General features: G+C 37.5%; 6 protein-coding genes and 4 long non-coding RNA genes across 33 annotated transcripts in view; 6 read left to right on the top strand and 4 right to left on the bottom strand.

Moving 5' to 3' along the window:
- Positions 1 to 8,529, bottom strand: part of ALDH6B2 (aldehyde dehydrogenase 6B2) — a 16,465-nt gene extending 7,936 nt beyond the window's left edge. For both annotated transcript variants that reach the window (XM_088946150.1, XM_088946149.1), the window contains exons 1-9: positions 8,315 to 8,529; positions 8,109 to 8,206; positions 7,870 to 7,941; positions 7,611 to 7,772; positions 7,452 to 7,530; positions 7,127 to 7,281; positions 4,105 to 4,168; positions 3,083 to 3,162; positions 608 to 673 (exon numbers count right to left, since the gene is read on the bottom strand). In XM_088946150.1, coding sequence (XP_088802276.1) covers positions 608 to 673; positions 3,083 to 3,162; positions 4,105 to 4,168; positions 7,127 to 7,281; positions 7,452 to 7,530; positions 7,611 to 7,772; positions 7,870 to 7,941; positions 8,109 to 8,206; positions 8,315 to 8,477 — 939 coding nt within the window. In that variant the 5' untranslated portion in view covers positions 8,478 to 8,529. The remainder of the gene's footprint in view (positions 1 to 607; positions 674 to 3,082; positions 3,163 to 4,104; positions 4,169 to 7,126; positions 7,282 to 7,451; positions 7,531 to 7,610; positions 7,773 to 7,869; positions 7,942 to 8,108; positions 8,207 to 8,314) is intronic.
- An 11,965-nt stretch (positions 8,530 to 20,494) lies between these two features.
- Positions 20,495 to 29,947, top strand: LOC148850359 (putative BOI-related E3 ubiquitin-protein ligase 2). Of its 2 annotated transcripts, none has more exons than XM_088946148.1 (4): positions 20,495 to 20,768; positions 28,220 to 28,317; positions 28,410 to 28,720; positions 29,325 to 29,947. In XM_088946148.1, the coding sequence occupies exons 2-4, from the start codon at positions 28,233 to 28,235 to the stop codon at positions 29,850 to 29,852; spliced, it is 924 nt and encodes a 307-aa protein (XP_088802274.1). In that variant the 5' UTR covers positions 20,495 to 20,768; positions 28,220 to 28,232; the 3' UTR covers positions 29,853 to 29,947. The 2 variants fall into 2 exon arrangements, with proteins under 2 accessions (XP_088802274.1, XP_088802273.1); XM_088946147.1 differs by lacking the exon at positions 20,495 to 20,768 and adding an exon at positions 27,816 to 28,054.
- Positions 29,948 to 31,064: 1,117 nt separating this feature from the next.
- On the top strand, positions 31,065 to 32,438 carry LOC148850358 (uncharacterized). Its single transcript, XR_016099504.1, has 2 exons — positions 31,065 to 31,285; positions 31,900 to 32,438. It is a non-coding gene; the product is annotated as an uncharacterized LOC148850358 (long non-coding RNA).
- A 24,529-nt stretch (positions 32,439 to 56,967) lies between these two features.
- LOC148850357 (heat stress transcription factor B-4-like) lies at positions 56,968 to 59,094 on the top strand. The gene is made up of 2 exons (XM_088943333.1): positions 56,968 to 57,847; positions 57,970 to 59,094. The coding sequence occupies exons 1-2, from the start codon at positions 57,599 to 57,601 to the stop codon at positions 58,843 to 58,845; spliced, it is 1,125 nt and encodes a 374-aa protein (XP_088799459.1). The 5' UTR covers positions 56,968 to 57,598; the 3' UTR covers positions 58,846 to 59,094.
- A 16,573-nt stretch (positions 59,095 to 75,667) lies between these two features.
- LOC148850356 (uncharacterized) lies at positions 75,668 to 86,699 on the top strand. Of its 18 annotated transcripts, none has more exons than XR_016099187.1 (6): positions 75,807 to 76,328; positions 76,608 to 76,720; positions 76,815 to 77,027; positions 77,133 to 77,202; positions 85,058 to 85,688; positions 86,382 to 86,699. It is a non-coding gene; the product is annotated as an uncharacterized LOC148850356 (long non-coding RNA). The 18 variants fall into 18 exon arrangements; XR_016099188.1 differs by having other exon boundaries at positions 75,810 to 76,363; positions 77,133 to 77,198; positions 86,392 to 86,699; XR_016099185.1 differs by having other exon boundaries at positions 75,810 to 76,363; positions 86,423 to 86,699.
- A 6,354-nt stretch (positions 86,700 to 93,053) lies between these two features.
- Positions 93,054 to 94,342, top strand: LOC148850355 (uncharacterized). Its single transcript, XM_088943383.1, has one exon. The coding sequence runs from the start codon at positions 93,345 to 93,347 to the stop codon at positions 94,116 to 94,118; it is 774 nt and encodes a 257-aa protein (XP_088799509.1). The 5' UTR covers positions 93,054 to 93,344; the 3' UTR covers positions 94,119 to 94,342.
- Positions 94,343 to 105,781: 11,439 nt separating this feature from the next.
- LOC148850354 (uncharacterized) lies at positions 105,782 to 108,019 on the bottom strand. Its single transcript, XR_016099533.1, has 2 exons — positions 106,629 to 108,019; positions 105,782 to 106,414 (listed from the first exon to the last, which is right to left on the bottom strand). It is a non-coding gene; the product is annotated as an uncharacterized LOC148850354 (long non-coding RNA).
- Positions 108,011 to 113,140, top strand: LOC148850353 (triacylglycerol lipase OBL1-like). Its single transcript, XM_088946298.1, has 5 exons — positions 108,011 to 108,581; positions 110,947 to 111,140; positions 111,316 to 111,349; positions 111,728 to 112,332; positions 112,816 to 113,140. The coding sequence occupies exons 1-5, from the start codon at positions 108,272 to 108,274 to the stop codon at positions 113,083 to 113,085; spliced, it is 1,413 nt and encodes a 470-aa protein (XP_088802424.1). The 5' UTR covers positions 108,011 to 108,271; the 3' UTR covers positions 113,086 to 113,140.
- A 1,443-nt stretch (positions 113,141 to 114,583) lies between these two features.
- Positions 114,584 to 130,868, bottom strand: MCCB (3-methylcrotonyl-CoA carboxylase). Of its 5 annotated transcripts, XM_088944154.1 has the most exons (11): positions 123,010 to 123,036; positions 121,467 to 121,820; positions 121,244 to 121,363; positions 120,474 to 120,908; positions 120,233 to 120,323; positions 117,332 to 117,573; positions 117,086 to 117,250; positions 115,852 to 115,926; positions 115,289 to 115,420; positions 115,078 to 115,134; positions 114,584 to 114,973 (listed from the first exon to the last, which is right to left on the bottom strand). In XM_088944154.1, the coding sequence occupies exons 2-11, from the start codon at positions 121,653 to 121,655 to the stop codon at positions 114,773 to 114,775; spliced, it is 1,707 nt and encodes a 568-aa protein (XP_088800280.1). In that variant the 5' UTR covers positions 121,656 to 121,820; positions 123,010 to 123,036; the 3' UTR covers positions 114,584 to 114,772. The 5 variants fall into 5 exon arrangements, with proteins under 5 accessions (XP_088800280.1, XP_088800279.1, XP_088800278.1 ...); XM_088944153.1 differs by lacking the exons at positions 114,584 to 114,973; positions 115,078 to 115,134; positions 115,289 to 115,420; ... (4 more) ...; positions 120,474 to 120,908; positions 121,244 to 121,363 and adding exons at positions 125,089 to 125,170; positions 125,261 to 125,621; positions 128,906 to 129,607; ... (1 more) ...; positions 129,880 to 129,994; positions 130,491 to 130,796 and having other exon boundaries at positions 123,010 to 123,265; XM_088944152.1 differs by lacking the exons at positions 114,584 to 114,973; positions 115,078 to 115,134; positions 115,289 to 115,420; ... (5 more) ...; positions 121,244 to 121,363; positions 121,467 to 121,820 and adding exons at positions 122,535 to 122,843; positions 125,089 to 125,170; positions 125,261 to 125,621; ... (2 more) ...; positions 129,880 to 129,994; positions 130,491 to 130,868 and having other exon boundaries at positions 123,010 to 123,265.
- Positions 130,869 to 140,117: 9,249 nt separating this feature from the next.
- LOC148850351 (uncharacterized) lies at positions 140,118 to 141,721 on the bottom strand. Its single transcript, XR_016099180.1, has 2 exons — positions 140,661 to 141,721; positions 140,118 to 140,552 (listed from the first exon to the last, which is right to left on the bottom strand). It is a non-coding gene; the product is annotated as an uncharacterized LOC148850351 (long non-coding RNA).
- Positions 141,722 to 144,179: the final 2,458 nt, after the last annotated feature.

Genomic DNA, 144,179 nt, shown 5'->3' with positions numbered 1-144,179 from the left:
ACAAAACAACACATCTTTATGAGCTACTTTAGCAAGAAAATCGCATATTAAAGAGTAATGTAATCAAGGAAGATACCAAAACATATGCCAACACTATGTGAGAGGTGAATATGGCCGTTTTTCTTACCAAGCACCTAAAATGTTCCATTATTTAATTAACCCACCACAGTAACAATATTGAAGTTGACGCTTTTGGGCATTCTCATCCCTTTAAGAAAAACTAAGGCTTTAGACTTCTATAAATCATTAACACCCAAAACATCCCAAGAAAATTGTGAGTAGTATTCTTATGGTCCAAAAACATCCCAACAATAGCTGAGATTAAGAATTTTAAAACCAACACTCCTTGAAGTTGAAGTGAATATTTGATATCCCCTTGGGAGAATTCTATTTCCTAAATTTTTCTGAAAGGGATGAGCGAGCCTACACAAGCCATTATGCTCCTCCAAAGTAACCTGATGTTTTATTAAGGATGTATACGATTGGATCATTTACAAGACTAACTTGAAAATAGATTAATGGGATTGGCATAAAATGGTTCTAAAGATAGAAGCATCATGTAGGAATAAGTAGTAGGAATTGCATGTTGTGGACGAGATGAACTTACAGTGTTTGAACCAACAAATGAAATAGCCTTGACATCGTCATCATCACAAATATTATTAACAACATCCTGTCCAAATTGAAAGCAGGAATTTCTGTCAGAGATAACATAACTAGATAGACTAGAATACCAAATCAAAACAGATAAATGTGTTCCTATGATAAATAATAAAAATTCATAGAAAAAAAACAATAATAAAAATGATATTCAACCCAGATATGCAGCACATGATTTGTACATAATGATCTATTTCATGTTTTATAATGAATATAAAGTTATGGTTACTGATCATACAGAAAAAGGCATAGACCTTATACAAAGAAAAGGTAGTTTTGTTGGCAAGATATCATGTATTTAACTCATCTCTTAAACATAACAGCTCGATATAATATTTCATCCTTTTCATCCTAATAAAAGAACAATATTTTCTGAAAGATAGAATGTGTCAGAAACCAGGTACTAGCTGTATGTCGCTAGAACCTTCATTCACAGCATTTAATTAGTCATATCTCTTTTTTTCAACTATAAATTGTACTCCAATTATATAGATTTTTTCAGGTACATCAGTTAACTCTGCATACACTTCTTTTGTACCGCACACTTATATATTTTTAGAAATTTGGAGGGTAAATTATTTTAAAAGGCACACCACACATCTAACAGACATATGGGTATTGTGCACAGGATTTCTAGAGTTACCATCTCATACACCTTGCTATAGGTGCAACTTGGGATGGACCAACCTTAGCCTAACCCTCAACCCAAAAAAAGGAAGGGGGGTAGGGTTGGGTTAAGATTGGAAAATCTTGACCTGATATAAAGTTAGGTTGAGTTAGGGTTTGATGCCTTGAGCAACCCAATCAAACCCAAACCTTATGTATTAGACTTGTATTTGTATGCTCTTGTATATTATTTATGATACATATATTGATTTACGTATATAAGTCAAGGTTTAAAATGTCTATGTCGATGGAAATATCGCTTACCAAAATATAGGACATATGTCGGAAATGTCATAAATGTCAAGGGGAAAAATTGTAAAAAGTAGAGACATTGTGGGAATATTATGAAGTATGTGGAAATATGCAATGATATTTTGTAAAATGATAAAAGAAGCATTAATACATATTTCTAGACTATTATCTTATTCCCAACCATTATATAAAGCTAAGAAACGAAGATCAACAACAAATTAGTAAATGATGATTTACTGATTTGTTATGCATTTTGATGTATTTACAAGGTTATCTGATATTTTCTTTTCTTATTTTTAATTCTGATTTATTATAAATTCTAATATATTTATTCCACACTAGTAAATAGAAATACATTTATTCTGATTTTTTAAATATTAAAGTTATAATACATTATGTTTTATTATAAATTTAATAAACTGTTTCTCCTTTTTGTAGTATTAAGATTATGATAAATTATGATTTCTTATAAAACTTAATGAATTTATTATGATTTTTAATAGTAAACATATAATAAATTATGATTTAGTATAAAATTTAATAAATTTATTCTGATTTTTTATATTAAATGTAGAATATGATTTATTATAAAATTTAACAAACATTTTCTGATTTTAATAAATATTTTAAAAAATACTAACTGGTTAATATTTTATGTTTTATATTATAAAGTAATTAATTTATTCTTTTGTTTTTATATTTTGTTAATTCTTTTTTATAAATATTTTATTTGAAATATTAAATAGAAATTATTAATGGAATAATTTATATTAATATACTGTATTATAATAATATAATATACTAATATATTATACTATAAATGTATATTAGTCAACATCCTATCGACATTGTTGACATAATAGGAAAATTTGTCTTTTTTTTTTTGTTATTTGGACTAATTTGGTTGAAATTTCCGAAATATAGGAAATGTCGACCAAAATAATGTAATTTTTATATTACCATCCATTTTCATGTCAGGTGACATTTCGCGACATTTGAAACCATGATATAAGTATGATTATGTGAGAGAGGAAATAGAAAAGAAGATGATGAAGGGATTTCTTTGTAAAATATAACATAATATGATTTATATGTATCATTTGCATTCATTATACACATGCTTGTATGAGTATGGCAGTGTGTGCTTATGCATGCGGTTGTCAATTTGGTAGGAAAGGTTCCAACTGAAACCGAACTCAATCAACTTATTTAATGATTAGATTGGGTTAGGGTGGACTACTGGAGAACCTCAGGTTGAAGATCACGTATGGTTAGGGTTAGGGTTAGGGTTGAGATTTTAAAACATCAGGCAGGGTTAGGCTTTTCCATGGACTCAAGCCAACCAAGCCCATGTTGCATCCCTAGACCTTGTACTGGTGATGCACACAAAACCAGTACCTGTTGCTACATAGGATCCTTCTATGCAGTTTGCTATTTAATATGAGGTGAAACACTGAACCAAAACAAAGTGAAAAATGAAAAAATAGAAGAAATAAAAGCATACATTGGTTCCATGAACAATATTTAAGACACCATTGGGCAAACCAGCCTCCATTGCAAGCTCTGCAAGTATCATAGAAGCCCCTAAAGAGAAAACCGCAATAAATCACGTTAGGAGAATTAATATTTGGGAGAAATAAAACAGCCAAAAAGATCTGTACTTAGACAGAAAGCAAATAAGACAAACATGTCAATATGTAATTTAGGGATTCTTGGGAAGAGCCTTCCACTTTCATAGCAAACAAAGGCAATTGCAGTAGACAGGCAACCTACTACTAAGAATGGCATGTCTGAGTTGTTAAAAACCATGGTCACTCACTGCAGCTCAGAAGGCTATAATCATTTAGTCCCCAGAATTTCATGTTATTGACTACAAGTTAAGGCCAATCAGTTTATAAACATGACCAAGGAGCTTGTTTGAATATTGAAGGGAAAAATAATATGAGAAAGACAATATGAATTAATGCAGCCTAGACTTCTTGGGATACTTGCCATACTTGTAGAAATTCATTCTTTTATCCAATTAATAAAATTCTTACAGCCACCAATAAAAATATATATATACAACTTCATGACAATTGTATCAAGCACACAACTACTAGTTACCGGATTCAAATATATAAAATAGAGAAAATGCACAAGAAAGAAGAGGGGTAAATGAACAGGGAAATAACACAAGATTATAAAGACAAAAGGTTACTTTGTTCAATAATATCCCTATGGACCCAATGGATGGAACACCATTCCAACCATCCCACCCCTCTCCACATTCAAAGAAAAGAAGAAAGCCATTTTTAGTACATCATAAAATATGTTGGAACAATTACAATCAGAACAGGTTCCTCCAGGTGAAAGTTTTAGTGCATTCCACCACCAACAAGAGTTGGGGAAAGTTCCATAGGCTCATGTAATAGATGATTCAACTACTTAAAAGGGAGGTGCATAGCCATAGATAACCTCTTTGTTGATTTTCATGGAAATCTAATTAAAGGGAAAAAATAGGAATAGAAAGCAGGGGACTGGCACCTGGATCCTTCTCTGATGGCTTTAGAACAAATGTGTTGCCACACGTAACTGCCACTGGAAACATCTGTAGACAACAAAACTCTTGTAGTCATACAACAACCAAATATGTAACGAGAACAACATTTTTAAGGTATTAGATAACACAATCTTGTGATTGATGATGGTTAAATCTCGGGCTGTCAAGTATGAGAATGCAGCTTTGAGTATGAGAGCGGCCAATTTGCGCAAAAAAATGCCAAAGATTAGGACTGTATCCAGTCCAATCCTCCCAAGACCCCAGAGAGTTGGGACCAACAACTTTGGGTAATGGATTTTTGTGTCTGGTAAACGATAAAAGTTTATTGTGTCCACTTCGACTACCAAAAAAATAGAGGGGGAAAAAATCCAATCAGGAGAATTCTCCAAGGAACCTTGCATCTGCATCTTTGTATAGGATCCTAGTTATTATTTTTCCATAATACAATAAAAGTGTGATGCAAGCTAACAATGGGTCAAAGTATCTTACTAAGTGTGTTGTGGATGCATTCGTAGGAAGAATTACCGCCGCCGGCAGCAACAGTGAGGGGGGCCCACACAGCAGCTTATCTTGCCACGTCAGCTCTTCTTGCCAGCTCACCAATAGTTTACTTATTCCAGTTCTGTTCTTACTTATCTAGTTCTGTTCTTACTTATCTATTAGAGATAGGAACTGAGTTCTGTTAGAAGTCTGTTAGAAGTAGGAGTTCTGTTCTTACTTATCTAGTTCTGTTCTTACTAATCTATTAGAGATAAGAACTGAGTTCTGTTAGAAGTCTGTTAGAAGTAGGAGTTTGATTTAAAGTTGGATTGTCCTAGCTTAGTCGAATGGAGTAAGGAGTCTCCTCTTGTAATCTCCTATTTAAGGAGCTGTGATTTGGGAATAAAGTATTCAATTTTCCAGTAAGAGAAGAGTGAGGAGAGTTCGGGTGGTCTCTTGGACAAATCACCCATTCGGTTTCCACAATAGGGTCTGTACGCAAGGGAAGGCGCAAGGGGAAGCAAGAGGTTCTCCCCGTGGACCGACCCGTGACGAGATCCTATGTCCGGGCCCATAACAGGAGCCGCTGTCTTCCAGGGTCCACGAACTGGAACATAGGCTTGCAGAAACCAGCATGGAGGTTTGTGAAGTCAAGGATGATGTCTGGGAGCTGCGATGCCTACTGGAAGCATTCCTCTCCAACACCACAAACAGCCGTCGTCCGGACTGGGCAGAGACGTCCAGCGAACAGCAAATCACTGAACCGACAGCCGCAGTTATTCCCAAGTATAGCCGACTAGAATTCCCATCTTACAACGGCACCGGAGACCCGTTAGGACGGCTGTATAGCTGCGAACAGTTCTTCCGTAATCAGCGCACTGATGACAAAGATAAGGTCAGTCTGGCCGCCTTCCACCTATCAGAAGAGGCGCAGCTCTGGTTCTACCGACTAGAGCAAGAAGAACCCAGGCTCAGTTGAGGGCAGTTTAAATCACACTGTCTCCTCAAGTTCGGACCACCGTTGACAAGCAACCTGCTGGGCGAGTTAATCAACCTCAAGCAAATTGGAATGATGGCAGAATACCAATGCCAGTTCCAAACCCTTCTCGCCAGAGCAACCTCGGTTCGTGCAGATCAGCAAGTCGATATGTTCACCGCGGGGCTAGCAGAACCCCTAAGATGGACATCGAGATGCAACACCCTCCCAACCTGGTCACAGCCATGAACCTAGCACGCGCCTTCGAACGCAAACTACAACTCAGCCACGGAACCTTCAGTATGGGGCGGCCTCCATCAACATGGGCATACCTGGAACCACTCAGAATGGCTCCATATCCAGTAGCCAGTCAAGAACGGAAGCCATAGACGAGCACCAATTCCAGATCAGCATCCAGTGTGGGGAGCAACGTCGTTACACCCCCTATTAAGCACTTGTCCAGGGATGAGAAGGCAGAACGCAGGGCGAGGGGGCAATGTTTTAATTGTGATGAACTCTACTTAACAGGGCAGAAGTGCAAGAGACTTTTCTGCTTCCTGGTGAAACAAGAGGAAGATGAGGATGAACCCCCTTCATTGGAACCCGATCCAGAAGGGCAAAGTCATTCCACTTATTTGGGATTCCTTTGACGGTGTTTCCCGACACCCGTCCTGAATTCGAGCTTGAGGACAAGCTCGTAGTCCAAGAGGGGAGTAATGTTGTGGATGCATTCGTGGGAAGAATTACCGCCGCCGGCAGCAACAATGAGGAAGGCCCACACAGCAACTTATCTTGCCACGTCAGCTCTTCTTGCCAGCTCGCCAATAGTTTACTTATTCCAGTTCCGTTCTTACTTATCTAGTTTTGTTCTTACTTATCTATTAGAGATAGGAACTGAGTTCTGTTAGAAGTCTGTTAGAAGTAGGAGTTTTGTTCTTACTTATCTATTAGAGATAGGAACTGAGTTCTGTTAGAAGTCTGTTAGAAGTAGGAGTTTGATTTAAGGTTGGATTGTCCTAGGTTAGTCTAATGGAGTAAGGAGTCTCCTCTTGTAATCTCCTATTTAAGGAGTTGTGATTTGGGAATAAAGTATTCAGTTTTCCAGTAAGAGAAGAGTGAGGAGAGTTCGGGTGGTCTCTTGGACAAATCACCCATTCGGTTTCCACAATAGGGTCTGCACGCAAGGGAAGGCGCAAGGGGAAGCAAGAGGTTCTCCCCGTGGACCGACCCGTGACGAGATCCTACGCCCGGGCCCATAACAAAGTGACAAGAAAATTAATCAACACTTGTAAGTAACCTAACCACTATGAAATTTGCTATTTGTGTCCTAAGCTCCTAATAAAGGATTCTAGTGATTACTTTCCTATTATAATAAAGAATCTACATAATGTAATAATTGATCTAAATATCTTAATAAGAAAAAATATGTAAGAAGTACCATAAAATAGCATAAGTGTACACAATTAACTGTATATATGGTCAAAGAGACACACAAATAATTAAAGAAAAATTAGAAAAAAAATAAGAAAATAAGAAAATAATGGGCCTACCCACAGGGGAATCATCGCAGGGAAATTAAAGGGGCATATCCCAGCACAAACCCCAAGTGGTTCCCTAATGCTGTATGTATCAATTCCATTAGACACATTTGAAACAAACTCCCCCATTTGTAGAGTGGCCATTCCACAAACATGTTCCACGACCTCTGCAAGAGAAATTCAGAAATTTCATAGAGATGCAATCATAATGATCTTGAATTCATGCATCAATCAGTATTCTTATTTGGCTCCCAAAAGAAATCAGTATTTTATTCTAAACAGACATATATATATATATATAGCCGGTTAAATCAGATAACATGAGAAACACACTAACCTAATCCACGGAATACATCACCATGAGCATCTTTCAATGTCTTTCCCTGTTCAGTAGTTATATTCATTGCGAGCTTATCCTGTAGACAAGATTGTTATATTAATTGGCATAAAATGGATAACACGAAAGCCAAATAAATCACATCCATATCGTGCTTACAATGTCCCTACGGATGAGCTCTTGAAGCTTGAACATAATACGCTGACGGGTAGTCACGGGTGTGTTTCTCCATGACGGGAAAGCCTGTTTGGCAGCACTTACTGCAGCTTTGAACTCCTCATTCGTAGTTAAAGGCACTTGAGAAACAACCTCTTGTGTAGCCTATTAGTATACGAAATTAAGGAGAATATCTTTACTGTATCTCACTCAAAATTAAAGGAGAAAAGAAAATGAAAATTTATGGTAATCCTGATCTTACAGGGTTTATAACATCGATTGTAATACTTGCTTGTGACTCCATAAATTCACCTCCGATGAGATTGCGAAGCCTCTGCCATAACAAACCAAATAAAGGAATAAATTAGATAATCACCATAGTCACCACTCTCCCATGTACGATCGATTAACAAATAACAACAACCAAGAGAAATAAACAAATAAACGGGTGTAACAAAATTCAAGCAAAGATCAACCCTAAAGGTCGACATCCGAACGTACCGGAGGGTTTCTCTGACTCGAAGATGCCTGTGTGGCTGTGGAGAAACGTGAGATTCCGAGAGCATATAGCTGAGGGTTGCATGGTCTCAGGTTCCTCACTGCGACAAAAGCAGATTATTACAAAATTGACAATTAAGATTAGTACCAGAACTGAAGAAGAAGATTAGTAAAAGCTTGTATTCTTTCTCTGTCTAGTCCATCGTTACCCCGACGAAACGAAGACTGAAACATTTTGCTTGGAATTGCTGTTTCGGACCCCGACAGCGAAGACAAAGGACCCTCTGCTCTGCACTGCAGTAGGCAGCAGCTAAGCGCTTCTACGATCTCTCTCCTGTTCGCCTTTTTATTGTTGAGTAAGCAAGTGGGCATTGGTTCCTCTACGTCCGATCCGCGTGTTCGACCCGAACCATATTACCGCGACCTGGCATTTTAAAATTTAAACCTTGACTTCGGATTTATTAAGCATTTGGCATTTTTGGAAACATGTGGAATTTTAAGGGGGTGTTGTCAAAACGCATTATTGATTTTTTTTTTTTTAATTTAAAGAACGTGTTTTCATCTCATTATCAATATGTTTATTAGTAATTATTGAAGCCATTATATTTATTGATATTATTATTAATATCATGGATCATATAATATCTGCACTCTAATTTTTTTATGGACCATTATTTTGATTATTTTAAAAATAAGAATTGTTTTTTAAATGAAACTAACTTGATTTTATGCTGAAACAAATAAAAACAAAAGCATTCATAGCGTAAAACGCCCCTGAAAATGGCAGTTGTGCACCGACACCATGATAGACTTTTATGCTGTGTTTGGTTTGAAGGAAAAAATAAGAACAGGAAGGGAGAGATAAAAAAAAAAAAAAAAGAATAAATAATCATATTTATAAATCTTGTATAGACAATCCCTACCATTTCCTTCAAATCAAACGTAACCTTAAGAGAATAATTTTCTTTGGTCATCTTATCTCTCAACCAACATATTAGGTAACTTAAGAGAATAATTTTATTTAGTATCCCAATTCGTTAAATGTGAGGTCTTTTTGAAATTACTATCATTTGAATTCCAAAGAACTTTACTTCCATTTCCAAGAGAAAAAATGAATTTCTTTGTTCTTTGATACGAATGTTTTTCTTTTAATTGTCTATAAAGTGTGTCATCACGCCATAAGAAAAGCAAAAGCATGTCAGTGAGCTTTATTTTTTAAAACATTTTTCTTAAACTCGTTATAATTTTTTAAAACATCTAGATAACTCAGTGACAAAATTCACCATCTGTCAGAACACCATTATGTTCATTGACAGAAACTGTCCATGTCAGCATAAATACATTTTTATGACCAAAATACCCCTAGATGGCGAATCATCCATATTAAAAGATAATTTTATGGGTAATCTACTGTTTTTCATCCCGAACAGAGGCGGCGATCAGCGATCTTCCCCTTTCCCTTCTCTCCCCCATTGTCATTCCTTATTTTTCTCTCTCTTCCTCACCTCCATTGAGTTGAAACGTCAATCAAAAACACTGTTCTTCGTCTTCAACTTTGAATTTGAACAAGTTGCAGCGGTAAAACTTCTCTCCTATTCTCACTCATCTCCAGCATAAATCCAACAATTTTCTTCCCTTCACTCGTTTACCATTTTGTCGTTTGAACTTCCACTAATCTTCTAGTCACAATTCAAGGAAACCATCGCTATTTGAGGAACAAGCAATATGAGAACAAAAATCGACTGAAATTCCCCTAACTGTCAGTTCTATGTTTTTGGATTAGAGAAAGATGAATTAAGTAATTACTTGTTGTAAAATCGTCCCCTAATATTCTTGGGATGAACTTCCATCATGCCTCTGAAAATTTTCCATATGTCCCCTCGCCATTAACCGGCACCGTGTTTCGTGTTGACTCGATTTCCGACAAGATATAAGGTGGTATCAACACATTTTCAACGTCTTGACACGGATGGTGGGAACTAACACCAGAAGTATGCAATATAATTGATTACTTCAAGAATGCAGGAATCCTGTTTGCGATTGCTACAGACTAAAGATTAAATCACCAGAACCGTTGCAGAAAAAATACGAAAAAATAAAAAACCTTTGACTCACCATGGCATGAAAACAAACTCCATAATCGTGTAAAGTGACGAAGACATGATTGGACCCACCATTTCGATTCCAAAACGGCATTTCAAAAGAATTGAGCTGCCCCACTGAAGTTAGAAGAAGCCGCGTGTGATCCATCAACGGGAACCCATTAACAGAATAGAAGTTAAGAAGAAATCAGCTTCCCATGGATTGAGTGTCAGTATATAACAAAAGTTTTACTGTCAATTACTGATATGGGTTCTTTAGACGATCGAATAAAGTTATGATGAATTTAAGTGGAATGCTGAAAAATTATGGTAAGCTTTGAACAATTTTTTTTAGACTGCGTTTGGAATATAAATTACAAAACCTTATATTTTATATGTATTTATCATGTACATATTTGCATTTGTTGATTTTGAAGAAAAAAATACTTTCACTTTCACAACGCTGATACGGACGACTATTTGGTCACGCCCAGCAAAATTTAAATGCTTATTTAAAGCTTATATAGAGCAGACCAAACCAAATTTCAATGGATTCGGGTCGAAAATATCGAAAAAATAAAAGTGAGAAATACGAATTAATATTCAGTCGATCAGAAATCTCCATCTGAATGTATCACATGTTATATGAACTATGCTACAAAACCACCAAAAGAAAACATAGATTTGAAACTAAAAAAATAAAAAATGCCTTTCTAATTTTAATTTTGAAAGCAAGAAATACTTCTAAAAATTAAGAAAGAAAATAACCCATATAGAAAAAAAAAATCCCTTTATGATAATTTTCCAGACAAAATGGGAAATGGGGAGATGGTGCGGTGCAGTTGAATATGACATCACAACCAAATAATTTACTTTATCCACCGGTGGAATGTGGGTTTTCCCTACCCGGACGGGTATTTGTAATTAGGGTGAGAGGATGATTATTTTCGTCATGCCATGCGTCACCCTAGTCTGCGTGTTTGGATTAAGACTTACATGTCAAGTGGTGTTTTCCTTTTATTTAAAGTATAGAACAGGTCGTTTTGCCTTTTGCTTGTCCACCAAAAACAAAATTAATGTAATTGGACACCACGCCCGATCCATGCAAATTTCGGAACCTCTCTCTCTCTCTCTCTCTCTCTCTCTAGATCTCTCTAGATCTCCACTTGCAACTTGCTACTTGGTAGTTACTGGCGATCGGGTAATTTATTTGGCTATATTCCATCTTCTATTTGGGTTTATGGTGTATTTAGTATTTAGTTTTGATTGCATACATAGCCATTGCACATGCATTTGTTTGAGACAAGGTGTGCCAATGATCGTTCTGATGTGACGAGTACACTTGTGGAAGTTTAAAAGCTCATAAGGGCTGGTGACCTCCTACACTTGCGTCCCTCCAAAAAAATGGAGGTGTAGGATCAGGCCTGCATAACTGCTGCATGTTCTTGCTCTTCATCACCTTGTGCCAAGGTTGATAGACTTCACATACATGATGCTGCTCAAGCTCTGCATTGTAATCCCATTGCAATGTGTGACATGCAAAACCAAAAACAGGGGAAAAACTCGCAATGTGTTTACCTTTTTTGTCCCCCCCATCACAGTTAAGGGTATTCATGGTTCGGTTAGGTGCAGTTTAGAATAGATTTTAGACCATACCAATATATGAGATACAGTCTGAGAATTTTTCAGATCAAGTCAAATCATTTTATTATAATTTGGTGTGGTTTCTAATAAAGTTTAGGCCATTCTATTGGGTTTAAGAAACCCCACACAACATATATGCTTGCATAAATTACAAATATTCTACTTTAGTCATAAAATCATTGAATCGTTATTTTTTATTATATATTATAATGTTAATATAATATATATTACATATTGTATTAATATATATTTATATATGTATATATTTCAATTTATTTTATGACTATTGGGTTTAAGAAACCCCACACAACACCCTAGTCTCCCTCTACTCAATGGTACAAGAACCTTGCGTTCTCTCTCCCTCTCTCTCTCTCTCGATATATCGATATATATATATATATATTTCTTTATTTTAGTCTTCATTCCCATCCATTCTCTTTGCTCAACCATTCAATGTCTTGTATTTTTTACTTGTGAGAAAAAATGAGTTGTGTTTTGTGTTCAGGTGGTATCCGAGCTGGATTCGAAGATGCCATGTGGCAAGTTCTATGGCTGCCCTCTTCGGACCTCGTCAACATTGTCGCCTGAAGCCGTATGACAAAAGAATGTGACAAGAAGGAGTGTTTCACACAAACAAAGAAGCTAATTCCACCAAAGAAAGGGGAACCTTCCAAAGACCCTAGCGGATAACCTCATCTCGACAACCCCAAAAGTCCTAACCAATTAGGACACAGATGCTTATCTATAAATAGGCATTCCCCACTCGAGGTAAATGACTTTTGACTCCACTCATTCAGCACCCTTGTCATATCACTTCTTCAGCTCGGAACCAACATCATTTTGATTTGTTTGTCCCAAATGACCCCGTTACCTTATTGAATTAAGTGTTAGAGTGCCTACCTGGGGAGCCACTCCTCGGGCCTCTAACTCTTCTTGTGGTTGCAAATCTAGGTGTGTGGTTTTGTCCATCCACCTCGGCCTTGTCTAATTGACATGACGGTTATATGATTGCATCGTCAATTAAAAATACTTCGAATCAGACAATATCATTTTTCTTGTAATTTCTTACGCAGGTTCAATTATCAGGTAACTAGACCGCTTTGTTCAAATGCGCAAAGAATGTTCCTCTTCAAATCTCCATCTTCATGCTCTGAAGCCCTAATCTCAAAATCTATAGTTAGGTCATCATCAAATCGAAAAACCCTTCTACAATTTTGTTAATCTGGGCCTACAGACATGAAATTACATCAATAAGATGTATAACTTGGTCTTTGATGCAAACATACTAAGAATGATCCGCTCTAAGATTTAGTACAAGTCTGAATACTCTTGTCCCAAAAAGGTGACGGTTTTCTAATCTCTCACTGAATTGGGTTCATCGATTAATTAGTGGATGTTCTTCTATCCATATTTCTAAGTTTTGTATCATTTTTGTGAATAAAGTCTGCTACAGAATTCAATTCATTTATGGTGGAGGATCGGGCAAGAGAGTTGTGGATTAGATTAAGAGGAAAATGTGAAGAGAAGGAAGAGATAAATATTGAGGCTACGATGTTTAATGAGTCTATTTCTGATCGCAAATCATGGTATGATGCCAATGGGGAGGATGTGCAACCTCACATCAATGTGATTGTTGATATTTCTAAGGGGAAGGTTGTGGTGTGGTGTAGTTTGTCTGCACGGCATGGTTGGATTGTTTGGAGATTCAGAGAGTTTTCATGCTTCAACGTGATGGAATGCCCGCAAGATATTACATGAGACACACTTTTAAGAAATTGAGCATGGATCTTCAAGATGCACTCCAATAATTCTTGGAAAGCGATGGGGGGTAAATAATGAACTTGTTTTCTTTGCATGAAGCTGAGCGTTAGTGTGATTAGCCTGCTAATTTTTTGCATTGAACAACTTAAGGAGGTGCATAAATAAATTTGGCATTTTAATGAAACAAAATAAAAGAAGAAAAAAAAAGACTTAAGAATTAACCATGAAAATTGTTGATACAAATTTTGCGCTAGATTTAGAGTACAAAAAAATGTGAACAAATTCTAAAAAAGAATACTTTTTTTTGCGGAAATATAAGTGGGATATAAACTTTTTTTTTGCAAAGAAAACCCTCTGACTCTCTTATCACGAACACAACCCAAACTTGTACTTGTAGCTTATCATGGACACGATTCAAAAAGCTTGACAACTTGTAGTTGTACAAAGAACTTGCAACGATCAATTGTATGCGCACAAGATAAGAGAATTTTCTTTCTTTTTTTTTTTCTGTTGTAGTAATTTGACGAATCTTTCGATTATAGCAACTCAAAGGCCAAAATTCTTTTGCCGATGTTGCACAGAACTATAACAGTTTCAAAACTTCAATGGTTGAGGAATAGAAATTCTGATTCTTCTTCCCTTGATCTTGGTGCAGTTGTCCTTTGTTCTTCTCTTTTTTCTAATGAAAAAGAAATAAGAGTAGGCAAAGAGATTGAGGACCCAAAGTGTGAGAACTAGAGGAGGGCTAGAACTTCCTCTTGTTTTCTCCTCTATTTATAGAGGTTCACCCTTAGACGATGAGCTGGTCCAAAGGATTTAAATTGATTTGAATGCACTAATTATTGTTGCAATTTAGTACTGATTGACATGGGACTCACAAATTGATTTGAAAGGGATTCTCTTAATTATAATTTTGTATTATTTGAGAAAATTGATTGGTTTGAGATCTCCAATTAACATATTGGTGATCTTTGTATAAATAAGATTGATTGGGAGAGGTTTGTAAAGGTGCCACTTGTCAAGAAATTAGGGCCCACATAAGGAATGAAACCCATTAGTTGAATTAAGCTAATCCTCCTTGAATCAACCAACCAAATTTTCCCTTTAACCAAATTGTTAATTAGGCATGGTTGTCAATCAATTAGGCCCCACTAAAATTGATTAGAGAAAATCTTTTTAATTGATTTGAGAGTTGAAAAAAATATTTCTAATTGCCATGAATGGTGGGCTTTGTCTCAATATTCAATCCTCTAGGTGATAAGTGTGGGCCCTATCTAATACACTCTTGGGTTTATATATAATGGTTTATTTCTCTCTCTCTCTAACCCCACAATTTTTTTTGGGAATACATTAGGGGGCCCATTTTCTAATTAGGCTTCATATTGGGTCTCATCCAACATCTTTCTTGGGACCAATTTTTGTTATTCTTTTATTAGTGGGTCCGGTAACTCCTTTTTGTTCAATCTCATATTGGGATCTATTTATTTCACTTCCTAGGCCCATAATTTATATACCAACAAAAATTTAGGAGAGATTTTTTGGATAAACAATTTAGAAGATATGTTAGTGTTTAATCATAACTCATTATATTTTCTTTTTATTCTTAATGAAATATGCTATTATTGATAAAAAAAAAAGATTTCTCAAAATAGGATCATGCCAAACATCATTTTGATTCTTAGAAACAAGAATAAGGGTTTTGTACCAAACACCCACACAAATTCTCAAAATCAAGAAAATCCATAATCCATTCTTTTTTCTGGGTGGATTTTGAGAATGAGAAATTTTAGAATTGATGTCAATCAAGGCCTAAATTACCTGAGTATTATCATATGCCTCTTTGAGTAAATAATTTTCCCATTTTACGAGGAAAATTGCTATTACATGGTGGGACAACATTGCCCCTTCAATAATAACTTATAGGGTAAAAAGACTTAAATATACCTTGATTTTTCATTAATTGACTTAAATATACCCTAGGTTTTTCAAGATTACTTAAACATACCTTATGACTCTTTTGCCCTTAATTTCCTTTTAAATTTTTAAAAAAAGCCAAACAAGAGACAATTTGATGTGTTTAATACTCTATTTTGCTTGCTAAGCCAAATTAGCAACTCACCCTAGGAGATCGAGTTTGACAAAGGATACTTAATCATGACAATATAGTGTTTGGTCAAAATACGACTATCGCTTGACAAATCAAAGTGAAACGGCTATAGCTTCCCATCCTAACTCAATTGAACATAAAAGCTAAGCCTTTGCCTCTAGTGCTCTTTTTTTCTTTGGCCAATAACAATGACCGAAGGTTTTTGTGGTCTTCAATTTGTGTGTATTCTTTGTTCCTGATTGTAGATAAAAATCATACCCTATACAACTCAACTATTGAGTCAATCCAACAAGGTACTAAAATCCTCCAATTTATACTTAATTCTTCTTTTTTATTGTGTTTTATTATCATGATATTACTTTTTATGTAGATATATTACTTATCTAATAATTTTGTGCTTGAAATGTGTCTGATTCAAGGAAGATGCTTTCACCCATTAACTATTTGAGTTACAAGCAGTTGTTCATGTGTATCTAATATGAAGCTATGATTTCATATTTTCAAAATAAGCCTTATCTATTAATAAGTATAGGAGGGAAAAATAGGATTTTAATTTTTTATGAGCATACATGTGAATTCTGAGTGATAGAAGACTCTAAAGAGAGTGAATTTATTGACCATGATAGGATGGTCTTGAAGGAAGATCAAATTTGAAACCGCATGCCCAATTTGGTGTAGAATAAAATCAAATCCACTTTCCTGCCATCACCATCTAGAGATGACAAGATGATTTGGAGGCCATACCCTAAAGTTATGTTTGGTTTGAATAAAAAGGCAGGTGGGGAAACCTATATGAGGTTTATATAGGTTTTTCCACCTTTCCCTTCATTTTCCTATTTTTTCCTTCAAACCAAACACAGCCTAAGGAAAAAATTTCAACTAAAAACCGCAAGCTTGTGTTGTTGCTAGAGGGCCAATTGAGCCTAATTTGATTATTAGTTGAGTTTGGGGACTAAATGTTCTACAAAAAATTAGGACATTTTATTTTCCTGCTACGACACTATAGACTCCATACTAGAGCTTTTCTCCATTGTAGGGGAATGAACATCAAGGATTCTTGTATCTTTTGGTGGTAAGCTGGATGATGTTGATCACGTTTTACAAAGTTGTATCAGTGCTAAGCAAGTGTGGCCAAATGCCAGTCCTCTTCTGTGTGGTCCTACAGAAGGTGATGCCTTCAATTTTAGATTGGTGGAAAATTTTAATTAAATTAAAGGACCCTCATTTGCTTGAAAAGTGCAGCCTTATTCTCTGGATGGTCTGGAAAGACATAAATGAAAAAAAATCTTCAACAACAAAAGTCTTTCTCCCCAAATTCTCGTGGAACATGCTTTATACTTATTTGATGAGATTAACAAGGCTACCAATTCTCCTTCGATTGCTAGTGACTAAATGCTACAAAGCCATAAAATGGAAATGCCCAAAAGTGGGAAATGTGATGGGGTTAAAGCCTATTTTATTGGGGTTAACCCTATTAAGCCCATAACATGGCGCTTAATTTCAGAAATTATTCAGTTTGCATTGAAGGTGACTCGCTTCTAATGATTCCGTCTCTCAGGAACCAAAATCAGAGCCTGTAAAGATTGAAGATCATTGTTGAAAATTGTTTGAGGCTTGGAACCTCTTTCTCTCAATCCCCCAACTTTGCCTAGTGATCTAGCTGAGCTTTGTTTTAAAAAATTTAGGATATAGTTAAGTTAATTTATAAAAACTAAATATATGTTTAAATCTTTTACCCAATTTTTATAAATATAAATAAATTGATTATTGTTTAACTTTTCTCAAAAAAAAGCATTGATAAGTGCAATGGATACTGATGCGGCACGATCCGGGCACTCCTACCTGGCTGTGGACTGGCTCCTTGCTGGCAACGGACGACATCTGAGAAGATGGAAAAGAAGGATTCCCGGGGTTTACCCGGTGGGAATACTCCAATGCTTAAGTCAGAACGTAGGGGAAAGAGAAAAGAAGAGTGTAGGTCGCGCTTTATCACTATGCTTGAGAGATTAGCTCGCAAGCAAAGATGTATTCAATTAGAGTATGAGAGTGCAAACGTATTCAAAAGTATGAAGAAGATCCTTTTATCTTCTGCCTCAAGGGCTTTTATAGGGGCGTTCTCATCAGATCGAGCGTAACCGCCACTGGGCCTCTGCCACAGCCGTTACCTGCCAGGGCTGCGCAGGTGGCTGTTGCGACGTACCCCTTGCTCGGATGGGTGACATGTATCCAAAGGGCAAGCATGCCTCCGCCTACTGAGAGATGTGGGCGCAGACTATTGAAAGGACAAGGATTGCACCATCAGTCAAGGGACATGGTGCAGTTTGATCGGTATGGTCTGTCAGATAGAAGCTTCCTGAGAAACACTTGTGCTGCTCACTTGCGAGCTATTTTGTAGCGAGCTTAGAAATACTTAAGGGTTGCCCTTCTAATGACTTATCTACTTAGGCGCTTGAGCGATCTGGTTTCCCTAGCTCGCGAGCTAAAATAGCCTCAAAATATCCCCTTCGGGGTAACTTGGGGAACCCAGAGCTCGTGTTGTAGCGAATTCCTTTTTCAACAAATTGCTTTATAGGCTCGTTACTTAACCGTTATCAAACTATGATGCTGAGTTGTTGCTCGCGCTAAATCCATGTTAAATGTATCCTCCATCAGATACATTTAACATAATAAATGACAAAAAAAAAAAACAAATTAGGCCTAAATTAAATGAAACTTAGCCAAAATCTTATTTGGAATTTCAATGTCAACAAAAGGGACAAGGAATAAACGAGTGGTTGCGGATCGGCTTCGGTGAGGGCAATGACTCATCACCTCATCGACAAGGGCGCAGATTCGACAGTGGAGACAAAATTTGTAGGCTTGATTCTCTTTTCAGGATGCCTCTCTCAATACTCTGTTTCCTTGCAACCTTCAGCCATGAGCTTGAAGTTTTTGTAATCTAACATCCACACTTTAGGATCTCATAACACTCATATTTAGGGATTGTTCTTACACGTTGTTTTCTTGCATGCGAACCTCTTGACTAGTGTAGGTCAGGATCTCAAGTAATCCTTCATCGTCCCATCGCCTACACTCTAGCTCTTTGCATGTAAAACACCCAAGTCACGCGTCACACATCATAATCGTTAGCTTCCATTTGTTGTTTAACCCCCTGAATACCAGACATTACTTTGGTTGAGTTAGAGTTTTTCTTCAATCTTAGTATTCGTCCCTACTAATAGAAGAGATTAATGTTTCTTCCTAGCACCTTACGGTGGATCCTTGCCCAGTCCATTGTTTTCAGTTCCATTGGTCCCCGTTACAGAGTCTCCATCTGCAGGGTTACTGTAAATTATTCCTATGGAGTGTCATTTTTGTTACCGTAAAACCATCTATTAAACTCGACTCTTACTTAGTTGCTTTTCTTTAACAGTGTCAGGTTGCTGTTCTGGCCTAACAAAAAAGGTGAAGATTCAAGGAGGATTTCCACTTTCATGTGAGGAATACGGAAGATCCAAAAGGCAAGAGCAAGATGGACGAAAGAAGAGACAATCAAGTTAATCTAAAGTTGGCCCAGATGCTGGTAGAAAAAGTTACAATAAAGACGAATCAAATAGAAATGGAGATCACAAAATGTGCAGAAGCTAGAAGCTAAAGAGGTACTGGCACATCTTCTCAAAGGAAGAATCTTCCCTCGACTCTAGGTTACAACGAATGCCTTGAAAAGCACGTTAAAATAATATGGAACCTGAAGCAGCGGGTACATATTAAATTTATCGAGGGAGGGCAATTAGAAATTCATTTTGATGAGCGAAACCATGCCCTACAAGGGGGAGACAGCTGGCTTATGGTAGCCCCCTGGTCGGATAGTGAGGATGGCACCATTAATAAAATCTACCATCAAAGAGTGTGGCTTCAACTGCATCTGGTTCCTAGGGTCTGTGGTGGAGGACGCTCGAGTCAAGGCAATGGGCTTAATGGAAATATACCCACTGGCCATTTAAAAAGGGACCTATATACACGATGCATGTTATCATTGATATTCCACAGCACTCTTCACGGATATGTTTGTTAATGTTGAAGGAAACCACAAGTGGGTTCGCTACTGTTATGAAGGCTTAACAAAAGTATGTGTGTATTGTGGCCACAGATGGTTTAGATGCAAAAGAATTACAGTTCCATTAGAAGCAGCAGCCAAACAGGAGATAGAAAACAGATATATAAATGAAGCCAGGGAATGGATAAGGGCTGATTTCCAATTCGAAAAACCCCTCAAAATCTCAATATATCACCACCATGTCACTAATTACAAGATACAACAAATCAGAATGAGCGATACAGGATTTGATGAAGAGTCGGAGGATGAAGGAGCATCTAAGAAATGCCGATGCTTGGATGATAGATCGACAACATCGTTGAAACATGGAGGAAGAGGAAGTCAGGGTCAAGTTATCATTAACTCAGTGAAATCGGGCGAGTCAACTCAACAAACAAGAAAGAGGAAGTCACTCCAAGTGGCAGTTCAAACATTGCAGGCGTCGCTCATGCAAGCAAAGGTTACGAGCACGTCTTCGACCCTCTCCCATCAAATGCCAGCAAACGACGAAAATACACAACACGTAGCAATATATGGTGAGAAAGCGAAATCCAAGTGTTCGTACAAGAACACGTGGAATAAAAGCAAATGGAGAAGTTACATTACAAAGACAGGTGGTTTCGGTTTTACTGAACTGGAGCTGGGGTTAATGAAATTGGTTCAACCGAGGTAGACCGTTTTTGACCCAAAATCAAAAGCTATAGTTCACGTGATCAATAACACGATCCATCTTCAAACAGTCGAGGGGCTTCAGAAGAAATTTTCCATTCCTCTCTCAGAAATCCTAATCCTCGAACCAAAAAAAAAAAAAAGGATGGGCGGCCCTTCACATGTCAGAACAAGAACCGAACTTTTAGGAGGAGATGCAGCGGTCGGAAACCGTAAAGATGGTTGCAGAACTTCTCTCACCTACCTCGTCAAGCTAGGGTAGTAAATCAGTTAGTGCAGACACTAAAGAGGAGTTCAATTGGGATGGAACCTTCATCCTGACCCCTGTGAGTATCAAGTTGCTACTTGCGGTACTCCCATTTTATAAATAGACTAGGTAACCCTAACCCTTTATGTTATTCAATTTCTTGTTGTATCTCGTTATCTTCTCAAGCTCATAGCTTTATATGTTGCAATGAAATTCTTGATCTGGAACATACGGGGACGCAATGATCCCCACAAAATGAGATATTTGAAAAAACAAATAAAAGAGGAAAACCCAGACCTTCTATTCTTATCTAAAACAAAAGTTGACACTAAAAAAATGGAAAGGTTGGGGAAAACCCTAGGCTACGAACAAGGACGTGGGGTAGCAGCAAATGGTCTATCAAGGGGATTAATGTGCTTCTAGAAGAGTGGTATGTTCATAGAAATTATCAAAACCTCATAGAGAAGCATAATATTGAATATAAAGAATGGACCATCAGATCCCCCATGGGGGTTGTGTTTCATTTATGGGCACCTAAACAAGTCTCAAAGAGCTAGCTATGTTTGGAAGCGTGTCGTTAACTATTTCATAACACCAATTTTAATATTTGTAAGTTTAATAATTACAAACGCATTAAATGGTGAGAACAAGTTGTATCCACAGGGAAGTGAGGGAAAAATGTTATTTACTTAAATCTGAGAAAGAGAGCACAATTGAGAGTTGCAAAAACACATAATTTAATTAATTAAACTGAAATTAATTAAAATAAAATTCAAACAGTGCAGGAAGTGAAAAGTGCAAAAAAATAAATAAATAACATAAATAAATAAATAAAATGAAGAAAATAAAAAATATGTAATCCGATCAGAGGTAGTAGTCTTCGGATCTCTCCTTTGACTTTCAAACTTCTCGAGCTAAGTCTTCCGTCTTACCTGGCTGAATTCTAGATCTGTAGAAAAGAAAACAAAAATCAAACTGAATGAAAGTAAATTGCAAAAAGGAAAAAAAATGGAACTGGAAATAAAAGAACAGAAATTAAATCTAAGACTAATGGTTGGGATCCAAATCGAGAGGTGGCAGTAGTGGTTTAGGCGAACTGCAAGCAGGAACCCCTCCTCTTGTCTAGGGGCAGAATGCAACCCTTTCTCAAGAGCCCTTGGGTCATTTTTATAGAGAATGATGGATACAACTGGGATTAGAGAGAAAGATGGGAACGCCAGTTGGATTTTAGCAAAGATCTGGGTGCCCTAGGGTTTGTAATGAAGGGTTAGGATGAGAAGAAAATGAGAGGGCGCCCAATATTATGTAGGGCTAAGATTTGGGTACCAAAAAATGAATGGTGGAGATTGAGGCGCCTAGGGTTGAAAGGTGGAGATTAAAAGGAGTGGATGGCGCCCTAGAGTGGATGGATGAAATAGATAATGGAATAGAGGGCTAAGATCTAGTGGCTAAGGGTTGAATGGTAAGGATTAGAAGTTAGGTGGCACCCTAGGGTTAAAAGGCTAAAAAGATAGAGCCCTAGAATGAATGATGAAGATTAGAAGGGATGAAAGGTGGAGATTTAGCAGATAGGGTTGGCTAAGGTTTGTTAAGGATGAAAAGAATGAATTAGAAGGCGCCCTAGGGTTTGCTAAGGAAATGGGAGTATGTTAATATAGTAGGAGGGATGCCATCCTGGGTTTAGCAGATAGGAGACACCCTCCTATGCTCGATTTTTCACAAAAAACACCCATTCTCTCAGTTGGACTTCACACTAGTTTCCCAAAAACTACATTTCAGCCATGAAACTTCCCCAGTTTTTCACAAGATTTGCATAAAGACCCTCAGAAGTCATAATATTGAAATAACTAGGTAAATGAGACATTTTGACTATTCTAAGGCCTAAAATACCCTTGAAAATGATGCCATTAAGGCATCAAAATACATAGTTATCAATGACGGTGGGTGATCTAAATGATATAATAGAAGGACAAGACTATAGAGGTTGTAACCTCAGATCTAACAAAATTTCAAAACATCTAAATAAAATAATTCAGAACTATGCCCTCCTTGAAATTGAATCCAAAGGGATTAGATATACTTGGTCCAACGGCAAAAAAAGGATTTTATGTGTAAAAGAGAAGTTAGACAGGGGATTAGCAACACCTTGGTGGCATGAGAGCTTCCCAGAAGCAAAAATCTGAGCCTATAGAAATATTTTCTCATTCCATGCGATACTTCTAGTAAACACTGCTCCACACACAATATTAGGTCCAAAACAATTCCATTTCCTACCCTTGTGGGCTGAAGAGGAAGAGTGTAAAAACATTATTGAAGAAGAATGGAACTGGGAGCATAACCAAGGAGATGTGTGCCAAAAATTGAGGAATTGCAAAAAGAAACTCAAAATGTGGAATAAGGAGAAATTTGGACACATTGAAAAAAAAAAAAAAACCTAAAAGAAGTGGAGGAAGAAATACTGAAGATGGAAACAACTTGGGAATCCAACGATAGTAAAAAAGGAGTGGACCTGAGGAGAGAATATGGAACCTGGTTGAGAAGGGAAGAACAACTGTAGAGATTAAAATTTAGAGAACTCTAGCTAAGGGATGGGGAAAGAAATACAAGGTACTTACACCAACTAACAAAATTTAAAAGAAAAAAGAAATTCACTTGAATTTTTGAAAAATGATAAGGGTAATAATGTCCAAACATTGGAAGAAATAGCCTTAGCTTTCAAGCAACATGCAATCCTTACAAGTGGTCCCCAACTAGAAGAAGAATTTGAAACCCAAGACCTTATACCCAACAAGATTTCAGAAACTGAGGCTGCAAAATTAGTTAGACTGCCATTAAATGAGGAAATCGAAGGAGTAGTCAAGTCCATGAGAGCTCCCTTTGCACCAGGACCAAATGGCTTCACCCCCTTCTTCTACCAGAAATATTGGGGAATAATAAAAGCAGACATTTGCAAATTTGTTAGAGAATTCTTCGATTCAGGCCAAATGCCCTAAAACCTGAATTCCACTAATCTTGTATATATCCCAAAAGTCAAAAACTCGGAAAAAAAATTCAACAATACAGACCCACGTGTCTACAATGTGTTGTATAAAACAATAGCCAAATGCTTGGTCCTCAGGATGCAACCCCTCCTTGATAAATTAATTGCCCCCAATCAATCAACCTTTATAAAAGGAAGACAAGGATTGTATAATATTTTGGTGGCAAAAGAAGTAGTCCACAAGCTAAGAAAATAAAGGAAAGGAATAGGTTGGGTTCTATTGAAGATAGATATGTTCAATACTTATGATAGAATGAGTAGGGATTTTATTATCCAAATGTTGAAAGAAATGGGATTTACAGAAAAGTAGTGTCAATTAATAGAAGCATGTATAAACACCCCCACATTCTCCACAAAAATCAATGTCACCCAAAAAGAACACTTCCAACTCAATAATGGGATTGGGGAAGGTGATCCATTATCACCTTACCTGTTCATAATAGGCATGCAAGCTCTCTCCAGCCTTCTTGAAAGAGCAGAGTAGAATAAGGAGTTGTAGGGTATCAAAATATGTAGAGGAGGTACTGCAATTAGCCACTTACTATTTGCTGATAATTGCCTGATAATGTGCAAAGTAGATGTAGCTTAGGTGAGAAGAGTGAAGGAAATCCTGAAAAAGTTTGAGGAAATTTCAAGGAAGAAAATAAATATGGCAAACAGAGATTTTCTCCTAGGCACCTTTTTTCCTTTGTACATATGAAAAAAAAAAAAGAAAATATTACTTCATAAGCTACAAATGAAATCATTAAAAGCTCAAGAAAGGTGCCTAGGAGAGAATCTCTGTTTACAAGGAAAACATGTTTCGTCCCATCAAGAAATAATGGAGAAGATGAATTCTAAACTAGCCACTTGGAAAGCAAAATTTCTGTCACAAGCGGGTAGAATAACTCTTGTCAAGTCTATTTTGCAGGCCTTGCCTGCATATACGATGCCCACCTCCATCCTGGGAAAAAACAATAAACCAAATGAAAAAAATACAAAGAAATTTCTAGTGGGGAAGCTCTTTAACAAATACTAGAATGCACACAGTAGCATGGCACAAGATGTGTAAACCCAAGAATGAGGGAGGCCTGGGATTTAGGAGGGTGAATTTAATAAAGCACTATTCCTCAAAACAAGTGTGGAGGCTTCTCACAAGTAGACAAGGGTTGTGAGTTCAAATCAAGGAAAAATACATTAAGGACAAATCATTGTTCCTCTTGAAAAAGAAGCCTCATGATTCCCCATGGTGGAAAATAGTCATTACCATATTGGAGGAAACAAAAGGTGCCCTTTTTTTGGCAAATCAAAGAGGACTCTAGGATTCATATACTTGATCATTGGATTCCAACACTTCCAAATGGAACCCCTCAACTACAAAGCAATGTCAACATCCCCACAAACATCACTAGGGTCAGGGACATCCTCCTTAAGAATGAGAATTGGAATATATAGGCTCTGAGAGAGCTATTCACTACGAATATAGTGAAGCACATCACTCATATATACAAGTCTTCTCAGCTCAGTGAAGACAAGCTAATTTGGAAAGAGTCAAAAACAACTGCCTATTGCGTAAAATCATGTTACATATTTTTTACCAATCAAAACCCATCACCATCACAACCAGCTGCTCCTTGGAAAGTTATATGGAACACAAAAGTTCCTCCAAGGTTCCAATTATTCATGTGGAAAGCTCGTTGGAATGGAATAAAAACCAAAGATAGAATGATCTTTCTCAAAGAACAAGATCAGTGCTACTCTTTATGCAATGCGAAAAAAAAAACATAGCAGCATGTGTTTTTCTCATTTCACTATGCCAGAGCTGTGTGCCTCCTTGCCCAAATAGGAATAACCCAGATGATCTCCAGAATAGACACCTTAATCAATATCTATCATATTGGATTGAATCTAAGCTAAGCTACCTCCCTTTAGACAATCAGAAGAGCTACATTGAAGAATTTCTTATTCCTTTTAGGCTTATTTGGGGCATGCGAAATGCAAAAGTCCATCGCCAACTCACTTCACACCCAGCCCAGTTACTTGAAATGGCTGATTCATTTATGAGCTTAGGTCCACATTTAACAGAGAAAACACAAAAGAGGAGAACAATCTCTTGCCAACAACTGGACCACTTGATATATACAGATGGAGCCTTCAGAATAGGTACAGGAAATGTGGCTATTGGTTTCATAATACTAGGTAAGGACTTATCAGTTGTGCATGTAAAAGGTCGAACAATCAAAGCTTCATTAACAGCCTAGGCCGAATGGAGAGAAGTAATCGAAGGGTTAAAGGCAGCAAGTAGGCTTTATACCATATCAGCTTTAGTTTTTTGTGATTCAATCAATGTGGTACGAGCTATACAGTACGAGCTATACAGGAAGAAGGTGATGTAGAATGGGACCTATTGGATTTTAATCTCATAATAGATTAAATCCAATGGGTTTGATTATATGAGAAATTGCACTTGCAGACTTGGTTGAAAAATCAGTTTTTCTCTTATAAAAAAAACTCAGTTTTGAACTTGTCCCACTTTGGATAATTACAAGGTTTGTTTTCAGTGTTTCAATAGGAACTGATTTACACTCCTTAGAATTAGTAGATGAGAGTATGGGGATTCGATACCACGCAACGCGCACGCATGCGTGTGTGTGTGTGTGTGGTGCAATGAGATGCTTTAGAGGCACACTTTGCATGCACCCGCGTGGCTCGCGATAGGCAGGTTTGGTTTTGGTGCATTGATGATCGTTGATCACAGTTGGTGAGATCAACGGTCACGATTCGATCGGGTGTGATCGAGAGGCACAATTCAAAGATAACAGTCACAAACTGTTAACTACTTTTTAAACAGTCGCAATGGTTGAAATTGTGATTGTTCAAGGTGCCTTCTCTAAATCAGCACCTACCTTTTCTTCATACCTCTTCACAAATTATTTAAGGAGCATGAATCAGACTCCAAAACACACAATTTTGAAATTCACTATCTCTCTCTCAGTCCGGTCTTTTACAGTCTCATAGAAGGTTTCTTTGGAAATTCTTTAACTTTGCTGGTTGCAGATTTTTGTTCAAGGCTTTGTTGTATCTTAGGAACGAATTTGCCTGTAACTTAACAGCAAACTCATTAAAACTGAATGGGGGCAAATAACGTTTTAAAGTTATAGTGACCCCATCTTCCCCAACAATGTTACATCTTAGATATTAACTTTGAAATTTTTTGCTTGATTTTGATAATAATATATGTATAAGTCATATTAGCCTCGCGTACAATGCATGTAAAATTGTAAATATAACAAACCCCCGGTAGAGAGTAGCAGCAGCAGTCCTATGTGTAATGCTTCTGTTATGTCCTTAAAAAAAAATTCAATCAAGCTAGGTTTTACAAAATATCTAGTTCGTAGTCCTAGAGCTATAGGCTCTAGTCCTAGTGTGGGTATAAGCCCATTATCTGCCCATGGATCTTCATCGGTTGACCGTTGTACCTACTTAGAAGTTGTTGAGCAGACATGAAACCCCATCATCCAAGACTTCCAAGCCAGTTGGCAGGTCTTTTCTACGTGTCGGGTTCTATTTGCCATTCATGAGTGGAATTCATTGTTGGATCCCCCAATAGCAATTCATCTTGGAACGTGTAAATAAGAAAGTTACAAGACCACATGTGGCGCCTCACACGCACATCTTATCATATATCGGAAACATCTTCTATATTTATTAATTATTATTCACCAAAGATGTTCTCAATTCACGGTGGATGTACATGTAAAGCGCCGAGCTTCGGTTTGGACTCCACATCTGCCATCCATACCCTATCCACAGGACATCACATCTGCCATCATCTCCCATGAATCACACATCCCAATGTGTCTTGTCTTGTGGGTAGGGTGTGTCTAGGTAGATCCGAGATGATCTTGCAATGCAAGTGGTTTCCTTCGCGCAGCTTTACGGATTGATGCTCCAAGATCCAAGTCCAAGCCCACCACCCAAAAATGGAAGTACTGCTACCTCGCAGGTCGCAGCAGACGCAGCTTGCCATACAAGTAAATGCAAAACAGACATGGCGGGTCCCACAAAAGTGGACGATCCTCAGTAATCCTCACTCCTCAGCAGTCATTACTACTCACCTTCAAGATGGAGTAATGGAGGGCGTCCCTCAGGGACTACAAAAAAATTTGCAACATCAACAGGGGTAAACAAAAAAAAGAGAAGATACAGAGAAACCTCTGGAGTGTCGTTTTATGCTCCTCTTTCCTTTCTATGAATCCATCTCATCTCTATTTCCTCTCTCCCTTCTCCCTCGCCATGGCGATTCCACTGAACCAATTCCAACAACAACAATCCAAATCTTTGAGGTGCAAAGAATAATAAGAAATGAATTCTACTCCTTTTAAATTCCTGAAATGAATCATAAAAGCTATCGAGTTTCATTATCCACTCTTCAATCATATATAAATATTGTTTTCTTTTTTTTTTTTTTTCTGATTTCTGCTATTTTATTTCTTCTTTCTTTTATCCAGAAATTTGTTATCTATGGATGGTCAGATGTCATCACCGGTCGCCTTCTTCAACTCCACAAATTTCGCCGATCAATCTCAACCCCAATATATCTCTCCCTGTAACCAATCTTTCCTGAGATTTTCTTCATCTCCATTATTTTTCCTGTAAAATATTTTAGTTATTTACTTCATTTTTTTTCTGTTTTTTTAGTTCACGTGGCCGGATTTGCTCCTGCTCCGACTCCGGCAACAGACTGTGGCGGCGGCGATATGCGGTGGAAGAATGGTTCGGAGCCGAAGAAGAAAAGGTTAAAAGAACAGGATTTCTTGGAGAACAACTCCCAGATATCTTCGGTGGATTTCTTCCAAACACGGTCGGTTTCCACAGGTTTGGGGTTGTCACTGGATGATAGGCGTATGGCATCTTCAGGTGATTCACCTCTTTTCTCGCTCCTCGATGACGATATCGATGGGGAATTGCAGAGACAAGAGGCGGAGATGGATCGATTCGTCAAAGTTCAGGTCTGCCTTTGTATTCGATTTTTTCCCAATTTTTTGGAACGATAAAATTAAACCCTGTGAAACAGAAGAAGTATGACGGATGCAGGATTTTTGCAGTCTTCGTTTTTTCTACAATATTTTAGAAAAAAAAATTATCAACTCTGAAGACATTGGGAATGCGTTGTCCATTTAACCTATTCATTTATGCATGAAATCTAATTAATTTTAGGTTTGATGTCTCAAATTCTTTACTAGATTCCATACTACTTAGTTCTAAAATGCCTTGAACTTCTCAGACCTGCCTGAAATCTTTAGGATATCATATGTATAAATCTTTCTCATGTAATTTGCAGATTAGTTATATCATAAAACCTATCTTCTTCCTTCCTCACCCCAAATAAAAAAATTAAATGGAAGGAAAAAAAGGGAGAGCAGAAGGAAGAAGGAAAGGTTGCTTGTTCGAGGTCTGTACTATGGTTTCCATTTTTGTTGGATTGCCGGGAATTTACTTGAGAAGTTCTCAAAGCCTTGGAGAAAGGGGAAGGCAAAAGAGGTGTTGCTATTTTATTTTGTTTTTCCTTGAGCACTATTAGAATCTTATTTACTTTTTTTTTTACACTAACAGGGTGAGCAGATGAGGCAAGTAATCCTAGAGAAGGTTCAGACAAATCAGATCCAAACTCTAACTATTGCAGAAGAAAGGATCCTTCAGAAGCTCCGTGAAAAAGAAGCAGAGGTGGAAGACATAAACAAGAAAAACACAGAGCTTGAAGAGCGAATGAAACAGTTGAGCATGGAAGCAGGTGCTTGGCAGCACAGAGCAAAGTGCAATGAGAACATGATAACCACCCTCAAGTTCAATCTCCAGCAAGTTTTTGCTCAAAGCAGGGACAGCAAGGAAGGATGTGGTGACAGTGAGGTAGATGACACAGCCTCTTGTTGCAATGGTGAATCTATTGATTTTCACCTGGTTTACAAAGAGAACAAGGATCTAAAAGAGTTGATGACTTGTAAGGTTTGCAGAGTCAATGAAGTTTGCATGCTTCTATTGCCCTGCAGGCATCTATGCCTGTGTAAAGATTGTGAGAGTAAGCTTAGTTTCTGTCCCTTGTGTCAGTCCTCAAAATTTATTGGCATGGAGGTCTATATGTAGTGGGTCAACTTTCATATGATATTAGAGTTATATGTACATCCATCTTATTGATCTTGTTTACCGTGATTATCATTAATTTGACGTTTTCCCTTCAATTATATCCTCATTTTACAATTTTTTTGGCGGGGGGTTCACAGTTTGTGTCTCATGAGTCAAGTCTTGATTTCTGACAAAAACTAATGGGTGGAATTTTTAATTTTGAATGGTCTGCGGAGGATATGATGCACAGGGGAATCATAAAACATAAAATTAGCTAGTGCAGTTTCTCTATTAGAAATTATAACTTGAACTTGCTTATTTTCTAATGTAACTGCTAGACATAATATTTTGCTTTCTGTGCACCTTATGCTTGCATCAATATAGCATCAAATTCCTGCATTCAATTAAGAAAAAATGAACCCCTGTCAACTTATATGGTAGGCATGCAGTGGGAACCAATGAATAGTAGCACTGTTATTTGAACTAACTAATGGTAATGGGCTTCTTAAATGAATAGCAACATCAAATGGAGCCAATGGGGCCATGGTGTCTTTTGCTTCTTAGCTAATGTTGTTCTCAACCTGACTCTATTATACAACCACCTACTCTGTTTCAATAAGTGTGTCTCCATGAAAACATAAAATCTTATGGTTCTGTATCAAACTGAAGGATATCCATTTGGCTGCAGCATAAGCCTAGGCCTGCAACTCTTCTCAGGATGATGTTGGAGATAGTAACCATGTCTAGGAGGTCCTCTGGATATCTATAGGAGTTATATAACTGCTTGAAGGTAAAATAGCTGGGGGGCTGCCATGGATGTATCTAGAATGTGTATCCATTGAAGAAATGGGGATGAGATAAATCAACTTGCAACTAACTACTTTATGTTCTGTTTAGCTATTTATTTGCATTTACTTAACAGAGCTATATAGTAGGTATTTAAATTTAAGGAGAGTAAGTAATTTCCTTGCAATAGCTGGGGTAAATTGAATATGCGATGTCTGTTCTCATTTTTGAAATATTATATTATATACATGTTTGAGTATGTAGCATCCAATTAAAGAAAGTGTATTAAGAGTAAACAAAATAACCAAGTGGTTTGAGGCTGGCAAAGAGTAAACAAAATTACCAAGTGGTAATTCAGGCAGCATCTTATGGTTCTGTATCCTTAGAGTTGTTCCTGGACAAGAAATTTTGATGATTATCAATTTATCATACCTCTATTCTGCGTAGGAGAACTTATTTGCCCTAGCTTTGGAAATAAGAGGTTGAAAAGAAAAGGAAAGATGAAATGGAGGCCATGGGTTGAAGGGAGTGCTATTGGTGGTTACGTAACAAGGAACGCTGCATGAAGCTGGTCAGTTGATTCCAGCTGCTTTTAGGGTCACTTGTTGGGCTCTTCGTTAGGCTGTGTTTGGCTTGAAAGTAGGGAAAAGTAGGGAAGCCTGTACAAGGTTTGTATAGTTTTCTCTATCTTTCCCAACCTTTTTCTTCAAAAACACAGCCTTAAGGTATTGACTTCTCTTGCTTTATGGAGAAAGTGCATACCATTGGCCACTCAAATACTAGGAAGATACTTCATAACTTCTTTAGCATGTGTATCTTGGCCGTGGAATTACTCAATCTTCTCTTCCTTTTTATTCCCCAAGACAGTGGCCATATGGTAATTCTATTTCTTCCTTTTCTACGTATGGTTTTGTCCTCTATTTGATGAAGTTCTCTCTCTCTCTCTCCAAGGGATCTATCCTTTGGATGATGGTTCTATTTGCGATCTTTTGGTCTATTTGAAAAAAAATGATATTTTAATCTTATGGTTTTAAGGGGAGTGGAAACTTCTCTTCTGGGGCACTCTGTAGAAGTTACTAGCTTCTTGATAGAATAGGCATTGGATTTAAAGAATTATGTCCTCAAACTACAGGGATATTATATCGACTCTAGTTTAGGCTTTGAGGCCCTTTCTTGTTAATCTTAAGTTTTTTCTTTTATTTTTTATTTTTATTTTGAGAGGGGGGAGTTGGTCAATGGATTTTGGTTCTCATTGACTAACAATCACATGTTCTTTTTTCAGATAAATTTGAGGACCGGAGGAAGTTTATTTTCCTGGTTATCACATACCCAGGTAAGTGATACCCATCTCTTAGGTGGGTAAATAATTTTCCCACCTGGGAGAAAAGTTGCCAACACTTGAATGGGACAAAAATGTTTTTTTTTTTTTAATAATAGATTTTTATGGCTAAAATAGCCATTATGTTATTTATATTTCCTATTTCTATCTCCCAATTCCCATAATCCAAACATGCCATTATGTTATTTACATGTTTCCCTACCTTTTTCCTAAAGATAAATTCTAGCAAGTCTGTGTGTACTGTGGGGAGCTTAGACTTAAAATCCGTAACCATGATCGACCAAAAGAAGTGTTGCCACCTAACTTGGAGGTGACTTCCATACTTAGAATGGTCTCATTATTCTCTTTACTTTCATGTTTACTCTGTTGGATGGGCTTTGGAGTCCTGATTAAATTATCAATTGATTGTAGTCATACATGATAATTTGATTGTAGTCATATATTTTTCATCTCTTACTTTAGAGGATGAATGCATCTTCAAATGTTGTTTGGCATGAATTGTTTTTAGCAGCTCTTTGAATGATTTTTTTCATTCTTTGCCTCTTTGAATGGATATCATTTAAAGGCTTTTTATCTATTCACGTCTCTAAATATTAAGAAGTATTGGTGATATTGTTGTAAACATCCATTTAATTTTACTATTTTATAAATAAATTAATGATTTCAAAGTTATTGATACTTTTTTTGGGGTGGATTGCTCAACAAAACATCGATTTTTTATCGTTAAATAGTTGCCCCTTACTTAGTATGGGGTCATTGTCTAGAGAAAACATGGTAAGTCTCTTAAATCAAATAAATAAATTACCCTAAATGTCTATTATAAATAATTAAAAAATGAAATAATTGAAATTAAATCAAATAATTACTTGTTGAAAATTACTGAATTAAGTAAATAATAATAAAAATCAATTATTTATATAAATAAATGATAATAATTATTATTATCAAGTACTTAATTAAATGAATAATAAAAAATGAAATAACAATCATCAATTATCATTAATGTTTATTCAAAAACCTTAAATAAGAATCAATATTTATTAACAATCATTAAAATTGTTAAGCCAAACCAATAATGTTTATTCTTAAATGTAAAATATGAATTAACAAATATATTATATAACAATTATAGTCAGTTGGAAAAAAATATTTCAAATAAATATTTAAATAATTATAAATTTAGCTAATATTATTATTATATAAGAAATTTTTTAAATTAAATACTAAAATAATGGTTAAATTAAAGTAATAAATGGTTCAAGTTGAATTTAGTGACCTGTATAATTTTATAGGTTTGACATGTAAGGGTTAATTTATGTGGACCCGTATACTGTATGAGTGTCTTTTCTGCCCCAATAAATCCAAACATGTGAATTGATACAGGCACTGATCACTGTTGTTACAAATTGGATTCAGAAATCTACGGTCATGAATATGAAATTATGTCGTCTGGAATGCTGATACCATGCTCTTGATTTTCTTCGCTGGTCAGCTGGTCGGGTCTGGTTCGGTACAGGGTGGATCAATCCCGAATCAAACAAGACCTAAAACCAAACCAATTATTTAATCGGGTTAATCAAGTCTGACCCGATTGTAACTGGTATCTAAATTGTCTATGATAATAATAATTAGGTTCTATCCAGTAGACCTTACCCATTTAACTACTCTATTTATGGGTTGTTTGCCAATATGCATTTAGAAAACAAATGGTGCATATTGACCAACAACCATTAGTATGTTTGTCAAAAAAAAAAAAAATGCTATAGTTAGGGATTTGACTATACACAGGATTACTCTATCTTTAGATAATATTTTATTCATGTAAAATCTAACGCTTCTTCTTTGGGTTATTAATGTAGGGGCTGTACTTATTATCATTTTTGTGTTATTAGGTGTAGGAATTATGCCAATTCTTTCATGATTTGTAGTAGGGATGGTCATATTTCATAGCCAACCCAAAAGATGCGGCCCGTATCTCTCTCACAATTCGCAAACACACTATAAGCTTTTGTAGAGGCCCATGAATCCAGATCTCTCCCTCCAACAAAAAACGGTTTCAACTTTCAACACATTTCAAGATGAGTGTTGAGGTAGTTTTTGTTGGAAGGAGATCTCAACTCGTCTGTAACAGGCATGCATATAGGACAGGCGAGATCTAGGCCCATTAGGCCCACTCTACTCTTTATGCTCAAAATGCCTGTGAGCCCATGCAAGGCCAAGCATATCCCTATATTTCAAGTTTGGGCCAGGCCTGGGCATACAAAGAGGCCGTTATACTTCTAGGCGGGCTATGATCGTCCCTATTCCCTAATGTGCTTTTTTCTTTTTTTTCATGGGACTATGGTCACTACACGATGGAGGTAGCGCCATCGTCAGTTGGCAATATTAATGCATTTAGATACGCATTTTGAAATTTCCAGGAGCACCCAACAATGCATCATTCAAATTGTATTTGGTTTGAAAGGAAATGTAGGGATGCATAGGTTTCCCTACTTCCCTTCTTTCCCCAACAATTTTTTGCAAACCAAACACAGTCTTAAGGGACATAGGGGCCATTATCCCTATTATTGATGTTGGTGATGTGGCTTTAAGTCCCATAGGGCCAAGTGTTATACATTAGACTTAATTAATAGGTGAGATAGAGCATGGGAAAATACGTTTCCTGTGACCACCATCACAGGACAAACCCGAGACCCCAGTGATTTTTTAACACGCCAGTGTTTGATGAAAGCGACAATATTACATCAAACTGGTATTTGATTAAAATACTGAGTGTTTAAAGTGTCCTGTGACTGCGGTTGGATGAAATGTGATCTCAGAGCATGGGGTCCATTAGCACACAACATTGAGAGTCAACCTTCTTGTGATTTAAACTTTGAACTGAGGCATATGCAACTTTTATTTTTTATTTTTTATTTTTTGAAAAATCGTTTGAATATTATTAATTACATAATATATAAACAATGAACAGATATATTATTAAATAACTTTAAAATTTAATTAGTTGTGAAAGCAATTAATTTTGAAATTAAATTATTAATTATTTTAAAGCTTTTAGCTTTTTATTAAGTAATCTTTAAAATAATTACAATCATATTATCAATTCTATTTTCACCTTTTATCAATTAACTATAAACTTTTTATTTTTAAATGTGTTAATTAGCTAAATGTAAGTAGTTTGACAGTATTTAACCCTGATATTATTAATTAATTAATAATATTATAATTAATTGGTTTTTAATTATATGGAGTATAAATAAATAATTCTTATTATATAAAGTCCTAATATTATTACTCATTAATTAATTAATAATAATAATTAACACCTGGGCATGATATGATTTAACTTTCATATGCCTACACAGTAGGAATGGCAATGAGGCGGTTTCGGGTGGGACTATATTCCTCATTCCCAACTCCAACTTTTAAACAAATCCCCATCCTTGACCCGACCTCCAACTGACGATGATTCAATTGGTAATCCTGCTACCAACAGGTAGGGATGCAAATGGATTGGATTGGATTTGAATCTAATTTGACATTATTCATATCAGATTCAAAGATTTGATTGGATCTGATAGGACTTGATTTGAATTTGAATTCTATTGGATCTTTGGATCTGATTTTATCCGATTTGTTTTCTTTAAAAACTAATAATCATGAAAAGAAAAAGACAAAATATACCAATTTAAATAAAAAAAATACAAGTATTTTTAATTATTTTCATCATATATATACATGTTTTTTATAAAAAGTAAATAATATAACAAATTTAAAAAATATAATATAAATAATATATTTATAAATAAATAAATAATATATATATATATGCATTATATATATTTATATTTATAAATATATAACTCATCGGACCAGATAGGGGTGATTCGAATCCGAAGGTCCAACCAGGGGTGATCCGATTTCGATTAAATATGATTGAGTCTCGGATCGGATCATGATCCGATCCATTTGCACCCCTACCAACACGATTGGGGTAAGGGGATGGAGAGATTGCATTAGTGCCCCACAAGCGCTCCACATGCACATCTCATCATGCATTGGGAACATCTCCCATATTTGTTATTGGGAGATGTTCCCAATGCACAATTGAGAATTGAGATGTGTTGTGAGGCACTAATGTGAATTCGGGGATGGGGTACCTTGGTGTGTGGCCCCTTCAAGCCCCAAAAATAAAGTGATTCCATCAACTCTGACTTACATACCCTAACCCAAACATTTAAGAATTTGGATTAGTTGAACGTTTTAAAAAAAATTCAAAAAAATAAAAAACAGTCAAAACCATTTGAACGGTTTGAACGATTAATCATCCAATTCAGTGATTCATTGACCAAAATCAATGGTTTTGGGGGGAAATCCGGTTATTAGGGAAAACAGAACCAGTCAGGTGATTGGTTCCCGATTTTTCTGGTCTGATCGTCTGATCCGATTTTGAAAACCATGGTAGTAGGAAAAAACATAAACAGAAGATACCCAAATGATTTTTGAACCTAGAAACTCATAACGAAGGGCACCACTTTGATATTTTCATGGAAAGGTCGATGTCATGATGATCTGATGATCATCACATCTTCCCCTGCGATCTCTATGGCCAGTCAGCCAGTCACTTAGGGGTGGAGCTAGGATTTTCTGTTAGAAGTGGTCAAAAATTAATTAACAAGGATTAGTTTCCCAAAAGCTAATAAAAGATGGATGAGCCAAACTGTCAAAATGTAAGTGGGATCTTAAATGGGTATTGTGGGTACTTTAAAGGCATAGGAGGGCCATGGCCGATGGCCCCCCTCCGTCACACCCTGACTCTGCCGGCAACCCACGTCGTTGAAGGTCTAACCAGCCATCTGATTTGATGCCTTCAGTCTAATCACCGCTTGTTCAGATGTCTAACGAGACATCTTTTTGGACCAATTAACTTATCCTTAATTACTCTTTCGACTCCCAGTCCACATCTCATAATACAAGATTGCTCTTCACTGTTGATCCCAAGTTACCAATCCCTTACGGAAAATAAGAAAATAAGTCGAACCCGTACCTGGTGATGTGTAATTGTGTATTACAGAAAATGTTTTGTCACCTAATGGACAATAACAACATAAAATATAAGCTTTATAAACGATGGATTTCCTGTAAAATGGAAAAACAAAACTTCTCATTTTCTTCCTGCAAAATATTGTCCTCTCTACTGCAGTGTTGTTTTCTTTTTTGCACCTATTGGTCTCCTCCCTACTTGCATGTATTGGAAAATAAAATCTTATGTACTGAAAGAGAGACAACATTTACCGGCATAGCCTTTGCGAAAGAAGCTCAAAAGGCTGATGTGGATGAATAGTCATTTAGAACAGGCAACGAGGAGTGCTGAAATGTACATCGTTGTTTTCGTATGTAGAAGTGTAGAACAAGGACACACAAGTCTACCCACTACTCTCCCTGAGTTTTACTAAGAACGCTTGCTTTTCCATTGGGAATAGCAAGTTTTTATAGTTTCCTTATTTTTTATTAATAACAAGTGTAAGGGCTGGGTGATATGCACGTGTCAAATAAGTATTAAACATCCCTTTGATTTGCAGTCCGAATTACAATCAGAACCACAATCAAAACCAATGGGAATGGTCTATTCCTCTCACATGCGCGTTTGATTTAGACGGGCAGCTGGAATAGATTTTCATTTAGAAGGGAGGGTGAGAGAATGGCTATTCCCTTAAATGAGGGAATGCTATTTCACTAGGAATAAGGATGGAATTCTGATTCCATCCAATCAACAGTTGAAATCAGAATTTATACACCCTTATTCCTGTGAACAAATCAAACCTAAATTATTAATCATATATGACATATGGTATTTAGATTTAACTTCTATGAATTAAACCAGTCTACCAAGACTATCCACTTTATGTAGTATAGATAACATGTATCATGTGTAACACAGGGCCTCCACTTTATAACTATAAAGAGAAATGTGAAATATGACATAATAAAATAAATAAAGCACCGACTTTACATCAATGTAATATAACGTGTAGATAAGCTATGAAATATGAACAAGGTTTAATCTCAAGCAACATCCACTTATGTTAAGTGTTTTTATTCTAGCAAATGGTTTTTTTTTTTTTCTAGTTAAGTAACTAATGAAAACCCTTATGGTTGGGCTGGCTCTATATCCAACTCAGAGCTTCTTTGGTCATTGACAAGTCCATGATAACCTTTGCCTAGTTGTAACAATTTAACTAAGGATGACAACATGGTGGGTTTGGGGAGGGTTTTGCAAATTCTAGATCCTATTCGTCTTTTTAGGCTTTCCAATTTGTACCCTCCCCAAAACTTGTAGTGGATAGGATTTTCAAAATCAAAACCCTACCTGACTCTACCCTAAGGGTGGAAGGGGTCCAAAACCCACATCTAATTTCTTATTATTTCCTGTTATGTATAAGCAATAAACAAGTAACATGACCAAACATCAAAATTTCCAATTATGTGATTAAATTCATCTAAAAAACATATAAGCTATCAATTATCCTTCACATACTTTCACATGTCTTTCAACAATATGCGGGCTGGGGAAGGTTGGGTTTAGCCTAATATGGTACATATATATATATATATATATATGGGTTATAAAATTCTAAAACCTGTTCCCGCCCAAAATCCAAGTTTAGTAATGTTCTCTTTTGAGTAATGACATTGTCAAGTGTTGTGATGAATCTATCACCAGTTGAGTGGCACGTGCAACAATGCAAGATGGAGAGGAAGGAAAATAAATTGATACGATTTTTCATATGATGGTTTGGCCGTGAAGCCAAGGCATGTATTGACATTATATAACAAAGGTGAAGTAGGGATGATCATGGGTTGGGCCCAAGTTGGGCTTTGCACCTATTATAGTTTGGGCCCATGTTTGGCACGACTTGGGTTCTTGGTCTGAAATATAAGTCCAGGCTTGGTAAGTATGGCATGAAGATCCTTCCTTATATTTGCATGATGCATCATTTAAGATAGGTTTAGGCTCCCTCTTCCCGTTTTCAGTTGGAGTATTTAGGCAGTTAAGCATGAAGGAACTATTGCCTATGGATATCCTTAGGCTAGAGCTGCAAACAGATTGGATCGAATCGGATTAGGATCATATCCATTGGGTATCTAGCAGTTTTGAAATGAATTTGGATTATAATCGTATATTAAATTGTATAAATAAATTAGACTAAAAATGAACAAAATATTATATATTATTAATAAAATAAGCTAAAAAACTTTAATGTTATATTTTATGAGCAAAATGAATGAAAAATTACTTTTATAAAACATGGACCTATGAAAATTTAGTAAAAATATAACATTGAGACCAACTTCAATCATGGACATAACATAATTTTTAAGTAGATATGAGCATATAAATAAGGATAGATCCATACTTAATCCAATTATAAAACGGAACAAATTCGGTTCACCCTTAACAGTAATAGATTTTCCTTGGTGTTTCTGAGTAGAATTTTACTAGTAAAACTATAAAGGTAAACGACATCACATGTGAGTAAAACGTAATATGTCGCGAACATAATGAACACTTGACTCAATAGTTCAGTAAACAGAACCTTAAGAAAAAGCAGCACTTTGGAAATAAATGATGAATGCTTGTACGTAAAACGTAATATGTCGCGAACATAATGAACACTTGACTCAATAGTTCAGTAAGATTTTTTCTTACAGCAAGCCCAGTAGTAACAAAGGAGCTCGTGCTTGCACTGTTTGGAATGTAGTTTCCTTTACACTCCATCTGTCCTCAGTCGTTCAAATTCTATAATTTTAACGATTTGGACCATGACTGCCGGTTCAGGAGCCCAAAGACAGCTTACAGTGGAGGTCTTTCAGCTCCAATCTCACCCAGTTTTCTGTCATCAAAACAACAGAATTTCCTCTGAGGGAGGGGTTTGGAATCGTGGGTTGTGAAGGGGGATTGATAAAACTAATCAAAACTATAAAACCTGGATGGAAGCGGAAATTTGGACCCTAAACTGTTCGATAAATGGTTCAAGTCAAATCCCAAACTGTTTCTCTTATGCACCCACCCATTCATTCAGTGGCGAGCTGTGAAAGAGAGAAACTGTATTTTGCGCATGTGACCGTTAGAGCTCCCTTTAGGACTTCTTGGAGACTGTATATTTACGGAAAAACAACAAGGCTTGTAGATGCAGACCATACGGCTAGATGCTACGCGTACACTGTACGGTCAATTACAAGCTCTAATGACGCAGTGAATTCGATATGGGTGATGATGATGATGATCCGGCTGGAGTGGTCACATTCAGTAAAACTGTACGTGTGAGCCCAAGCTAGCGTGTTCATCCACAGTCATCGGCTTGATGTTAGCTCTCTCTCTCTCTCTCTCTGATTCATGAATCGCTAAAGTGGTGCTGGCTTTACTCCTGAGGCCGTAGTTCTCACCCCACCCAAATGCTCGTCACTTGTCAGGGAATGTTTCAGAATTGATTCACAACCTGGTTAAGCTTCCAGAGGGGCACCAAAGTGGGTCCTGATCATATGGGTTGAATTGCAAAGCTGTTTGGTATGGGTTGCAGACTTGCAGTCGCCTAAGTAGCAGCCTTTTCTTAGGGCTGATGTGGCATGGCTTAAGTTCAATCCCGTGATTCTAATGGAGCTAAAGCTTAGGAGGCCAAGTAAAATGGGTTGCTTTTTAAGAGAGATGAGTCATGAGATGGATAGACTTTTGTTATTTGCCTTGAAAAGGAAAGGCAAAGAAGAAAGTGCCAAAGTGAAGATCGAATATGCTTCCATGATTATACCACCTTCATCAATCTATTTCCCCACCTGCTATCCCAATCCCACCACCACCACCACTACTACTACTACTAGCAGCAGCAGCACCACCACCACCACCACCGCCGCTAATTCCAGCCCATCGATCGAGAATCTAAACATAACCTTTCCTTTCATCTAGTACTACTTTTTGGTCTAAGATGACAGCATCTTAAGCCCCCTCAGAATATCTCCCTGAACTATCACTTTGCAATCTTATTACTTTCCTGTTTTGAGGAGTGGGGGGTTCAGCGTTCAGCGTTCTGCGTTCTGCGTTCTGGGCCCCCCCTAGCTCCCCCATCGCCGTCTCTTCCTCTTCCCTCCCACCACTTTGTTTCTGGCCATCTTCCCTTTCTTTTTCATCAATAAATAGATGCTGTACGACATACCGATCGATTATGTTTGGATTCTAAAATCATTTTGTTACATGTCAATCACTCCAACCTAGACTCCACTCCAGCCATGTACAATCGATGTTCTGCATTTTGCTATCATTTGATGATAAAAAGCATTTGAAATCTCAGTGCCTAACTATATTATTGCATAAACATAGCACAGCAGTCCGCTTTTCTCTCCTTTTCCCCTTTTTATTACCCCCCTCTTTTTTAGCCTTTCAACCTTTTCTATTGCATGCATGCATTTAGAAATAAATGGGAACTTCCACACTACCATATCTCTCTCTCTCTCTATATATATATACCCACCCCGATCGTATTGGAGATAATACAATGCAAGGGTACGTACGAAAATGACGTATACAAGAAAAAGTTTGATCATCAGAATGGAGCCACTGAATTCTGAATATATTTAATGAAATGATGGTACACATCTTGATGAGCCAGACACAAGACGGCCAAGGGGAGATATATTTTACACTACCAATAAGGCAATAATAAAGTTAAGTGCTAACCAAAATTTGCTCTACTTTTCTCGAAATTAAATGTCAGCAACTGGTGACTGGTGAGAATTCAGGGTGTACCATCAGTCTGATCATCCGCAGTAAGAGGGTGAGAAATGTGAGTTGAGGTACTCTGAAAGAAAGAAACTTTTTTCAGAGCTGTGACATGGGTAGTTTCGTGCCCTTGGCTGCAGACTGCAGAGGCATTGCATCGTTGATGTCCGGCCCAGAGAGACCTGAAAGAATGCGCACCCTCGGTCCAATTGACGAAACACACAGAGACGCACACGAGTGGTTCTATTCGTCCAGCAAAACACACTTTAGTGTAGTAGCAGTAATACAATCACATGATCCCTCCGTTAACATTATTAAAATATTATTGTATCCTGCAAACAAATACGGTTTTACGCAGGAAGTTAGCATAGAAAGCCAGAAAGGCTCTCCTGTTCTGTCGCTCTAACACTTTGGACTTTGAAGGCGAAAGTCACAGGCGTTTAATTATTCTCTCCCTTTTCTTCTTTTTAAGCTTTCAGAAACTTATATATATGTATGTATCTAAGTTGGTAAAAGCTTTACAGAAATGCCCAAAACTTATTGGCCCCTGCAAAGAAGATGTCTGAAGATTTGAGTGTTCAAACTTGTCCTTGTCCATGCATGCATCAAACCTGCAGCTCTCTTTTCTCTAAAACAGTGTTAAATTAATCCATGAAAATTGTCCACAAACTTCTCCATTGAATTTATCAGCAGAAGCTCAATATATAAAAATGGTTTCTTTCCATTAGTTATGGAAATCAAAAGATCTTAATGGGGTCATATCTGTCTCAGCGATCAACGAAACAGATTTTTTCTTTTTTTTTTTTTAATTCCAGCCTACAAATATCTTTGTTTCTATTTTTTTAATCCATTTGTCATTAATTAAACGCCTACCAGTACCAGGCCACCGCTAATATATTGTAAAGTGAAAACTCCGGTCTGTCTATCCACAATCCAGCCGGCAACCCCAGTTCTTCATAGGGTATTCCAGCAATATTCATGTATCCATGGAGAGAAGAGAATATCTCATAGAAGAATACAAAGATTCCAAATGCCTCAAAAACTGAGAGCCAAACTTGTCTTTATTCAAACTTTTGTATTTGCTTGGACTTTGTTTTACTGTAAAGTAGATACTTTTTGTCCTTCAGATGGAACAGACACACAATAAAATACAAGAGACTAGAAAACAGAAAAGAAAAAATGAAAAAGGAAAAGATAAGAAGTAGAAGAAGAAGAAGAAGAAGAAGAGAAAGGAAAAGGAAAGAGAAGAAGCGCGCGAGACACATGGTTGGTGGTGGTAATGGTGGGATTTCTAGAAACATACTTCTCCATCTCATTTCCGACGTCCTTGTCAAAGTTCTTTACTTTTGTCTCACGAGTTTCTCTGTGACAACACTCTTTCTTTATTCTGTTAATTGATTAATAACAAAACATACCCAAAAATAACAATATTATATGTCTCAAGTTCTATAAAGCGCTCATCTCAATTCTTTTTTTTTTTTTTTAATAACTAAGTATCATAATAATTAATACCTTCTTTGGTTATATTAACAAATTGAGAAAAAAATAAATATACGAAAAAGAAAAAGAACAGATATCCAATCGGCCTGGGCTACTATGACTAAAGAGGTGCCAAGCAACTTCAACAAATGGGCACTTCTGAATCATTTGCACTGGTTTACTTTTTCTTCAGATTTAACCTTGTCTTATTTGTTTTTGAGAAACAATTAAAATGAAGTGACCTTCACATTAAATGAAAGAGAATGGAGGTATGAGGGTAATCTCACTATGAGTAAGGTAGGAAGCAAGATGATGTGGTCCCATCTCATAAGAGAAAGAATTAAGGCAAGAGGAAGGTGGTGCAAATTTTGATTTTTGTATCAATTTTTAAGATCCAAAATTTGCACTGCCAGTGAGACAAAAGGTACAAAATTTGTATCAGTAGGAATACAAATCATATTACAAACAAATAAAAACAAAACTGAACCAGTTTTTTTTTTTTTTTTTTTTTTTTGTATCAGTTTATTAGCAATTATGTTTGTTTTTAAAAACTCATTGTGTAGTATTTATCTTCTTTTTTTTGGTGGAAAGTGTAGTATTTTTCTAGTTAACGAATTTTCTTTACTGTGCTTGTGTTTTTCTTTTTCTTTTTCTTTTCCTTTTTTTTTTTTTTTTGTAAAGACTATTATATTTTCTTTTCATGAGTAGTACACAACTAAAATTCCATTTATATGTACCATTGAAAATTTTAATTATGATTTTGAAACTCAACTAAGGCTATTTTAGTCATAGTAATTTATACATCACAGCATCCAATGAGTTTTCTTTTCCTTCTCCTAGCTATTTAGTAATGCCAATGCAAATGCTGTAATAATTCAAATGAAGATATTATATAGAAGTTACAAAAAATAATAATAGAATTTAGGCAAAACTAGTAGTGCATCCACTGCACCGTGCAGCAAAAGACGTGGACCAATGAAACATGGATTAATAATAAATAAGATTTTTTTAATTAATATGATTGGTTGAGATCTGAACTTAATGTACATGGATACATGATAATAGAACTTGAAAATTTAACAAACGAAAAAAGAGGAATACTAAAAGACACTTAATTTCTTTCATAACCGAGAACAGTATATAGACTATGGAAGATTAATTTTGAGTAAATGAGAGACACCTAGATCCCATTTTATATTGCCAGCTATATATAACCTAACAGCAGCTGGTTAAAAGCATAAGAGAGATACCTAATTTATTTGCAAAAGTAAAGTGTTGGGATTCAAGAACCCCTTCAAAAAGGAGAATATGGGTCCGCGTATAATCTATGCTTACTCCATATAAAGTGAATGCTTGAATAATTGTTGTCAATCATGTGAAATGTTAAAGTAAGTATCAACAGTTTTTTCTTTTTGTGGGGGAGGGGGACAAATTTCATTGTCTCCCTTGTCCTTTGCTTATGATCAGAGAAATAAGCCTTGTCTTCAACAACACCCCTACAAAAGCCCAACCAATTCAAAACCTGTTTTATTGACAATTTTGCCCATTGGCAAACTGGTAAAACAAGTTACCCATGAAGGACATTTTCATTTAAACATTACAAGAGATCCCCCCTCTCTCTCTCTCTTCATTGTCTACTATGTTTTATACAATAAATTGAATCTTATTTTCAAAATCCCTACAAAACTAAACTGTTTCAAAGCTTATTTTTATGTCTCGTTTTCACCAATAAATTAGTAATGAAGCAATATTATAAACTAACAATCACTTACTTTGCTTAGATAAATATTATATATGTTAGAAAAATACGAGAAAATACATTACATGTATAAGAATTTTTGGACTTATTTTCATGTGTGTTAGATATTCACATCCTTTCTTAGCCTTTCGGTTAAGATTTGATTTCTCATATATTATAGCTCGGTTTAAAACTGCTTTATTCAAAATATATATCAACAATAAATAGTCTATTTAATTATTGTATTTAATATTCTAAGCTGAAATCATTATAGGAAGTCTAAGGGATAAAGTGAAATTCGTATCAAATAAATCTTTAGGCCCCATTTGTTTTTTAGGAAGCTATTTACCCATGTAATTTTTTTCCCTGGTAATTAATTAAATAAGACAATGACTGTTTTAGCCATAAAAATCCATTATTAAAATGGACAATTTTTCCCATCCAAGCTAGTGTTGACAAATTCCCCAGGTGAAAAAGTTATTTATCCACTTGGGAGATGGGTATCACTTATCTGAGTAAGTAATACCTAGCAAAAATGATTTTTATATGAATCTCATATAAATCTGAAAAAAAATGGGAATTGAAATACCATTGATCAACTTTCCCCCTCTCAAAATCTGAAAAACAAAAAGGTCCTTGGTGATTTACATGGCCAATTAGTGTTCAAGAAAAAGTGATAGAAACGTATATAAGGGTGTTTTGGAATAAACTTCAATTTGTTGGTTAATAATATGAATAGTTAAAAGTACAGGACATAGTCTGTATATATAGGTAAAGTTCGAGGGGAGAGATCACGAAACTTGCTTTTTTTCCTCAATAATTACATACTAATAGGTCTAATTTTGAAAGAATTCCTCTATTTCTCTATCTTCTAATCTAAGGGGGTGCTCAAAGATTTCCATTTTATGGTTGAAATTCAAACCGGATTTCCTGCCCACTACTCTCTACCCACACTCTACCCCTTGTGAATTGCAACCACACATCGCCATCTTGAATTGTGAGATGTGTGGTTGCAATTCATGGCGGGTAGAGTGTGAGTAGGAAACATGAGTAAGAAACAAAGGTCTCGTTGAAATTTAACTGTCTAAAGCAATGACTAATTTCCATTAACTACCCAATCTCCATTTAATGTTGAAATAAAATGATCCGGGCAATTAATTTTGTCTTGATTTCCTGGGGGCAGTTTTGCCATCCCATTTAAATATAATATAAGCATGTAGAACTGGTTTTATTTGTTAATTTTTAATTAATTATTTTTTGAAAGCAGTTAAAATTTTTTTTTTATTATGGAATTGCTTCTTAATACATATCTCTTTTATGCAAAAAAAAAGTCTATACTTCTAGAAAGGCAGAATATTGGAAGAGTCAACCTTTTGATGAATTTTGATAAATACCACTTGATTGGTTTCGATGCCATGATGCCAGTTGATTGGTTTGAAATTTTCTAAGTTTTCAGGGTATCATAGTTGAACCCTAATCATCTCAATCAACTGAATTGTTTTTCAGGTATGCTACTTTTCCGGTATCATAGAAAGCGTCTTTCAATACTCAATATACCATACTCAATAATTAGTTTGATTATTCTCACAAATTTTGTATTAATGAGAAATTGGCATAAAACAGGTAGCACATTAAATTACATCAGTCATTTGGGCATTCCACTTTTTTCCTTTTACACGTCAATTTAAACTGAAGGGAGAAAGAAACTAGAGAGCCGACTGTGGGCGTAGGTTCTCCGGCGGAAAGTGAAAAGGAGATTTAAATAACAAGGCGAAGGCGAAGGCGTCCATCATTGTTGTTCCGTCGATGTGCTAGCAGCTAGCTCAAAGGAGAAAAGAACAAAGCAGAGCGAAAACAAAATAATGCCATGCAATATTTTAAGAGGAAGCTTTGGAAGTAATATTGTTGCCTTCGATATATACTCACTCCTCGGCAGGCTCAAATTAGAACAAAATAACACCAAAGCAATCCTCACTATTTTAATCACTTGGTAGTTGGGAAATTAATTGGGTAGCAGCTTGGACGTGAGACGAGAGTGGCTCTTCGTGTGCATGAAATGATTGTTGGGATGATGTGGTGGGTCCATTCCACGGAATCCCTTGGGTTGAGGGCTTAGCCGCAGCAGCCTTGAATGGTGGGTTTTTCTTTCTATCTCTCTCTCTCTCTCTATCTCTGTGGGAAGGTATCAGTATCACCTTTCTTTAACGTTATATTGGAGCACGATATAAAAAGAAGAGAAGAGAAGACGAAAAGAAGGTGATGAGCATGTGATCCAACAGCCTTTGTGTCTCCCCCTGACCCTGATGAATTCTTCATGCTCATGCTATCCAAACATGCAAACCACCATTTCATGTCTTTATTCACATCCGATCGATCACCTTACTTAATTGCCTTTTGCTTGCTGCTATCCATACTCAGGTTTACTACGTCTAGCTAGAGCTCTTGACTTGCGTAGACTGCACATGCCTGCCCTCTGGACCACATCCGGCCGGCCCCCATCATTATCACAATCCTGTGGTTCAAATGAACCCATAAAATTAAAGGTACCAATTGCAATTGGGCCCATTTCCAATTTGAGGACAATTTAATATAATATAATATAGCCTCCTCAACCCCTCAACTCTAAGTGGGTTGCAGTGCAGCGAGACACCGTGACACCTACAAAACAGGTGTATATTCTATGCATATTTGACACCTTTTTCCTTGGGAGGACACCGTACAAACGTCGTCTTCTCCTTTCACCTTTCACGTAAATGTGATTCCATGTCTTTCAACAAAGCCATGAACTTTAATTTATGGCAAATTGAAGAAAGGATAAATGAAATATATATGTATAGAGAGATCTAGTTAAAAGAAGGAGAGAAGGATAATGGAGAAAAGACACCCATTGTTGTTCTCTCCTTTTTATGTATCTCTAAAGTGTGTTAAAATTAGTTAGCTTTTCTGATTGGAAGCTATGTAGGTCATCATTGCCAACTATCATCTTTAGTGTAGAAGCTCTTTTGGAACTTTAATATGCTGGATGGACTAGTCTAGTCTTTTCTTTTCTTTTTTCTTTTTCCCTCTTTCTTCTTCTTCTTATTCTTTTAATGAGGGAATCTTGCATTTTATACACGTATGTATAGGATCTAAGTGACTTCTTCAATTTGGCCTCTTAATTAAATTTAAAAATTTTCCTCTTCAGATTTTAATTAAATTTATAAATGAGAAACAGTTCATCATCATCCAAGACTTAGCCCAACTATATGGACTCAGCTGCATTACTCCTATCCTTGTCATTCTAATCTGTTTATCGATGCTTTAAAGCATTACTTACTCCTTGGACCCATATCCTTTTTTTTTTTTTGTCTATTACCCCTATCCCTTCTAACCCTCCAACTTACAACAAATAAAATTTTACTATTTTTTTGTTATAATTTTAAAATAATATTAATAAGTTATAAAATTTAAGCTGTAAGTATTAAGGGAAAAAACACAAGCTAGCCAGAGAAAACCTAAAAGCCTGAAAATGCTATACGTGGCCCAATCTTACTTTGGATAGTTTGGTAGGGTCTAACCATGACTCCTGGGAATAAGGACGCATCCTGATTAACAAGTTCCACACCACACCGGTGATAAGGGGAACCCAAATTAAACTATTTCTACTTGGATGTGATGCAACGCTTACGTATCGTGATAAAGCATTTCCTGAATTATTGTGTCATCACTCTTCTCTTCTCTTATGCTCTGTTTAGGAAGAGTGTAGATACAAATCTATTCAGTCTATATTTGTATATATAGTTGTATTCCAAAACTTTGTATTTGTAATTTGGGAAGAGTGTAAATACAAAGTTTCAAATACCATATTTGTATCTTTCTAATTTGGGGGGAGTTACAGATGTTTCTGTTCAATCAAAACAAATTTTAGAAGGAGAATAATTATTTTTTGCATCTATGCATTGCATGAGATTAATTATCCTTCAACTCTAAACATTAATAGAGACAGAGTAATGGAAAATATTTTATAATGTTGAAAATATCCCAAATTTACAGCTACAAATTTGAAACTCACTCAAATTAAGCGGCATCAAACCCAAGAGTTCATGTGCCCAAAAATGATTGTGGTCCAAACTCTATCTCCAATTCCCACATAACGCTAAGCAAAAGTACCTGAACTTATCAAATGACAAAACGTTCACTTTGTACTGAAAATTAATTTAAAAAAAAAAAAAAAGAGAAAAAACTAACAAAGAATGGACAAATACCGTAGCAAGAAAAAGGGAGTGACTATTTGATGGGATAACATGCTATAAAGTTATTCTCACAAAAGGATATACCACATCTTTCAATAATACTTTTGATATTGGATAAAGTTGGTCTATAAAACCATTCACCGAAAAGCCATCAATTACACAAAAAATAAACTTTGAGTTTTACAAACAGAAAATAACTTTTTGTCAAATTTCTCTCACAGAAGAACCTTTCTCAAATTTTAAGAGCAAGTACGTTTGGAAACAAGAAAAGACAGGACCTTTTACTAATGTAACCTTATAACATTAAATTCAAAAATTTGTAGGATTATGACAATTTATTAAAAAAATGCTTAAATTTTTTAAACTCCCAATAAATTAACGTAAATTATTAAAATTATGTTAGTTTTAAATACTGTTGTAATTATTACAAAAATACATGATTTTGCATTCTACATATTTGCTTTTGTACTCCTTCCAAACTGAGCCTAAATTGTATTATTATTTTCAAAACCATGGACCAACTTTAACCGCATAGTACAGAAGGAAAAAAATCACAAGAATAAGTTTTGAAACAACTCCCAAACCAAAGGACTGCGTTTTATTTATTTTTATAGCATTTGAATGCACAAATTCATGGTTTATTAAATAATCATGATCATACTTATAAACAAAATAATAATGCAAAAGTTAGTATATATGTTTTTGAAATCTAAATGGGCACGTAATGTAATTAGTTTTTTTTTTTTTTTTTGTGTGTGTATGTGTGTGTTTATTGTACAGATCTTCATGATCGCATGATCTAGTTTTTTGTGTTTATTATTGAAGAGTTACAAAATTTCGAATAGTTTTCTGACAGAGGAAAGTTAGAAAATTCGTGAAGTTACAGTGCGTTATAACCATCCTAGTAACAGCAAGAGGTATAGATTTTATGTATAGAGAGACAGATAAAAGATTACTTCCTATTATTGCATATATTTTACAGTAGTTCTATAAATTTCATTTTTATCCGACTCCATCCTGGTGGGGTAAATTCGCAAAGCCAATTCAGTTCTCCTACACTTTTTCCTGCATTTCAATTCAGTCTGGAAATAAAAAATAAAAAATCAGACTGTAATGAGTCCAGATTAGCTGCACCTGATGGATGTGTGAGGGATATTTAACAAATAATAACACCCCACGTGATACCATCAAAGCCCCACAAGTCCACAACCACTTGGTCGCAGGGCTGATAAGGGTCGTTATTATTGGTTAAACAGCCCCCCCTAACAAAGTACAGGGTACAGCCATAAATGTCGCTAAACTGGATTTGTGCTATGTCAAAGATGTCCCATTAATAAGAATGGCAAAGGGGTACCTTGCCCTATAGGCTATACCCAAGGGCTAAAAATCTCAACCCTATCCCCATTCTTGCTGGGAACGAAATCCCCAAATTTGATTCATTCTGCTCAGGTCATTCTTATTTGTAAAATTCTTTTTTCTTTTATTTTTATATTTACTTTGAGAGAGAGAGAGAGAAAGAGTTTTAGTCGGCACAGGATGGACAAACCCAAACCCGATCAGAGTCTCCCACCCAAACCCGATCAATTGTCAAAAAATCCTGTCCTAACTGGGTTGAGCGGGTTGAAGGCCCAAATGGAGCAGTCAAATTGTGGATAAATATCCATTGTATGAGCGTAAGATAGAAACGAACACTAATCACAGACTGATATGGAAGTGTAGGGGAAAAAGTGCAAGACATCTAGACTCATCAGGATATTATTTTAGGATTCTGAATTCATTGTTTTACCGAAAAAAATGTTCAATTCTTTATCTGATATACATAAAAAAAAAAAAATCAATTGAATCATATAGCATATGATTCTTGGCCTAGCTAGAGGTACTCTTCTTATATGCCATGGACAAATATTTACAGTGTTATTCTATCCTTAATTATTAATTCGTTGTATTTTTGCGTAGGTAAGGGATTGAATCTCCCTCCTCTCTCTCTCTCTCTCTCTCTCTCCATTTCAATCAATTGAATTCTTGGCACTGAGAACGCCATACACAGAGCTCTTATTGTTGGGCTGCTTTTATCAAAAAAATTCTTATGATGCAGAAAGTGATCAGAACTGAAGAAAGCTTACTGAAATGGGGTGAAAATTATTGACCCGACCTACCATGCTGGTGACAAACAAGGTTTACATGCGAGCATCCTCCACGTGTTGACATGAGACGGGTCCGGGTTAGACGGTTTCCGACCCTCGAAAAAGAAAGGGAAAAAATGAAACAAAAAAGATCGACATCTGTTAATTCACTCCTTTTGGTTGCAGCGAATCTCCTGGAAAAGAATTGTGTACGTATTCATATCCATGAAACAACAGTTACTCAATTATCGAGGGACAGAGGCGTCAATAGGAACAACTGAGAAGGCAAAGCTTTGGTCACGTAGTCGAAAGACAAACGGGTCTCTTGTCTGGTCGATTAATATCAAATTGCCATTTCCTCGTGAACCCATAACTATTTGTTTTAAAATCAATCGACCGTATTTTTGCCAAACCAAACAAAAAACACCGTGTGCAGCAGAGGAGGTTCAACATGTTTGACCGACACACTCACTCACTCCAGAGAGAGAGAAAGAAAGAGAAAGAGAGAGATAAATATGTCAGTTTGCGTGTGTGTAAGAGTAAGAAGAGAAATATAATATAAATAAGGGTGGGTGTTTGCGTTTCTCGCCGTGCAAATGAATGAGATCGGACAGATAAAGAGACAAAAGAGAGTTTGAGAAGAGACAGAAGAAAGAACCTTGTAGCTTGTCTTATAAAATAAAGAGATTGATTCCTTTTGGAGATGATATTTCTAGATTATTTGTTGTTATTTTTATTATTATTATTATTAAATAAATATATATATGTGTGGAATCTTCAGAGTTCAGAACTCAGAGGGGGAGAGATGCATGAGTCATATATATATATATATATGACGGTTGTCATGTGTTTTTAAAAAAAAAAAATTGGTTTAATTAATTTTCTGCGTATCAGCTCTGTGTTTTTAAGTTGTCTGTCCTTGAAAGCCTCGTTTGGATTTTCTTTTCCTTGTTTTTTCTTCTTTTTACTTGAGATTTATTCAATCTTTGTATTTACCTGCTTGTTTTTAGTACTGCTGAGGCTTGAAAGCAATTGGCGGTGGTCATGTGAGGAGAGAGAGAGAGAGTGAGAGAGGTGGTGGAGGTGTGGGTTCACTTCCCCTTCACTGCATTTTAGAAATTAGAATAGAATCTTCTTGGCTCTTCCTCTTCACTCTGCGTGTAAGCGAGTTGGTGGTGGTGGTGGGCTTTAATTTGTATGGTCTGTGAAAGTTGCTTCCGGACAACTTGTGAAGCTGCCTTTGTCATTAGTTCAGTAAACAGTGGGCCTCTTTCTCTCTCTCTCTCTCTCTCTCTCACCATACACTAAACACATATAGGGAATAGGGGAATAGGGATGGATGGACTAAGCTGCCTAGCTGGGGATAGAAAAATTTAAAATATATAAAAATGAATTACGTTGTATGATATATATATATATATATATATATAGTGTGTGTGTGTGTGAGAGAGAGAGAGAGATAAAATCACTGAGCACATGCACATCTAGTTATCAGATTAGTCAAATCCATGGACCCATTTCCTTGATGCCTTTAATACGTTAAATTACAAGGAGAATTCGGAATTCACACCAATAGAATGACACCAGCAACTGCTAGCTTGATGAAATATGAATGACCTACCTATATAGTTGTAAGTTGTCCCTCCCTTTCCTCACCAGTTATGTCTGTATTGTACATGTACATGTTTTTAGTGTAGTCCAATCCATGGACACCCTAACCCCCACCCCCTCTCTATGTTAGGAAAATGAAATGAAAGGTTGAGATTTGATGATATGATGTAGGAGCTGTGCATTTATTGTAGGGACTAGGGAGTAATGAAACAGATGGTGCTTGGAGTGGTGAGAGAGATAGTTAATATACAAACAACAAGGATCACGAGAATAGTATAAACAAAACCCATCAGGGAAACTGTCCCCTTGTCAGCCGCTGCCGCTGCATGTCTGTAACATCGCAGTGGGGCAGGGTGTGGTGTGTGAAGAAGTCTGAACTGGGAAAGAAGGTGGGAGAAGGAAATAGAAGGGGAAGAGGAGAAAAGGAAAGGAAGTTTTAGAAGGTTTTGATATCAGACTCTCAGACTGGCCGTCGTGGCCGGGAACCAAACTTTCTAATATATTTATAATTGAATATCGGGAATTGAAGCTTATCACATGCCTTATATTTTTCATCTAATGCATTATCACGTGCATGATGCAATGTCTCTGTCTCTCTCTCATATTGTTTTGGAACTTGGTTTCAAATCAATTGGCTTATTTTGTTTTGTTTTTTTCACTGTATTCCTCCTTTAACATAGTAAAAGAAAAACTATTTATGGGGTTGTATTTGTATCCCGCCACAAACAAGGTAACAAGCGTCAAGACTTGGGGATATATAAATACTATCTATATCATGTAGCAGCAGTAATAAAGGAGGCGGGTGGCGTCAGGGAAACTCTCAGTAAAATGTTCATTAACATGGTTCTATGTTCTACCAGAATTGAGTAGCCCAGGTTCCCTAGCTAGTAATACTGGGGTCTTCATTAAACAGGTCCAATATTGGCAGGCTAGTTAGCTAAGAACTAGTCTGGAACCAAATTTGACCACCCTCTTAAATATTTATGTGAACCAAACCCGGAAAGATAAGGAGGGTCACTACTTCGATTGGTTCAAGGTCTCTCTCTCTCTCTCATATACACTTACACACTCACAAAATTCACAAAATTATTAGACTCACATAATTTCACCGTTTTGTCTTATTTAAAGCAACAGGAACATGTTTTGGTTCTTAGGGGCTTCTTTTTTTGGATTTTGAGAGGGGAAAAAGTAGGTCAATGGTATTTTGGTTTCCATTGACCAAGTATCACACTGTCACTTACCCGGGTAAGTGATACCCATCTTATAGGTGAGTAATTAAATAACTTTTTCACCTGCGGGGAAAGTTTCCAACACTTGAATGGGATAAAAATGCCTCTTTTAATAATGAATCTTTATGGCTAAAATGGTCATTTCCTTTTTTACTTGAAAAATAAAAGAATATGGGTAAATACATTTACTTGGGTAAGTGTTTCCCAAGGAAAACTTACCCAAATAATTGTATTTACTCGGGCAAATAATTTACCGAAAAGTAAACGGGGTCTTAATGGCACATTCCTACAAGGAAAGACCATTAGCTATTAAACATTTACATACATTTAGTGAATAGACAACCATTCCAAGACTTGAGTTCATTTTGTTTTCCTTTATCTCTATTCTTTTCTACTACCAATTAGACCTGGCAATTGGGTTGGGTGGGTCAAGTTCGGGTTGGGTCAAGACACTTTGGGTTGATTTCGGGTCGGGTTGAATTTCAGGTTGGGTTATCAAATGCTAGACCCTAACCCTAAATGTTCGGGTTAGGGTTGACCCATGGGTCAATTTGGGTCGTCCTAAAAAATAAGTGAAATTAAAAAAAAAATAAAGAAAAAACTACATGAAAATGCCAAAATTAAAGGAATTAGCCTTAAAATTCTAAATATAAAATAAAAAAACTTGAACATTTAACAATTTAAAGAATAAACAATAAAGAGTAAAGACTACATAGAAAAAAAAATTAAAGAGTGAAAAATTCTAACAATGTATAAATAATCCCAATTAGACTTGACAATCGGGTCAGGGGCTGACCCATGGCCCAACCCAACCCAACCCAACCCAGTTTTTTCGAGTTAGGTTGAACTGGTTCATTCTCACATTCAAGTAGTTAAATATGAAACCCTAACCCTATTTTTTCGGGTTGGGTTGAATCGGATTCGTAGATTGGATCAACTTTTTTCCAAATCTACTACCAATTAAGAACAATCTTCTTAAGATGCTTTCTCAAATCATCATCACTATGATTATCATCCAAGGCTTGTCTTAAGTACATGGGGCCATCTACATGAATATAGTTTCATCATTTCATTTGATGATTTCTCAAATGATATATAATATTCTGAAGAGCAGCATTGCATGGGAATTAGGATTTTAAAACAGAATAAGTGATGGTGGAGGAGGCACCGGATATATGGCACAAATCTCTACATCATCATCATCATCGTCTATGTAGTGGCTACACGAAGAAGAGTTCGCCTAGAGAAAAATCTGAATAGACCCACCAAAAGAAACCATCTCTCAGGAAAATATAATGAAAGAAAACTAGAAGGATTGGGACTGGTGCAAATTACTTTACTCTACTACTTGTCTTTTATTTTAAAAATTAAGTAGTGAAGACATGATAATAATAATCAGTTGGGTATCTTTGAGAAATAATTAGGCATGATTTAGTCATTTGATGAGCACTGGTCCATCTCATCATGTCCCCACTTGAGGCCTCCATGTCATTTCTTGTACAGGGAAAGCGAAACTAATATAAATATTTTATTTTCTTGGATAATTACGAGAAAGAAAAAGGCTGCATTTTCAGTTATTCATGGAAACTTTTGGGCGCAATAATTCAATTCAATCACCTGGACCAGAAGGCCAATCAAGCCGAGCCGAGAGGAGCCCTATAGGTGAGCCTGCCCTAAAGGAAAAGGAAAGGTAAGCTAAAGCTATCTATCCATCTAGTGTTTCAGTAAAGGTAGGAGCTGGAGAGCATATCTATGCGATATTGAAGTTTGGAATATACAAGAAAAAGAGAAGTAGTAGTAGAAGGAGAAGAAGGCTTTAAATCTTATCACGGTGTTCGATGTATCTATATATGTGTAAGTAGAAAATGATGAGATTCCAAGTGTGGGGAGTGCAGGTTGGTGGGGATTAAACAATAAAAGGAAAGCAAAGCTACAAATGAAAAAGAGTACACTCGTTTGACGTGAATCCACGCCCATGAGGCCAACCCACCCACCCACACAAAAGTCACCAACCCAAAAATATCTTTTTTTTTTTCTTTTCTCCCATCCGTATTGTTACTACTACTGCATCTACCCATACATTACATAAATATTATATATGTTTGTCTAATTTCAGGGTTCCGAAAGGAAGATTTTTCTTTGCTTTCTTCAAACAAAATTTAAATGCAAAAGAAGTGAGAGAGAGAGAGAGAGAGATAGGGGGATAATATGGAATGTCAACTCGAAGGCTTAAAAGCTCCCCAGTTTCCGAATTCCACTTTACTCCAAAAAGGAACCAACCCTAATTCCAATATAGTATATTTTTAAAGTGGGACTGTGGGATAGTTAATATTGCCTCAATTGGAGGGGAGCCATCCGGCCCATCCCCCATGTAGAATTGCTATGACCCATGGTCGCATGAATCTTCTGTAATAGCAAATCAGAACCCTTTGATCTACGTGTGGGCCCAAACTAACTAAGAATACACGGGTGGGGTTATGATCAGTGTTATTAGGGGTTTAAAATTATGCTTATGAATGATTCAATATATTTTATCCTGATGATATATCGTGATCACACTGTCTCATTTTCTCCAGAAGGTAACCGAGTCGCAGTCTTCTGATTGGTGGTTACAGGCATACCGGCAGGTGTGGTTACAGGTGATATTTGTACCTATACCCATCAGTGTACGTAAATGATTTCAAATTTCCTGTAACCGGTTACACCGGAATCTCTTCTAAGTCTAAACACCAATCACAACCCTCGGGGGGGGGGGGGGGGGGGGGGGGGCGGTAGTTATATATTGGGTTGATTAGCTGAAGCTCAGTAGAGAATAGGGGTCATCGTTATTTCGTTAAGTCAAAATTTGAGATCAAACCGAGTAGGAATCAATATATAAAATTGATTCGGAAATTCATCTGGTTATTTCCATTTTATAGAATTTTAACTTAACTTATTAATCAACACATAACCCACGAGTTGATCCGCGAGTTTCCCAGTTTAGTAGACTCGGTAGAGTTCTGAGTCAGAATTAAGATGAGATATAATTTGAGTAAGGAGCAGTACGTTGCCTCTGCAGGGGTGAGAGTGCTGTGCTGTGGAGCGGGATCGAGTTAAGAGAGAGAGAGAGAGAGACGGTCACGGGTTTGTCTTGAAACTCCCCTCTTTCACAGTCGTAGACAGACAGACACATATTCTCGCACTACAAAACCGAGGAAAGAAACAACAACCGCATAACCCAACCTCCCTTAACCCTTCCCTTCTTTTACAACATAATTTTTCCCCACTCCCACTCCCACGCACGCACACTTACCCATCAAGCCCCCCCCCCCTCCCACTCTCTCTCTCTCACGGTACCATCATCCTCTCTCACCCGCTCTATCTGCTTACAAACTAACCTTCTCTTCTTTAACAGCTTTTTTTTTTATCTTTTCTTTCTGCGTCATTGTTTGACGACAAGTAATTTCCACACCTCTTTCATGGCTCTTATGCTAGATAATTGTGAAGGCATCTTACTGTCGTTAGACTCTCACAAATCTGTACCAGCTCCCTTCCTCACCAAAACCTACCAACTCGTCGATGATCCCACCACCGATCATATCGTCTCTTGGGGCGAAGACGGCACCACTTTCGTCGTCTGGCGTCCTCCCGAGTTTGCTCGCGATCTCCTTCCTAACTACTTCAAGCACAACAATTTCTCTAGCTTCGTCCGTCAGCTAAACACCTACGTACGTTCCTCTCTCTCTCTCTCTCTCACACACACACACAGAGGCACACACATGATGATAGTACTGTTCCGTCGACTAATCCTTGTTGTTGGTTGGTTTTTTTTATTTTATTGCAAAAATAGGGTTTCAGGAAGATTGTCCCGGACCGGTGGGAGTTCGCCAACGATTTTTTCAAGAAAGGAGAGAAACACTTGCTATGCGAAATCCATCGAAGAAAGACATCTCAACCCCAAGTGTCCATTAGCCATCACCATCATCCACATCACCACCCGCATTCGCCGATCGGTGCTGCTGGTGCTATTGGTGGCCCTGGTTTCTTCCCATTTCCGAGCCGGGTTAGCATCTCTCCTTCCGATTCAGATGAACAAACGAATTGGTGTGACTCATCACCGATGTCGTCTCCAAGAGGAGGAGCTTCAGTTTTTGGCGGCGGCGGCGGTGGTTGCGGGAACAACTCGGTGTCCGCACTTTCGGAAGATAACGAGAGACTGAGAAGGAGCAATTCCATGTTGATGTCCGAACTCGCACACATGAAGAAGCTCTATAATGATATTATCTACTTCGTGCAGAACCATGTGAGGCCCGTTGCTCCTAGTAATTCCTATCCTTCTTCTCTTGTCATCTGTAATCCTTCACCCACTCCTACACCTCCGATCACCAACCTTCCTGCAACATCGATGGTGCAAAAGCCTTTTCACCAGCTGCTTGGGTTTTACCAGTCCAGCCCAAAGCAACCTTCCCATGTCATGGATTCTTTCAACTCGTCTACTCCCTCAAATGCCTCTATAGCTGTGCTCGAAGAACCCAACGACGACGACAACAACCACAACAATAACAGTAATAGTCGAACGAAGCTGTTTGGTGTGTCTCTTCATTCCAAAAAGAGATTGCACCCGGAACAGACATCTTTTCCCACGAGTATGGACACCAACAAGGCTCGTTTTGTGTTGGCCAAGGATGATTTAGGGTTGAATCTTATGCCTCCCTCTCAATGTTAATTCCTTTGATGAACTCATTAATCAAGAGATTCAGCTACTCTTTACTTTTCCCTTGCTCTCTCTTGTTTGATTGTCATGTTCTTTCCTGGGCCCGAGAGTCTGACAGTTGATTGAGTGTGTAAGTGGGTGTTCTGTACATAAGTTTGATCCGGTATTTTGTTGTTCCCCAGCCATGAATGCAGGTTGGTTTTGATTAGAGTGAACAAAAATGCAAGTTATGTCATCCACATTATCTTTCTCGGTTTTTCTTTATTCTTCTTCTTGGGAGTGTCTTTATTTCTTGTCCTCTTTCTGATCTTCCAGTTTCATTAATGTAGTAGTAGAGACTTGAAAGAAAAGACTAAGAGGGAGAAAGAGAAGAAAGAAAAAAAATTCTTCTTGAAGCTTCTCTTAGCGTATAAGTCCTACGGTGAAAAAGCTGGTGAAGTTTCAGGCTGGCTCATTGTCTGTTCTCTCTAGGGGTTTCTTTGCTTTGATCTAATTAATGGTGGATACGTACATCTAGCGAATACCTTCAAATGTGAGAAAAAAATGATAAATAAAAATAAAAAAAGAAAAGAAAAGAAGCTGACACCAAATGATAAATTCGTCCTGGAAATTTAATCGCAGATTCCTGCATGCCATTATTCTTATTATTATTACCACTATTATTGTCAAAAAGAGTGTACTAAGTTTTAAGGGTATGGAAAAGGCTCTCATGCTGCATGATGGAGGTGGTGGTGATCTCAATTTCTCTCGTTTGGAATTTAGATAAACCGTCATTTTAGGCAAAGTAAGCTCGAGGCGAGAGAGAGAGAGAGAGAGAGAGAGAGGCTCGAAATATAAGGAAGGCTGACTGAATAAACCGTGGGTTAGTGGTCTTGACTCGTGAAACGTTTCCGTCAGAGGCGTCTCTAATTCTCACTCTGATCACGAAAACCTTTGCCTTTTCCAACTTTAGGTATCTGATGAAACCCTTCAAAACCTTCTTTGGATCCTGTCTCTGGTCTGCATCCTTTCACTTATTTCCAAGCTTCGTTTCATTGAAAACGGAATACCAAAAATCAGAGAGAAAGAGAAAGAGGGAAAGTGCTTGACTGTTAGATAAGCAAAACCACTTTGCCCAAAGACCTGTCTCTTTTATTGCTTTGCTTGTCTCAATCCAACGCCCCTTAGAAGAAAAGTTTCATCTGAAGTTTGACTAGGCCATTTCAAGTGTTCTTGCTTGCTTTGACCCTTCTTTCTTTATTCCATTTCTTTGCTAGCTTTTGTTATTAAAACCAACTAGGAGATGGAAAAGTAAAAGAAAAGAAAGAAAATTCTGTAAAAAGTGTTTTGAGGGAAAAAAAAAAGGGAGAGCGAGAGGATGGATGAACTCTCTGAGAAGGAGATCAGAAGGCCCTAAAAAGAAAAGCAAAAGAGGAATGGAAATAGAATATCTTTCGAACCCTAACAAACAATATTATATGTATACTATGTTCGTGCAATCATTTCGTTTGATACGAAAGATGAAAAAAATAAAAAATAAAACCCTAACCCTAGTTTGAAACCATACTCATACCCCAAGAGCTCTAGTGCTCTACGCTTTGCCTTTTTACGGGGTGGTACTGGTATCGCACCACGTGAGTGTAAAATCAAAATGCGAGTGTGTTGGGAGTGTGGGAGGGATATATCGTCTAATAAGAAGGACGTCTAGCGGAAGGAGAAAGGCAGGATATGGGCTTAAAGGCTTAAAGGCTTAAAGGCGACGCAGAGATGAGAGAAGGTAAAAAAAGCCCGTAAAGGTGCTTTAGGAAACGGCATGGTGTGTTTCCTACTTTGTTTCACGATCACACCCATCCTCACTAGTCACTACCTTCCATTCCATATTTCCATATGTATGTGAATTAATTTTACAAGGGCGTACCACTTACAAGTTACATACAACTAAGGCTGTGTTTGGTTGTGATGCAAATTTCATTTCATTTGCATTGCTGTAGATTCATGGGAGTGCAAAAGGACAGATGAAATGTATAAATTTTGACATAATTTTGCTTTAGATCTAGTTTCTAGTTTTGTTTGTAATGTGATGAGAAATAAAAAGAAGCGACCTCCACTTAAAATGAAAGAGAACAACGGAGGTAGCTAGGAGGATGCCAGGAGGGTTATCAGTTTTTTAGGAGTAAGGTGAGATGGAAGATGATGTGGTCCCCACTTTGTATGAGATACAATTCAAGGAGGAAGGTGCTTGGTGCAAAATTTATATGAATAATGAGTGCAAAATAAGCAAAAGGTACAAATATTACATCAGGTATAGTAATAGTAATGCAAATCATAATTACGTACATAGAAATGAAAACATAATTGAACATTTGGACAGTTAAAATTTGCACTATAACCAAGCGCAGCCAGAAAGAAAGAAAAAAAGAAAAAAAAAAAGAATCAAAGCAGAGAATCAAAAGAATCTTTTACACCCCTTTAATTTCTCTCCCTCCTCATCTTTCCCATGCATGGTTTCACACTCTTGCTTTTTAATCTGGTGACGAACAAAACTTTTATCTCCCATCCATAGATGTCCTTTTAAGCTTCCCACTTCATACCCTTTTATGGTTTAAAACAATTGAAGTTCTTTCAACCCGGTAAAACATGAGTTCTCAGACTCAATGTATCGCATCTTTTCCTAAAAAAGAGTTTGGTGAAATGGATCAAAGATCGTACTACTTTTATACGTGAAGTCAATATACTTCCAAAGTTCAGAATCTATAAATTAAACCCAAAATCTTAATTTTATATGATATTTCAATTTCTTATTTACTTAACTTTTCAGTTTTATTTGATTTTGAGTTGGATTTTTACTATTCATCTTCTTTCTTAAAAATAATAAAAAAAAAAAAACCAATGAAAAAGAGGGAAAAAAAGAAAGGGGGAATCCATCCACAAGTCAAAACCCCTTAACTCTAGTTACAGTGGGATTTTGGCTGCATTTGACATTCTTCATTTTATGGACTTCTACGTTTTACAAGTAAAAGCTCAGTGTTCATAGAGGCATTTTAAGTGCAAAAAGGAGATGAATCCCTCAAATAAGAAATGCTAAATACAGCCTTAATCTATATCTCTGCTATAACTAGTCAGAAAACTTATGAACTGAACCACCAACCATCAATTGGCACATTACAAATTAAAATGGAGTAATGCTGTTCGTGTTTGGATTGAGGCATAAGAACAATTTCTGAATTTCATGTGATGTCTGCACTCAGCTTGAAAATTTTTGACAACGGAAAATAAGTAGAACACGAAAATTTTAGCCATATTTCCCATTGTGTTGATGGAAAATAGAATGAAGAGGGGGCTGGTCATGTGTAGATTCCACATGATGGTTTGATATGTGACCCCACCATTTGTGTTGATGGAAAATATATTTGCATTTTACCTCCGCTTTTACATCAATAAGAACATATATTACCTAAATTATGTGAATGGTATGTACGTACGGTATCCCATATATATACTGCGAAGTCAACATCTCCTACAATAGATATTCCAAATGTGTCGCTAAGTGATAGTGTTTCAGGGTGCTTATGTGAATTCCCTCGTAAGTTCAGTAATCCTTGACCTCTCTCCATTGGTAATTAAAGAGAAATCTCATAATGGAAGAATTCATAAATTCACATTTTTAATCTCTCATTTTGTTAATAAAGAAAATAGTTTTCCTCAACCACAGAGAATTTGAGTTTTAAATTGTACTTAATAGCTTTCATCATTTATCCAATTGATAGTTTCACTTCAATTATGTCTAGTTAAAAAGCAATAATGATACAAATGATTATTAATTTCAAGTGTTGAAATAAAACTTCACCATCAAAGAAGTGAATAAATTGCATTGATTAGTAGCATGTGAAATAATTATTATATCGCCATTTTCTTATTTTGTTCTAAATAAGAAATTAATTAACCAAGAGTAACAATAAAAAAAAAAAAAGAAAGTAAAATTATATAACAAGAAATGACACTTCCATATTTATAATGTGAAGGAAAACAACATTAATTCGTGATTCAATGAAAGAGAATAAGAAACGGCTGGAAGTAGTTTTTACCAAATAGGCTGAGTGAGTAAAAATAAATTAATTCTTTACTCTTTTTTAGGGGTGGTAATGAGTCTAGCTTTTCACGAGCTGTTCTAGTTCGAGTCCAATTCATTGGCTCAATTATTAAATGAGCCAAGCTCGAGCATACTGGAGTTCGGCTTGAATATATATATATAAGTAATAAAATTATTATAATTATTAATTATTTAAATATCAAATAAAAATACTTTTATATATAATTATTTATTTTTATAAAATAATTTTCCCCAAAATTGAGCTCAAGCTTATGAATCTTTGAATCGAGCTGAGCTCGAACTCGAGCCTGAGCCTTGTAGAGCAGTCTCAAGCCGAGCTCGAGCCTAATACTATTCGGCTTGGCTCGACTCAAATCTATCCATACTCTTCATTTTTTTTCGGAAGCATACTTCTTTACCCTTTCCATTATCTAACTAGAATTACAACTTTCGATGAAATTTGTGCATCTATTGACTCATGTTGGTTATAGATAAATATTTTATCTTTTTTTTTTTTGTGGTGTTAATTATTGTGATGGGGCTGGTTAGTGCATGGTTGTTACAATGTAACCAAAGTAACTCTCAACCTTTATTATTATTTTTGTTCTTGTCTCTTCCATCATAATAATGTTTATTAAGGGGGTATTTGACAACTATTTTCTGACATGGCAGCCCCTAAGAGTGCAATTGGGATTGACCCGAGTTAGCATTTTACACTTCTTTAGACATGGGCTTCAGCCTGTATCAATTCAATTTTTGACAAAATCTCAAACCGAGCTACTCAAGTTGCACCCTTGATTGTTACATTTAAAGTAGGAGTGACCAAAAAAATAAAAAAAACTAAAAAACCAAACTGACCAAAATCGAACTGAAAATTGGTTAACTGAACAGGTGAGTTCGGTGTTTCTAAAAAACCAAAGGTATCGGCTCAGTTTCGGTTAATCAATTTAAAAAATCGGCAATTAACCAAACCGACCGGTATACATGTTTTTCTATATATTTTCTATATATTTATGTATATTATAGTAAATATTATAAACTAAAAAAAAAACAAAAAACCGACGAACCAAACTGTCGGTTAACTGACTGATTTTGGTTCGGTTCCAATTAACAGTTTTCCAAAAACAGATACTACTAGTTCATTTCACAAAAAAAAAGCTCCCAAACCGTGAGCACCCCTAATTAAAAGACGCCACCAATGCCAAACTTTACCGAGTCAAACGGAGAGAGCTAAGCTGTGTAAGCTCAATCGGTTTCAAGTTGGGCCTAAGGCCAAAGTCCAATGGAAAATCCAATCCTAACCCAACCGAAAGTGAAATTTAATATACTCAGGTTGGGCCCAGGTTCGTGTTGGTCAAACAATTTCAAGTAGACCTATTATTTAAACTCAATGTATTAAAATGTTGCATAGATCTATTAGTTACCAAAATTTTAAGCTTTTAAATAAGAATTTTATATATTTTGTTTATATGCATTGCAAGTACATACATATATGTAAGTGTGGTTGAACGAGGCTTGAACCCCCTAAGGGCCTAGCCTAAAAGTTTGAAATGTCTTTATCTTTGGGGCCCAAGCCCAGTTCAAAGACAAAAAATCCGACCCTAACTCATGCAAAATTCTGATGATAGCTTATTCGCATGCCAATATGTAAAGTGTAGCTTTTGATAATCATGGAAAATATTCATATTGCGTCAAAAGTGGGTGGTGGGATGCCAATTCTCAGTTCTCACAAATGGTTTTGACCATACGCTCATGTGTCCAACAGGTTGTTTGCGTCCTTTCACAACTCACAGGAGTGCTGTTTTAGTAATTACACCGTCTCACTCTCATATGTGAAAACATAAATAAAAGCAACTAAAACGGAGGATATATTTAGGGGTACTCTCCATTTCCAATCTGAATTGTTTTTCTTGTTTTGAATTTCAAAAATTAAATCAAAACCATTTGATTTTAAAATTATTATATAGGTGTTCCCTGTTTTCAAAAGTACTGAAACCGATAACTATATATGGCTATGCATATGCTTCTTGTTCCCCAATCATATAATTATACTCCAAAATTTTAAATGTGTATTTGTTTTTGAATATCATCATTTTCAAAAAAAAAAAACATGAATTATCTTTTCTAAACAAAACCAACAAAGACCCAGACTCTAGCACTTTGCCCCCGCCATATGTGTTCCATCAATTGACAAAAAAAAAAAAAAATCTCATGTGACCGCTATGTGCATGTTTCAAGGTTTTTAAAATTAGACTGGACAGGAAACTGTTTTGGGGTCCGGTTTTTGGGTCAAATGGTCTGGTCGTTGGTCCAAATAGATGGCCTACTCTGATAGAAAAAATAAAAAATGCCAAAAAACTACTGTCCGGGTTGATGGTTTGACCATTCGAGTCAGCAGTTTATTGATCAAATCAACAACTTTTGGCCAAAAAGCGGTTTTGGGGTAAAACAAACTGATTCCCAATTTTTCTGGTCCAACCATCCAGTCCGGTCCTGTTTTGAAAACCATGGCATGTTTAAGCATTTCTAAAGCTTCAAGTTGCCCTATATCATTTTATGAGATAATTTTGTTGAAAATTGATAAAACACAACAAAAAATAAAAAATAAAGAGAAAAAGTGGGAAGTTGCATAAAATATAGGAATTATAACAAAAAATACTGACAAATAAAAACGGAAAAATTACTTAAAAATAAAAAAGATATGTAAATACAAAAGATCAAGTGAATTTTTTTGTAATTTTATCTTTATCACGAAGCCCCATCCATAGAGAGAGGTAAAGTTTTGGAATATGAAAGTTCAAGGGGTTAAATATAACTATCCCCACACTAAAAGAAATTTGCGCTGTGTATGATATTCTCCTATATATGAATTGTAAGTTGTGCTTATATTACACTAAAAGAAAATATTTTTCTTTTTTCTTTTTGGCTTTATGGTTGGACTGTTCAATTCGCGCATAATTTGATGGGACCAGATCTAGTAGCCACAATATGGTAATCATGTCCAATGAACACTTGATAAATATTCAAACAACTGTCAAAAGTGGTTTTTAATCTTTTTCAATGGTAGAGTGGAGGTATTTTAAGGGGCAAGTGTCAAAAAAATTTCCAAGTGCTCATTGAATGTGCTTACAAAACACATGTTTGGATTAGCTAATGCCCTTGGTTGTTTAGCAGGCTGTGGGGCCACTTATAACAAAATACATCAGTTCAATGTTAAGGCCATTCCCATGTGCAAGTCTTTCTAATGGAGACTGAGGAGTGTTTCAAACTTTTTGCATTTATTTATTTATTTATTTTGCTTGTTGTCTCGTACCTTAACCCTCTCCTTCCTCTCCCTTTTTCTCTTCCACCTCCATTCTCTACCCACTCTCCATTGGTCAGCTTCAGTAGTCCTTGCTGGTAATCATCACTTCCACCATCGTCTCTCTCTCTCTCTCTCTCTCTCTCTCTCTCCCACACCTTGTTCTCTTCATCTTCTTCTACTAAAATGGTTTTCTATGGTACTACTGCAAATTTGAGCACCTTATACACCCAAGGGCAACACCACAAATGAGGTAAGATATAGAACCTTAATGTTATGAATGTCCTAAACTCTCAAAATGGAATTTCTAAAAAGACAAAGACGAAGAAAATAGAGAGAGAGAGAGAAAGAGACAATGGTGGAAATTGACAGTTACCGACAAGGATTATTGAAGCTGACCAGTGGAGAGGAGGTAGAGGGTGGAGGCAGGAGAGAAAAAGGGGAGAGGAAGGAGAGGGTTGGAGCACAAGAGACAAAAAAACATAAAAAAAGAAAACAAAACAAATGTGAATGGTTTGAAACACTCCAATTAATCTCCATTATAGAGACTTGCACATGACCTCAACGTATTGATCTGACTTGTTTTGTTTTTTTTTTAGTAATAAACAAAATTACTTCATTAAAAAGGCAAGACATTAGAGCGCAGGTGATCTAAATTTCCAACAAAAACATATAGAACATCTAGTAACCAAATTGGGGGGGTGCCCACCCATTTGCCAGTGGGAGTGCCACTACTAGCAAGAGCATGGGCTATAGAGTTAAAAGTTCTAGGAACAAAAGAGTAGATAACTGAATAAAAAAGATTTAATTCCTGCTTTATGTCTTCCTTGATAAACCACAGGTCACTCGAACACGGAGTATAGGGGTGGCTTAAACTCTTCACCAACTGCTTGCAATCACAAAAAACTTGTAGAGAAGTAAGATTGAGTGATCTAACTAGTCGAAGACCTTCTAAAAGAGCATTAGCTTCTGCAAAAAGGGATGAGATCTATGGACTTGTTGAGGCCTTTGCTGCTAAGAAGTTTATAGAATAGTCAATAATAAGGCTACCAAAACCTGCACAAATGCCCTATAAAAAAGCTTTCATTTGTTCAATGAGAAGCCACACCACTGTAGCCTTTTGTGACATTAGCTCTTTGAAATTTAAGACTTTGAGGCTTGGGAGGGTTCTCCACTTTCTATTGTGTTTCCAGGATTTCCTTCCATAGGCTGTTTATGAATTCAAGAGAATGGTGGATATCAGTTAGTATATTCTCAAAAACAAACTTGTTCCTACAAAGCCAAATGCCCAGCGAATTAGGAAGAATTGAGAACATAACAAGTTATTCTCTTGTTTGCATAGGCTCTGATTATCAATCTAGGAAAGGAACCAATTTTTTATAGTTATTGGATTATTTTCATCCATTCTGTGGTTCAGATTTGAGGAAAACCAGATTGGCAGAACAGATTGACAGTACAGAAGGGCAAGTTCAATCGACTCAGAGCTTTCTTGGCACACAGGACAAGTAGATGAGAGTGCAAGAATTCGGTTAGCTAGTAATTCTTTAATTAGGAGGCCATTTGGAAGGGCCCTCCACACGAAGGACTTAATTTTTGGCAAGAACTTTAAACTCCATAAAAACCTCCAAATACTATTTCCCCTAACCAAGTTATTGGGGTTCTCTTCTGAGTTAGGATCCATAGCTGAATTTGTGACCCAGTAGGCTGATCGAACAGAGAACTCTCCCCTTGTGTAAAAGACCAACAAATTCTATCCTGATAGTCCTGGGAAGGGATATAAATCCTGAGATAGCTTCAGCTATGGGAGGGGGGAAGAAGCTTCGAATAACTCCTGAATTCCAATTCTTGATATTTGGATCAATGAGATACTGATAGTCCTGAGAAGGATATAAATCTTGAGAATAGCTTCAGCTATGGGAGGGGGGAAGAGGCTTCGAATAACTACTGAATTCCAATTCTTGGTATTTGGATCAATGAGATCTGCCACAACCTCCAAGTTGCAGTTAGGAGGGCAGTTTAGGGGAATTTTGAAGCCTGTAATCGAGGGGATCCATGGGTCCAACCAAATATTATTACCATTTCCTACCTTCCAATAGACTCATTTTGTTAGAATTTTCTTACCCATGCATATATTCTTCCATCCTAATGAGAAGCCTCTTGGGAATTACCTTGGCTTGCCAACTGAAATCCAGAAATCTAGATCAGCTACCTCAAAATTCATAATTGAAAGGGTCTTGCATATGATTCAAGGGTGGAAAGAAAAAATTCTCACTCCATGGGTCCAACCAGATCTTAATATTATTACCATTTCCTACCTTCCAATAGACTCATTTTGTTAGAATTTTCTTACCCATGCATATATTCTTCCACCCTAATGAGCAACCTCTTCTTGCCTTTGCATTGAGGAAGCTCACTTCTAGAAAATATTTGGCTTTAAAGACACGGGTGAGTAAGGAGTTGGGGTTTGTTATAATTCTCCAAGTAGTTTTAGCTAGGAGGGCCTTGTTGAAGTTGTGAGGGTCTCTAAAACCCAATCCCCCTGCTCCTTTATTTTTACACATTATCTTCCACTGAATCCAATGAATCTTCCTCTCTTGATTATTACTTCCCCACCAAAACATCCTTTGCAGTTTAGATATGGCCTTGCACACCATTCTTGGTAAGAGAAAGCAAGACATTGAATAGATGGGAAGAGACGATGCTACTGATTTCAGGAGCACTTCCTTGCCAGTTGGAGTGAGAATTTTTTCTTTCCACCCTTGAATCATATGCAAGACCCTTTCAATTATGAATTTTGAGGTAGCTGATCTAGATTTCTGGATTTCAGTTGGCATGCCAAGGTAATTCCCAAGATTTTTGGTTAATCTCATTCCTAGCACAATGGCTAGAAGACACTGGAACCTCTCTCATAGAGCTCAAGGCTCTCCAAAATATCCTTAGCTTCTTTTAAGTTTGCTAGGGAAAAAACATAACTATCATCTGTGAAGAGCATATGGGTAATAGTCGGGGCATAGTGGTTCACTTAGATCCCAATTATCTTCTTTTCTCTGAGCTTAGTGTTGAGACTGGCTGATAGTGCTTTTGAAATTAGGATGAAGAGGAACAGTCAGAGCGGGTCACTATGTCTCAAGCCTCTCGAAGGGGTTATTTTCTAACCAAGGGAGCCATTAACCAAAATTATGTAGGTCGTTGTTCTAACACATTCTATAATCCAATTTCTCCATATCTGTCTGAACCCCATCTTTTCCATAATTTTTTCCAAAAAATGCTACTCCACCCTATCATACACCTTCATTATGTCCAACTTTATGGCCTTGAACTTCTTACTTGATTTTGACTTCATGGTATATATCAAATCATGTGTGAGAAGTACATTGTTTGATATCTAGTGTCCTGCAATGAAGGCTAATTGGTTGGGGCTAATGATCCTATTGAGTACAATTTTTAGCCTATTTGCTAGAATCTTTGCAATGATTTTGTAAGGGGTATTGCAAAGACTGATTGGTCTGTACTATGAAAGGAATTATGGGTTCTCTATTTTTAGAATGAGAGTGATCAAGGTAGAGTTCAATTCTGCATCAAGTTTCCCAATTCTAAAGAACTCTTTGACTGCTCCCACCATAGAATTGCCAACTATATTCTAGTATTTTTGAAAGAAGAAGTTAGGTAGCCCATCCGACCCTAGAGCCTATGACGGAGCCATTTGGTTCAGAGCTTCTATGATTTCTTTTCCTCTACTTCATTCTCAAGACTAGATGTTGCAACATTCGAACTGTTTGGGGATCTCCCATCCCTCGACAGCTCCAAGCAAGGTGCTTCATTTGGTCCCATGGGGCTGTTTTGGGACAGCCACCTAAACCCTTGAATCTTTTGAGATTGTTATGGTATAACATTCATCACATGTTTCATTGTTAGGAAGACTCCAAAGTCTTCTAAACGGTACCTTCTGGGTAGATGTGGGTGAAGTACTATCCTTTTTCCTTTGATTTTGAGAATGGTTTAAGTCTACTCCTTTTCTTCTTTCCTCCTAGGAAGTTGAGAGTTGACAACAGGAAAGAAGTATTGTTTGAAAGTAGAGGGGTTGTACCTGACTCGTAGGGTTTGTTGGTTGGTTCTCTATTCCTGGTTCATCTTCTCCCTGCCTTGGACTTTCTATTCTAGCTCTTTTTTGGTTATTTCTTGGGGTTGTCGCATTATTGGCTTCAAAGGTTAAAGTTCTCTTAGCTTGGGCCAACAATTTTGCTTTGGACCTAGGATTAACCATTTTATCCTCTCTCGGGGTAAAGCCATCAATATTCATTGGGCTTGGAATATTCTCCACAAATATTGGATTTGTTTGTTGGCTAACACCACTATCCACGTGTTCAGTAGATAACACTTCCTTTTTGTCGGTATTCTCATTTCTTTGGGTGATGACAAGCCCGTTTGGAATGAACTTAGGAGACTTGACTACCTCGGACAATCTCAAGGAAACCTCATACTGGTGTAGTTGCTGAGAAGCCTTTCCATCTGCTGGGTTTGTCTTTTCTCTGATCATGATAGGCTTTTCTTGTAGAATACTTTTCCCTTTGTCCACAGAGCTCTTCATTTGTAGAGTCGAGTGACTGCCTGGTTGTGTAGAATTAGGTCAGCTTTCCTGGCTTTTAGCTGTAGGCCTAAACTCATTCCTCAAGAATATGTCCTTACACTCACCGTTGTGGCTTCCATGTTCCTGTACCACACCATTTCCGGCCGGCGAGTTCATCGGAGATGTTTCCATCGAAGAAGGCCAGCTCGATCATCTTGAAGTTTCTCCTCCCAGCCGATTGCCACTATTCCTTCCTCAGAATCTATTTCCTTGCCACCCTAATCGTTTTTTCACCGAGGAGAATATATCTTGGTTTCTTCGGGGGGGTTGTGGGTTGACTTGGAGCGAATAGACAGGGTCCATAGACACCCGGTCTCGGTTTTGAAGCTACTTCGAACCTAAATGGTTTACCTTTAGCTTTTGCCCTTTCTTCATTCTCAAACTTCTTGAGGCATCGTTGTTCTTCATGACCTAATTTGCCACAGTAGAAGCAGAGCACCGTGTGTCTCTCATATCTAAAGTTGAACTAGTAAGATTGTCCTAATTTTGTGGTTCTCCTTGCTCCTATAGCTAGCGGTTTTGTGATGTCCACTTCAACCTGGATTCTCAGAAATCTCCCCCATTGGTGTTTGTTCTCCTTGTCCTCATCGAGAGGGGTTCCTGTAGCTTCTGCTAGGCGTCTCCCTATTCTGAAGTTCATACAGTTAATTGGGAGATCCAAGATGTGCATCCAGAAGTTGCATTTGTTGAAGTTTAGGAGGCTAACTAGGATATTCGGGCTCCATTCCTTTAGAACAAAGGGGAAGCCTTTGATGAACCACGGTCTCTCCTCCGAGATCGTCTTTTTATCAAGTCCATGTTAGAACTTGATGAGCATTATTTCATTAGTAGGGTCATGGATGGTGAATCTTCTCATCGTGTTCCAGGAGGTGTAGAATGCCTCCTTGATACTAGCAACATTCACCGATTTGTGTGAGGGGAAAATCTATGATATGGAAAAGATATGGTATGGAAAGAGTTTTGACCAATCAAAATCCACCCATGAATTTTGACAAATCGTGCCATGTTCCTAACCACGTTTTAGATTATGTGTTATTGGTCAGTTGTTTTTCAGTTATCATATCTTTTCCATATCATAGTCCAACCCCAGTCTGAGATAAGTTTGCTTAGGAGGCAAACCTTGCCTTCTTCTTTTCCTTCATCTTCTTCATCCAGCGGGACTTCATGAGTTGGGATGTTTAGTTTTTCTTGAATCATACTCTCAATCTCTGAAATGTCAGAGCTGGGTTCAACTTCCACCATAGGTAGCGATCACGATGGCAAAAAAATACCTACACTGCGGAACAACCGGTTCAATCGGCGGAGAAACCTTCACGGCAGAGAGGTTCAAGAACGGTAACTAACTTGTTTTGTTATAATTGGCCAACATCAACTTGAACTCACAATGGCATGATTAGAAGCCAGACGCCTTATCCATTAGGCCACAGGCGCCCTTGTATCAGAGGTGAAATTTCAGAATAAAAGTCGTCTTGGATTTCTCGACATGTAATGCCCTTTTCTCCAATTGCCGTACTTCAACCAGTGAGTAACGAGAGTGAAATTTCCTCTCTGATTGCGATTGACGCTGGAACTGGCTGCTGAGACCTACATTTCGACGTAGATCAGCTTCGTGACCCATCCTAGACATCTACCCCTCATCTCCTCGCTTGCGTCGGTTAACGCTTTCATGCTTCCTTTCATATTCGAGACTCCTCTTCGTCTTCGGGCTTCGTGCTCTTCTGGTCCTGGAACAAAGTTGCTTCTCTCTGTCTCTCTCTACTTGGTTGTGATACTGACATTGGTTTCAAGACAAAATAATGTAAATGCGAGTGTAATGTATTGCTTGTAAATGTGGTTGAAATGACCAACTACAAATTTGGGTTACCTGAAATTTCCGGCCTCAAGTCAAAATTAAAAGTTTTCCTGTCGAGCCAAATTAGCCAATTAACCTACTTGTATCTAGTAGTGATTGAATGTATGTTATTACAAGAGGTTCATCCAAGGACCATGTACTGTTGGGAGGTGAATTTTCTAATCTTTTTCATCCCTTGTCATGCAAAATGTTAGTGCTTAGAGAGAAAAAATATACTTCGGGATTTTTTTTCTTTTTTTCTTTGTCATCTGTTAGTTCTAACCCAACAGGTTCCAACTTGCTAGTGGAAGCTACTTAGGCTAGTTTTGTGTGACAATAAATCATTTTTAATTTCCATTGCAGAGGATGGATGCAATGGAAACTTCTAGCTTGACCCAATACGGAGTCAGGATTGAAACGGCTGATGTATTGCTTTTAGTTCCCCTGCCCCTACCCTAATGCTTTTAGATGACACAGATTGGTTTGGCCACCATCATTGCATCCTTACCACAATCTATTAGTACCTTCGTCTTAGCATAATCATTCGGTAAACCCATTCTCTCTTCTTCTTCGATGTCAGCTCACCTTCCTTATAGCTTATCCCCTCGCCTCTACTTGCTGTCCGTCCCAGGTCCAATAACCACTTGAACCTACCCTCCCGCCTTTTCTCCTTTGATTCCAACCAGAATATTTCCAGAACTGGCTCCTCCCCACCCAGTTAGATTAATCCCACAAGATTCCTCAAGTTGTACTCTAGATTGTTTTGGTCTTGAAGTCTATGGGGGCCTGGTAAAACCTTGAGCCTATTGCTAACAAATCCCAACTAGGGCTAGATCCATAGGCGGAGAAGGACCTGGTCCAATCGAAGAAGGTCCCACCGTCTCTAACCAATTAAAGGCCACCAGTTGCTCATACTCATACTCTAATGATATTGGCCTCAACCTCCTTGATCCCAACCTTTCCCCTTTCCCAATGATTCCACTGCTAGGGATGAATGATGAATCTTCCACAATTGCTGACCTTGCTTTGTTTCATGACCCTCTCTCCTGTTGCAATGGCGAGCAATTGTGCATCCTCTTGATCCATAGTATCATCATCATCAAGGCCTAGTCCCAACTATGTGGGGTAATGTCTTCATGCATCCTCTCGATTAATCTATAATTGCCTACCTCAGTCACGGATAGTTTTATGAGTATTGCAACAGATAAGGACATACTAAGAAAACGTGCTTCAAGTTACATGGGATGCTAATATTGTATCCACTACAAGAGAGTCAGAAGGGTCTATGTCAAAGACTGCCAATCTTAGGTAATAAGCATCACCAAGACACACCCAAAACAAATAAAACCCATTTCTCAATCCTTTGAGAAAAATCCACTCTCTCCAACTAAAGAAATAAAACAAAATAGATAATCTAACTAAAAGTAGCCCCAAGCACCAATTGATTCTTCCAATGATCCAATCAACCATCAGTTCCTATCCCCATTCCATCAAATCAACTCCAATTAATGTACTATTCTGCACATATGGAATTAATATTTTTCATGATCTTCAAGTCTCCATTTCTAATTCTACAACACTTTTTTGGTGTTCTCTTCACCTCCTATGAAGAACAGCTCCAATTTGTTACCCACCTCAATTTCTTTATCAACCATCTTATTGATATCCATTTTCTTGTCCACTACAACTCTACCAAATGAAGCAAATTCTTCTTCAGCTTCTTCTCTCTCTTCCATTTCCTTTTTCATTTATTCATTTATTTGTTATAAATGAATATCCACTATAATTTCATTGATCAAAAAAGACAAGCTATCATTTCCATTATGTTTCCTCAAAGCCTATAAATAATGAAACTAATAGGCATTTACATCTATTTGTAGTCTTCTATTTACACTTGTGAATGCTGAGAAGTCAACTAGTAGCATATCCACAAAATGGGCGTAGCCTAGCATTGCATGGACATTGACACAGACATGGGAGTCAGAATATGATGTGTTTCCAAGAGTTTGCCTCAACAAGATGAGAAAATACAGACTCATGAACAAGTGTATACTATTAAAAAAGTTTTTTTTTTTTTTTTTAAATTCTAACATTCTATACTAAAATGTTGACTTTGTTACCAAGTAATGTTTGATACAAAAATTGGCATCCATTTTGTAAATTAACTGCCCATTTATGTCAAATAAGTTAAGAGATAAAAAGAAAATTTATGTAGAAGCATCTTCAAGAATCTGTGGAGTGTCGGGTTCTGACGCTTGTCCTACATGAATATGCCACTCAACATCCGTTTTAGGAGAGTTAATGCAACACTGGTGTAGCCCCTATAGGTTTGGGCATTTTCATGGAAGACCACCTATTATGCATGCAGGTAAGAAGCAAACTAATGAGGTGTAAAGGTCTAGAAGAGATAGAGGCTGGCCAAAAAGAACATTATTGAAGTAGTGAGGAATTATATAGGAACTTGATAGTGTGAATGGTGAAACATGATTTGTGTAGCAAACTCCACATGGTTATGATAAAGCTTTATTGAGTTGCATGTGTATGTGGATAGAGTTCATATATCTCATCCATATCTTTGCCCATTGAATACATGTTTCTTCCAGATGGGAAGTTGAGAATTGAATCCTGAAGTTTGTATTTCTATTTATGCAAAACTCATGGTTGTTGAACCTACCCTCTCCCATATAACAGGCCAATTTGATGAAATTAGAATGTTCCCAAGGGCTTTTTGTTCAGACGCATTTTATCTAAAAGTGAGATCCTTCAAAACAGAAGATCTACTTTATGTAAGATAAATTGTGGAAATTAATTTTCACTTATTAATCTTTTATTCATTTATAAATTATATATATATATTACGAACGGGTGTTTAGGAATGTTCCCTTTTCGACATGTATTACGTTTGAATGACAACACGTGTCCCTTCCATTTGATTCTCCCCTTCTTTGTCTTATTCCTGTCTTCCCTCCCTTTCCATTCACCAATCTCAAGGAGAAGCTTGCTCGGCAAGCTTCGGAATCTAACGGTTAAGACCTCTTGGTTGATCCAACATAGGGCTTCCTTTCCCCATTTACCCTCAGTAAGCAATAAAATTCCATTCGTACAGTAAACTATGCATTCAAAGAATGGGTTGTGGTCCCTGATTGACGCTCATTGGATTGCTGCTCGATGTTACTTTGATGCTGAGTGACCCTCACTGAAGGCTCGAGGTGACTTGATGATGAGGTTCGCTGGTCGAGGTGAATGGTGAGCTGATTGAAACGTTGGCTCCGATAGGCGATAATCTGGGCAGATAGAAGGGAGCAATAGGGATATGGCTTCGGTTGCCATTACATTCTTCTTCTCGCAACTCCTTATTTCGCTCAATCTGTTTTAGGGGTTTGAGAGAGACAGAGGCGATGGATTCTCCTTGGGCAAGTGGAGAGGAAGAGATCTTAGGCATTGGTTAGTTCAGGTGTATGAGAGAGGGAGAAAGACAGAAGCAATGGGTTCTCCTCGAAGCGGCACACTTTTTTTTATCTATTGAGGAATTGTTGCATCTACTCTCGCTGTTCAACCAAGCTGGAATTTGTTTTAATGATCGAACCAAGGGAAAGGATGTAAGCAATGAAGGATTTATGGCATCTTATAGTTCTTAAACAGCTCGCATTCTTTGTTGATAAAAGTGGTGGGTGATTGTTTGCCCGAGTCATTCCGTTGCAGGTGTTTATTTTTGTTGTATTTATCTGCTTTTTTATTTTCTTTGCTTTAAAGGCTGAGGACAAAGGGGATTTTCTATTTGAGTTTCAGCAATGCCCACTCCACATCTCTCTTTGTACAAAAACTAGGAAGCCACAGATTTTTTTTTAAGGAAAAGGAATTAAAAATAAATGAAAGAAACCCTAAGCTTCATTCTTGACGAAGGAAACGGACGAAACCTATAATTTGCAAATGTGTTCTTTTGCAGAGAAGTCCTTTGTTGGTATAGTTCTTCATGAAGCAGGCTCTCAGAAACAAGAGGATTATCATCCTCTCGTTCCTTTCTATATCCGTTCTTGTCCCGATTCACTGCTTCTTTTGGTATTAGTGTTTAAAGATTCATAGTTTTTGTTTCCCTTCTTTTTTCTTTTAATTTTATTTTTTTCCTACTGTTTTCATCGTTCTGTTTTTGCAGCACACAGGGGATTTGGGTCCAGCAGCTCTCTCTCTCTCTCTCTCTGTATTTTGGGTTTGTTTCAACTGATTACTCGTTACTTCATATATTTAACTAGTTGGTGGGATTGGGATTGTATTGTACTTCAGGAAACAGGTGAAGGCTTGAAAGAGCCGACATTAGTTGTGTACAAAGATGGGGATTTTAATTCTGTAGATAGAAGGAACTCTTCTGGTGAGTCCAAGAATAGTGGTTGGACCAGTGTTTTCCATTCTTAATTGATGAGTCCGAATAGGGTATAATTATATCTAATTAGCTTAGTGGCTGAATCAATTCCAGATTGAGAGGATCCTGTATTCGCAATCAAAGTGCTTGTTCCAGTACAAAGTTGATCTCGTGGTTAACGTTGGTATTATCTTTTTTCTTCTTTTATTTATCTCCAAAAAATTAAAGAGATTGGAGCTTTTCCTTTACTCATATTTCCTTTCTACTGAAAAGCACATGGTTAGATGTAGATTTCACATTGGTTGAGAGGGAAAGTCTTTGCCTTGATTTGGGCATGTGCGGAAGTGTGATTGGCAAATAAAACGACAAAATCACTAACAAATTATAAAATTTGGATGGCTCATTTTACAAAATTTTGCCACCTTAGCACATCAATAACAGTTCGGTGTTTTTACTCAGAAATTTATCTTCATATTTGTATTGTTCTTTTCCACTATTTCCACATGAGCTAAACAGCTTTGCATTCATTATTTTCTAAATAATGCATTTGGGTGAGTCAAAGTTTTAGTATTTTGTTCAATATTAGTTAACCATTCATCTAGCTTTACACAGTGGAGATCCTGATAGGCAAATACTTGTACATGGTTAGCATGATGCTTGCTTTATACCACCCTGGATAAATGCATGGCTACTTTCAGAGCCTACTTTTTTACATGAATACTTCTGAGAACCTACCCCCTCCCTCAGCTTTATTTCTGATATCCATTTAAAATTAACTAACCTCCACCCCATCACTTTGCCAACCACCAACCAGATTTCAAGGCAATACTAAAAATAAAAATAGCATATTAACAGCTTTATTTCTTATATCCATTCAAAATTAACTAACCTCCACCCCATCACTTTGCCAACCACCAACCAGATTTCAAGGCAATACTAAAAATACAAATAGCATATTAGCATCTTTATTTCTTATATTCATACAAACTACTAGAAACAGGGGAGGGGCTAGATGGGTAAATACAAAACAAAGTCTTCACTACTTCAAAGTTTCCTTTTTGATCAATTATAGCTGGTTGATCCTTTGTTGGATTTATTGTGCAAAACATTTGGTTTTGTTGATTTAATTATATTAATTAATGTTTGAGTTATATATTTAAGCATTAGTTTGATTTGTTACTTTTAATTATAAACACCCATTACTGAAATTTAAGAAAATGGTTGTCCTATTTCAAAGCAAATTAGACAAAATTTAACCCACATTCTAGAATGGTTATTGGAAATCATATTACCTCCTATTCTATTACATTAGATTACATAGATATAATCATTGGCATTAGTTTATTTTTTAATTTTTTATTAAAATTTTTATATGGTATGATAATGAATAACCAAAATATTGAATAATTCCATTCTCCATTTGAGGGAATGGCCATTCCCTCTCCCTCAGGAACAAGATTTCATTCCAGCTGATTTCAATTCTGATTCCTATTCCTGTTTGAACCTAATAGGTTATGGGAATAGACCAGTCCAAGCAGAAGTAGGTACTTCCTTTCATTGGAGTTGGGATGAATATAAATCTTTTTGTGCATGTGCACATCTTGGTGTTCTTGGGGGAGGGGGTTCTAAGAAAAAAGGAAATTAAAGGAGATGGATACCTATTTTTCACATTAGATGGATTTTAAATTTCCTCGATAAAGATAGAGCATGCAACCTCACAACATGAATCATTCCTTGTTTCAAACGGAAAGTGAGATCCCAAGGTAGTAAAGTTGAAAAGATTAAAGGAAGAAAAAGAAAAAAAAAGGTAATAGAGGTTGTACTACTACAATAAAAAAAATAGAAAAAAAAGAAGTAACCTTAGCAGACTAATTGATTATATTATCTCCTTATGTTATTGATGGCATGTTCAATGCATAGTAAATCCTAAAATTGAATAATTATCATGAGTGGCTTGAGTAGTTTAATGTTGGAAAATGTAAAATTTACCTTCGAAAAATAAACTCCAAACCTCTCTAATTATGAAGTTCTTTAAGCCATCTCTAATTATAATTAACTGTAATTATCAGAAGTATTAAATTTGTTTCTTATCATATGATAGGATCTTTATATCTTGTTTTCTTGTTGATATACTACATGTTGGAGTGTTTAAGTACACTAATCAGATTTTACATAACTTATCAATTATCTATTTAGATAATCAACCAATTTAAAAAAGGAAATTAAAGGAGATGGATACCTATTTTTCACATTAGATGGATTTTAAATTTCCTCGATAAAGATAGAGCATGCAACCTCACAACATGAATCATTCCTTGTTTCAAACGGAAAGTGAGATCCCAAGGTAGTAAAGTTGAAAAGATTAAAGGAAGAAAAAGAAAAAAAAAGGTAATAGAGGTTGTACTACTACAATAAAAAAAATAGAAAAAAAAGAAGTAACCTTAGCAGACTAATTGATTATATTATCTCCTTATGTTATTGATGGCATGTTCAATGCATAATAAATCCTAAAATTGAATAATTATCATGAGTGGCTTGAGTAGTTTAATGTTGGAAAATGTAAAATTTACCTTCGAAAAATAAACTCCAAACCTCTCTAATTATGAAGTTCTTTAAGCCATCTCTAATTATAATTAACTGTAATTATCAGAAGTATTAAATTTGTTTCTTATCATATGATAGGATCTTTATATCTTGTTTTCTTGTTGATATACTACATGTTGGAGTGTTTAAGTACACTAATCAGATTTTACATAACTTATCAATTATCTATTTAGATAATCAACCAATTTATAGTTTACCACTGATTACCATTTGACCTCTATTTTTTTCTTATTTTTGCATGTATTACTACTTTTTAGGTATTCATTTAGGTTTAACTTTTTTTAATATTTTATTTCTATTTTCTTCTACTATTTTATGATTATATCTATTGTTTAATAATATTATTTGTTATTTTTGTTAATAGGTATCGTAGAGAATAATGTGGACAGTATCATGTTCTTATGATTGTTGCAGGCTTTTTGTTTATGAAGTGAAAAGTAGGACTGCTATGGACCTATAGTAGTGGTCAGATTCCATTTTGCTAGCTAATTGAAGCCACTATAAATAAATAATTGAGAATTTTTTAATTTCCACGGTTCTGAATTAGGATCTCTTATTTTTTCAATTGGTAATGGCCACTGTGGTTTTCTTTTTGTCTTGACAATGGGTCTTAATACCTTTGCTTTTTAGGCTTTAATTCATAGTGAAACTTTTGGCTCCTACTACTTTAGGTTCTGATGCTTTAACCATTGTTTTAGTTCATTTGGTGAAAGAAATGCTTCACCAAAATGTCAAGACTTTGTAAAACTTCACAAAATAGGTTTTGTGAGGTCAACCAAAAGGAGTACATAGTAAATTCCCATTCACCATAAAGTTAGTAATGGACGTCTTTCATCCCTAAAGAATTTAACAATTGATAGTAAGCACGGCCCCCCGCCCCCGCCCCCGGCCCTAGTATATATACTATTATAAAAAGTATGAATGAGAGTGTGGAATTTTTCTTGACCAAAATGCCCACATTTATTATTTAGTCCATCTCTAATTATGAAGGTTGAAAATGTAATTTCAATTAATGCTTTTGTGAGGTCAACCAAAAGGAGTACATAGTAAATTCCCATTCACCATAAAGTTAGTAATGGACGTCTTTCATCCCTAAAGAATTTAACAATTGATAGTAAGCACGGCCCCCCGCCCCCGCCCCCGCCCCCGGCCCTAGTATATATACTATTATAAAAAGTATGAATGAGAGTGTGGAATTTTTCTTGACCAAAATGCCCACATTTATTATTTAGTCCATCTCTAATTATGAAGGTTGAAAATGTAATTTCAATTAATGCTTTTCACCTTATTTAATCCCCTCTCATTAACTCTTGTGTTTAAGGTGTTAGCTCCCATTCTCTCTTGTTAAATCCCATATTTAAGTTATATTTTCACTAATAAATGCCACCAACTATGTCCAATACTTTTAATAATATAAACCCATATATTTTAAAACTTACTCAAAAACAAAACCATTCTTTATTCAAGTGATGACTAAGCAATTCAACTATCCGTATCAAATTGGTCAACCCATGAAATCATAGTTAGATAATAAAATTTTAAATAGAAATAAATGTACACAAAAATAGACACATTTATGATATTTTTTTTATCAATCAAATTAAAAAACAAGTGTAATAAACAAAAATTATTTTTATTGATGATGAAAATGAAATGCATAATCTAAAACTAACCAAAAATGAAATTATTTTTTTGTTAAGCGGAGATCAATAGTTCAACTTTTGGGTCAAATTTGTCAACCTTTAATGTCATAATTAAATAATAAAAATTAACAAAATATAAAAGAAACACAAATTTTACAAAAAAATATTTGGGCACATGTATTATATCCTATATTTAGCATATTAAGCAAAAAATAAGTGTAAATAACAATATTATTTTTACACACATAGAAATTAAAAAAAAAATTATAGAAAAAACGAACACATCTATAACTCCATATTTACACTACTATTACAAATATGAATAAGATTGTTGAACTTTGTTTTGACTAAACTACCCATTTTTTGAATTTAATCCCTATTTAATTGTGAGGTTTAAAATGTAGGTTTTTTTTTTTTTTTATGAGTAATAGTGCAATTTTATTAAAACAGACATTGATTTAGGATTACAATCTCATGCAAGATCCCATAGAGAGGCGTGAGCTGCAGCCCCTCCTAACAAATACAAAGAAGTTAGGAAGCAATTACTGGAATCACAATTTAGCCCAAAACAATTCTTCCCTATTTGCCCCTTGCTTGGCTAACACGTTGGCCAAAGTGTTTGCAGATCTCCCCACCCACTAAATAGAGACTGACATCGGCTTTACTTAACTTGATGTCATCAGGTTTACATAACCAGTGCACCACCACCTCTGTGTCCCCCTCAATGATTAGTTGTTCTACCCCCATTTGGTTTGCAAGCTGCACCCCTTGTACTGCAGCTGGCATTTCTGCCCTGACAGCGTTACCAAATCCCAAAGGACCCGAGTACAACAGAACAACCTCCCCCATTCCAGAGGGCCTTGGATTGCCTAAGCTGTTGCCGTCGAACGTTTAGTGAGCCTTCAGCTGGAGGACACCACCTTGGGACTACCTTGTTCTTGATAGAAGAGCACCTCGCTATTGCCAACCAGTTTCTCCAAAAGTCATTAAAGGAGAACTGATGGAATAGGTCCAAAGTCTTCAACCATTGTATTGTCCTATTCAATACACAATCTTTTAGTTGTTGGTTATTTCTTTCCTTCTCTTGAAATATTCTATCATTCCTTTCTTCCCATATTGTCCAAACCAAGGCTGCTCTCGCACATCTCCACATTGATCTTCCTCTTTTTATAGGCCAACTGAAGGTAGATTGGTCAAAGATCAATCATATTTCTGCTGGTGAGCTCCAAATACATAGAGAAGCCAAACCCACAATTCTATATAGAGTGGACATGAAACGAATAGATGGTAACAGTCCTCTCCGTGAGCTCTACAGAGGGTACACCAGTTGGGAGAAATACAAAGGAAGGGTCTTCTCTTTTGTAGGTTTTCTAAAGTGTTTACTTTCCCATGGTACACTTCCCAACAGAAGGCCATAACCTTTATGGGAATTGGCCTAAACCAAGTTTCCTTCAAGGGAAAGACCTGTTGAGTAAGGAGAAATACAAAGGAAGGGTCTTCTCTTTTGTAGGTTTTCTAAAGTGTTTACTTTCCCATAGTACACTTCCCAGCAGAAGGCCATAACCTTTAGGGGAATTGGCCTAAACCAAATTTCCTTCAAGGGAAAGACCTGTTGAGTAAGAGGCTGGGACAAGGACTTAAAGAAAGAGGCACAAGTAAACATCCCTTTAGGACTGGGGACCCACACCCTTTTGTCTGGTTTCGAGGGATCTAGATAAATTTGATTTAGTGTAGGCCAAGCAAAAGAGATAATGAAACAGTTTCAGCATACCTTAACCCCCTACAAAATCCAAAATATCAATTTGGCTCCAGTGGTGTTCCCAAGGAAGCGACAAATTTTGAAATCGCCTCTTTTTTAAAAGAAGAAATAGAGAACAACAAAGGGAAGAGTTTGTAGATGGCTTTCCACGGTGCTGCCAAGTTGGCCTGCCTTGATACACCTGCGTCCAACCGTCCTCTAAGGTGCCATGAATACACCCCACCACTTGATGCCAAAGCCTCCCTCTCTCCAAGGGCCAATGCCAAAGCCACTTCCCCAATAATGCTTGATTTTTTTTGAACCACCATCCCTAACCCCAAACCCCCTTTTTACTTCTACACACAATTTCCCACTTAATCAAATCATCATTTTTTTCCTTGTCCTGGTTCCCAATGGAAGTTTATCATTAACTTCTCCAGTTTCTTGGCTTCCCTAGGCGGAATTCTAAAGACAAACAAAATGTAAGTAGGTAGATTTGCTAATGTGGCTTTTATTAATGTGATCTTGCCACCCAGAGAAATGTTATTCTTCTTCCATGAGGCTATCTCTTCTCAAACTTCTCTACTACTGGGGTCCAGAATCTACTCTTCCCTAGGGTTTGCCCCCAAAGGAAGCCCTAGATAGGACAAAGGCCAGGATGAGATAGAACACTCAAGACACCCCGCAATAGCCTCCATCTCACTGTCCTCCAAATTAATGCCCGCTATGTAGCTTTTTTCCAAATTTATTTTCAGATTGGAAATTCTTTCAAAGCCTTTTATTAACTCCTTCAGATTTGAAACCTTCTCACTAAATCCCCCTCGCAAAAGATCATTAAATCATTCGCAAAAGTCATATTATAGACAATCAACAATTTGGGAAGAAAGAATCTCTCGAGTATTTTCAAAGAAAACCCAACCAAAGGAGGCATTGATTGGGTGATAAAAAATAAGGCTAATTCATTGGATCAACACTATGGAGGAATTCTCTTGTTTCACGGTAGATGAATCTTAAGAGAATGGACTGTGACAGCATCATTATCTTCAAGGATGGACAGAAACAACATTACATGGATACCCCTGCCATAAGAAAGGATAAAAATTATTATTGATGAATGTAGTCTTGGAAATCCACGTGAATCAGGTATAGGTGGTGCATTGAAAGATCACAGGAAAGATGTTGTGACGGTATATTTAGGGCCAGTAAGTAGGAGAAACTCAATAGGAGCAGAATTGCTTGCTGCATTGCAAGGACTTAACTGGTTAGAACATTAAGCCTTCAAAACTTGATTATAGAAGGCACTTAAATCATCACATCAAGGAAGAAAAACTGTTGGCTAGTTGCATAGCAATGGAAGATTATTGAATACCCCAATCTGCAAACTCTCTTGCAGATTCACTAGTTTGAGAGGGAGAAAACAGACAGACCTTGAGTTAAGGAAGATATCCTTTGAAACAATACATGTGTTGGTTTCAATTTGATCCTTTGAGCTGAGGGGTGAGCAACAATAAGCTGGATCTTCTGAAAGGAAAATCTCAGACTATAAATTACCCCAATCATTATGATTGAATGCTTCTTCTTTTTTTATAAATATTATTATGATTGAATGTTATATGCTTCTTACAGATTATAGCTGCATTATAACATTTAAAACTTCATTTATTGTGTTTGTCTCCATGGCAGTTTTTTTTTTTTTTTTTTCTATGGTAAAGGGTTTGGAAGCAATGTCTTGGCTTAAAAAAAATCCAAACTCATTAATCACCCCATTAATAACTTTGGCATTATATCTATTTATAATGTGAGTGTAGCATCCTTTGTCTGTTTCTTTCACTTATGTGGTTGATATTTCCTGAGGTTCCTTATGTTTTATCTTCATGTCCACTTTGTGCATAAATTGATGTTTTTCGGTTGAAGAATTTGTTTATGGTGTTCATAATTAGTTATATGTTGACTACTACAAATGATAAAATGATTTCTCCGGCCTCTCAATTTACAAACTTCTCTCATTTCAATTTGTATTTTGTCTAGTCTGCTGACTCTGCTCTACTGTTCAGGTACTGTCAACAATGTTTCTTGCTGTTAAACAGTCCAACTCAAATCCTCAGACATCAATGAATGCACAAGCTTCCGTATCTAGGATCATGCACTATTGTTAACATCACCACTGGGCAAATATATGTAAATGGACAGATGAAAATATTGATACAGGAATTGTTGCTGTATCTCTGATTCCTTGCAGTGATGTACTGAATACTTCATACTTCAGTCTTGCATGTGGAAGCAAATCAATGAACTTCACCACTGGGCAAATATATGTAAATGGACAGATGAAAATATTGATACAGGAATTGTTGCTTTATCTCTGATTCCTTGCAGTGATGTACTGAATGCTTCATACTTCAGTCTTGCATGTGGAAGCAAATCAATGAACTTCAGGAAAACCTTGAATATTTAACCAAATTATCTATGGTAAAGCCAGAGCATGCTTGTGCCCCCAGTCCCTTGCTTATTCCTAGTTTTAAGCTATCTGGGGTCTAGGGGACGTGTAGACCGGATCCTAAGGCCTAACCTTTGGCCTTTTCTTGCACAAAGTTGCCACTCTCAGATTTGAATCTGTGTTCTCATGCTTATCAGCCTGAGATTTCACCATTGCACCAAGGAACGGCCCCAAGTTATATGTTAAAGGTGAAAGAAAGTGAATCCATAGCAAACATTGTATTTGCAGTTATATTAATTATTCATTTACCTCATGCAATGGTGTGAATAGTCATTATTCGTTTTGTCCCATTAGGATCCTTCTTGTATAGTTGCATTTTCAATAGCTGAATATTTTCTGAAATTATTTCCTTAATTAAGGGGTTCTTTGGCAAATTGGAAATTTTCTTTGTTTTTTAGTCCATGTTGCATCAGCTAAAACAGGAAGCTCATTTGATTTTCTGGTTTCTAAAATGCAAAGGGATTTTTCAAGACACCCCCCCTTTCAAAACTGACAAACTTGCTTGACACCTCAGAATTGGTCACTATTACAACTAATCATTGCTGACTATAAAATGATATTCTTGCTATAATTTTAAATGTTCTATTCTTGGCAGGAAGCCTGATATGAAGCTGAGAACCTTTTTAACATGATCTTATTTGCTCAAGATACCATTCTTTTATGTTTTTCAAGGCTTTAACATTATCTATTGTGTTACTATTTTATTGGGTTTCCACCTACTAAACCTCAGTAGCTTTTCTTTAGTTTATATTATCTGATTGAAGAATGGCATTTGATTCCTCGGTTTCCTTAGGTGATACATCTTTTGGTATAATGTGCTGAAGGTGGTCTTTTATTTTTCTATTTTTCTTCTTTGCTAAGGTGTCATCTTTGTTGTCAAGAAAATTGCAGGTACCATTGATACAATCTTATTGATGTGCAGTGAGTCAAGGTGTTAGCCTACAGCCAAGCATTTTAGCCTTTCAAGGCAAGTTATGTTATGTCGTAGGCTATGACATGACAAGGCGTCATTGATACAATCTTAAGCAACTAGAATGAAAATGCGTCTGTCAATTTTCAGAAAAGATATATAGATGTTGAGCTGAACACTTTCATTTTGATTGATGAGCTAAACACTTCTTTTTTTGGTTTTTGGTGAAAATAACTACTTAATTGCTTCGTCGTTTGTGGATAAAATAAAGTCATTATCCTTTTTCTTTTCCTTTATTTTCTTTTTTCTTTTTTTTTCTCTTTTTTTTTTTGTATTCATTGCTATGCACCATTAATAAAACACCAACGAGCCAGCCCTTCGGTGGTGCCATTATCCTATGTTGGTCCCCGATATCTGGGATCTTGGGAGGGGTAATCTGGATGCAGTCGTAACCTTTGGCATTTTGTATGCACAAAGTACCGGCTCTCCTCAATAATGAAATAATAAGATATTCAAGGGTATGGCAATCAACCCAATTTCAACTTTAGCCGGTAAGGAGATCAAAAACTTCTCAATAACTTACTCGGTAAAAGACAAAAGCAATAAGCCACTCAATTCCGCCAAGACTGCTTGGTTTTGTTGGTTTTGCAGTTGATGATGATGGCTGAAGTTAAATAATATACAATATTATGAGTATGAGTGGGTGGTATATCAAAATCAAAGGACTTCTGCTTAATATGCCCAGGATCAGCATGGAGAGTGTGATTCCTATTCCTAAAGCCATTCAGCATGCAATAATACAGTGTGTATGCATTATAAGAAATACAAAAATTAATATCAATTCTGCAGATTATCACCCCAATGAATTCTAACATCAACTCGTTTCATCTCCATGAACTCTTTCTAGATTTTCTACCAAAAAAAAAAGAAAAAAAAACTTAATTTAATCTATAAACAGAAATTCCTGTATTGTTTGGAGTGGTCCAATATATCCTTCCATTCTGTACTATTCAACTTCCCATCTCCCAGAAAACTGAAACCGGGGTAAATCACCATGGTATCTTTCCTTCATATCTAAGTTTTGGTTAATGTATAATTAGTTAAACGTTTCTGATGTCGATGAAACAAAGTGCTTTCATTATGATGTCAAGGGGTGTGAATGCGAAACTGACTCCTAAGGCTCAGTTTGGAAAGAGTAGTACAGTGCAATTATATACAAAATAATACAAAACATAAGGTTTTACACTACATTTTTGCATTTGTACTCCTTCCAAACTGAGCCTAAGTAACTGATTTTACTTGATTACTACTTCACATACCAAATTTCCAACGTTATGGGGTTCATGGACATGCTGTGTATCTGCACAAACTTGTATGTCGCTAGATGCATATTTTTTGTGGTTGATGATTCTGCACCAGTTGGGCTGATAGAAGCCTGAATAAGCACCAATTTATACTATATTTTGTTATAAATACACACTGCATTTTGTCATAAACCTGAACATTGGCCACAAACTAAGTACCTACTGTGTTGGTGTATATGCTATTTGAACGAGTAGCTATCAGTACCACTGATTTGCAGCAGTATTTATAGAATCATAGGCATCGACCTATCCTTCTGGCATTCTCTTTAGCAACATAGATCTTTTACTGCACCTGCAATGGAGTTAGATAGGTTGAAGCTTGGCCCAAAAGATCACATTGCAAATGGTAAAAAAGTGGAAGGCAATGTTCACAAACCTGCATAACATTCTGTGCATGAGCTTTTTTTTTTACTTTTCTTTTTTTTTTTTGGTATTAAAATGAGCTTTTTGATGGTAGCCAAACATGGAACCATAGTGCAAAGTCTTCCTGATCGGACTGTCTACCAGAAATCAGAAAGTCTATGTGTTCAAACATGCTGAAATTTCACTCATAATCACTGATGGTAATGAAAATGTTGTTGAACTTCACTTCTTACCAATGCTCCATTAAAATCTGTAGTAATAAAGAGGCTGAAATAAGTATAATATGCATCGGTTACTTGGTTTGTTTCTTTTATTATGTTCTTTTTATTATGGTATTAATTTGTTAATAGCATCATTCTGTTAATTTTCTTAGTAACGGTTCTGTTGATATTGTTCTTGTTAATTCTCCCATTATGCCTCATATCATTGATATGTGATTTATGGAAAACTGTCTTATTGTGCAAATTACTCTCTCATTGTTATTTAGCGAGAAGAATCTTTACTATAGCATCTTATCCTATCTTATTTGCCTTATCAGCCGAACTTTGGTTTTCAGTCATAAAAATATTTGATGGGTTTTGCCAATGATTGTCTATGAACTGTTTATACAACTCAACAAGTCAAGAAATTCTTATCTTCCAGTCTGCTTGTGCAAAGTATTAGTAAAATAATTTTAAAAGACATTACCATTGTGCCTTGTTTGCTTTGGTCTGACAAACTGAATTGATAAAACAATATGTATTAAATTAATGTTAGTTCACACTTCACACCAACAAACTGAAGATTTGTATCTGCGCATCGGATATAAAAACTAGCTATGAATTTAATAATTTGAGGCTTTATTTACATGAGAATTCAGGAGCTGAATTCTTGTGGGATGATTAATCTATTATTAGTTCATTGGTTCCCACTCAGTCAGTCCTCACCCCACCCAAAATGGTGGGACTCCTTGTGGATTATTGTGCACATGAGGTTGCACCAAACTAAATTTAAGTCATCCTGGCTGTAGTCAGACTAATCATCCCAAGTGTTGCATTTGGATACAAGGAAGCTTCATTATTTCATCTGAATTTTGGACAAGACCGGTCAATATCCTCATGTTTAGTTAGAACTAGCAGTTAAAATGAATCAGTCATCTGGGCACCGAAAAGCGTGCATGTGTAGTTAATCTTGCCATGGCGTTGGAAATCAACGACTGTGCACCGTTGACATAAGGAGCTCTTATCCCTGGGGGACCAAGAGGAAGCTGCAATAATGGCTTCTCAGACCAACCAATATTGAAAGCATTTCTGTTCTCTGTGTATTTTTCAGGGTTAGGCGTAAGTCTGTACTTTGTGAGGATGGAAATACGATGGTTGGAAAGCCAACAGTCTGAAAGCTTGAGCTTGTTACGGTGAGACAGATTGATCTATTCAATTGGGTAAACAAGAAACCGATCCCTCCCCGTAGTCTGTAGCCTGTAGTCTGTAGAGGCGTTGAAAAACATATCAGTAATTTGGTAAGAAGGAAAAAAAAATAAAAAGCAGAAACTAGAGACTAGACTCTCTCTGCTCTGGCGATGAAAAGCAAACCAAGCTTGGCTTGGGGGACCGCTTTCGAATGCGATTTGTTTAATAATTTACGCACAGCTATCTATATCTGTATCTCACTGAAATTATATAAATTTAATATGATTTTGCATGCGTCTGCAGTTCCCGATGAAGGGAGAGGTGGTGAAGTTTCTTCTATTGATGTCAATATTTAATTGGCTGTATGGTTGTTATTCAAAATAGTAAAAGAGCAAGAGAAGATAAGGTGGTGCTCTCGTGATAATTAAGTTCAAAGTAAAAAAAAAAAAAATACACCCACCAAAACAGCAGGATCCCATCTTCTTTCTTCTGTATTCGTGTATTCTTTTTATCCAATCCCACCTCTTCTTGCAGAGAACATGTCCCTTTATGCATGCCTTCTTGATAGAGAAATTTATTTATTGAAATAATTATTAGGGTGAAGAGAGAGAGAGAGGTTCCTCATCAATCTTTGAGCTGTTCTCAAATCAGGGGGTAGTATGGTTCATGTATTATTTTAGATTGTAGGTGCAGGAAAAAAAAAAGCAGCAAAGCTCAACATCAGATGCCCTCTCCCCTCTCGCTTTCTTTCTTCCCCTCTGTGTTGTGTCACAAATCACAACCCATCTCTGTATGTGTGAGAGATACAAACAACCATGGAGTCTACGTCTCAAACACCATTGATCAGGATCATAAAATCCCATCACAAGCTGTCGAAAACCAATATGTGCAGTTGTGCAGCTTTATATCCTATCACGCCCAACTAAAACCAAAGCCAACTGGGTCTGGGTCACAAAAACTGTTCATGTATTCTGTAACTCTGTAAACACACTAGAATATCAAATAACAAATGAGTTGATTTGATTGCATCTTCTTCATTGACTCATGGCCAGAGGCCTGTAAATGTGATGGAGCCAAAAGATATATAGTATAGTGATTATTAAGCTCTCGCTGTAACTACTTGTAGCTGAGTGCCAGGTTCAGGCTCTGAACCTAGCCTAGCTATAAGCAAGGCCATCTGTCTGTACAAAGCGCGTGTACGGGTGGGTCCAAACACCACCTAATTCCAAAGGGTCGTGGCGCTGGCACTGGCAGCAGTGCTGGTGAATGGTGATCTAAAGGGACCCATGCTCTCATTGGAGGCATCATTTTGGTGATAGGATCTTGATGGGTAGATCCGTGCTGACGACCCTCGTTTTTGGCCGCTCTCTAGCCTCTTCTAATGCTATTAGAAACGTGCCTCGGAATCTCTGCACCAACAAAATCACTGCCCCCACCCATCTTTAAAACTTTGAATAGCTTTTATTTGGCACGAACCATCTAAATCTAAGTGATCCTTTGTTTAACTTTAACTACTCCAAGTCGATGTTCTTCAGGGCCATTTGATGCAGCAACAAATGAGATAATGGGCCATGATCATCTCTTCTCTTTGTTTCTGTGGGCCTGTGGATTTTGCATTTTCACATGGGGGCTTCTTTCTTCTTTTCTTATATGCATTGCACTCGTGCTATACACACAGATTTACGAGACTACAGAGCCTATAAGTCATGGGCCGGTGGTCGTAGTATTGCGCTTATAGACTCTACCTCTTGGATAGGCCCAGCGAAAACCCTAATTGTCATCTTATTGTCGTTTTCTCATTGACCCCTTTTCACATTCCAAGGGGTACCCTTCTGCACCTTACTTGGAAAGTTTGATCATCTTCCTGCAAAATGTACTATAGAAAGCACGTGCTAAGCAGGGTCCACCACATGGTGATGGTGAAAGTGTGAAACATTCAAAGAGAAATTACAACTAAAATCAGTATACAAGCGGGGTTTAGAGCAGATCCGAGCCCAATTCCCCATGTTTACTGATTCCTCGTTTGGCTTCAAATCAAAACCAAAATTGACACCGAGCAATATCTGAAAAGTGAAAAACTATTTATTCCAATTTGCCAAGTTTTCTACCAATTCCAAATTCCTTGAGATAGTCGCTTGAATAGTTGAATTTGCGTTACCACTTTAAAACTCATTTAGAGTGAAACTAAACAAGCAAAGAACTTCACCCAAAAAATAAAAAAGAGTAGACAGGAAAAGAAGATTTTTGGTGAGTTGCAGAAGTACTGCTCCATATGTCAGACCCTCATCCATCCCGAGAAGCGTCCTCCGGCAATGAGAGGAGGTACAGCTGCAGTTGCAGAATGCAGGATCATCGGAGTAGCATTAATACAGTGGCTGTCCTCTCACTACACGTTGACACATGTGAATCTCGGATATGTTATCGCCGGATTCCGTTACTGGACCCCCACCCTACCCTTCCGAGTTCCGGCTAATATATGTACAGTTCGCTGTCACAGTGCACTTGGAATCCTCGAGGGAAACTGTAGGATACTGGGCCAATCATGATACGGCACATCACCCTGACATGTGGGATTCACGTGTACGGAGCTGACACGGCATATCATGATTGGACCAATATTATAACTCGTACGGTGAAGCTGTCAAGTACCTAGATTGGAGGTTGTCCTTCTGACATATGTCATGTGACTGTGGGGTTTAGGGGGTTAAGTAACCTTTGAAGGAGCGATGAGCTGCTGCTTTGATGGAATTTGGAACCCCTCCCTCTCTCTCTCTCTCTCTCTCTCTCTCTCTCTCTCTCTCTCTCTCATAGTCTCATTGGCTGCTGCAACAATGAAATTTTGGGCCTCCTCTATTTCTTGAGCCATTACACTCAATTCTAGGGGGACTCTTAAAAAAGGCCTTCAGTCCTTAAGAACTTTCCCACAGATTTTCTCTTTGACATCTATTTTGGAAGGAACCAATTGCAACAGTGAATTCTAGATTTAAAGAGAAAACTTTCCAGGTCCGTTTAAAGCACAGAGGATGGATGATTGGATGATACTTCCAATAATTGTTGAAATTACATGCTAACCACTTCATTGCATCAGTGATCAGTACTCTTCAGTTGTGGGCCACATACATTGTAGCCCAGCCCCATGGTCCCCCCCATTCATAAACTGGTTGAATTTAATTGATTAATTCCAGTATTGGTCAGCTTGTTGATTGATTTTGGAAGAACCGGTTCCCTATTGGACGGTTCAGATCAAAACTCTGGTGATTATCATCCCTGTAGACACCAATTATCTACTCTTTTATTTATTTTCTTCAACTCTCTCTCTCTCTCTCTCTCTCTCTCTCTCTCTCTCTCTCTCTCTCTCTCATCTGTAATTATTTCATAATTTTGATAGCAATTGACTTCAGAACTAGAAAGAAGAAAAGCCCAGATACTTTCCTTGACATCAAAAGGGGTCGAAACAGTAAAAACAAGCATTTATATATTTGAAATATAATATTCATTCCACCACTTGTTATATATAAATATATAGACTTACAACTGGAATGATAGTCGGTTCTCGATAATCTCAAGCTTCTCTCTGTTTTATTCCATCTTTCCTTCTCCTTACCCAATTCTTCTTCTCTCGTTTTTTCCCCTGCAATTGCTGAGATAGAACCTCCCGCGTTCACTTCGCGTTGCCTTGCCCGTCCCCGTCTTTCAGTTTCAGTTCTTCTTTTATCACCTCCTTTGGCTCTCACCGCCTTTACCTTTCTCCTATTTTGTTTTCTTTAATTGTTTTTCTCTGTTGCGGGTGCTATATATCTAAAGGGGTTGTGACAAGCCATGGATGTAGACCTGCTTAAGTCTGCAACAGAAGATCAGCTGGAGATGATGATGGCGATGATGCAGATGGAAAAGTTTCCTGAATTCTGCGGAAACTCTCCAGAATTAGCTGAATTGCCGTCGTCCATGGATTTATCTTGCGGTTCTGTTGGGACAAGCAGTGGAACCATCCTACCCACCTTTATTAACCCACCGATTACTTCACATGCATTGTTGAACCCATCTGCCAGAGCATCACTTATGGGCAGTGGCGCCACCGTTCAAGAACCAATGGCTTCCACTCTCATATCCAATACTGCGACGGGAAGTTTAATAAACACTGGCGAACTACTGGGTGGTGCAGGTTCAAGTTCGCCCCAGAAGAGAAATTCAATGGAGGCAATGAGGGAGATGATCTTCCGGATTGCAGCGATGCAACCGATTCACATTGACCCAGATTCCATAAAGCCACCGAAGCGGAGGAACGTGAAGATATCAAAGGACCCACAGAGTGTGGCGGCAAGGCACAGGAGGGAACGGATTAGTGAGAGGATAAGGATCCTCCAGAGACTTGTTCCAGGAGGAACCAAGATGGATACGGCTTCTATGTTGGATGAAGCGATTCACTATGTGAAATTCTTGAAGACCCAAGTGCAATCTCTGGAACGAGCTGCCGTCAACAGACCCGCCGGTCTCAGGTTCCCAGCGGCGGTTTCTGATACCAATTACTTTCCCTTGGCCAAAGCCTACCAACAGTCTGTTCCACTCTTCAGCCCTACCCAGATGCTTAGCTGAAGCTTTAGGAGCATGAATATAATTATAAGTTCAAATAGGAAAAAAAAAATAGACTACATTAATTCTCTACTCTCTAGTGATGTAGGTAGGGTGCCTTGCACAGAATGATCCTTTGATTTTCTTTAAACCTCTTATCTCCTCTTTAGTTCTGTTCTTGGTTCTATCCGTACAAATTACTACGGCCCACTGAATAGTAAATCTGTTGACAAACCTTCTGTGATTTACTCTCTCTCTCTCTCTGTACTACTTAGTACTTGGTATTTTCAATGATGCTTTAATCATGATTTATTTTAACTATTTTAATTTTTTTTGGTAAATTTTTTTAAGTGTTTTCAATGTTATAAGAGAAAAACGAAAAGAATTAATTAATAGCCATAGAATGCTGAAGAATGCATGGGAATTCCACGTGAGAATCAGAGTTGCGCTGCTCTTTATAGACATGGACATTGGTAAGATGAACGTTCGACCACTATTTTTTAATAAGCTCTTTCCTTTTTAATCGATTTTCTTTTATCTAATTACTAAAAGAATTGTCGGGATTCAAACCTTCCTAGTTTTTCCAGTGGGATGCATGAATTCCCACATTTTTCTTCAGTCAATATAATCTCTCATGGATAACTCTCCTTTTAAATATATATAAATATTATTCCCATGGCCGCACGCGCTGTGATTCTCTTTTTAGAAACACGTGTCCCATTTAATTTGCAATTACCGAAACTGCCATTGCTATGCTAAAATATTGCCCTGTTTCTCAGAAACAGTGGTCGATCAGACACCATTAACCGATAGGACTGGATCTAGTAGGCATAACAAATTAAGCAGGTTAAATGATTATTTTGACAATTATCAAAAATGGGTATTGTTTTTTTTTAAGGATAGACTGAGGGTATTTTAAGAAATAGGTGTTAAAAAATTTTGTAAGTATTCATTGACAGTGCTTACAACGTTGTGCCTACTTTATCCTGACGAATTTAATACTGTGGGATATATATCAAGATTCAGTCTCCGATTTATATTTCGTAGACCAGTCATTCCTACTTCACATCTTTGTTGAAAAAATTTCTTTTGTAATTCTTTACATAAGAACTCAGAAAATACCGGATCCCCGCCTACACAAGCAAATTGTTGATAATACATCGAAGACCAGCTTTGTAACAATTTCATGAATAGACAACGATTGTGTTGAGTGAGCATTTGGTAACCAAACAGAAGATTGGTTGGACCAAACTGCTCCATCCAACCAAAAGTTAAGGCATAAGCTCAGCAGAAAGCAGTAAATATCCATTGACACAGAGAGGTAGGAGGGACTCTGCCTTAAGAGTTAAGCTACTTCCTTCACAAAGCTGAAGTGCCCCAAACTCTCATTTGGGCCGGTTAACTCAATAGCAACATGGGTTGTTTAAACATGTTCCCAACATCAGAGAACCCTCTATCGGATACTCAGTTAAGGACTCTATTGGTGGGTCAAGTGATTCAAATGGTTTGGCTGAGCCTTTGGTCCCTACTCCCCCCAAACCCTAACATATCTCTGCAGATATGCATTCAATTATAACAAGAACTTAGGTTGTACCTAACATGTTCTCAGTTTGTGTTGGAAATTGAAAACTGGAAAACCCATTCATGCCCTTCCATAATAGGGTTATGAATTTTGAAGGGCTTTCTGCAATTGGGGAGTCCAAATTTTAGGGTCTGAAATCTGAATTGGTGGTCGTCCCTAAACCGCTCCGGTCCATAGCCACTACCCCATCTTGGAATCCAAGCTTAATTCGTGTTAGTGGTTCAAGTGAGCATGGATTAAGCTTAGTTTAAGACATGGGTATTGTACTACATACAAGAAACCAAGATCGAGTACAGCCCTGAGAACAATATCAAATGCTTGCTCACCAAACAGATCTAACAACGATATATAGCTTTTGGGGAAAGGCCAGAGAATTGGATTATTGTCTATTATTAAGGTTGTACGTAGCGGTTGCCTTCATTGAAACGATTACATCATAGTAGAAGTATTTGAGGAAGTTATTCAAATAGCAAGCGACTTGCATTTAATTGGTGGATGCCTCATGAGTCATGACCCACTTCCATGAAAATCTATTGACGAAACCAGAGTTGTGCAGCAACAGAGGAACCCAATGGGTACAGTGTTCTGAACCAGCTCTGATACCATTAAATGGAATCATAGATAAACAAAATTGAATCGATTATCTGTCTAATAAGAGCAAGCCCCAATACGGAATTTAGGGAAATAATTAGAGAAATTATGTCTATGGAATCAAGGTTAATTAGATTGCTAAGCTTGGGATCTTGCTTGTTGTAAGCATATATAAGTGGTGTAATGAGAAGCATTTGATCATGTGAGAAGAGATCTTGGGCTAGATTCTTGTTTGTACTACTTTATAAAAGAAACCATTTTGGAGTTCATTCACTGGAGTACAGCACGTGATATTGCAGAAAGCCAAGCTTTGATTTGCAGCTGCACTACCAACCCAACCACTTCCCAGTAAACACTTTTAAGTAGTTATTCGTTTATCCTTTCTCTTGAAGCACATTTCTTGGATTAATAGGGTAAACATCTATGACCCACCATGGATCATGTCTCAGATATTGCTCACTTCCAATAGCTCACGTGACTGGATGAAAATAGACCCATTGTCTATTGCGTTTTAATTTATTCTCTCTTAGTTACATGCATCTCTTATTAAATATTGTTAAATTAATTAATTTGTGTTTAACCAAGGATTAGATATCATGAAGTTAGTATAATTAATTAACTATTAACTAAGTCCATTTCGAGGGAGTTAACAGTTAAGTAGGTGGGCCCTTGAAACGGTCGACAGTATCTCCAAAGTGGGACTTGTTGTACTTGAGATAATGACATCTTACCAACGTAAAAAACCTACTAAATAAATTGAAAGAAAGTCTTGATTGTTTTTACTTCTAAATCCATCCCCAAAGAAAAAAGAGAACAACAAGGAGAAGAGAAGAACAAAGACGGACGATGATGTCTCTACCATTCAATATTAATTTTTTATTTAATGTTGATGGCCAAAATAAAAATATACATACCCTTGCGTCCGTTTGTATGGTGCCACCTGGCATTTAAGAAACGTTAAATCTGATTTGAAGGGTCCATGAAAACGTTGGAGACGGTGACGGTGAGGAACTAATGATGACGACTCGCTCATTAGGTGATTTGATCGTTTTGTGGATTCAATTGGAAACTATGAAATCAGTCGATTCAATCTTATTACTCTTGACTGATGACAACACATTAACCCACTTCATCAATTTGCTATTCAGATTGCGGGGTTCGTCTTTACTCTTTAGCGGGTTCCTTTTCCTTTTCCTTTCCCTTTCCCTTTCCCTTTTTTTCTCTCTTCTCAAGTTCTGATCCTTTTTTTTCACCTTTTGGGAATGCCCGACCCCAACCCCAAACCCCAACTAGGAAATAGTAATACATAGGTATAGCTTTATTATTAATTTGATGAACAGAGCGTTTTAAGTTATAAAATGGGTTCATTTCAAAATCCAAGTTCTTCTTTTTGGCTGTGTACGTACGTGCATGACTTCAGACAATATTGGTCAATATCGGAGATGGGTAAGGCAAGACCGAATCGAATGATAAGGCTGTCATGCCTGAAGAACCGTGCATACATGCCTCACTAGAAGCCATTGAAATTCTTTCTCTCTCCGAGTCCAATGGGTTTAGAAGTGGGAAAGGAATGAAGAAAGAAGATGTGGTCAGAGGGTCAAAACTACAAAGGAGAAGTGAGTGAGGGCCATGTGCATCGTCCCACTAAGTACCAACATCCCATAAGAAGGTAGCCCTGTTTTAATAAGTGAGAGAAGGACTTAACTGCTTTTATCTTGTTTCATTCAGTGCATTGTATCCATTCGGGTTCTTGACAGCATTCATTCCAGTTATCCATTTATCTATTATGATCTATCTACATCTTTATCTAATAAGGGGGCGGGGGTGGTAAATGGTACGTTAATTCCTAGAAACGCAGACACACCCAACAAAAAAACCAAACAAGTCCACCAATAAAAGCCCTCTCCCATATTTATAAGATATTATCATGGAAGATGTTCTCGATGTACGATGGATGTGGGGTCGCCAAACAGATCCCATTCCCAAACAGACATGGTGTGGGGTCGCCAAAGCTGTACAGAGCAGGATATGGGCCAATTACATAAAAACAATTGCATGAGCTGGTTTGATTGATAGCATTATATCTTGCTTGGAGAGACATGTGGAGAAATCTGAGCGCCCAGCTGCTGCTGCTTCTTCTTCTCTTTCTCTCCATACTTGTCCTTTTGGCTGGGGGGGGCGTATTGGGCTTCAAAGCTGCATCCATCTCGGAGAGAATCCTCAAGGAAACCCCGTTCACAAGACTGCCTTTCAACAAGAGCTTTGCTGGAATGAAAGCGCCCTCATGGAAACAACTATCATCCATGTATATTTTGTCTTTAATTGCCACCTGTCGTATCTATACAACATCAAGTCCACCGTTGACTAGATCCCATCTAGCTAACACACACACAGAGAGAGAGAGGGGGTTCTGATCTCCCATGTTGAGCCTCTCAACTCTCCATATTGGACACGTGGCAATTGAACAGATTAGCTCACATAGCCATTGCAATGAGGGCAAACTTATTTTATCCAAGCCCTGGTAATAATTGAGGAAAAAACATTAGATGGTACCATCAGCACCACACTTATGGTGGTACATAGTCTGTATTACATGATCTGTACATGTTTCTGGTTAGATGAACTGTCCTATCAAATGGACCCCATTTATTTCACATATTTGACTAACAAATCTCTGTTTTGATTATCAGGTGCGTTTGGGTTTGGCACTTTCCACACGCTCCTCGGCTCTCGCATTCTTCGTTTAAGAAAGTTTCGACCTTGTTTGGTTATTTGGAAAAATAAATAAATTAGTAAATTACATTAAAAATAACCGGTTGGGGAGCTGGAGTTGGAACCCATCCAAACTGGAAACTATTTTCAGATACGGTTTACGCAGGGTGGAACGCATCCAAACACCGTTTCGTTTTGTACGGCCCAATGGGCTTCGAAAGTCGTTGTCAAAGTCAATCCTAATAAAAGAAATCGTTGTGTGTAAAAATTCTTTCATGCCTCAACGAAAATCTCTTTCATTTGATTTTGTGGGCTTTCTCTTGCACCTAACACCTTTGTTCTTTTCAAAAAAGAAACAAAAGAAAGTTGAGGGAAAGTCCCCAATGAAATCTTTAAAGCTAAGTTACTATACCTTATTATATTTACATTATTGCACTCTTTTCAAACTGAATCTTAGGTTATGTTTGGTAAGAATATAGACACTAAAACAAAACAAATTTATACTTCAGTTCAGTTTTGCAGTCATTTACTAATAATATATTTTTGTATTTTTTAACATATTTTCATTTAAAACGAGAGTAAAATAAAAAACAAACCTTGCACTCATAATTAGTCAATGTAAAAATATGAAATTTATCAAACCAAATTAGCATTTTCATGAACTGTAAAAATACAAAACTTTGCATTTATATTCTTACCAAACACAGCCTTAGGAATTTTTTTTCTCTTATTTTCTGTCAAACCACACACAACGCAAGTGAATCTAGCTACTATGCGTAATTCCAATTTTCTCCAACTTTTCTATAATTTGTGATTGATTGATTGATTAATTGATTGGATTAGATTCAAGCTAATATTTTTTAATTTAGAATTTTTAAGGGTGGGCCATCTAAGTAATTTTCTTGACGAATGACAGTTATTACTGCTGTCACTATAAGCAAATCTAAATTACTCCTCCAGAAGTAATTCAATCCCAGAGCATTGTTAAGCAGCCGTTTTCAACTCAAATTGTGCCCCGCATCACCCCTTGTTCTATTCCAACTTTCCAACAAAGAAATTGATTACAAACAAAATCCTGAAAATTTTGTGATTTTAGTTGTAATGAAATTTTAGTAAAAATTTCAGGATTTTGTGATATATTTTGTCTAAAATTCAAGGTGTTCTTTGTAATATCTAAAACAAAATCAAGTGGAAAGACAAGTGCATTGCTGCCTTGCATTTAACATCTTGCATGAATGACAGATTGGATGGATCAATAAGACATATTGAATTGTACCAATTCAGATTTAATGGTTAAAATATTTATTGGATTGGATTGAAACTGGTCCAGATTTATATTGGATTGGATTAAATTGAACCAATATCCGATCCATTGGCAGAATACAAAAAGTATGGGTTTCAATAGGCCAAATTTGAATTAGACCCAATTTAAATTGAAACCAATTTGAACAAAATTGATGGTCTAAACATTGAATTAGATTGGTCCAAAATGATCTAAAATATTCATAGATTAGATTGAAACCAGATGCATCAGTAATGGACTCATAATAGACCAGATTAGGCTAGACCATTATCTGTTCCATTGACAGTCTACATATGGTATTCCCATGTGTGTTAAGATTAGTGTGAAGAGTGCTGAGTAACAGATCCGGTCCCCTCTCACAGAAGTGGGGTATCTGTTTTTTTTTTTTTCTCTTTATGATAATAGAATGTAAAAATAAAGTATTCTAAACTATTAAATTATAAATTAAGCGTAAAAGTCTTTAAATTAGCCAAAGTTGTTTTTTTATGTAAATTCCTATTTTACATTGGATCCCAAATGGACGAAATTTTCAAATTTTAAAATATTTTCTAAGCAATTGCTTCAACTAATTAGGTATTTACCATACTCATAGTACAATGGCCACTGAATGTTCCTTTTCTATCATATTATGTCAGTCTTTGAGAGTCTGAATCATATACAGTTCAACTCGTAACGTTGGGCCAGTCATCAAACACCACGTCAATTCTAGATCACGTGGGCAGTGGCGGTTGTGTCGATTGCCTTATCCCCACCAAGGATATGGAAGGGAAGGCACAGATCAGCATATAGCAACATAATTTTGACAAGGTGAACCGTATTAGACTCAGGGTCATCTATGGATGGTTTCAGATTGAGCCGAGAGAGCCTGGTCCCATGTGATTTGAAGGTTAGGTTGGGCTTTGAACAATCATCATGGGCTTTCCTCCAATGTATCAAATCAGAAGCCTAATCCACTCTAACCAATGGAGTGAGCAAAAAACCGAAAAATCGAACCAAAATTCGGTTAACTAAATCGATCAGTTCGGTTTCAGTTCAATATTATAAAAAATCGAAGGTACTGATTCAGTTTCAGTTAATCGAATTAATCGGTATACATATGTTTATATATATATAATATTTTCTATACATTATAAATTAATAAATATGTATTATATATAAATATATAATATATAATATATTATTTATTATTTAAAATATAATATTATATATATTTCTAGTTTTTTATTATATATTTATATATTTTTCTATAATAAATATTATGAACAATAAACAATCGAAAAACCGATAATTAACTGAACCAGTCAACCGATTAACCGATCTGCTTCAATTCGGTTTTGATTACTGATAACCCTAACTCACCAATCCTTCTCAATCCAAAGACAACAAGTTAGATATGTGCAAAATGCACATGAAATAGAAAGGAAAACACTCACGCAAAGGACTAATAACAAATAAATGGTGCTGGTCACTAGCACTGATGGATCGATCCCTCAAACCCAAGTGGCAGCTCAGCACCTAAAAATGAATATGCGCCACTCAAGAACAGCCGAGGATGAATTTTTCATTTTTGTATATAAAGCCCAGGCCCAGAACTCAAGCAGCAATGTGGACAAAAAGACAATGACGGTCTAGAGCAATTCTAGTGAAAGAATATTGTCTTGCCGTCATGAATTATGACAACAGAGTAATAGGGCTTGTGCTGGGCCTCCTGGCCATATCACGAGCTAGACTTTGTACAGCAATAAAATTTTTTAATTCCTGGGCAGGTTGGGTCTGGATCTTCAGCCCACATAACAATTGGGCCTTTTGACCACTCTGAAGTAAGGCCTATCACACCATCCTTAAACTACCTCTTGCCCAAAGTGAACTCTTCTGCATCTAATTCATCCATTTGCACACTACAATCGTCCATCTAAAAGTCAACTCTTTAAGACTTTACCATTACTACCCAATGGAGTGATTAGTTTGGATTTTGGACTCTACAATTCCCTCCTCGTAGATAAAGTAGCTCACTTATCAAGATTGAATTTGGTTTGCAAGAATGAAGGGGAAAAAATGAATGATTTCCTTGGAAAATGATGCCCTATAAGAAAGCAATAAATTGTATTGGTCCAAGATATGAATGAGAGAACTCATCTTTGTTGGTTGCTGTGCAACATTTGCAATGGTGTAAATGCACGAGAGTGCAAATAGGGTGAGTTTAAATTCTAATTTATTTTTGTTTCAGATTTGGTTTTGTTTTATTTGTCTGTCACAATTAAAATAGTTAGTAAAATGATGTTGTTAAAGTGTAAGAGAATGGAGGTAAAAGGAGGGTATTTGTTTAGGAGTGAGATATGTAAGTCAGATGGTGCAGTCCCTACTTTATATGAGAGAGAGTTGAGGTGGGTGGAAGATGGTACAATTTACAACAGCACCTTAGATTAATACCCATTACTCTCCACCTTAGATTAATACCCATTAAAATGTCACATCAGCAATTAGTTTTAATAAATGTTGGGGAAATAAAAATTTGATGTTTTCCCAAATGCTACATGCACAAAAATGTGTTTCAGTTTTCTACCATTTATTTGATAAACGGTGAAACTATACATTTGTTTTGTTTTATTTTGTATGTAATAAACACTAACGTCTATATGGTGTTGATATAACGACATTTTTCCAATAAACGCTCACAGAACTGAACACCGTCTGAATCAGGCATATTCATAGTTCATACTAACCGCTCAATACTATTTTCAGAGTTACGATGTAGAAGATTATAGATCATTATGGGTAGATATGCATATATATAACCATCATAATTAAATAGAATATCCACTCAATACAAGCTACCAACAAATCAAATTTATAGTAGTGTTGATGGCCGCTCAGTGAGAGAAAGAGTTGGATATTAATTAATTAAGAAGGTAACGTAGAGGTTGTTTTAAGAATAATGGAGTAATGGTGCAATATTAAAGAATGTGACAAAAGTGATGTTAATTAAAAGTGAAAATCTGTGGTGGCGGAAAGGCATATGATTCTGATAAAATAACCATCTGATTGATTATCTCTTTTGTGATACCGTTGATTGATAATAAGATTTTCCAATGTCATGGTCGAACCTAATTAAAAATTGATATATGTAAGAAGAGATGGACTGCTTTATTACGAGGATATGGTGGACCTTGTCTAGAATACATCTCTTGATTGAGCGTCGAGATTAATGAAACTACAGACGAATTAGATTTTCCTTTTTATTCTGGTTTTTAAACCTTCACGATTTAATCTGTTGATTTAATCTGTCAATCACAAGCCAAAGGACAAAGTTTTAATGGCCTTTTAAAGGGGCGTTCGTTTTTTGGATTTTGAGGGGGGGGGGAGAATTTTAGTTTCTATTGACCAAGAACTCCATGTTCTTTTTTCAGATTTATGTAGGAATCAGGAAAATTTTATTTTAATGGGTAATACCTATCTCGTAGGTGAAAAATGTCAATACTTAAATAAAAAACATGAATAAATACAATTATCCAAATAAATTTTTCCTGGAAAACAAAGAAAATCTTACCCAAATAATTATGTTTACCCAGATAAATAATTTATCGAGAAGGGAACAAAACCTAAATCTTAAAACACTGGAACAAAGTTCCCACGCAGTGGACTCCTGCGGCCTACCAACAACACTTGTTTAAGAACTCGATCATTCAGGATCGAAGCAGATGGTAATTGATATTAATTCTTCCCAACGTGGAGTCAGAACAAGTCAGTCAGTTCAATCTTCAAGTGTCAATACTCGCTACAAAGCAAATACTAGGGGAGATAAAGAATAAACTAGGAACAAATTTGCTCAACCTTCAAAACTCTGTTCTGTTGGTATCTATTAATATATAGAATTATAGATAAACCTCAGATTTCCCACCCTTTTCTTTTAAACCAAACCCAGCCTAAATATATCTTTAAATTAATAAAGGTTTAGAAAAGTGAAGTAAGCGAAGAATAAAGAAAATCTAAACATGAAGTAAGAAAACTTTTGTAAAGGTTCTTAATCTATATGTTAATGGCTATTATCACTTGGAATACAAAGATGTTGAATGAATGAGTACAGTGGACAAGTATCATAATAAACAAAAGGAATAAGAGAAAGACGGGAAAAATGTAAAAGGTTCAAAAGGATTAGAAGGCCAAAGTAAAGGGAGAATAAATAGAGAAGAGGTTGAAACAGATGATCAAGCATGACTATTTTGATGTTCTGGTGAAAAAGACGATGAAGACAGGTCGATTCATCCATGTGCTATATTGGTCCTATGACCCGTTTAAATATCTCTCAAACGGGATAGAGCAAATTTCTCTAAGCACAAGGACACGACAAATCTTAGCAATAGTACTGAACAACCATTGATTGAAAGTCCATGGGGCTGATGTGGTCACCAATAATTATAATTCCATTTCACTTATGATGAATAGCTGATAATATGCATTCAGTTTCTTGCATTCTATTCAGACATGTCCCACTTGATCACTTTAACCTATTAAAAAGTATGGGAAATTTAGAGTTAAGTCAACCTGAGGGATTTTTATTAACACCTCCACCTATGATTCACTATTCCCCCTTCAATTTTGTTTATTCCCCACCTGTTATTATTCCAATTATACAATTGTATTAAAGTTTTTGGTTGGACTGAATAATAAAAACCTTTATAATCATTAATCTGAATGTTAATTTTGATCAATGTTTTAAAAATCAATCTAGAATTGGAACCGTTTTCACCACCGGTTTTTGGATCAATAATTTGACCATCCAGTTTAGAGGAACAGTCAGTTCCAATTTAAAATATATATATATATATTAAAAAGTTAAAATAAAAACTATTGTCCAGATCGAATGGACCGATAGTTCAATCGCCGGGAACCAGTGGGCCGCTCACCAAGTCAACAGTTTTTGGCCAAGGAACGAGTTAAGGATGAAATAGATCAGAACCGGTTACTTAGATGATTCCTAAGCTGAACAGTCCAACCATCTGGATCAATAATAAGTGAAGAATGTATCCAACTGAGGAGCAACTGATCTTGCTGCTCCCAAAGTAAGAAGTCAGGGTTAACATTGCCAGCTCTTTGGTCGTCATTAGAGGAGAAGAGTGGGGGGCATTGCACAGAGCCGTGGATATATTCCATGGCTTTAAAGCCTTTTAATATTGGGATCAATTGAGAACGCCACACAATATAATTTGTACGATCAAACTTAACTGGGAAGAGATGACTTACTGTAGGAGGTAAGTTCAGATTGACAATGGTGGAGATGGACCGGCCATGGTGTTGATGGTGGGAGTGTTCGCAGATGTTGAAGACATGGTGGACGTTAGTCCAATACTGCTCTGATACCAAGACAGAACACAAGGGGAGTCTGAGAAAAGGCTCTAGCTCGATGATGATGAGCATTGAACTACAGATATTTATAGAGCAGTAAGCTATATACACTTGGCAGCCTTTGATTGGTTTATGCGGTTACAGATAGAACAGAGATGATGATAAGTTACAGTTACAGATAGAACAAAGATGATGATAAGTTACAGTTACAAATAGAGTTTACTGAATTTTATCTTGACGAGTGAGATAACAAAAGTTTATCTCGATGAGTCAAGAATTATCGTGACTGAAGAGCCTTGTGAGTTGTAGTTGTTATCCTTAACACCCTACATAACGACTCAACAATTCAATGTCAAGTTAGTAAACTTAAAAAACTCCGATCGGAGAAGCATCTTCATAAGTGTCAGGTTGAAAAGGAAACCACCCAGGGTGTCATGCTTGGAGACCGGATCTTGGTATATGATGCATTCGTTGTACATCATTCGAGCAAGCTGTTGATCATCAAAGATACGCAGGAAATCCTCCTTCACGAAATCCAGTAGCGGATTCCCTTCAACCGTTGAATTTGGTGGGAGGCTTGGTTCTGTTGAGCTTAGTCTAACAGCCCACTTGACTTTTGGCTCAGTATCAGCGTTTGTTACCTTTGGTTTCCCAGAAAGCTTGGATGGTGAATGAGAAATCCAGGTAGGTTTCTGGTTCAAGGTGGTTATTCGTCGGGTCCTGGGATTCAAACACAAACTTGGCCGGAAAGAATGGCTGGACGGAGATTGAAAATGCAGATCCATGTGCCTGCCAAAATTTTCTCCAATTTAATAGAAAAATCCAATCGATATAAAGAAAAACACTTCGGATTTGTCCAGAAAAGCTTGAATAAGAAGAATAAAGAAGATCGAAACTAGGAGACTTTGAACTTCAAGTTCGAATCTGGATGGAGGTGAAGTAAAGAACTCGATATCTAACTAGAATGAAAACATAAATTACTAAAAGAAATGAAGAACCTTACTGGGTAGACCTGTCAACGGCTCGAAGACAAAGCAGAAGTAGAAAGACGTTCAGTAATCTGAGCAATGAAATCGCCAGAAACAGAGGGATCACCAGAATCGCAGAGGTTATCAACAAGATCAATGGCCTGACGAACGATCGGCTCGTGTCCACAGCTAAAGCAATGAAAAACACTAAAAAAATCAAAGCCCTAAAAAAATCTTACATTAAAATCTTAGTAACCCACTTGTAGAGAAATCAAGGAGAAGTCGATGTTAAAAAACGCATAGAAAATGATAGAAAACTCTAGCGCCGGCAACAAGTCGTCTTCTCCGGCAACGGTACTGGATCGACTTCAACTTTTCTAGCGTCGTGTTCGATCGCCGAAATCAACTTTTCCGGCGGCACAATCGCTTACACCATCGGCGTGAGGGAGTTGATTTTCGGAATCTCAGTAACTGCAAGCGTGAAGAGTGGTTCTCACTTGCATTGGTCGAAATAGATGATGAGGATATTTTAGTAATTTTATTTGGCAATTCATACGTTAATCAAAATAGTTAGGGGGATTTAGGATATTTTATCTTCTAATCACGGTAATTTAACACTAGGTACGAAATTATCGCAAACTGAAAATTCCGGTACTTGATTGTCGCATTTAAAATTAGGGTATTAAATTGACACTCGACCTAAAGTATAGGATAAGGTATTATATATATTTTATAAAACTTAATTAGTGGATTAAGCCCAAACCCTAACTCGGCCTGCCCATGTCACCACTAGTTTGGCGAAACCCCTTATCGAACCTGACCCGTTGACATTAATTAATCTATTCGTATTGGTAAGAAACCATCCAAACTTTCGAATTAAGTAAAAACTCTTTCTGAATATAAGATACAATATTATAAATTATAGTCATTAAAAATGTATATTTTAACAATTAACATGACTACCCGGGTCAAATCTAATCAAAACCCAGTAGATAGGAATCATAAGATTGATTTGAATTCAAGAATTAGTCACCAGAAGGGTCCATTCGAATATCTGAATCCTAACCGTTCAATATGATGAAGCAATGAAGACTCCTTGATTGATGTTTCACCTATGCCAATAATAATATAAAAAAAAAAAAATTGGCAGTGATGTGCCACATCTGAACTAATGGTGAAATCCGATCTCCCTTTCATAGTTTTTATTGGTGTGTGTGTTAGAAACTGAGAAAGAAACCTCTCCAAGGGTTTCTTTTTTTTAGGCAAAAGCGTGAAGAGGGTTTCAATTGATATAAACGTTTAAGAAGAACCAATCAGAGACGTAAATCACTGTCATTTTAGCCATCATTTAAAGTTTAAGAGTTAAATTAAATCAGATTTGACTTTTCAACATCTATCCCAAAAAAAAAAAAAGACTTTAACATCGTCCAAAGGTTCCTCGCCAGCTCCTTTCCCCACAGAAGAAAGCCTTCGCCGTTATCTATGAATAAAAAATAAACCCATCGATGAGCATTTCTGTAAGTAAAAGAACACGCACAAGTATTGTTTTGAGGGAATCGTTTGCTTTTGTTCTTTGGGTTGGGACTTGGGACAAGACACCAGAGTCAGTCAGAGCCGGGAGTCGTGTTCTTTCATCTTTGTTGCCTGCCCGGCTCCCCCCCTCCCTCTGAGAGAAAGAATGGCGTGCAATGAGGAGGATTTTTGTAGTAATCGTCTGGTTTTGAAACCGGAAGAAGCAGGGCTGGTCGATCTCATCTACCTTTTATGGTCCTCTAACATAGAGAATAGAAGATTTGTGGACTACTCGGAAGAAACGAGGATAACAGAGTTCCGACGTCGGTGGCTCATTTTCATCTCTGTCCTTTTACAAAAAATTCTGCTCTCAATAGCTAAGCCCCTGTCTTGGGTTGGCTCGCTGTTTGAGAAATGGCTTAACCTTTTGTCAAGCAACCGCGATTTGGCCGTGCTCTTGCTAAATCTCTTGAGAGGTCAGTCTCTGTTTTAACTTAATTTCCCCTTCTTCATTTAACCAATTAATATATAGTAACTGGATGAGGAGGTGTGCTAACCCTACGGGATGACCGTCATGCTGGGTAGTGGGTACCGGACTACCGGCATCACTGTCTACCCGCAGGATATATAGCACAGAAGCACAGGGAAACTTGGTGGAACCATGCATATACCACAGGGACAGTAGTGTTGGTAGCTAGCAGTCATGAATCTCTTGATTTCACCAAGCCTCAATTCATTATTTCCCACCATTGATCAATACCCACACCTACCCAGGAAATAATGATATGAAAGAGCATGAGAATTGAGATGTTCCTCATGTATGACTGCGATCTCATGTGCATGAGGGGGTGTAGATAGAATCATTGTGGGTAAGAGGTGAGGATCATTATTAATATAGGCAATCATTTTATTCACTAAAGGATAAAGTAATAAATGATTTAGAGCTATTTTCAGTCGTTATGGGAACGGCCAAAATAATTAAAATGTTTTGAAAATCAAAGAGTGGACCAATCGTTTGAAGCAGTTGAACCTGTAGGATCCAGACCTATGGCATGATCCCAACTTAAGCGTGACCCAAAAAAAAAAACTCTAATTGCTTCAGCTTGCTGTTTGCCCCCACTTCCTCTCTCTCCCAAAGTCCCATGTGCGTGACACCGAGGGAATCATTCATTCCACATCCCACCAGGAAAAAGGTCCCCAGGATTATAAAAAATATATATTTCTTCCATAATTAATTGAATAAAAGTTTTTATTTTATCATCTTTTTCTCCGTAAAATGGACGTAAAAGTAGTAGAAAGAAGAAATTTTATATCATAGCTAGCATGTCCCACAGATTGTGCACCATAACCAATTAACCATTCTTTCCGTGAAAGGCTCACTCAAAGCAAACAACCTTCCTACTGCCTCAAGGTCAAGGACGATCGGATCGGACTTGAAGCAATAATTTGATTGCGCCCTTCCTGGAAGGAGCGAAAATGGAATTCTCTCACAAACGCTCCATAACATATCCCAACCAACCAACCATGTATTGAGAATATTTTCTATGGAAAACTTTTTAAGATGTTCTCAATGCACACATTGATGTATATGTGCGGCACAGATGTGACTTGCGGAAATGACCCTTCGGACAAATACCCTAACCTTAATTGTTAAAAGTCTTCTGACTGAATTGAGACTGAATTGATCCGGCGTTTCGGTATGTATGATCCGGTGTTTCAGTATAAGTTGGAATTTTACACTAATAACCAATCGAGTGGTTTCAGTTCAGTTGATACATTAGTTGAATTGTTTCAGCAGAGACACGAATTGGATTCCTGTTACCTGCCAGCCATTAATTTTGGAGAGGGCCGGGGGATTATTAGTGTGGGGTTGTGGGAAATTCTGGCGTATCACCAAATATTAAAAAAAAAAAAATCACGATTTACACCAATAGGATGATTTGAGATTTTTTGTTTTTATTTATTTATTTATTATTTTAGAGTTATATATAATTTGATGACCTATGGTGGGGCTGATTCGTTGTCTTTTAGTTTTTAGAATACTTTTGCAAAGGCATGTAATGCAATAATTCAAATCTCTCTCTCTCTCTCTCTCTCTCTCTATATATATATATATATGCTTGTGCAGCCCGTTAGGTTCCTTCTGAGTTCTGCATTATGCGTTGATAAATTTGTTTATATATCACATCTATTTATTTATCTTTTCTGCCCGGCATAAAACAATTAAGATGATGGCTTTCATTCTGGGGAAGTATTATCTGACAGCTATTTGTTTTTTTATCCGAAAAATTATTGCTGATTTCTAATAATAAAATCTTAAAGTTCTGTATGGATAAGTTTCTGTTTTTGAGCTTCAGATTATATATAAAACCAAAAAGTGTTCTGAGTATTTGATAAGAATTGCTTTACAAACATTTCAATCTAAAACCCAAAATCAGATCTCCATTCTTTTGGGCTTTAAAAGCATAAATCTCATAGCTTATCCAAACATGACTTAAATATATGATGAATAAGAAATATTGATATTGTGCCAATTTTGTTTATATATATTATGTATATATAAGTAAAATCCTTTAATTAAAGTGTATATATATATTTATTTTTCATTAGATATTTTTACCCATTATCTAAGAAACATACAACGGGCATAAAAAATGATATATATGTCTTTTACTCTCACTCCAAAAATTGTCCACTTACAACAGTTAAGAAACTGACCACTTAGAATAATTAAAAAATTGTCCACTTATAACTATTCAAAAACTATCCATAAATTATAATAGTTTTGTCGGAATTTTAAACTAATAAACTATGATACTCTGCTCTGATGTGGATATACAGGAAATGTAGTGATACCTGATGAAACATCAGCAACTTTTAAATCAAGCGTGGCGTGTATAGACTGGCGAGTGGAATTGGATAAAAGCATCACACCTGAAAATAAAAAATACCATGCAGCACTATCCATAATGGCTGCTAAACTGATCTACGAAAATGAAGCCTTCATTGCATCCATAATCAGAGAACATTGGAAGGTATTTACTTGTTTATTTATTTTTATTTAACTGTTGCACATGGTGGGGGCCTTTTTCCTCAATTTCAGCATCTATCGTTATATATATGTATAACATTTTCTAATTTTAACTTTCAATGTACAGAATATGTTTTAACATTTTTTTTCCTTTATTTTTTTCATGTGGTTGTGTACAGATGGAGCTTCTGGGTTTCTACAATTTCTGGAACTGTAAGAAATTCTATGCTTTTCTGTGATTGTTTTCTCCAGTTTAGGCCACGGGATCATTGTATCACTGTCATAGTCGGTATCTATATCACGTTCATCAGTTGAGCTTATCATTACCATCTCTGTATTTATAAAAATATAATGTTTTATTTTGGTATATGTTTAAAAATATAAGGTTATATTATATTTATATTTTTCAACACTAACTTAAACTTAAACGGTCAAACTCAACCCAAACCTTTTTCAGACTAGGTTCGAGCTAATCCAGTCCAAGTTGCAATCCTACCTACTAGGGCCTACATGGTCCAAACTCCAAATTAGTATTTGAATAATTTGTGTAAAAAAAAAGGAAATTAATAATACGAAGGATGGTGGTGGCAGATTATCAGAATGTGCCTTCAACACAGGCCTTGATATTGGAGGCTGACCCCAAGTTGATGGTGGTATCGTTTAGAGGCACGAGACCTTTTGACGCAGAGGCATGGCGAACGGATGTTGACATGTCCTGGTATGAACTCCCTAACGTGGGAAGGGTCCATAGTGGCTTCATGAAAGCTCTGGGTCTACAGCAATCGGGTTGGCCCAGAGAGATTGAGCAAGGGGATGACCAACAACATCCCTTTGCTTATTATGCCATTAGAGAAAAGTTGCGGAAGCTACTGAAGAACAACCATGGAGCAAAGTTCATTGTGACAGGTCACAGCTTGGGTGGTGCTTTAGCCATTCTGTTCCCGCTAGTACTGGCATTGCACAAGGAAGACTGGATGTTGAAGAGGTTGGAAGGAGTATACACGTTTGGGCAGCCTAGGGTTGGGGATAAGCAGCTTGGAGAGTTCATGGAAACACAGCTGCGCTCTCATGGTGTCAGGTATCTAAGGTTTGTCTACAGCAATGACATGGTGCCTAGGTTGCCCTATGATGATTCTACTCTCATGTTCAAACACTTTGGAACCTGTATCTACTTTAATAGCTTCTACCAAGGCCAGGCAAGTCTCTTCCTCTTTCACATCATAGCATAATAATCCATTGCTTGGAATCTGCTGGTTACTTTATCGGTAATTCGGTATCTCTTAGGGTACGTAGTAAGTTGGTTAATCGGATAATTGACCAATTTATTCGTGACCTCATGCCTCTATTATGGATCCCACAGAAAATGAATTCTCCATTAAGTATTGTTGTAGTGGTTGCCCCTAGAGGGTAGGTAAGTTGCTTATTCATCCATCAAAAAGCATACTCTGCTCCAGATTTGAGTAAGTGATGGTGCAAAAGAACACTTGCATAAGGAAACAGGTTACCTAGGTGCCATAAAAACGAACAAGGTCTTAGTGGAATCCATTCCTGAATAAGGGATGAAGATGTATTTAATTATTTACTGTTTTATGTATTGCATTAGTTATATTCCTTTTCTTGGGGAAAGAAAAGCATATTACTTTTTCACTAATTCCTCTTGATTTGATCCTTTTGAACAGATTATGCGGGAACAACCAAATAAAAATTACTTTTCGGTGTTGATGGCGATACCAAAAATCATAAATGCATTTTGGGAGCTGATCAGAAGTTTCATCATTCAATTCACAAATGGGCCTGATTATAAGGAAGGGTGGTTTTTGAGATTGTTTAGGGTAATAGGATTGGTAGTCCCAGGATTACCGGCTCATTTCACTCAAGATTATGTCAATGCCACCAGATTGGGATCTTCCAGTTTATATGATTACCTCTGTGATCTCAAAGCTGAGTAAAATTAGAAAACCATCCATCTATACTACCTATAAAAGAGCAGAATGTTCCTTTTTTTCTGGATTTTTCATTGGGCGTCTTTTATCCTTTGTCTAAGTATCATAGAACGGGCATAAATAGGGCATATATATCATTTACTCTCATTCAAAAAACTATCCACTTATAACTGTTCAAAAATTATTCATAAATTATAAATAGTTTTGTCTTAGAGATACTGTCAGATGCAAATGCACGTACATATTTACTAGTGTTAAAAAGTATCCTCAAAGTGAAAATTGCAGTAAATTCTAGTATTATATCATTTTAATGATTTTACAGTTTTAATTGCCATGTTTGGCACTCTGGTCTAGAAGAAAAATGAATTTCAAAAATTGATTTTCATAGAAAATTATTTGATGACATTTTCTTTGTATTTGATAAACATGAAATAAATTTGAACTAGGAAATCCACTGGAAGTATAATATGCCCCCTGTATTTAATTAGACTTTGTACATGTGCTTATCAGTGGGTGGTTATCTCCTTGGATGATCAAAACCAAGGTTTTTAAAACCGACTCGGAGAATGAATCGGTTAGGGGTCCGGTTCCCGGGTTGAACAGTGCCTATTCTGATAAAAATAAAAAAAATAATAAAAAATGGTTAAAACCGTTCAAACAGTTAACCACCCGGGTCAACGGTTTACTAACCAAAATCAATGACTTTTGAGAAAAATTTAATTTTGGAAAAAAATGAAACCAATTACCTGACCAGTTCCCGGGTTTCCGGTCCGACTGTCCGGTCTGGTCCGGTTTTGAAAAGCATGATCAAAACTGATGTTGTTAGACTCGTGTTGGACCTGATGCCCACACCATCAAAACCAAGAATTCACAAGACTAAATGGTTTTCGAAGAAGTTAATTTATATGCCCAACATGCGTTGCACCCTTTATTATTTATTATTTTGAGCTTCTTCGTAAAATAGTTTTAAAGATGGCATTGAATCATTTCATTTTTTATTTTTGATATGTTTATACTTTTATTTAAATGAATTAAGGGTCTATTTGGTTTGCGGGGTATGGATACAATCGGAATCATAATGATTTAACTATTTGGCTAGTGGAATTAGAATATCATTCCCACTTTTTGGTAGAATCTAATTCCTATTTTTAGTGGAATGGTAGGTGGAATCTCATTCCCATTTCACCATTTGAGGGAATGGATATTTCCTCTCTTTCATTAAGAATGATCACCTAATTTCGATTCCAATTGCAAACCAAATAGACCCTAAATGGTTAAACCACATCGCTGAATCATTCAAACTGTGACTCAGTAACCCGGTATTTTATGCGGTTTGTGTAAAAGATTTATAGTTGGGATTAGGGATGCCAATGGGTTGCGTCTAATAATAAACCCATGTTAGGGTCAAGTTAATTCAGATGTAGGGGGTCAGATAGTATTGCTACATGTAATATTTTCACTCTTTAACCAGAGTCGAGTTTTGGTTTAGTTGGCCACCCGTCCATTCATGATACCTCCTCTATTCCTCTATCATTTAATGGAACTGCATTTACATTTACAGCGATCTGCATGTGCAGATGTTTCTTTGGAAACTTGCAAAGCCATCTGCATTTACGTCTCTTCCAGTTCTAGAGTTCATTCATTGTCATTTTTAGCGTTCAGAGCAATAACAAGCTTCCAAGAGTAGAGGGATTCACATTCTAAACACACCATATTTGGTATCTTCTGGGACATTTTTCGATGCAGAGAGGCAAAGACCTAAAACACTTCTTGTATCTGCGGGATCAATGATTCCGTCATCCCATAGTCTTGCAGTAGAGTAGTAAGGGCTTCCTTCTCTTTCATATGCTTCAACAACCTTGCTCTTGAAGTTCTCTTCTTCTTGCTTAGTCCACTGCAGCAACATACACAGACACATGAACACAAATAAAATAAATAAAAATTATTTCTTCACCCCAATTATGACACTTCTCAGTAACAAAAAAATAACAGGTTTACCTCAATTCCTTGCCTTTTCTTATTGCTCCTTTGTATTTGAGCCAGCACACCAGCAGCCTTCAAATTGACCAAAAAAAGCAAATCTAGATTAAAAAAACTAATTTCCACTACATGATTGCAATAGCCCTTTTACAACATTCTTTGACAAGGTTTTAAGCTCAATGACTTAGCAGTTAGAACAAGAACATAATGACTCGAGTAAACAAGTTACCTGAGGGCCACCCATCACAGATATTCTTGCCGTTGGCCAAAGGAACAGAAAATTAGGGCTATATGCACGGCCACACATTCCATAGTTCCCAGCACCAAAGCTTCCACCAACAATGATTGTTATTTTGGGAACCTGAAAATGTATTATTTGTTTGAATTCTAATAAATAGGCATATTAGGATGCATCAAATTACATAATTAAAAATGAATATTTCCACCAGAAACAATGGAAAATCCATCAAAGCATAGAGCAATATATTTATAATTCATAATATAGGGTAGAACCATTTCTGAAATGGAACTCTTGTTTGACAAACATTTCTAACAATAACATAATCTAAATACATTGTTGGATTTCCATGTCACTTATGACAGAAATATCCAGTGAGATTGGCCACTTGAAACCTTCAGATGCTTAAAAAGCTCTCCTAGATGCATGAATAACTGTGTATGTGCGTGTCTGATATAACAGATACTGTTAAGGTTGCATACCAACATCTCTTGCACTTGAAGCAAGGAAGTCCAAGTACGTATAAGAAATATAAGACAAGGAATTAGTGTAACCTTTGCACAAGAAACTGCCATGACCATCTTTGCCCCAGCTTTGGCAATGCCACCTGCCTCAGATCTTGAGCCAACCTACAACATGAATGAATTTTGAGTAGTTAACACCATTACAGTCCCATAGTCTTATCATGTTACATGAAAAAAGAGGAAAACAAATTGACAAATTACTTGATCACCACAATGACATATAGATGAAGAGAAGACAACTCCTAAGAGAAAAATCTTTTAGCCAAAACTAGATTATGCATCCTAGTCCATTTCATAGTAAAGATAAATTTCATTTAAAATCAAAAGGTATAAATGGGTAAGGATTCTTTTTCATAAAGACCAAAAGAAGGAATACAGCTATAATTACAGAATATATTCTATACTCCAAGAAACTAAATACGAGCTAACTTTAAATGTCTGGAGAATGCAGCTGCTAAGCCAAACTAGCCACATCTTTTATTGTTAAGCTGCATTATTCAGTTCAGAATGTAGATGTGCTAAGTATTTCCTAACCTCCTATTAGAAACACCAATCTAAATGGGAAATGAATTACCGAACCTACTCATTCCAACAGTTTCAAAAAGGATATGTTACTCAGACAGAACCCTCTAGAGTTGCTGCTGGGTTTACACTTTACAGTCCCATGTTTACTGTAAGTTTTATTATATCAACCCCCTTGACTTCATAACAGAAAGATACAGAGATTTCTGTCAGGGAGAAAGAAAATGTTTTCCATATTGTACTACTAAGAGTGGGAAAATAATGTGCATCCAAAAATGCAAAACCCATAACTTATAAGACACCATTTAGTCCACCGCAGTTGTTTAATTCTTTTTAAGTTTAGCAGGGTGCTGAAATTCAGTATTTATTTACAAGAACTAATGGCTAATAGAAATAATAGAACACTTGTACGAGTTTGGCAATATCATGCAATTGTACTTATCTACAATGCTGAGCAATTTCTATCAATTTATTAGATAAAGCATCTACATGGTGAATAAATGAATTCCTTCAAACTGAAAAAGACAATAAAATATGATCCAGCCTAAAGCATAAATAGAAAAAGGGAAGGGCACTACCCCGGGGCATTTTATTGAATTTTAATGTTATCTCTTTAACTAAAATTTTATCATGTTGGTCATTGTTCATATTTAATTTTACTCAAAATAAATTAAAAAGAAAACCATTTCTTCTACACATCAAATATATCAGAAGAAAAGGATAAAGGTTTAAATGAACGCACCATAAATCCAGTAATATTCTGGAGAAATATCAAAGGAATGTTGCGTTGAGTACATAACTCAATGAAATGGGCCCCTTTCAGTGCAGATTCAATAAATAGTATTCCATTGTTTCCAATAATTCCTACAGGTTGTCCAAAGATCCTTGCAAAACCTGTTACAAGAGTCTGTACAAATGTCTTGAGGATTCCTTTGCCTCAGAATATCACACCAAAAAATGTGCAGATTAAAGTTTCAAATGCTCTCACAGTGCCATACAACTTCTTGAATTCATCAAATTCACTTCCATCAACAATACGAGCAATTACTGATCGGATGTCAAAGTGCTGCTTCTGGTCTGTTGGTGCAATGGAACGGAGCTCTTTTACATCATATAAAGGATCTTTATAATCAGGGGTAATACTTTGCAATCCATTCATTATTCCTTGTTTCCCAGCCATATGCAAGTTCTTAATGATATTCCTCCCAATTGCCAGTCCATGCAACTCATCTACAAAGTAGGTCACATGGTTAAACATTATTATGAAGAAAGTTCAGTGCTCTCCCCCCCCCCCCCCCCTAAAACAAAAAAATAGAAATTATATCATGTGACACATCTGTTTCTTCATATGTATTTCGAATGCTTGAGAATAACTGCATTTTAAATATAACAGCTGCAACACAAAGCCCCACCATTTATTGACATGACTGCTCCCTATATGGGGGTACAAATCTTAATCATCTATAATTGAAATTCTAATACAGGGCCAATCATAATAAACCACATAAATTTCATCTCACATGGGCACTGGCGATTCTGTTATCAACCTTCATCTTCACAAGGGACTTAAATGACATGGCAGGTACTGATTGGCCTGGTATCATTATTTTGACAAGATGTACAGTATAGGAGTCACCTACTAAACCCCATCCCCCAATTTGTCATGATGCTGTAAAGTGGATTTTTAGGTTATTTATTGCCTTTGGCTTGTCTTTGTTGTTGTAAGCTGGTTGTTGCTAGGATTTTCTCTCAATACCATCTTTTATAATTTCATTCTGTTCCATTTCAATTTTGTTCTCAGAAATCTCTGTTTCTCCCTCCCTACACACACAAACACACAAGAGGCAAGAGTCATCCAAGCCAAATATCATCAATTTAGGAGGTGTTCTATAGTGTGGATGAGAAATTGGTGGGTGTAGACTGGTCCACACCACACCCTGTGGCAGGGACCAATCCACACCACACCACAGTCCACAGTTGTTCTGAACTGTGAGTAGATTGTGTGGACCGGACCAGTCCACACCCACGGTGGCGTTCTGTAGGTGTGGTGTGGACCACACTTTTTTATTCCATGTATCTCATACATTTTATGGGAGATCTACACAGTCAATCATAAATGTCTAATTTTTGCATTTTATAAGGTAAATAAATTGAAAAAAAAAGGCATCAATAAATTAATATGTAGGCAACAATTGCATTTGTTTAATAATTAAGAAATATTATTTTAAATACTAAAAATTAATATTTTAAATATTATTTTATTGATAAAAATATTTAAGAAATTAATATTTAAATAATGAAAAAAGAGTAGAGAATGAGAGCCATCGGACTTGTGCTAGAATTAACATTAAAAATTATTATTTTATTGATAAAATATTAAAAATTTAAAAATTACTAAATGATTAAATAAAATGATGAGTAATTGGACCAATGTAACAAAGCCACACAGGTGCGTTACACTGAAACCTTCCCACAAACTGTCCACACTATAGTGTGGACCATCCACGAGAAAATACTATGGACAATAAATCGGGGTGTGGCCCACACTACCAAACGCCGCCTTAGTAACCATTGGAGTGGCTCATTGGATTATGACAATAGATAATTCAGGGACCCATATAGTGGAGTGGACTCAGTGATTAGGGGGCAACACGTAAAAGCAAGTTTGTCATCCAAGAGACACTTTGGGTATAGGAGTGGATCTCCACCCATTAGGAAGCTATAGACCCAATTTTGACATGTTGATATTTCAGGAAACCAAAGAACTTCATGAGTGGCAGCTTGTTTATGGGATTTAAGGTTAAGACTCTGATGTTGTATGCACCCTAATTGAAGATGAAGATTCTATTAAATCACACCTTATGGTACATTACATAAGAACCTGAATTTGATTTTCATATTTGGTTTTTTTATCAGTAAAATGTTTTTTGATGAATCTTTTATCAGTAAAATGTTAGTAACAAGATTTGAACCCAATACCGCTTATTTTTATAGATTACTTAATTACTTTTCTCCTTTGGTTTTAAGAGAATTGAATTAGGGGATTCCCCATTTGTTACTGGGTAAATAGTTAAAATGACACTAGAGCTCATTATTGATCTAAAAAAATGACACTACAAGACCTATGGAATATGAAATATTTCATTAGGGAGGAGAGAGCCTTGGCATTCAGAATGAACATCTTATTACAAATGGTTCCCTAGGTAGGTCAGCTCATCAGAAAACAGCCTTGCTAGGGGAGAAATGAACTATTTTTAATAAAAAATGTAAAAAGAAGAGCTTCAAATGATAGATATTTGACAAAGACATGTTCTGAAAATTTTGACATGATGAAATCAGGGAAAACCCTTACAAAACTTCCATTATTGGGTTGGTCATACACTTCGCATGTTTTCAACAGGTCTACTTGTGAGTTTCCATAAATGGCCCACGAATCTTTCACACGGTAATTTAGTGGGAAACCACATATTTGTCTTGAAAAACTGTTTATGGGATAGTTTTCAGCCCCAAAGCACTTCCTACATATCAATAGTAACTTAATGAACGCTTCTTTATTTTCTAATTTTATATTAAATTGTAGAAGTGAACAGCTAATACCTTTTGGGGAAACTACTAATGCAAAGTGGCTTATAAGGCTTATATGGACCAAAGAACTGAATACCTGGCCAAGGTGGAGATATGCCATGCAATGAACCCTTCACCAATCCTTGTCTTGGAATTGGGTTTTCCTCTTCTCCCCATTACAGTCAGGATTGCTCTGATCCTCCACTTAGGAAGGATGTTTGTATCCATTATAAAGTTGATTTTTAAAATAAATTAAAAAAAAAAAAAACTATGAAGCACCAAACTACAAGGTAAAAAAATGGAGAATAAAACAAAGAGAAAATACCTTCAGCAAAATGATCCGAAACTCCTGATATTTTACAATGCATGGTAGCACCCCCCAAATCCTCTGCAGAGACCTCTTCTCCTGTAGCAGCCTACCAAAATTGCTCCTTCAGATAAAACCTATATTTTGAAAAGTACATTTGCATACTTTTCATAGAAATTCCACACACACATACATAAAAGTAGTCATAAAGTAGTAGTTATGACATGCAGCAATTGGAGAAAGAATCTCTGGAACTAACCTTCACAAGTGGAGGTCCAGCAAGAAATATGGTACCATTCCCCTTGACCATAACACTTTCATCAGCCATTGCAGGTATATACGCACCCCCAGCTGTGCAAGAACCCAAAACCAATGCAATCTGAGGAATGCCCTTTGCGGACATTTGTGCTTGATTATAAAATATCCTACCAAAATTATCCCTGTCAGGAAAAACATCTGCCTGCCTTGGCAGGTTAGCACCACCACTGTCAACAAGGTATATGCATGGTAAGTTGCATTGAGCAGCAATCTCTTGTGCTCTAAGGTGTTTCTTAACAGTAATGGGGTAATACGTCCCCCCCTTGGCAGTAGGGTCATTGGCCACAAACATACAAAGTCGTCCATGCACTGGTCCTATACCAGTGATTATTCCTCCAGATGGTAAGTATTCTTCATAAAGTTGATGGCCTGCAAGCTTCCATGCAGAAAACATATAATGAGGTGCAGAATAGCTGCCACAAGATGGGTAAAAGAGTACACTTAATGTACATGATTATATATGTTAAGGATCAAATGAAGGTCCTGATTAGAACCATTAATCCAGATTCAATTCAATTGAGTAGAGAGAGGGGGTATTTGCAGAAAACCGACCAAGACATTGATTAACTAAATGAGATGCCGTTCATCTGTGAAGGTAATAGATGCGAGCAAAATATGATGGATTCTAATCTAATTCAATAAAGTAATAAGAAACAAAATTTTAATCAAAGAAATGAATAATACAACTGGGGAGAATCAAACAATTCCAACCTGCGATAGCTCAAGGAACGAAGAACCAGGGTCAATTAGGCGATCGATCCGTTCTCTGGGAAGAAGCTTATTCCGACTCCTATTCCTTCGCACAGCTTCGGAATCGCCACCACCGAGAACCTAAGAGAAAAAGGCAAAAGAACCTTCAATCGCTGTTCTATTAACTGAAGAAAAAGCGCGCGCGCGCGCGGGAGAGAGAGAGAGAGAGAGAGAGAGAGAGTACCTTGTCGATGTGGAATCGAAGCTCAGAGATAAGTTGGTCCATGGCCTTAGAGTTGTTAATATAGACATCGGAGTTGCGATCGACACCATCTGGTAGGACACCCAAACAGAACTCTCTTCTCTGAAGAATCGAATTCGGGATTGTCCACCGAATTGATGAAATGGCTCTCTTTGCCAACACCCTTAACATTTCCTCTCTGCCTTTGTCTCTACCCTCCCTACCTTCGATCTTTCCCAGAATGCGTGCATATATAGTCCTCCCCTTCTCTCTTTATTTTTCGCTGGCTTTGCTGGAATCTCTATCCATTCTGTAATCCATACCGAAGATAAGGACTAAACGTGACATCTCCTCCCCCTATTAAATATTAGGGCACAGAGGACGTCATTGATCGTCAAGATTCAAGAACGTGGGACTTGTCAGAGGAACACTATTATGTTTTACTTTTCCCTTTTTTTTTCGAGTTAAAATCCCTTGGGAGTACAATGATAAGGAGGTTGAATCATTCTGAATCTTTCGATTTTATCATCAATCTCGTTTTCTGATCCATGATGTCTCGTTTAAAAGGGTCCCACGGATTGGTGGTCGTTCATTTGAGATAAGACATGAATGTCGAACCGGAGGATAAAGCGCCTATCACGATAAATCACGTCGGCCTGACGTGTAAGACTTACATGTAAAGAGGTTATGTGGCGTATCGTGAACGGCCTACTGTAGAACACTTTTCAACTTTTGAGTTCCTCCGGATTAATGGGGGTCTCCACGATAGGCCATAGACACCTGACTCGGATCATCAGATTAGTTAGGGTTCACCTGAACTTCCGAGTTCCGAGTAAACCTTCTGCGCCGCTAAGCGCGTTCCATTATTTTCTATGCTAGCCAGAAACGGAATGTATAGAACACAACGGCAATGTGTTTAGTCAGGATTTGAGCAATGTAGCCCATTGTGCACGCCGAGTTTACAATGATCTAGTGCAGTGCGGTGGTCTTGTATGTTGTATTTCTACCAAAAAAGAAAAAAAAGATCTGGTGCTCTTGTAGTGGTTCTAAGATTTGGAGGCTCCATATTAATTGATCAGAAACAGAAATCCCATATGGGAGATTGATTACTCATGGTTGATAAATCTTGAGTGATGATCATCTACATACATGCATACGTACAAATATTATTGGAATTCTCCCAGTGGATTATGCTGCCCCATTAAACAAATTCAAAGGAAATTTTTACATCTTATCTGACATCTTTTAGGGTAGTTACTCTTCGTTCTTGCCGCTACAAAACTGATCAACATATCAACATCACCTAGTGTGTGGCCTTCTTGCCTGCTCTATGCTGTTTACTCATCCTTATTCCATAGTTTTACTCGGAGTTCTACTTGCCTGACCATGTATAGAACAAAATAAATTTTACGGAACATGCAAGATGAGTGACTAGGAGTAGATCATGTAGGAGCTCCCACACAAATGGTAACAAAGGTGAGGAGTTCTAACAGAGGAGAAAGAGAGAGAGAGAGAGAGAGAGAGAGATTAAGGGAATGGAGCTTACTAGGTGCTCAAGGCTGGGGAAAGATGAACCGATGAGAGCAGATAATTTTTCAGAATGCATGGCAGGTGAAGCAGCCACTCAAGGAACCAATCTGTGCAACCTTACGGAACGACAGACTCTTACTGGAATGCCTAGAAACCTGATGGACCTGGCTGGCTGCTACAGAGCTCCTCATCTCTTGTGCTTTCTTCTGGGCCAATCTCAGCTTGCTCATTATCTTATCCATTGAGGATGATCTCTTCTTCTCCAGTTTCATCTGAACCAAAGTTGGTACACCAAAACATCAGATACATAAAGCAATAACAATTACTCATGCCCCATTCCCATTGGGTGTGGATCATAAGATGTAATATTTACCAATACAGGTTTGTTCTATTAAGGGCCCTTTTGGTTCACAGTCAGAACCAGAATTGGAATCACAATGGTCTATTCCCATAGTCTGTTTGGTTCAGACAAGAACCGGAATGGGAATTCAATTCAGCTGGAATGGGATTTCATTCCCAAAGGAGGGGGAGGGAAGGAATGGCCATTACCTCAAATGGGGGAATGCCATCCCACCAGGAATGGGAATGGGATCCGATTCCACCCAACCGAACAGTTGGAATCGGATTGGCCCATTCCAACTCCAATTCCAAACCCCTATTCCCGTAAACTAAACGGGCCTTAAGAAAATGAAGACATTGAAGTGGCAACAACAGGGATTTCTGAGATGACAAAGTTAACATGGAAGACATAAACCATTTCTCCATGGGGAGGGGGAGGGGGGTCTTGATCAGCCATGCATAGCACCACTGTCTATGTTGGTGTTATGGCCATTCTGTATTGCATTTCTCCAACAAAGTATAACATTTAAAAGATTTCCAAAGTTTCCTGTTTTTCCCCTGAAGCTAATAAGATAGAGATCCCAAAGAATCAATGAAAACCTATTTTGGGAGGAATAAAGCTAATGAAGAAACCTAAATATGAGATACTGATGGAGTGATGGGTCTTGGGATCTATCTTGCATAGACATGTTTCTTTCATTTCTGGGAAGCCAAAGGTGGTTTTGCAATTTTGAAGTGCATAGCATGGTTTATGGCCACTAAGTTTTGTTAGATCTGTTGTATCTCTATATAGGTTCAAAGTCAGTACGAGTCCCTTGGCATTCCCTTTTTCTTTATGGGGGAGGGGGAATTAAAATTCTTCTAACAAGATGCCCTCCCAAATGCATATTACGAATATAAACTAATGGTTCATTTGACCTCTTCCCTGTCTAATTAGCTACTTAAACGGACTCTTGTCATTACTTGGTTAACCGGCCCCCTGCCCTAGGAGTGATTCCTAGAAACTGAGAAACATAGATTGATTTTTGAGCTATTCTTCATTTTTCTCTGTTTCTGTTTGCTACTTTGTAGATTGATGTGATCAATGTACCCTTTGGTGATTGAAGAATAATCAAATACCACAATTTGAACCAATAATCACCATCATATAAGTGTAACCTTTTAGTCTTATATTCCCTACGTCCAATCAATTTTCCCAACCTTCAAAACTTTACAGAAAATCATCTCCTAAAATCTCTCCAAACCCGCAATATTTTTGTGCTCGGAGTCTCTGCATTTCTTGGTTCATTTTGCGTTCCAACTCTAGAAGTTTCATCTCTGCACAGTTCCCAACCTAAGTTGTAACACTTAAAACCTAAATTCCAAACCCAGCACCTTTAATCCCAATCTTGTCATCATAAAGGTGCTTCCCATTATCTTCAATAATCAACTTATTCCCTTTCCATTAAGAATGAATTATTATGGTCTTGATTGATCATTCTCATCCCTCTAATCTTTATGGCTCGGCGGGGGGGACCCTGTCTGAGGAGATTTCTCAATAGGTCAAACGTAAAATCTTCCTCTTCACTAGGTCACCAGTTAAGCTGTCCAGTCCAGTCTGAGTCTGACAACACTGATTTGGAGTAGTTATAGACAACCTAGGTACAGGCTTAAATTCTGTCATCAGGCATGGAGAAAATCATAACTTGCCTGAAAATCATTAGAACTCTTGTTGCCTTTTAATGAAGAAAAAATAACAAAAAGTATGGAAGAGAACCTCTAGTTTCCTGATTGCTGCCTCAGCTTTTGCTTTCTGCAAGTTCTCCCATGCAGTGATCTTGGATTCCTCCCTTCTAAATCTGCATGAAAAACAATGCAATTATCTTTTCCATTAAATTCATTCAAAAATAGAGGAAATAAGTTATTCTAAAAGACAAAAGAAATTATACTTTGATAGGCATTTTGCCGTCTCTGCAACTTCCCAAGCTGAAGGCCGATTTTCTACAGCTTTCTTTTTCCAGTCCTCAACATTTGTTGAACCCTTCTCAGGCACCCGGGTGCCATGTTTCTTAGACCACCTTGTCACAGTCACTCGTTCATCTACCTGTACATCTCTGATTTCGGATTTAAAGGAATGGCGGCCCTGCAGCTCAACGATGGGAAGGAATGGAGGCGAAGGAGAGAAAGAGGGCCTCCCTTTTGGTGATGACTGGGTGCTACCATCAGGGCTCATCTGGGTTGCCACATCTCTTCTTGAAACAGCATGAGAGATCGTGGTTTCTGCATCCTTGGTACCATCAAGCTTTTCATCTGCAAACCAAATCCAATGGGCCCAATTATTGTTACTTGTTAGAGCTGAAGTAGTTAAAAAATGAGCTTTTGATTAAAACTACAAAACTGATCTTTAGAATGACATAATACTTAAATATAATGTTTTGTAAATTAATTGATGTTTATCTGGACATCCATTTACAAACAAGATAAAGAGAAAAACCAAGGCAAAAAGGATAGAGATTGTGTTGGAGAGCAAATAAATCTAATGTTGCCTCAAGGGAATTAACATAACTTAAATCAAACTTGTATTGGTCAAAGACTTAACCAACAAACTTTACCAATAGTTATCCTACTCAAGTCAATTTGGGTCACCCATGTCTTTCTCAAAAAATAATCAGCTAAGCCTAACATCTGTGTTTGCACCATCATGAAATTAATATGCAATGTCTTTACTAGGCCCTTTTTTACTTGATGGGTAACAGATAACTTACTAGTCATTTTGTCCAACAGGTTTGAATAGTTATTCTACAAGAGAGCATATTTTATTTACTTGATAATTTCCTTAGGGGGAAAATATGTTAAAAAATGCCACATCTTCTAGCCTAATAAACATAGAAAGCAGCTATCTGAAAAATTAATAGATCAATATGATTTTTTATCAGACAGTACCAACTGGCTCAGTTGTTAAGGCCTCTGGCACCCTGGGTCAGGGGTGTTAATCGCAGACAAGGCTACCCCCATTCTGTAGCCCCAAATGAGTAATATAGGATCCTACACATCCCACATTTCACCTGCACTAGGCAAGCTAGTCCAAATCTATAACCTGGACTCTAGCTACCTGACGTATTGGCAATTTTTCCCACTTGTAGGTTGTCTACCAAATACAAGCAGTAATGGATTTTCTTTTGATAGTAATAGATTATTTCCATTTCTGGGTAACTAACAATTACAATTTTTCTACCATACGATAGTATATAAAAACCAAATAAATAAATAAATAAATAATATTTCAAAGTTCTGATTGGTTAGCGTCATTCTGCAAATAACAAGGGCATTTTTACATTTATAAAACATCATTAGTAATGAAAATTCAATATGTAAAATTTAAATATTAATTACTACATTATCTATTATGTCAAAAATGGATCACAACAATATTTGTGATACTTTGGTTAATAAAAATGCTAGATAAAGATAAAAATTGTATACTGTTTTCTTATCTGTAAAAAACAGCATATTGTTTCCACCCTAAAAAAGGAACATTTTCAAACTAAGTGCAATACTGCATTTTATTAGTTAAGATGAATTTACCAAGCAATACCCCAGGTTCAGCTCACTAATATCATGGAAAGTTGGTTTGACGAGTTTAGCCAAGGCATTCTAGCCTATAAAGGCAAGTGTCATTTATGTGATGATAAGAACCTAGATAATTAGAATTGAAATAATTCAATCACATTCCAGAGAACAAAGAAATAAACCACTAAATTATTTCATGCACACATGATAAAATGAAGCACCAAAGTTTTTTCCACTAACAAAATAAGTTTTGGTTATCCTCCCATCCCCCTCTCTTGTCACCTCCAGTCCTGAATTGAATTGTTAATGATGAACAAGCGGCCTGCAGTGCAACATTACAGGCAGAACAGGGCTAATGGGGAGTTCTCGGCTTTTCTGAAAGAAAAACAGGGGTGTTTTCACTATTTGTTTTAGCACATAATACATTCTCAATTGTACTCAAATCAGGAAAACAAAGATAAACCAAATTCAGTGATTAAAAAGTCACTCCACCAAGGGCTAACCTTTTTAATTGAGAATAGTGAAATCTCATAGGGGTTAATCCATGGAAATAGGCACAAATAGCCAAACCATATGAAAATTTGTCTTCTCTGTTATTTTCTTTTATTAACGTATGGAGCAACAATTTAATTAAGTTAATTAAAGTTTTAATATATTTAAGTAATACTAAACTTAATATCACATATTTTGTTTTTCAGTTAAAGAAGCTTTCTATGATATATTTAAGACTAGTACTGGTGTTTAGATAATAACTGCCAAACTGCAAGATGCTAATGCAATTGTGAAGCATCCTCGCTAGGATAGGTGATGCTCTAGCTACATTGCTTTTGGCAGTTCCTAAGTCACCGTTTTTACATATCAAAAAGAAAGACACCTTTCTTTACCTTTTTTTGGAATCTATGCGTGTTAACATAACATTCTTTCTTAGTCTCTTTCTTTCTTTCTTTCCTTTTTTTTTTGTTATTTTAATAGACAACATTAACATCCTCGTGGTAAATAGTAACTTATCATGCACCTTGTCTCACTCCAAATCCTCAATCGGAAAGGTTGATGTTAGAACAGATTTGTGGATTACACAACTCTTAACCTTTTCCTACATGAAATACAAATACGATGTTCCTAGGCAATTCAATATGCAGTCGTTTCAGGCAATGGCCACCCAAGAAGTGGTCCAGAAATGGGACAATCTGGTTTGGTTCATTTGAAAGTATATATTATATAAGCAAAAAAAGGGCAATCTGGAAATATGTTTTCAAAAACGAAAAGGAAGAAATCTGTAAATAATTCCCATGTTCAAAGTAGTTGAGGAGGACGTCTCCCTCCCCCACAAATTATACATGGATGTTGTTAAGATGTTCCAAGGAACTTGCAGAAGGGCGACACCCTTGGATTCTGAAACCAGAGGCAGCAAGCCAATTTCAAAAAAAAAAAAAAAAGGAATGCATGAAAAAGCTTGATACCGATAAGGAGTGAGCAAAAGCCGATTTCAATTTTAGGTTTGGAAAGGCATGACATCTTTATTTCGGAATAAAAGTGTAGCTAGTACTTGTAGCGAATCTCGGGATGGAATCCTGCCTTCACCTGGGTTTGGGGTGTGTGCCTGAACCTTAGCTTTGTTTAAGTCCAATTTTGCCATTTTGGCCCAAAGAATTAGTGCAAGCAATTTGAAGTTTTGAACCTTCCCTTCCATCTCCAAAAACAAATCGAAATTCTAAACCCAAACTAGGGAGGAATGAATAAAAAGCCAACTATCATTTCCTGTTTAGCCCCTCATCAGCTTTTTAGTTTTTACTTTCACTGCTTTATGGAAGGAGGAAGGAAGAAAGAAAGGACCATCAGTCGATCGAAAGAACCGCCACGCAACCCATGTTATCGCCTTAAAGATTCTTTCAAACATGGGCAGCGTGGCTTCCTCCTAACTCCTCCCTCCAACGAAGTAGCGAAAGTTTTCCAACCCCGAAGGCCCAGACTAGCATGCCCGCTCTAAAAGATCATCGAAGATCCAAAGACTACGAAATCATCACCTTGTAAGCCGGGCAACGAGGGTTGGCCCAAAAGATCCGACCACCCGTGAACGCTAGCGGAACGCGCAATACAAGGCTCGGCCTGAGCAAGAAGAGATCCTCTACTGGCACCGCCATCACGGACACCGCTACAACGCCCAGACGTGCCATCAGCAATTAGAACTCCAGCTGAGAACGGAGAACCCGCCATGAAACTCCCGACGTTCCCGCCATCAAATATCGGGATTGCAGGCGAATACGCCGAATACAAAGCCATTCCCGGTGGGCCAAGCGGGCCACTTTTCGACTTCGGCCGCCTTTGAGGAAGTGCCAGTGACGACCTGCTACCACCATCTCCTGAAACTGGACTGAAAATCCACTTCTCTGCGTCTTCCCATTTAGACGGCAATGTCCTTCCATTGCTTAAAGGCAACAGAGCAGCACTGACGTATCTCCGGCTTCCATTCATGTGCAAAGGCACTCGTTCTGAGCTCCAACCCTTCTGAACCCCTATGTTACCAGGCCTGTAATTTGGCGTCCCCGGGCTAGGGAATGTACCCGATCTACGAGAAGAACCGGAATTCTTCCTCATACCTCCTAGTCGCGGCGAAGAGCCGGTAGCATCGCTTCCTTGACCGTTCAGATCTAAGGAAGTGGGCCTTTGCTTCCCTTGTATCTTTGCGGCTGTAAGAAGATCAGATTTGAGTCGCCGGATCTGACATTCTGAGAAAAAAAAATTGGTTTTAGAGTTCAGAGCCTATAGGAAAAAGTCAGAACCAAGGTTTGATACCTCTAAGAGCAATAGAGAACGAATCTTTTGCTGGATCAAGAGTTTGAGTATCGTCCTCTGTCTCTATTTCTTCTTGTTGTTCTTCCTCTTCTTCTTCTCGGTCTATATATGATTGAAGACCACAGTTAGTGACTGAAATTTCAAATAGTTCGTAGTCAATCTACTTTGCCCCTTCTTTTCACCTATCCTACTAGTCTATCGGTACCTTTTGCCTTTTCTCCTTTTTTGACAGTATGACTGCTCCTCTGTACCGCAAATGGCCTCTTCGGATCTAGATCTGGGCCGCGCGAACACTCGTGGAGATCACGTCCCGCCAAATGCTGGACCAAATCAAATATTTCAATGGCGAAAAAACGACTAAATTCAAATTTTAAGTCGCAGAATCAAAGCTCAAAATCATTACTTCCGGATTGAGTGCGGAAAATCCCATCTGATCAGCTGTGAAACACATAAATCATTTTTTATCGTTTTCCATTCAAATTTCGATGTATCACACACATCAAGCGAAAACAAAAGAACAACGTATAAGACAAAAGGCGATAAAAAGATGAAAAGGCGAAGAGGACTGTTGCTTTGTCGTTCAAATGATTGTATACTTCTAGTCATTCGATGAGTAGTAGTCACACGGTTGGTTCGAGACGAGTAAAAAAAAATTGCCTAGTGCATATCAATTTAGCGCAAATCGTTCAAAAATGAAAAATCAAAAGCAGTTACTGTCTACTGATGAGCTTACTAAAATCTTTGCTCAGACCAACCGAGAAGTACACTACGTGCAGAGAGAGTCTACATGCAGTTTCGGAGGAGTTGTTGCATTACCTTGGAGAATTCAGAAACGATGGATTCGCGATCGTGAACGTCGGATGCAAACGAGCAACGACCGACACTTCCAGAAGCAGAAGAGAAGAGGCTGAAGTTGGATTCTTGCGTGAAGATTACAGAATCGGGACTGTCATCTCGATCTCGGCAACCCAATTTCGCAGGTTTCGTCTCTTGAAACCCTAGCCCCAGCATTCTCGTTTCAACATGAGAATGTGAGAGGTAGAGATTGAGATTCCTTTTAACATGAAAAATAGCTTCAATGGCGGGTGCTTTGGTCAAAAATTAATATCCTCTGTCTTCACTGATCTGTTCTACGCATGCCCGAAATTAATTTTATTTATTAACAAGTAGCAACTAGCAAGTTAACGCAAAACCTCGTCTCTTTATTGGGTAGCGATTTTATAGTGGCCCTCATATGATGAGAAAATTTTGACCGTTGGATTGGTGTCAGATTGGACTTCTCCCGAAAAAGAGTTGACTATGCAGTACTAGATTCCAATCTGACGGCATGAAACTTCGACTCATATTAGGGTTCCGATATTCAATTAGAATCTATCTTTATTTGTGCTTCGCGTTTGACTGACCCATAGATTCATATAGCATATGCTTTTTTGAGTCTCCAAGAGGAAGGGCAGTTTCGTCCGTTTGAGTTCTTTCTTACAGAGCGCATTGATGATTCAACAACCTCTCTCTCTTTAAGCTTAATTCAATTTCAAACAAGTTGACTGTACCTTGAATGAAGAGGAAATGACCATAGAGGCCCAACGTGGTTGTTGGATAACGATTAGCGGATTAGGTGATCATCCACTGCAATATTCCAACATCAAAGAATCACATTCTTGTAATCTTGTCCCTAATGGAGATGAGAATTCTCATTTCATTTGTGATGAAGAAGTGGGACTGGTTGAGTGGTATCGCAGGATTATAATACTCGATGGTAGGGGATTACGTCCAGCCACTTTGTTTGCATGCACATTACCAATACTTGCGCTAGAGATTCGGACAGACTGGCCCACATCTGAGAGACCGATCCACTTGGAATTGGAGTCTTTGCCTCTTTGGACTCATGAAAACCAAACAAAGTTCCTCTCTTATCGAGGACAATTCGGACGCCGGATTAGGAAAAGTTGATCATAGTGTTCGAGGAACTCCGATGCTTTAGCGAACTGATAACTGTTTGCAAGAAAGTAAGAAAGTTATAACACATTGAGAATTAAATCGTGCATGTATATTTTTTTGTGTGAATGGGGATATCTTTATAATAGAATATTCTTCGTGAGACCTACGAAGTGTATCCGATATATTCGCCCCGCCTAGTCTATCTACTCGTGTCTAAAGTGGGAGAGGTGATAATTAGTTATTTTGGCGTAGCGTTATAATTGCAGGAAAGTCAGAGATGATAACCCGCTTGTGGAGGAGGTCGCTTGGCACGTCAAGCAGGTCGTTAGTTGAACTTGGGTTAGGTCATCAGAAGTAAGTCACCTCTCATGCCAACCTGTTGTCTTGCCAGGCTTATTCACAATTCGGTCTGTCAAGGTCATCATAGTGGATGCGAGGTGTCTGAGGCACTTTCAAGGCTTACTTGCATGGTGTTGAAATGTCATCTTACTGTTTTGATGTGCCACGTGTCATCATGTTAATGGAGGGCTAAATTGCCCTTCATCAATTGCCCCCCACTCCTGAGTCAATGTCGGTTCGACGAAATGAGTAGATTGTAGTCAGTCTTCGGCTCGCATGATTCGTTCGGTTGGTTCGTAAATCGCTCGACTTGTTCGCCCAACTCGGCTCGAGGCTAGGCTAACGTGCGGCAAAATTCAAATTTCAAATTAGGCACGCACATTTTAAAATTCAAATTCGCATGCAAGTGGTGTGACCTTCTCGACCATCAATCTGACGTCGCGTTGCCTCATCCGTCAATTTTCACCACCCAAGGCTATAAATAGGGGGGTCCCTACTGGGGTCCCATTCGCACTGTTTTGAAATTTCTGACAAGAGAGTGGAGCAATCGATTGAAGGAGGATTTTTTTGGGAGATCGTTGTCAATTCAACAAGAGAGATTTGGTTGGGCGAGGTCGATTTCTATTTTCAAAAAGCTGGTGAGTCTTTTTTTCCCTCTTTTAGTCATGTCCTCAAGTGAGTCAGAAGGGGGGTTCTCTTATTCTGCTCACGTCGAGGAAGGGACCTCAGCATTAGATCAACGAGGTTCCCACACTAGGGCCTTAACTTCCCAGTAGGAGTCGGAGACCATCTCCCAGTTCGGTCCCAACAAGCTAAGCGGGGAAGAAACCGTTGGTTTGGTATTCACATTTCATATCCCAAATGAGTTCAACTACATTCAGCCAGGCCCGAGCCAATTCCCGTGGATACCAAGGCTATGCACTATAAAGAAGGTTCCCAATGTGCCCTTTGGACATAGATGTCATCTCAAGGCTATGCACTATAAAGAAGGTTCCCAATGTGCCCTAAAGCGGGGAAGAAACCGTTGGTTTGGTATCATCTTGATTTTCCTTTGGACATAGATGTTATCTCAAGGCTATGCACTATAAAGAAGGTTCCCAATGTGCCCTACAATTTTTACTTGTCTTTCCACTAAGGTTATAAGCTTCTGGGGGTTTTCCCACAAAGATTAGGGACTAGAAGGGCAGGTATTCCTCCTTTCTCGGGAGGTCGGCTGGCCTATGGATACCGTCTAGAGATGTAGTGTAAGAAGGATCTCTAAGGTCGAGTTCGATGAAGAGTTGAGTGTTGAAGTCCAACGCCTTGTACGTCAACGGTTACTAATAGATTAGTTCATAGCCGAACCTATGCTCATTCAAGCTAGCCTAAGTCCCATAGGTAGGTTGGTCAAATTGTCCTTTGTTTTTATATTGGAAGTTACCCTTTAGCTTAGCTAACTTTTCTTTTATGTGTCTTCTTAGGGATGGCAAGTACTGCTTCTCTCCTAGCAGTGTCCAAGAGGCCATCAAAGAAGAAGAGGAGGGTGGCTAAATCTTCAGTTCGCTCGTCAATGGAGGGTTCATCAACCAGTGCCGAGGAGAGGCCTGTCGTGTGGATGTTCAAGGTTGTCGACCTTAAAGGCGGTAGTGACCCCATGTTCATACTCCGTAGAGCCTGAAATTGGTGTCTCTTAACTTTGTAGGGGTCTTCCTAGTTCTGACCTATCTTTCCCATGCCAGGCTCTAATACCATAACCTTCCTTAGTACCAGGTCACCAACTCGAAATTGGTGTCTCTTAACTCGAGCATTATAATACCGAGTTACTCATTGCTGGTATGTTGTAGTTTGAATATAGGCTTAGTCACAGACTTCTTGCACACGGTCAAGATTAGTCTGAAACTCGTCCTCATTAGCCTCCTCATCAAACGTCCCAAACCGCAAGGTCGGCACCTCGATCTCAATTGGGATGACAACATTTGTCCCATGCATTAGGTTGAAAGGAGTCTCCCAATCACTGTCTTGATAGAAGTTCAGTAAGCCCAAAGGACATTGGGCAGCTCATCCACCCACAAACCCTTGGATCGAGAAAGGTGAGCTTTGAGTCTGTAGAGTATCACCCTGTTAGTCACTTCAGCCTGACTATTTTCTTGGAGATGGACCACTGAGGTGAAGTTCTATTGGGTTCCCATCTTAGCACACCAGCTCTAAAACTTGATGTCTTCGAATTATTTTCCATTGTCCGAAATTAATACATGGGGCGTCCGAATCTATAGATGATGATCTTCTAGAAAAAAGTCCTACACATTCTGCGCTGTGATGGATACCAACAACTTGACTTCCACCCACTTTGTAAAGGAATCAACCGCGACAACCAAGAACCTCCTCTGCCCAATTTCAGGTGGAAAGTGACCAAGGATATCCACCATTATTCAAATGGCTACGAGCAAGTAAGGTACCTTAGGTCGACAGTGGGTTGGTGTAGTATGTTGGCATAACACTGGCACTTGTTGCACTTCCAAATTAATTCCAGTGTATCCACCTTCATTGTGGGCTAGTAATAGCCTTGTCGTACCGTCTTCTGGGCAAGTGCCCTACTACCTAGGTGTTTTCCATAGAAACCCTTATACATCTCACGTAGCACCTAGTTTGCCTTAATTGGGTGGAAGCAGTGTAGGTAGGAGAACATGAACAACATGTGATATAGTTGCTCGCCTATGATTACATAGCGAGCTTACTACTGCTCTACCCTCCAAGTTGCATTATGCTCTACGAGTAAGGCCCCGTGGCGTAGATAGTCAAAGAGCGGATCCATTCAATTTGAACTCTACAGCCAAAACATGAGAGGTCTCTTCTGCCACCCATTCTATGCTAGGTCATGGTAGGTCTTCAATGTATATTGTTCTCTTTATGATTTTCGTCGCACCGGCTAGCTTTGAGAGTGCATCGACTTCGGTGTTCTCAAACCTCAACACTTGTTGGATGTACCAAGAGTGGAAGTTGGGCAAAAGCTCTCTAACCTTGGCCAGGTAGGCAACATGGCGGGCTCCCGGGTCTCATCTTTGCCCATTCACTTGGTTCACCATTAGCTATGAGCCATTGCACACCATGAGATATTTAACACCAACTTCCTTTACCAAGGATAGCTCGGCTACCAGCGCCTCATACTCACCTTCATTCTTCGACGCTCAAAATGCGAACCGAAGAGCATACTCCAACTTCGCGTCACTAGGTTCATAGAGTATTAGCCCAGCTTTACTTTCGTGCTGGTTGGACAAACCGTCCACATGGAGGATCCAAGGCCCCTCATCCCAAGTCAGGCCAAGTTCTGCATTGGTTGTTGCCTTCGAGGTGGTCACGAACTTAACAACATCAAGGATTGGTGTGCTGAACGTGCACTCGATGATGAAGTCAGGCAAGACTTGTACCTTGATCGCTAGGTGTGGCTCAAACTGAGTGTTGTACTTATTGAGATCGATTGCCCATTTTGTCAGCCTTCCTGAGACCTCAGGCTTCTAAAAGACTTGCCTCAGGGGTTGATCAATTAAGACCATCACGGTATGGACCTGAAAGTAAGGACGCAACTTACGGATTGCTATCACCAGCGAGAAGGCCGGTTTCTCGATATTTGGGTACCTGGTCTCTGCGACGTGCAAGACTTTATTCACGTAGTAGACAGGTCGTTGCACTCTGTCCACCTCATAGATTAGGATCGAACTGACTACCACGTCACTCATAAAGAGGTAGAGTTTGAGCTAGCCCCCAGGTTCCAACCTATTTAACAAAGGTGGAAAACTAGGGTACCTCTTAAGCTTGTCAAACAAAGTCGACACTCTTTAGTTCACTCGAAGTCTTGGTTCTTTTTTATGGCTTTAAAGAATGGAAGACATCGCCCAACTGACTTAGGCATTAGTCTTTGAACCTCCTTAATCAACCTAGGGGATCCCATATCTAAAACAGCCTGGATTTTATCTGGGTTGGCTTCAATGCCACACCGGCTCATTATGTGCCCGAGAAAATTGCCCAATGTGACCTTGAAGATGCACTTGTTTGAGTTGAGCTTCATGTTGTACTTTCTTAGAACGTTAAAAATACAATTAAGAATGGAAATTAAAGAGTTTGAAAAGTGGGTTTTCACAATCATATCATCAACATAAACTTCAATTTTATTGCCAATTAACTCAAAAAATATTTTATTTACACGACATTGGTAGGTTGACCAACCGTTTTCAAGCCAAAGGGCATCACTTTATAACAATAACGGCCTCAGTTATAAATGTCTTGTTCTCCTGGTCAACTGGATCCATATGGATTTGATTGTAATCGGAATAGGGTCCATGAAGCTCAATAGCTCAAACCCGATGTCGCATCAACCAGAATGTCAATACTAAGGAGTGGGAAGTTGTCCTTTTGGCAAGCTTAGTTAAGGTCGGTGTAGTCAATGTACATGTGCCACTTGCCATTGGCTTTCTTCATGAGCACTAGGTTGGCAATCCAACTCGAATATTGGACCTCTTTAACAAAGTCTATTGCGAAGAGTTTCCCTACCTCATTGCTACTATCCACCACCTCTCCTGGGCGAGGTTCCTCTTCTTCTACCGAAATGGTTTGACTAAAGGGTCAACATTTAGTCTATGAGTTATGACAGAGGGATCTATGTCGAGCATTTCTACTATCAACCAAGCAAAAACATCTACATTTTTAATTTAAGAACTTACTAGGTCAGAGTGCAGTGGTTCTGTGAGGTGAGCTCTGGTCTGCACTATCTTCTCGAGGTTGGTATCTAAGACCAGCACTAGGTTGGTGTCCTCCATGGGGCATCTCATCGTCATTCTCTAGTGGTGACTCTAAGTTGATGTCGACCTGCTTCCCTTTCCCCTTCAGTGCGGTCACGTAGCACTTATGAGATTCAAGCTAATCACCTCGCACCAATCCTACTCCATAATTTGTCGGTAACTTCATCGACAGATAGTAGGTCGACACTACTGCTCGGAGGGAGTGCAAGATAGGTCATCCCAAAATGGCGTTATAGGGTGAGGGGGTCGCGATCACCAGGATGTCGTTATTGAAGTGCATTGAACTCAGTGTCAAACCTACTGGCACTGGAACTCTCACCCAGCCTAGGGGCAAAACTACTTCAATAAAGCCAACATGGAAGACATCGGCCAACTACAAGTCCTTTATCTCTAGCTCCATCCACTCGAACGCCTCCAAGAAGATGTTGTTGGTTAAGCTTCCAGAGTCGACAAGAATCCGCTTTACCTTGAAGTCATTTATGACTAACTTGACTATGAGGGTGTCATCATGTGGATACTGGATCACGCGAACGTCTTCCTCGATGAAGTAAATCACTTCCTCCACACGAGGGTGCTTCAGCGTGTTCTTGCCCTCATGCTTGAGCCCCCAGACTGAATTATTTTCCATTGAGGTGGTGCATCCTGCCACTATGGAACCTCCTATGATCAGGTTAATGGCGCCATGGAGGGGCTGCTCAGCTGGTGGTGGGTGTCAAGGTGGTTGATCCCTGTTCTATTCCCTACTTGACTATGGCACTTCCCTAGGCAGGTCGACAGGTCAGCTTCAGTCCTTCTGCTTGATGAACTGCTTCAAGTACATTCGGCAAATCAACTCCTCAATCTCATCCTTGAGGTTACGACAGTCCTTAGTGTCGTGGTCAATGTCCTAGTAAAAGTGGCAGTATTTGTTCGGGTTTCTGTTGGCAAGGTCTCCTCCCATCCGAGGTGGCCACATGACGTACTCAGTCGTCTTAATCAGCATCAGAATTTCCCCCCTTTTCACATTCAACGCGGTGTAGTTACGGTTTTGGATGAGGGAATGCGAGAGCGCTGACACGAGGATCTACTGCTTCTGTACAGAGACATGCTCCTTTTCCGAGATGACTTGCTATGATGATTGCAGGGGGACCTGCTGCGCCTTGGTGACTTGCTCTTCCGATGATGTTTACTATTCCCTGACTCATCTTCTGACCTCTTCCACTTGCCACTTAGCTCCAACTAAGATCTGAGCATTTCTTCGGCCTTCGTAAACTTGGCCGCTTGGTTGAGGAAATCCTCCATGGAGGCTGAAGGGTTTAGCTCAACCTTGCAGCGCAAGTCGGGATGCCAGACGTCATTGACCGTTGCGATGAACTGGACGACTGGGTCAAGGTTGGGAATCTGAAGTCACTCTAGGTCGAATCATTTGATGTAGTCTCGAAGCTTCTCATCAAGTCGCTTGATGACATTCAGCAAATAGGTCGCTGACTTCGGGCACTGCTTGCTCGTCATGAAGTGCATAGTAAACAGGTCAGTGAATTGGTTTCAACTCTTTATAGATCCCGCAACTAGCCTGAAATACCACATCCAAGTTGTGCCCCGAAATGTGGTTGGAAAGGTTATGCAAAGGCTCGCGTCATTTTCCTCGTATAGATGCATTAGGGCCAAGAAGTTGCCGAGGTGGTCAACCAGGTCAGTCGTTCCATCCTAGGATTCTAGGCTAGGGGCCTTGAAATCTTTCGGTCGTGTGACCATGAGGATCTCAATGGCCAGTGGTGAAGTTCGAGACACTAGCTGTACTGACAATGTGTCGATCTGTCTCACCTCCTTTTCTTCTTGTTTCATGTATGCCTTCTTGTTGTCATTCGAAGTGAGGCAACTCCTTCCTGTGGCGCGGCGTGTGCATCTGTGATGCCTTCTTCGTGATCTATCGATCGAGCTAGTGGCCTCAATCTCGATTGGTGGTGTGGCCTGGCTCAATTCCTTGATCAGGACCGGGTTTTGATTTTGGTTGTCAGGCTACTAGTTTTGGTCCTGGTCTATGTTCTACTCAACGATCTGATGTCGTTGTTGTTGTTGGTTGTTGTTGTTGTTGTTGTTGTTGTTGTTGTTGTCGTTGTATCACTGCTAGGGCGGCAAAGTGTCCTTCCCAAGTTCCCATGTTCTCATCTACAAGTTTACCTCACGGACGTATTGCATCAACTTGTTGAACTAGCGTGCACCAATCCCGACAAGAATTGTTGAGGGCTCGACTGGAGGGAGAGGCGCATTCATTGCGCAAAGGAAAGTTCCCATGTTCTCATCTACAAGTTTACCTCACGGACATATTACATCAACTGGTTGAACTAGCGTGCACCAATCCCGACAAGAACTACTGAGGGCTCGACTGGAGGGAGAGGCGCACACATTGGGCGAAGGAAAGTTAGGGCCATTGCATGGTGGGGGCGTTTAGTAAGGTTAGGGGCGGTAAATTGCCTGATAGTCATAGAGGGGATCTCAGGGTGCACAGGGGTTGGTCCTGTCTCCTAGTGATCGAGTTGTTGCTAACAGGTGCCATTAAAGATATTCTTGAAAAAGAGGTGTGAGAGTATGACTTTTTGTGTAGCGTTTCTCATAAACAGTGCCAATTTATGGTGTGTGATCTAGTAGCTCCCTACTGGAAGACAACTCGGATGCCGGATTAGGTAGGTTGCCTTGCTAAGCTACAAGAAAAAGTTTATCAGAGTTTTCAAGTTGCTAGACCCGAGGTGGGAACTTCAATGCCTAAGTCAACGAACTGATAATTGCCTGCAAGAAAGCATGAAAGTTGGAACACTTTGAGAGCTAAATCACACGCGTACCTTTCCTTTGAATGGGGATGTCTTTATATAGACTAGTTGCCGTGAGGGCCATAAAACGTGTGTGAGATCTCTGGCTCGTCTGGTTTGGAGGTGGTTTCACGCCCAAAAATGGACTTTGCATAAACAGATAATGTCTATCCAATCACGTCTAATGCGGGTGGGGTAATAACTGGTTCTTCCGACGTGGGGTCATGATCTCGGGGAAGCCAGAGATAATAACCCACTTGTGGAGGAGGTCGCCCGACATGCCAAGTAGGTTGTTAGCTGAACTTGAATCAAATCGACGGAAGCAAATCGCCTTTCATGTCAACCTAACATCTTATCGGGCCTGTCGTAGTTCAATCTGCCAAGGTGGTGCCGAGGATGTAAGAGTGGGCATGAGGTGTCTCATGTGCTTTCGAGACAGACTTACATGGTATTGAAATATAGTCGAGTTACCATGTATCATCATATCAAGAAAGAAAGATTAATAATGAATAGATTCCATACTAATTCGTGTGGGTGAAGCCTCAAGCCTGAATTAAATACCATGGCAGCATATGTTGGAGTAAATAAAAAAGGAAGAAGTAAAGATACACACAATGCAGAATTCTGAATTAAATATCATGGCAGCATATGTTGGAGTAAATAAAAAACGAAGAAGTACATGCAGAATTCTGAATTCCAAACCCCCCCTATTACTAGTCCTCTCCTCCCTATAAATCACATCCTCCCCATGAATTGCATTCTCCTATACTTTAGGGTTATAAAATTCTGATATGGGCTGATTGATCATTCTCCCAATAAAAAATTATACGGGGCGAAAAGCGACCGATAGTCGGTAGGTGTCCAGCTAGAATCCAATCAGACATGAATGCCACTGTGGATGGAGCTCATTTCCCCGGGAGTTACTGTTTTTTTCCTCTCTCGCCATTCGTACTGGGGTTCGCAAGAGGAGATTCCATTGCCCTTTTTTACTTTCACGGTGAGAAGATTATTTAGGTTGTATCTGCGAACCAAAAGATTCCGTTCTGATGGATACAAATTGTTAGCCCCGACATCATTAAGACGAAATTGACTATAAATTAAAAAACCTACAAGCAAAGCCAATAATATCAAGAACAGGACACGAACTCCACCTGTGACAATTAACGCCACATTTTAGAACGAGGTGAGTAGTAACGACTGAAATATTTCCAATACACGCTTAAATGTGCTGTAGGACGTTGTGAGGGGCAGATTTTAACTCAGTAGTAACTCGTAACCACGCAGGTGGAGTCACCTTTCTTTCAGTGCCCCCGCGCCTTCTTTTCTTTCCTTTTGTTAGAGCAACTGCGAGTACTTTTTTTTATCCTCAAAAGTAGCCGAAGTTTGTTGCCAAGTGCACGCTTTCTTCTCTCCTCTCTCCTCTGCAGCTTTGCCATTTCCATTTTGACTTCTGAATACGTGGCAGTGTAGTGCTTTGCCATCCCACCATCTTCTGCTTACCAGCAGATGCCAGAACCTCGTGAAGCATGTCTACTGACCTCACAACTGTCCAGCGAGAAAAACGGATTGGATGCCCAGGGAGTCTCCTTCAATACAGATGTAGATGATCTGTCACTTATTTGAGCTAGGGAAGGACCTTCTTGTATTTTGTTTCTTTTGCTGATGGATACATGTGGATAGATAAATACACGACGCTATATCGTATTTGAAAAGAAAAAGAAATTTCTCAGATTTCTCGGCACCCACATGCATGTCCTACTCGATTGCGTTTTAGAAAAAGAAAGCAAGATTGTTTAACCACCCAACAAAGTGCGACACTTGTCATGTTTTATTATATTTGGAGACGAAATGTCAACTCAATCTGACAATCGGAATTTCTATTGCAGCACCGACTGACTGTGTTCTGTTTCGCGCTCTCATCTTGTTCTTATTATTCCAGCGATTGTGAAAGAGGGATGTGTGCTCTGTCTTTGTTGCAGCAATATCGCACTCAGCCAAACCCAAACCCCACTCGTGATCGTCCGTAGGAGGAATTTAGGCCAAGAGATTGGCGTGTCTGATTTGTGAACCCACAACCCTTGTTATCCGGAACTCTGAATCTATCCGCATCCCAACTGGATCTTCGCAAGAACAGCGAAGATTAGAGATAGCGCAAACCATCCAGATTGTCGCTAAACTTGTCTGAATGACTGAAATACTCGCTCTCTCTCACCTTCATTACAAAAATGCAGAAAGAATTAGATCAAAACAAGATGGATTTTCCCAGCCAAAAAATAAATTAAATAAAAAAAAAAGACGATGGGTTCTAGTGAGTCCCATTTCCCACAGTAGCCTCCTGGTGAATCAATTTAATTCTCTTTGATCAGCAGTAGAAGTGGCGATTGCGTGAATTGGATTGAATTCGATTTGGATTAAGTTTCAAGCCAAACCATATAAACCGTCAACCCGTCAATCCGTTAATGACCCAGTAAAATTAAATCAAATGGCTCAGTTCAACCCAAACCTATCTTGACCTAACCCAACCCACCCGATCCATTAATATATATAATTCATTAATATTGTATTTGGTTTGAAGGAAAAAGTAGAGAAATGAAGGAAATGTAAGGAAATCTTTATAAACCGTGTATAGATTTCCATACTTTTCCCTTCCTTTCCCTATCTTTTCCTTCAAACCAAAGCATAGCCTCAATGATACATATAAATTATTAAAAAAAAAAAGTATATCATAAATTGAAGAAAAATACAAAAATTATAGAAAAGAAAAAGGAAAAAAATAACAGAAATTTTATAAAAATATTAAAAATTATAAAAATAATAGAATTTGCAAAAAAAAAAAAAACATTGCAAAAATTATATATAAAATTAAAACACAGAAATTCCAAAAAAACTCACAAATTACACAGAATAACAAAATTGTAAAATAATATGACAAAAATTATAGAAAACTAACAAAAAACTACACAAAAACAAAAGAAATGAATCTACAAAAACCAGATTTATAGAGGAGGTTATGGAGTGGCTCTAGTAATTGAATATTTCATCACAACAGTGAATGATGTTGGAGTGGGAGCTCATGTGATCATCATTTCCAATCAAAGTTCAAAGTATCAGAAAGACAAATTTAAGAGACGTATCGGGATACACCTTGGATATGCATGGATACGGACAAAAAATTAAGATATGCATGGAAACACATGAAAATGTTATAAATACTCTAATAAATCATAAATAAACATCAATATCACTAAATATAAGACATAAATGAGCTATTTATGCATAAAAATAGCACATTTTAGTGGGTTCTGTGAAAAAAAAAACATATTATAATCAATAAACGGGAAATCGAGAATAGAAATATACTATCTAATTATGAACATAATAGACCAAGTAATTATTTTGCATGTTTTATTCTAATTTTTTAAAAACTAAATAATTATTTATTTTTATTCAAATAATTATTTTGCATATTTTATTCTAAAAATTAAATTAAAAATAAGAAAAGTAGATATGTAACAAAAAATTGAATGGATTTATGGACATAATAGATGAAATAATTATTTTGCATATTTTATTCCAAAAGTAAACTAAATTATATATATATATATATATATATATCAATGATTCAATGTTTTAAAACTCAGAGGTGTTCCACTACCTAGAGGAATGAAGCATAATTCAAAACGCAAGAGGCGTAAGCTTCCTTAAGAGGAAGGAGGGAGGAATGGGGGATTTTATTTTTTTTTTCTTTATCTTTAATAAAAATATTTTATATTAAAAAAATAAAAATGCATAACATTTGTTAAAAGGGGGGGTCTTGTCGAAACGTCGCCGAAGTGGATCAAGACTCCCTAACTCTAAAAAAAAAATTGGGCTACATTGAAAAGGGGGATGGAGGGTCTGGGGGTGAAGCCCCCTAGCCGAAGGGGTAGAGGGCAAACCACTTTCTTTTCCCTTATGTTTTCTAACATTGGCTGAAAATGTAAAAAAAAATGAAAAAACATTTATTTTCACTCCTTAAAAAACTTATTGAATCTTAGCATCTTGCAAATTTATAAATGTTTTTGGCAAATTTTTACAAGATTTGAGTCTTTAGAAAGGTTAAAAGGCTTTTTGGAGGGTTTGGGAAAGAAAGAGGGCTTCTGAAATGGGTTTAGAAGCCTTCTTTTGAAATCACTTTTATTTGTGTTTTAACAGTAAAATCATTGGGTATCGACCAATACGCTACCGTATCGGTTGCGTATCAGCTGATACACGACCAAAACTCACCGATACGGCGTCAATACGCCTTCGGCACGACAAAAAGGAATGGTACGATTGATTTCGAACCATTCCCCGTGCCGAAAGCCTTAGATACGATACATATCGGCCAATACAGGCCGATACGTGACGAAATTTTGAACCTTGTTTCCAATGCAAACAATGACAACACCCAACTCAAACCCTTGAGTTCATATCTGCCCTCTAGTTTTTTCGATTTGTTGATCATTGAATGAGAAGTGAATGATAAACAAATGAATAAGAAAAAAAAAATAAGGCATTACCGCTTTGTTGTTTTGTTGATCCATTTGATCACCACTTACATGATCAACGCATTTGTTCTCTTGGAATCTCACAAATATAGAAATTTGAAGCACCGGAAGGGAATAGCTAGAAGCAAACAACAGATTAAT

The sequence above is a fragment of the Nelumbo lutea genome, chromosome 5, assembly GCF_056320005.1.
Source record: "Nelumbo lutea isolate HS-2025 chromosome 5, American lotus-T2T, whole genome shotgun sequence".
NCBI lineage: Eukaryota > Viridiplantae > Streptophyta > Magnoliopsida > Proteales > Nelumbonaceae > Nelumbo > Nelumbo lutea.
Note: the sequence above shows the minus strand (reverse complement) of the source record. Positions and strands in the feature narration are given on the sequence as shown.

Bases quoted from the DNA above. Each gene is read 5' to 3' on its own strand.
- MCCB (XM_088944152.1), bottom strand. From the start codon at position 130,685: ATGCTGGGGCTAGGGTTTCAAGAGACGAAACCTGCGAAATTGGGTTGC. The intron at 129,608-129,674 runs GTATCAAACCTT...TTTTTTTCTCAG, and splicing joins GTTCTCTATTGCTCTTAGAG to AATGTCAGATCCGGCGACTC. The intron at 123,266-125,088 runs GTTCTCTTCCAT...ACTTTGGTTCAG, and splicing joins CAGCAATCAGGAAACTAGAG to ATGAAACTGGAGAAGAAGAG.
- LOC148850359 (XM_088946147.1), top strand. From the start codon at position 27,960: ATGAATCCATCTCATCTCTATTTCCTCTCTCCCTTCTCCCTCGCCATG. The intron at 28,055-28,219 runs GTGCAAAGAATA...TCTTTTATCCAG, and splicing joins CAACAATCCAAATCTTTGAG to AAATTTGTTATCTATGGATG. The intron at 28,318-28,409 runs GTAACCAATCTT...CTGTTTTTTTAG, and splicing joins ACCCCAATATATCTCTCCCT to TTCACGTGGCCGGATTTGCT.
- LOC148850357 (XM_088943333.1), top strand. From the start codon at position 57,599: ATGGCTCTTATGCTAGATAATTGTGAAGGCATCTTACTGTCGTTAGAC. The intron at 57,848-57,969 runs GTACGTTCCTCT...TTGCAAAAATAG, and splicing joins TCCGTCAGCTAAACACCTAC to GGTTTCAGGAAGATTGTCCC.
- LOC148850353 (XM_088946298.1), top strand. From the start codon at position 108,272: ATGGCGTGCAATGAGGAGGATTTTTGTAGTAATCGTCTGGTTTTGAAA. The intron at 111,350-111,727 runs GTAAGAAATTCT...TGGTGGTGGCAG, and splicing joins TTTCTACAATTTCTGGAACT to ATTATCAGAATGTGCCTTCA. The intron at 112,333-112,815 runs GCAAGTCTCTTC...CCTTTTGAACAG, and splicing joins ATAGCTTCTACCAAGGCCAG to ATTATGCGGGAACAACCAAA.
- LOC148850355 (XM_088943383.1), top strand. From the start codon at position 93,345: ATGGATGTAGACCTGCTTAAGTCTGCAACAGAAGATCAGCTGGAGATG.